At 41.2% G+C, this 144179-nt stretch overlaps 1 protein-coding gene across 2 annotated transcripts; it reads left to right on the top strand.

The window, feature by feature from the left end:
* Positions 1-47326: 47326 nt before the first annotated feature.
* On the top strand, positions 47327-122473 carry Snap25 (synaptosome associated protein 25). Of its 2 annotated transcripts, none has more exons than XM_041670788.1 (8): positions 47327-47480; positions 94355-94490; positions 96487-96528; positions 102239-102287; positions 108924-109041; positions 112927-113052; positions 116531-116675; positions 121148-122473. In XM_041670788.1, the coding sequence occupies exons 2-8, from the start codon at positions 94419-94421 to the stop codon at positions 121214-121216; spliced, it is 621 nt and encodes a 206-aa protein (XP_041526722.1). In that variant the 5' UTR covers positions 47327-47480; positions 94355-94418; the 3' UTR covers positions 121217-122473. The 2 variants fall into 2 exon arrangements, with proteins under 2 accessions (XP_041526722.1, XP_041526721.1); XM_041670787.1 differs by lacking the exon at positions 108924-109041 and adding an exon at positions 109223-109340 and having other exon boundaries at positions 47328-47480.
* Positions 122474-144179: the final 21706 nt, after the last annotated feature.

Raw genomic sequence — 144179 nt, 5'->3', positions numbered from 1 at the left:
GCTACATGAAAATCTTGTATAAAGAAGAAATAAATTTGAAGACAACATGAGGGTAGCATGGTAAACAGATGTCATGATAGGGGCCTGGGTTTTCAGCTCAAACTAGGTTCTTTATTGACTTTTCTCTTTTTCTGTTGTGTGGCCAAACTTATTTGGTTACTAGATTCTTGAGGTTCAAGTGAAAGACGGTCTATAGACCAAGTGCCCCAAGGTCATTCAGAAAACAGCCCAAGGAAACTATCTCAGATCTGATATCAGTTATTGCCTAAATTAAAGACTCAAGGACAAAATCAAAGTCTTGGTGAACAGCATAAATTAGGAAGCAAAATTATGTTTATTAAAAGATAACACAATATTTGCGAATAATGATAACAGCACCATTACAATAGCAAAAAAAATGTTTTTACAAATTCCCTCTATTAAAAAAAAAAGATTCCTGTATATTTAGAGTGTACTTCTCATGTGTTCATTTGTTTAGACCTTAATTCCTCAGTGCATTCATATGGGGGTGTGGGGGTCTAGTGGGGGGCATTTAGGTTGTAAGACAGAGCCCTCATTGCTGGGTTGTTGCCTTTCTTCCAAGAAGAGGAAGTGTGTCCTCCTTCCTCACTTGTGCCCTCTCTATATCATGCCAATCTATATCATGACCTGAGGCAACACGAGAGCCTCTTTACATTGGCCAGCTGATCTTGTACTCTTCAGCATACACAGCCTTGTCATAGCCAGAAGAAATAGACTGAAATAACTTCCACATCTATCAATAGTAGACTGGCTAAATTACATTATAATTCATGCTATAGGTTTTGATATAAAAACTGAGAATGTGTGATCTAGAAATGCCAGGAAACACTGATACATAGCAAACACTGTTGAAAGAAACAAGCTAGGCAACAAAATATAGAACACTAACTAAGTAATTCTCATGCAAATTTTTAAAACATGTAAAATCCCTGGTGTGAGGATTCAGAACATTCTTGATGGGCGAGAAGGGGAAACTAAAGAGGCATCTGGGGAGTTGATGATGAGCTATTTCTGCATTTATGTTCCAGATGAATATATATGTTAACTTTTCCAAAGTTAATTCAATTACTTATTTATAATATATTCACAATCCTATATATGTCTTATATCTCAAAAAGAAATTTACAAAAAGAATGCTTCTTGTGCTTAAAGAATTTTATGTCAGGAAAATTAAGAAACCCTTTTATAACTCATAGGCTTATCTGCCAACTTTCAAATCCATGAGAAGAATGTACTGAAAAGAAGTTGAATTTTCAGCTGAACTTTATAAAAAAAAATAACTCATTTGATTCTAAAGGTATCACTCATCTCATGTTTATCAAGAGAAAATGACCTGCTTTTCAAAATCTTAAGTTAATTTCTAAAATATTATATCTTCAATTTCTGATTATTCACCAAATTTGGATCCGTATCTCTATCTATCTATCTATCTATCTATCTATCTATCTATCTATCTATCTATCCTTATGTATACATAAGCATATGTAGATGTGTGTATATATAAAATATGTGTATATATACATATATATATACACAAACACATACACATAAATGTATGAGATGTGGAAGACACATGATGAATTGACATCATTTTATCTCTTGCAGCTCAATTGATACAGATAAGAAAGATCTGTATGTTGAGTTTAGCTCAGTAGCCTGAAAACACAAAAAAGTAATAAGACAATGAATAATTACCAAACCAATACCCAGGGAAAAATGGAAAACTAGAGCTGAATCATTGTTTGGTGCCTCCTGGTCTGTGTAAAGGATATATCAGAGAGGCTGAAAGGGAGCCGAGAGGACAGAGTTTGGAATCAGAGGCCCAGCTTAAATGCACAGCCTAGATTTGTCTGAGATTTATAGATGCATAAATCCATAAATTTGATTAAAGTGACTACAAATGGCAAGTATCTGAAATACGTGGCAGAAAGAAATAAATCTTTTTCTGAATAGTTCTTCCAAGGCTAAATCACATTCACAAATGTTTTTGAAACATAATACCTTTTATAAGAAGAAATCAGATTAAAATAGGAAAATGTAAAATACTATTAAAATAATTACAAATGATTTAGATAAAAAATGGAATCATTGGCTTTATATTTTCACCTAACACATAGGGTTTTAAATGCTTTTCTATATTAAAACAGAAATTAATAATGAAAATGTCAAATAATTGTAAAGATTTCTTAGAGGATAAAATGATATTTTAGAACTAAGAAATACATTGGCAAAATTAGTACATCATTGTAATAGAAGAATAGAAAGAGCTAAAGAGGGAATTTGTGAACTGGAAGACAGGTTAGAGAGGAAAAACCACATCCATCAAGAACGAAGTGATGAAATGGAAAGTCATGCTAGCTCCCCAAAGGACAGCACACTTTGTAGAGAATGTCTCTTCATGCACCTTTTCCACTCACCACTCATCCTTTCATCTTTACTACCAGAGAGCTGTAATTTGGCATTTTTTTCACCTCATTCTCATATACATTTTAGCGATTTTAATTTGATCTGACAAGACTGAAAAGCTTTAGAAATGACTAATTTGGAAGCAGGTAATAGGCTTAATTCCAACTACCAAATAAATTTATTTGGTTGTCACATCATTTTTTTTCAATTGGTGAATACAAATGCCTATAGCCTGGGCAAATAATCTCTGGCGGATCATAATCTGCAACTATTTTTGATGTCTAATTCTCAACTCATTATGCCTTTATTTTCTGTTGGAAAAACACTGCACTTCCTACTTTCGAATGAATTCTTACGAATCAAAAGAAACAAATCTGCCTTTCTCCATTTGTCTATGGAAGGTCAAAAAAGTCTCTAAAGAAAACAACTTTTATATGGAGGGACAGAGATGTTTCCATGGCCACATCCCCATCCTTTAGAGTTTCCTAAGTATGAGAGTTGATTGACACATTTGTTTGTATGTGTGTCCTAGAGAGAGTCAGGCAGAGGGAGGAGAGGTAGAGAGGATAATAACTCAATGATTCAGATCTGAATCTCCACTCTACTCAGAAAGGATCCGGTATGTGTACAGTGCCCCAATCCTCCAATTAAAAGTCTTTGGAATTAGAAACCACTAGGTAGAACTCCAAACTGTTTCTGAATTAACTACTCAGTTTTACTTCCCAAATATTATGATATTTAGGAAATATTGTCTCTAAATATGAGCCAAGTTGGTGATTTTTTTAAAAAGAACTGTATGTTATAATTCCAACAATATATGAGACTAGCACACGTTTTCAGGTGAGACTACCAGTGTTTCCTAGAAAGTCAAGCAATAGTCCCTTTATAAGAGAATTTAACTTCAGAAAAGGCTCAGATGTAGGCCAGACAACCTGGCCCGAGAAAGCAAGGCCCTGATCTCTGAAGAGTCTGCTAGTTTAGAGTTCATGCCTCCCTGCCAGCTTGGTTGGTTACTAACTTGTATAATACCACTTGTTAATTCTGAGCTTTGGTGGTTTTACCTATGAAGCGGTTCCACATGACAATTCTGTTTCTAAAGATGGTTTCAGCTGTAAAATGCCACCTCCTACCTGCACCATTCTGGTTTCTTAACTTATGCAGTAGCTATGTGTGTATTTGAAGTATTGTCTCTATAATTACTTTTAAAGTTGAACATACATGCTTTATACAAGCCTCTGAAGCAAGGTTTGACAGTAAGTTGGAAGAGAAAAGAGCTATGAAAGGAAGCCAGTCTAGTACCATTCTTGAATTCATAAAAGTAGGTGTGAAAAGTTGAATGTCAGAGGCAAAGAGCCAAGAGCAGATTGAAGCTTGTAAAACTCCAGAAGCTATAAACCATTGCAATGATAAGATAGAATCAACGACCATAGAGTGAATGGGAACTTGCAGAGTAAGTAGAGCTGCTAGAGTCCTATAAAAATCCCCACAATGGTCCTTGGAGGAAATTGAATCCAAGGGTGGTTATTTAATAGCTAAATTTCCTCTTAGCCAACTGTGTCCATGGGCATGCATTATGTAACCTGGGAAGAGCATTTTTGGGTTATAATATGGAGCAGCTTAACATTGTCCAAATAACTTGGATATATAACTTTTCTTTACAGGATTTATCTCTTTTGCAAAGCATTATCTTAGGTCACAGCAGTGTAAAGATAAGTCTGGTATGTCAAATTTCAATGAATTTGCGAACTTAGATATCTCTTTGCCATTTAGAGTCAGTCTAGGTCCTTGCTTCTACTGAAATCTCTGAGTTCTCTAAGAATATTCTCATCATCCTTGCTGACCCTCTGATGTTCTCAGAAAGCTCCCATCTCTGGCCCTTTCTATTGGCTAAACATTTTCTCTGCCCATCTTTAGCTGACCAGCTTTTGCTTGTGACTCAGGTCTCAAATAAAACATCAGAAATGCTTTTTTGGATCACCCTAGTAAAAAATAAAATCCTGTACTTTCTGTACAATATCTATCTCGTTTTTAAAAGAATATTTTCCAAAAATTCAAACTTCTTGTGTTTGAAAACATCTCTCGATTTTTATTTGCCTTTTTTTCCTTTCTTCCTTCCCTCAATATGAAGGAAGTTCCATGACAGGAGAGACTTATAGTGACTCAGTTGCTCTTATACACAGTACCCAAATCAGGGCCTGGCATACAACAATTCATTAAGTATGTTTAAATTGTGTTATTATTTATAAATGAATATAAACATGACTTATAATAATGGATTTCCAATAATTATTAAGGTTTTGTTTACATGCTTCGAGTATTATCAAAGACATAAAATCTTCGGGGACTTGGAAAGTAAAGAAAGAAGCCATGAATCCTAATTGTGCATATGCCTTTTATGTCTGGTGCTTAGACTAGAGAAGGATTCTCGTATGTTCTAATTAGTGGGAATGAGAACAATGCATGGGATTCTTCACGGTAGGCCATGAGAGAAGGCACTCCAAATCTGTCTAGTGAGCAGTGTAAGAAAAAGCACGAAAAGACAGGATGCATAAAAAGTTACTAGAACATTGGCGAGTAGGAGGGGAATTTATGCCTTGGGGGGAAGTAGACCTGATCATGGAGGTGGCAGTGATTAGAAAATAGAACTGCCAGTCTGATCGCAGGGTCTGCAATGAACCTTTGTAGGTGAGGGGCAATGAGCACTTGGAAGCTGTGGATGAAATTGATGTGTGTGCAATAACTGGACATTATCCTGGAGAGAAGAGAGAAAGAACACATATATTTTACCAAGGCTCTGCATAAAAGAATTTAAAATTGAAATATAAACACTTGCAAAGAGAAGATGAAGTGCCCACACTGAACATAAATAAGTAACTAGAGAGGATGAGGCAGGAGGATTGCTGCAGTTGAGGCAAGATTAACCTAGCAAAAGACATATGTCTTTTTTAAGGGTGGTATCTTAACAAGTCACAATTAGTTGCATCTTTATGCTTCAGGGGAAATTTGTTAGAAACAGGAAACAATATTCACTTAGAATCTGGGAAAAGTTTGGACTATACCATATAAAATAATAAGACAGAGATAGAAATGATAAAAAATAATAATAGAAAATAAAAATACTAAAGAGAAAATGCAGGTACTTGTGAACTAACATAAGGAAGAGAATGAAAACCAGGGAAGTTTGCCATTCTTAGGTGTGCCCTGTGTGTTTCATGCCTTTCCCTGAGGAACTGTCCTTTTGTAGGATGTTTTTCTCTGCTGAGCAGATCTTCCCAGACCCTATGGATGGAAATGCAGTTCTTTAGCATCATTGATATTCTGATCATATAATTACCAAAACACTTTGAAGCTTAAAATATCAGTCAATTCATTTTTGCCTTCAATTATAATAATGCTATTATCGTGAGGGTAGAAACAACTCCAAATTAGAGGAGAAAAAATTTTAGTGGAGAAACTGAAAATGGAGGGCATTAAGATGAAACACCAAAAAACAAGAAAACCAGATAGATGCAAGGAAGGCCCAGCCATGGTCATCTTCCATGAGGTTCAATTAAAGGGAAGCTTAGGTCAAGCAAGGACATTGGCGAGAGAAGACAGCAGGCAGTAGAGTCAGATGGCCTGGTCCTTGTAGAAGCTTACGCACATCCATTTGAAGAGGAAGCTGGGTTTCAAGAATTGGCTTCCATTCAGCAGAGAGAAGTTGCAAAAGCCAGGAGGCAGAAAGATGTCTGCCATCTGGAGAAAAATGCAAGAAGGAGAATTGGAAGTCACAGATAAGGGTGGGAAATGCGAAAAAGGAGAGGCTATCTGGCAAGGAGTCTCCGGGTGGGGTTAGTTCCCCCTCTGAATTCTAGGGTACAGTTTGCAGACTCTTCACAGTAAGGAATGCCAGCAAGGAAGAGAAAAATAACTCCAATTCCAAATCTTAGTAAATCTATCTATAGTTTAGAAATGACATTTAGGAAAGCTGTCTTTTAGTATATAAATGTGCCTCATATTTTTAAAAAAATATTATTTCTAAAATCTTAAACAGCAGTTCTACAAAGTGCGATGGATTTATTTAGAGGTAAAGAAAATTATGCCTGATTTATCAAGATTCAGAACTTCATATTGGAGAATCAAAATGTGTAGGAAGTCCCTGAAGCACTGAATGAGCCAAGAAAGAAAAGCCAAAGTGAGTCGGGGTTTTGGGATGAGATCAGTGAGATTAGATCCTCCTTCCACCATTTATTAAGGTTATGGTTTGTGGGTAAGTCCATATACTCTGCAAACATCAACATCCTGTTCTATTAACTGGGAATTACACCCATGTGAAAGCTATTATGGTGAACGAAATTTAAAATAATTATGTTTACAAATGATCTAACTCAGTGCTTGGCTATCTTTTGAAAGCTGAGTAATTATTATGTATTTATTGTATTACTATCATTCATGGTCTTAGTTTAGACAAATTCCATAATTATTTGTGGGCAGAGATGATTAGAATTGGCTTTTCTCTGACCATATGGTTGTAGGGCTATCACTTATCAATTCAGCTGCCGAGAGGGACAAAGTCTATATCCACGTGGGAGTTTGAGAATTTAGACCATAGATATTACTGTTATTGACACCGACCTAGCAGACAGGAGCACATGGGTTCTTCTGTGGAGTCTATAATAAATTCACTGTGATACTGTATACACTACCGTCTTTTCTCAACCCCTCTTTCTCCATCAGTAAAGATGGTTGGATTACAAAAAATCTCTATGGTTATATAAATTCTAACATGCCACCATTCTGCACCTACCGTTTCAAACGTGGCACTTGTAAGCTATAAACGATGTAAACCCCCTTTGCCTGTATTAGAATTCATTGTGAGAGCTGAACGCACTGGGGGTGTGAGGATGTGATCTTGCCCAGGCAGGAGATTGGTTGCCCTCCTCAAGGCTGCTTGCTCAGAACAGCCATTTTGCTCTTCTTTTGGCTGGCTGCCTCTCCAGTAATTTTCTGCAGCAGCTCTGTCTTTACCCAGCCAGCAAGAGGAAAATGAATTCGCCCAGCAGTCCCAGCCATCCCTTAGGATGTTTCAGGGAGAGAGCGCGCCAGGCATTTCACTGTTAATTATCAGCAGCCCGGCTGCTATGGCCCCCTGCTGTGCCAGTATGAGAGATGAAACTCTTTACACTGCTTATTGGGTTCAGCTAAATAAATATTCCTGAGCATTAGCATTGTCAAAGGTACAGTCTGAATTCTGTTCCCTGGAGGGGCTTGGGCACCTGCGGTTTTCAACATCAATTTTCCTGCCTGTCCCCACTCCACACCTTCCTTTAACACATTACAACTAAATTCTTTCTGTGTCCCCTGAACATCAGGGCGCTGAAGCAATAACAATAAATAGCATTTGACTCCATAGCTTAAGGTTGTTACTATCGGTGCTACTGATGTTAAAAGGTGCCGGATTAACTCACTTCCTGTACCTATACTATGAGAGTTCAGATTTCTCGGCATTAAATTTTGAATTAGCACCACCTCAACCCTCCTACCCAAAAGTGAGTTTTGAAGGACATAAGTCACCTAGCTGCTGTAATAGAGTCAAGGGTGGAAACATGACCCTCTATGAGCCAATTAGGGCCCACAAGAATTAATTCCGATACTTCTTAAAGCTATTTGAAAAGCAATTCTTTTTCTTTGTGACTGGATATTGAGCCATGAAAATACAGCTCTAAAGGCAATTATTAGCTATTTTCAGCTATGAAGATAAAAACTAAATACTAAGGATGGAATCAAAACACACTAAGTAGGGAAAGGGATTGAGAAAAGAAAATCAGGTCTGACAAAAACACATGAAAGCCCAACCTAAGCTGTTTTAAGAAGCCATGCCGATCTTTAGACATTTGGGTGTTGGATTAGTATATCTCCTTTATCATTCAAGTCTGAATTAGGGATTCTCTCTTATTTCTATTTAGGCAGCTATTGTATGTGGTCCTCTTTCTGTGCCAATTTTGCTAGTGCAGGCGAGCTGTACCAACTGTGCCCTTTCAGATCGTAACCACTGCACTATTTTCTCCAAACTCCAAGGCTCACTCCAGAAAATCTAGAGCAGCCAGGTGCTCTCTAGCCGTGTGAAGCAGCTCTCAATACCAGAATAACAGAGCCAGTAAATGAACACTCCAGAGTCCTGTTTCCTTGGGATAAGGCTAAGCCTATGCTTTTTGTGGGCTGTTGGAGGATCCCAGTAGGATTGAGACAAAGTGATTTGATCTTAACTGTCTGCCCTCTTTTCTGTCTCAATTCCCTCTTATATAATGATTTGCTGGTATCACCTTGTAACTAAGTTACTGCTACAAATATTGCTTGACTTATGATAAGGTTATATCTTCATAACAGCCTCACCGGTAGTGGATGCTAATGGAAGTCAAAGCTACCAAATTTCTAGCTTAGCCGCATAGCACTCTAAAGACTACTAGTTGTTCCTCTCGTGATCTGATGGTCAACAGGGAGATGTAGCTGTCTAGAATTACAAGACAATAGCAGACTACATGTCTGCTGGGGCCGGGGTAGGGTAATCACAGCATTATGATCTGGAAAACATGTTATTTGGGTCCATAATTTCTTGATAAGAAAGGGAACATCTACTCATAATTTCCTACATGCCCCACCCCATGTTTTGTTTACATGCCATTCACTGTCCATACACAATTAACTAATACACACACAGATCTACTGCATAGCAATATCTTGGAAATTTAAACATTTCCATCCTGGCAGAAGGCCCAGTAAGACTCAGGGAATTTCAACTTGAAACATTCCATTCTAGAGGGAAGCTCATTAAGTCGCAGAAAATAAACAACTCACAAGTTTTAGGAAGTCCTTGAAACTTACAAGATTCATAAAGTCCCTCCTTCCCCAAGGTTATTTAAGCAGTGAAGCCTGCTTTAGCAAAGAGACTCTCCAACCTGTTGACCTGCCTACAAGTTATGCAAAAGGCAGCGGAGTTGCATTTTTCAAAGTCATCATCCATACGGAGGTGCACTTTTCTGCAATGCAGCTGCCTTTGAGTCACCCATGTTCCACTAAGTAACCCTTCAACTATACTCCTGTAAGTAACCAAATACACTGAATACACTGACTGACTCGTCAATGTTAGTTAGACTTTGGTAGAATTGTGTCTTTACTCTGCCATCCATGTTCCAGCTGAGGTGAGCAGATGTTCTTCACATCTTTCCAGGAAAAGTCACACAACAAGGAAAAAAACTACAGATTAAAATCCCACTCAGATAATTCTCTCCTTTATGTACTCACAGTTCAGGGGTGGGAAGATTGTTTTCTTTTTCTCTTTTTTTCTTTTATATATCTTTTTTTTTTTTTTTTTTGGTTTTTCAAGACAGGGTTTCTCTGTAGCTTTGGTGCCTGTCCCGGAACTAGCTCTTGTAGACCAGGCTGGCCTCGAACTCCCAGAGATCCGCCTGCCTCTGCTTCCCGAGTGCTGGGATTAAAGGCATGCGCCACCACCACCCGGCCCCTATATATCTATTTTTTAAAACAATTTTTTCTCCTTTTTCTCATACCAATCCCAGTTCCCTCTCCCTCTCCTCCTCCTCTTCCCCACACCTTCCACACACCCTCATCCACTCCTCAGAGAGGGTAAGGCTTCCCACGAAGAGTCAACAAAGTCTGGCACATCACTTAAGGCAAGACCAAGGCCCTCCCCCAAATATCTAGGTTGAGTAAGGTATCCCTCGAAGAGAATGGGTTTCCAAAAGCCATTTTAAACACTAGGGACACATCCTGGTCAGGGGTGGAAGATTTTAGGAGAGAAAACAAAGTAAAACCACAATTAAGCCAATATGTAAAAGATGTTCATTAATCCATCTTCATACTTCCACAGGGACAATGTCCAAGTCCTTCCACTAAAAGAATTTTAGTGTCACCAAGATTATGAATTTGTTGACCCTGAAAGATGAGCAACATAGATAGGCTTAATCTTTGGATTTATTTTCTTCCTGTGATGGCTCCCTCCTAATCTTCACACCCCCCTCCCCCCCACACACACACTCAGTTGGTATGAGGCTCTGCTGGAAACATATACTCCAAATGCTACATGTCAAGTGGAAAGCTTCTAAATAATGAATTTCCCTATTTAACTCCCTACTGTGATGTTATCTAAGAGTTGTGTTAAAAGGTTTAAATTTTTCTTTCCTGCCTTCCTCCCCCCCCCCGTGTGTGTGTGTGTGTGTGTGTGTGTGTGTTGCTGGTGGTGGTGGTAGAGGTGAATGTGTGGGTTGAGTGCATACATGTAGAGGCCAGAGGTGAACTTCACCATTCTCCAGTTTGCTTCCTTCAGACCCTTTGAGTCCTCTCTCCTTTTCCTGCTCCTCCTCTTCCTTGGTTCTCCTTCTATTATACTCTCTGTCTGCTGGCCCCTCCTATCCGTGCTCCTGCCTCACTATTGGCCATTCAGCTCTTTATTAGACCATCAGGTGTTTTAGACAGGCAATGAAGCACAGCTTCACAGAGTTAAACACATGCAGCATAAACAAAAGTCACACACCTTAACATAGTATTCCCCAATAAGGTATGGGCAGCAAGGCAACTTCATTGTACTCCTGTTAGAGAGTGCAATTGTGAAATCACACGTCGAAATGACATCTATCTCCTCATCTTAGCAGTAAGAGCAGAGAAGGCACAAAGCCTTAGATGGTAAAATTGGACAGGCCTCTAATAGCATCTGAACAATTTATTCTGTCACAGATAAAGACACAGAGAGAGGCACATATCAACGAAAGGTTTTGCCTAACACTTCATACCTAATCCTAGACAAAGCTAAGGCTTGACACCAACATTCCTCATTGTATAGCCACTTCATACTACTTTTGATTTATTTTTTTTCTCACATTTTATCGTATTTTGAGCTTACGTTTCAACCCATACAGAATGTGATCTAAATGTTTCTTCTTAGAAAACCTAAGGTTATACCACTGGCCTTGCCTTGATAGTTGAACTGGGAATAAGTCCTTCTACGTAATGAATTTCATCACTTTCTTGTAAAAATATTCATGCCTTCTCTTCTCCTCTCAGGCTGCAAAGCCAAATTATACTGCAGTCCATTTGGTTTGATGCTTATCTATAATCCCAGGTCACTTCTGGGCTTCAGCCTGGGTTCTGGTGTAGCCAAAAAATTGCCAGAAGCCATATGGACTCCCCGGGCTATCTCCTGAATGAGGTTAGATGGTACAGACTTAGGAACTGAATCTTTCCAAGAGATAAAACAGATGGCACTTCAAATATGAATATGCATGATGTAGCTCCTAAGGTTGTTAAATAAGTATGTATTTTAGGTGGATTCATGAAAATCAAGATTTTCATAAGTAAAATTAAAAGCAAGCCAAGGAAAACACAAGGATCTCCTCGAAGCTGTGCATTATTCTTGATTTGTTGACATTGGCCTCCACAGCATGCTCCACCCTCCAGAGACACCGCTAGGCAGTAACGGGAAGAAATAAACGGCATCTTCAACAAAGGATGCGCTGTGGGGTCTTGGGAGAGGCCGTGAGGCAGTATTAGCATCAAGAAATACAAGACTGGAAATGGGGTTGCTTGAACTCGCTTTTTTGTGTACCCAGTACTTGTTCACGGTGAATAGTTCCTTGAATATTTCAGCTCTTTCCTGGTCCTTTACCAATAATTTACCCTTATGACCCTACCACCAACTCCAAGTACTTCATAATTCAGTCTTGGCTGCTGCAAGACAAGACCGACAAGTCCTAAGAGTAATGCAGGTCTTTGAATCAGTAGAATTAGTTAAGTAAATGGATTTCTCAAATCTCCCATGCAAGCAGTATCCATCAAAGGCCCTGAGCTCTCTGCCCAGAAATTCTATCTTACACGTTCGGTGATGTCCAGTGTACAGAAAACTTTCAGACTCAAAATCATATCTGATTTTAAACTTTATTGCAACCCTGTGAATTTTTAACCCATTTATAGATGAGAAAGAAATGAAGACACAAAGAGGTTAAATAACCACTCATGGGCACAAGAGGGGAACTGTATCATGGTGACTTCAAGCTAAGTTCATTTGATTTTGTCCAGTAATGAATCTGACCTGGCTTTGACCTGTGAACCACCAGTCAAAGAAGTCTTCACTGGGGGAAAAAAAAATCAGCTTGTCCTAAAACGGCCTAAGCCATATGGTCTGATTTCAGGAAGTTGTGCACTAGTGGGCAGAACAAAGGAATAGCTCATATTCTGGAGCCATTCAAAAGAAGGCCATGAATTTCTTACTTCTACCTCATCTGTGTCAGCTCTGAACCTCTCCCTGTATTCATGGTCTTTTGTAGATCTTACTTGAAGCAAAATATAGTCTGCTTTCATTCAAACAGCTGTGGGACTGAGAGCTGCTTCACCGAATGAATTCCTAGCAAGTGTTACATAAGCAAAGATGAAATGAGATTGCCTGACTTTGCTCTTTTGATGTTATTAGTTATTACTTTGAGGCGGTTTTGTTAAACAGCAATGGCTAACTGATACCTGTCACTACTTTTTTTTTCATCTTCTTACCTTTAATTCAATGCAAATAGAATGTGCCCCTTGTTGTGATTGTTCTTTCTTTACAGGCCCTGAACTGCCTCTTCTTCCTAAGTCACTGGCGTGTTCAATATCAGAGTCGCTACCGTCATAGAATTATGAAAGTCTCACTAGGAACTGAGATGGGAGTAAAACTCAGGAAAAGGAAGTAGCAACCAGAAAAGAGAACACTGTAAGATGCGAAACAGCTAGTAAAGGGTTGACTAAAAACATTTGGCCATTCGACAGCTATTTTATGTTACTCAGTTAGAGAAAACACACTGTGATTAGCCAACTCTCTCAAGCTTCTGTGCCTCGTGGTCTGATGCTGGGTGTGCTGCAAACGACAAGATGTCCACCTCCTAGAGGACTGTTAATGAAAACGGACAGTGCAGAACCTGGCACCTGGTAGAAGACTTGAGTTGGTTTGGGACATACTGGGGATAAAAGGATTAGGCTCAGTGTCTGGCATGATCGCCATTTCAGTTTTTCTGACTGTACCATGATTTCCAAAGCCCCAGAAAACCCAGTTCTGTTTCCTCCCAAGAAACATGCAACAAACTTTAACCTGTCAAGAAATATATGACTCTTCGGGGTGCTTCAGTGGTTCAAATTCCCGCATGCTTGAAGCAATTCCCAAGCTATGGTGGGAGAAGAATGTCCAGATACCTGCCCACTTATAGGAAAGGCTCGTTCTCTGGAACCCTTCCTGGAGGCGATGGAAAAATATTATGCCTAGCGCATCTGGTAAGCACTGGGTGAAGAAATAAGAGAGCAAGCGAGTGACCAGCCCCTGCTCTGCCCACCCCAACATCTTCCCACTCTGTTTCATCTCAGTTTGATCAAAGCTATCTGCCTGCCTCCTCCAATGTGCCTTGCTCTAGACCTATGGTTCACACATCACAAATCCCCCAAAGTCTTCTCTGATCTCATTTCCTCTTTAATCTCTGGCACAGCTCATTTCCGACTTAACTCTTGATGTCTATGGATTTTCTGTTTGGTTCTCGGTCCCTTTCTTAATATCCCTCAACTGGACTGTGTTTATACACAGCCCCTGGCCCCTGAGCAGAGCTCCAGAAAGGTGGACTTTGGTTCTCAGTGTTACTTAGGTGTGCGCATGTGCGCGCGCACACACACACACACATTCTAATAGCATCATGCTGGCTGCTGGAGTGGCCGGTGCTGACACTCACAAAGCACTTTATTCGGTGCTAATTCATCTGACCCTCACAGTGGTGGTCTTGGGAGGCGGAAGGGTAGCAGGACTCCAACTGTGCAAACAAGAACTCAGTAAAAAGAAATGGCCCCCGCTGGTGTCTCAAGCAGCCAAGACTTAAACCTAATTTTGCTGTTATTTCTTCACATCGTGCTATTTTTAAAAGCACTACTGTTGCTGTGATTCTTGGACAGTCATTATAAGATTCAACCAGAGAAAAGAAAATTTCTTAAAAAAAAAAAAAAAAAAAAAAAAAAAAGGAACAAGGCCGGTAGGCCTAAAAACTGACTGGAAGAGATGACCACCTGCGAGGTTCTTCTTGCCCAGATGAGTGGCGCTCATACAGGCCACATGCATGTCAGCACAGACCTTATGGTTCTGTGCTCAACTGGCAGCATCTACTCTTTCTACAGTAACTTAGGAGGTTGTATGAGCTACAACATGACATCCAGAAGCCTTTAAAACCCCCCAGCAAAGCCTTCAAAAGTGGACAAAGGAAAGATACAAAGAGAGAACACTGGTTGACAGTGTATTGTGAGCTTACCAATATCTATTTGAACTATTGTTCAAACTATCTATTTGAACTATTGTTCAAACTATCTATTTGAACAATATCTATTTGAAATATTTTTATGCCAAAGACATGGGGCATTTGAGCTTACAGAGAAATTGGGAAATCCTAAAATCTACATCTTGTTTAGATGTCCAGGTTGCTCGGTAGTCACAGTCTAATCTGACATGAGCTCAAGGTCATTTCTAGCCAACCAGCTTGCAATGTAAGACAAGAGAGATGTTTTGGGTAAAGGCCATTAACTGTATGGAGTTGAACAAGCTCCACAGCCTGTCCTTGTCTTGTTTTTTCCTTGCGTATTTATTGAGCACTTAAAATGTGCCAGTCATGGGCACTGGAACAGCTGACAAAATACAGTCCTTGCTCCCAAGGTAATCACTAGAGGAGACGCATTATTCACAGAACAATAATGCATACTGACGTGAATGAAAGTGGGTAGCACTCGGCACCTTGCGGGAAAAGGATCTGTCGGCCCCTAGGGGTTCACTTTACCTGTGTGTAGAAGGGCCAGCATGGCTGAAGACCCACAGACACAGGTGCTCAGTGTTAAGAAACAGGAAGGCCACATGGTTAGAGCAGAAGGAGGGCCAAGAGAAGAGCAGAGGATGAGAAAGAAATGACAGGTAGAGAGGTTATGGATGGTCATCTCAGCTTAGCTACGACTTTGGGTAGGAAGAGATCAGAGGCAAAAAAATATGGTCTGTCTTAGCTTCCAGTGTGACCTTGAATCATCTCGGTAGGAAAGAATGACAACCTTCTCCTTTCTCGGAAGCCTGCTAGGATGGCCTAGAGAAACAGGCAGCTAGCTTCCCACTGCCTCTCTGTGAGGCTGCATCGGGAATCTGGCGCTTTACTAAGCATGCCAGTGACCATCTTGCTTGAAGCAGAAGCACAGGGAGGCCCCAGAAGGCTTCTTCGATTGACTGCCATAGTCACTCGGGAGGTCCGGGAAGGGTCCCTCTAACTCAATCCTAGCAGGAACATCTATAGTTCCTGGAGATGGGAGATTTTGTTGTACAGGTTTGCCATTTGGTTGGTTAAGAATCAAAGGACCCTGAAAAAATATATTGACTCTGTGTGGGCTACTCAATTTTTTCTGAATGATAATTAAACTTTTTTGATTAAAAAAAAAAAGAATCAAAGGACCCTAGCTGCTGCTGACTCCCTCAGATGGACTGCTAAGGCTGGTGGTGTTGAAGAACTCAGCAGAATGGTTATTTTAAGGATACTCAAGGCTTCCAGACCCTATTTCCTTTTTCTGAGTGATATTGATATTTTTAGAGCTATAAATTATGAGTGCATTTCTATGTTCCTGCAGAATTCAAGCTGGGAGGCTGGGCAGGGGCTTGTGTTTAAGACCAGAAAGCTCTCAAGGAGGCTCCCTTGCTTTCCCCCATGCTAGAATGAGGCCTTCCTGATATGGCTTGGCTGCTTCAAAAACCCTGAGTCATTCCAATAATCCTGTGTCTCTCTTTCCTTCCTGTAGCTCCCCCAGAGCGGAGCTCTCCTGGAGCTGCCCCCTCACTCCCCCCTAGCCAGGCAGCCGTCGCGGCGGACACAACGTGGGGGTGGCACAGCCCGGGCAAGCCGGCGGGGAGGGCGCCAGGGACGCAGCTCTGATCGTAGGCGGAGGGACTGTGTCCCCAGTGCCGCAGTGAGCGGGTGGCGGCGGTACGCGGGCGGTCTCCTGAGTCACTGCTGCTGCGGGGCTGCTGGAGCCTCAACTCCCGCCCCTGCAAGCTGCGGAGGAAGCCAGGCTAGGCGAGGCATCCCCTGGGTCAGGGGTCCCGCAGGCTTTCCAAACAGCCTGTGCGCTTTTCCTCGGGAGCCCTGGGGGCGCTGCGCTGTCACTGCCTTGTCACTCTTTGTTTATTTCGACACCTGCCCCCGGAGATTCCCTTAGACCAGAAACTTCTAAGCCACCCCCGGCAAAGCGCCCGGAGCGTCATCATAACTTGGGAGACCAGTAAACAGCAGTAGGGGGAGGAGAAAAGGAAGGCGAAGGGGGAGCGGAGGGCGGGAGAAGATCCAAAAAACAAAACCCAACAAAACTAAAAACCGGAAGGGAACTGACACTCCTTATGTGCAGAAGTGCTGAAGCCCACCCTCAGGTAGTAGAGAAACTAAAACCTTGGGTAGGAGTGGACTGCACTCACCCCCAGGCCTTCTACTAAGGAAATCAGAGTCAACACTCTCAGGAGGGAAGAAAAGGACTAGATTTAAAGTCTTTTGCTCATAATAAGCAAGGGTGTTCAAAATGTTAACCCCCCCCCCCATGCCACTTGCTTGTAAAGCAAACAGACTAGTGGTTCTTGCCTGCTCCTCCACTGTAACCTCCTATATCTAGAAGCTGGAAGAGTATTAGAAGGCACCTAGTGCCCATTTTACAGGTTAGGAAACTGAGATTCTGGGAGGGATGCAGGCAAGAATCACAGGAAGGGGTGCGGTCTCCAACCCCATTCATTTTCTTTCCTTTTGCCTTTCCTTAGGTTTTTCCTTCATTCCCCCCAGGTTAAAATTCTAATAGACCCCCTGCCTCACTTAACGCCCAGAGTTCAACTTCAGAAAGAAAAAAAAAAAATCTGAATGCGGAGCCTCAGGCAGCTGCAGCCTCTAACGCGCCCCTCTCCCCCCGCCCCGCACCAGGGATTGTCACAGCTGCCAGCGCCAGCGCCAGCTTGACAAGTTTCTGGGGCATCTCTGCGCACCGAGAGGTGTGTCTCCTGCGGCACTGAGAACAGATTTTTGCCATCTCATCCTCACTTTCGCAGTCTCCAGTTGGCTTCTTGTGATTGGCCAGAACTTTCCCTCTTAGAGATGAGGAGAATCCAGTCCTCCAACCAGCTGAGGAAAAACAACACTTACCACCTCGCAGCGGCAGACCTGGGATGCTCCACCCCCTCCAGTGGCCAGGCTGGAGCTCCACAGGCAGAAAGGTCGTCTATTCCAGAAGCTCTCTATCCATTTAAATCCCTGGCAGGGACGGAGGGCAGGCGGGCAGGCCTCTCTGACCACCGAAGCTAATCTGCTCTTTTCATTGAGGGTGTCATTGTGTGTCCTTCAGCTTTCAGGAACAAAAGTTCTTCAAAATCGAACTTGAAAAGGTGCCTTGGAGCCTGGCAGTTCGTGTTCACAGGAGGTGGTTGCTGATATGCGTCAGATTAGGAACCATTAATTAACCATGCTACCTTCCTACCTGAGTCCACTCCTCACCCACTAGACCACGTGAACCCGTGGCTTCCTCCAGGGTAGGAAACCTATAGCTTTACCGGGCACACCGGAGTTAAGGCATAATTGGTTATCAATAGCCCTAATTTAGCAGTTAAGTCTCTGCCCAGGCTCGGTCTTAGAACTGTTTGGTTTAAAATAATACCGATTTTCAGGTCACCTCTGTCACCGTGAAAGTCACTTATGCAAGTGTTTCCTAACAGCTCGCGCAGGTGACTGTAACCCACAGTAAGCCCCGAAACATCATCCTATGGTAGGTGCTGCTGTTGCCTCTCCCCACCTACCGTTCCTCTGGAAATCCCACTCAGCAAAGCACAGTATGGGAGACCGACTCCCACCTGCCCTCTTGTCACCACCCGTAGAAAGTCCCCCTATTAGTCAAGGCCACATGGAAGAGATCACCACAGACTGAAAGATGCCCATCCCCCAAAGAAACAGGTGCCTTCTCCTTCCCTGAAGCCCTGTGAGCCTCTGAGGTTGTGGTGCAGAACATCCAATCAGAGCTCATAGGTCACATAAACTGTAAGCTACGTTGGAACGCAGAAAAATGAGTTCTGGCATAACTGAATATCCAACAAGTAATTTGGGTATTCAAGGCTGAAGACGAAGAAACAAAAAATGATGCTTTTGTACTTTCAAGTTCATGGTTATCAGAGAGGAAGGTGAGGGGGCTGAAACACATGCCTTGAGTTCTTTCTTCAATGCCCTTTAAGGACCATGATAGGTTAGTGTCCGTTAAATGTGGAAAACATTGCCATTAAATTAAATGGTACATACAAGCTCAAGACAAAAACAAACAGGCTCACTTTAAAGATATCCTTAGTTCTGTTTCTGAACTTGGTGACTAAAGTCTTGTCTGAGGGTGACTAGGCCAAGTGTCTCTTCCCCTTGCGCAGCCCATCCTGAGCTTGGTCACATGATAGAGTCCAAGTTCCAACTGTGAAAACAAAATTGCATGAAATCCCTTGAGGTCTAGATTCAGAACATTCTCAGCATCGCTTCACGTCGTTCTGTTAGTCAAAACAAGTCACAGCTCCACTTCCTGATGGAGAGCCTTGCAAAGTCACATGGCAGAGAGCCAACAAGAACTCACAGACAAATTAAATCACCGTCCCTGGTTAGCAGAAAAGGAACTAAAGCCATGAGCTTACCCATCCTCCTCTGATCGTGTAAGGACCAGACTCGGTCTGGTCTTACTACTGTCCTCATACTCTGCCCTTTTAAAAGGTTATTTCCCATAAGGCACAGGTCCTAGTGATTCTAATAAACCCTGTGGCATGGTTAGAGCATACATTATCCAAACTTACTACAGAGGAAGATCGGATAGTATTATTCTCATAATTACTCAACAAACTCAGAAAACAGGACAGTGGGTTCCGTTTACACAGAGCAAAGGATTTAGCATTTTGATGGTATGGCTTGGACTTGAACCAATCAGGAGCATCTGACTCCTCCTCTAGATTTGGTTTTCATCTCCATGTGCTATGGCCTGGGGATGCTGCTTAATATGTCAGAGATGGTTGTCTATTCGTGTGCTGAGTGTGACCCCTGTCATCTGATGGGGCTCTCAGCCTTTCCCGTCCCCACGCTCTTCTCCCTGCTTCTGACCGTGTTCTCTTTGATCCTTCAGTGTTGTGTCCTTTCTCCTGCCTTTGTTGGATGGGGACCTGTTATGCAATTGTCTCGGTGGAGTCTAAATAACCAGTGGAGAAAATGTAGAACTGGGAGGAGAGGAGTGAGAGAAATGACAGAACAGGCAGGAAAGCCACATGTGTGCGCGTCTACAGAAAAAGCTGGTGTGCAAAAAGAAAAAGCTTCAGAGGAGGGGAAAATCTGCAGGCTCTGCGAGCTGGGAGAGGCGAGATTTTCATAAAGACTGTGATGAATTCTGAGACTGATCCTTATTTTTCTTCCAGATGCACGAGTGAAATCTTATCTACCATGTTTATTGCTTTTCATTACGTGCTGTGCTGGGGTCTTTAGAGCTAACATTCTAGCAGACCATACTCAAAGGGAGAAGACTTCCATATGCTGCAGTAAATAATTTGATTTACTGGAATTGTCTGTGAAAGGCAAAAGTGGAAATGATTTTTTAAAGAACTACCATGCTGAATAGCCCAAGAGGTTAGGGACTTTTCAGGTCGTCTTAAGCCTGGAGAACAGACCTGTCCAAGGGCTGGAAATGAAAATGTGGAAGAGGCTGACTGATGCTACAAGCAGTGAGTGGAAAATTAAAAAAAAAAAAAAAAAAAACAATAGCCTCTGTTCTTAGAAGTAAACATTAGGCAGAGATGCCCACTGAGAATGTTGCAGATGTTTTCCGGACCACACACTGGGAAACCCTTGTACTGTGTCTTTGAAGGAAGTTACAGTCAAAGATGCACATTTGTCTTTAGAGCATCCACGGCTACCCTCTTAACTCTGGAGCCAATCACTGGTCCGCAGAAGAATTCCAGCATGTTGGAGTGGAGGCAGTGAACAGTGAGCTGGAGTGGAAAATCTGAAGACCAGGTGGAGCACAGTGTTTGATATTTCAACCTCGCGCAACATTTCCTATTGTCCTAGGATACTCCAGTTGTGCAAGGGCCTCCATTAGCTACACCAGTGCCTAATATTTATTTGCACAACCAGAGAACATCAGGGTTGATCGTGACAACTCTGCATCCTTTTAAAGACTAGACTCTTGCGAAATTTTTATTCCACGGTTGTTGCTTTATATTTGTATCCGATCCCCTTGTGAGTCTCATTTTATTTTATTGTTTTTTACACTTGTGTATAAGCCCCAAGTAAAAATTCATTATTATTATGAATGTATCTACCAAAGAAAGGAGGGCTGTTCTCCACTCAACTTAGCTGGTTGACAGTTTTGTCGTTGCTATTTCTAGCAGGTACATTTGTGCCAAATGCCAAAGTGTCACCAACTTATGTTCAGCCACTTAGCTTGCTGGGAGAGAGTAAATGTAAGGTCTGTTTGTCATAAAAGAAATACATGCTTCCATCCAAAGAGATTATTTCAATATTTAGGGAAGGCATAAGCACTTTCTGGCAAGAAAAGTGTGGCCAACAAAGCAAGGCACATAGTAAATAAGTACTCTTTTGGGAATTGCCAGGGTCCAGGGCATGGGTTGCTGTTCTGTCCAAGGAGACCATTTAAATTAATAGTCTGGCATGCTTCCATAGAGATCCTTGGCTAGGAGACAGAAGCCAGGCACAAAACAGGTGTCCCTTTCCACTATTCTTGGTCACAAAATCTAATTTCTAGCACAAGCTGTGACAGTAAGAGATGTTGGAAATTAATCGAGATTCATTTTGCTCCAGAAGTCCTCTGTGTACTGACAAGACAGGGAAGGAAGCCTCGTTCACAAACAGAAAAATATATTTGCTAAGGAGTCTTAATGGTAATTTTGGGGCATGCAAATATTCTCAGGGACTCAGACCATTACTATTAAATAATTTTCAAGTAACATTGTGGTGATAAATGCATATCTCTCTCTCTGACTTACTAAATTGATGGTATTTTCTGAGGTTTCTTATCTGTATATGTCATTATTAATGGAGGCAAAACCAAAAAACTATTTGGTATTTGACATCTTCTTGAGCATCAGGAGGTAGACCTCCTGTGTTCTTTGCTCTAACCAGTGTCTGGGGTTATTTCTTTCTTGAAAAGAAGATTTGTCAAGATTAACCCATCTTGTCTGAAAGCTTTTGGTGCTCTAGGTCCATGCCTCAAAGAAGCTCCAACTTCTAACTCCTGGGCCCTGAGCATTCCGGGGTTTGATTCGAAGGGATGTTGGATGTCTGGAGAGATGGCTGGGAGGTTGAGCGCATAAACTGCATATGCAGAGGACTTGAGTTCTATTCCATGCACCCTTATCAGGTGCCCAACAGCTGCCTGTAACTCTAGCTCTGGGGCATCTGATGCCTCTGATCTCCAAGGGCACCGGCACTCATGGGTTCACACACATACACATGTACATAATTAAAAATAATAAAAAAATATTTTGAAAGATGTTGGGGAAATGATGTTTCCCTTTGAAAACAGTCCCTGTAGTATTAGAAAAATAAAATAGAGTTGTCCACTGGAAAACAAAAGTCCTTTATTTCAATGTCAGAAGCATTGAATGGGGTTGGGTTGTGAGCCATGGGATGAAACCATCTCCAGCTGGGAAATAAAAGTCTATTGCAAAGCCAGAAATAGTAATATTCTAAGTCAGGGGGTGGGTCCTGGAGCCAAATGCAGCAGCCCCAAGTGATACGCTTAGTGTGACCAGTGACCTCCAGCCCTGGAAAGGACACAGATTGCCAGTGAATAAAACTGTATCTGGTCCGTATCCAGGGTGGTGCTTGGGTGCAGTGAGCTGTGCGTGTCACATTTGTTTTGTCAGGTCTCCTGAAATATTTCTGTGTCTCTGCTTTGTATTTATAGCTGCTGTGCTCTTACGTGAAAAGAACAAGCAGATGACATCTGAACAAAATTATAATCTTGGAGCTGGAAAGATAACTCACAAGTTCAAAAGCACTTGAAGCCACTGTAGAAGACAGAGTTAGTTCCCAGCACCGGGTCAGATGACTCACAACTATGGTAACTACAACTCCAGGGACTTCAATGCCCTCTTCTGGCCTCCAGAGGCACCTGCATACATGTGCATGCAGACACACACACACACACACAGATCCAATGATTAAATTTTATACTACGTTTCCTATATTTTGAAATTTCTCTCAAAATACAGAGAACATGCAATGACAAGACTAACACTTATTAATTATATCCCATTAATTAAACAACTAACATATTATAGAACAGGGCTGAATCTCCATTCTGTTTCTCTCTCTCTCTCTCTCTCTCTCTCTCTCTCTCTCTCTCTCTCTCTCTCTCAGCCAAACATCCCTTAGTCAAGATGTTTATATTTTCACCACCCACATAGAAACTATATAGAGTTATTTTTTTATGTAGATGAATATTAGCAGACTGAATATGATATTTTGTCATTTCTTTTTACCCTCTGCATTTCTTTTTATCTGTTTTGGTTTGCATGGCTTTACCCTTTCACACAGCATTCCCTCATATAAGTTTACTTATCTTTCCACATATATGGATATTTGGGTTAATTTTCTGAGCTGCTACAGCATAATCAGTACTTCAGTTTGTGTGTGACTTCATTTGTAATGACCATGCCTGATGCCAGCTTTCTCTCGTTTAATGTTTGTTTCATATAACAAATTCCTTTCTAATTGTCTCATTTCTCACCATCCTTGATCTTTTTACATTAAATGCATCTATGGATAGATTTGCTTGCTTCTTGGTTTGTTTTCTGTATGGGTTTGAGCGCAGGGCCATGCCATGATGGGTACATGCTCTATGGGTCATATCCCTAATTACAAGTTTTAATTAATATGATTGCTCTACAACTTGTATAATGTAACTGTATTTATTGTAATTACTTTCATATTTGTATTTATCCCTGCATCTTATTATTTATATTTCTTCTGGGAGACTTTTCTTTGTTTTGCCCTTCTGTTCCTGAACACGAGATTCATTTCCTTCTGACTTTCTCCACTGGTTCAAATGTCACATTTGTTTCCACTATGTTGTACTTTCTCCTTCCGCTTACTTTTATGTGGTTTTTTTTTATGTGTATGAGTATTTTTCTGTGATTCTCTGGATGTCTGTGAACCACATGGATGCAGTGCCCACAGAGACCGGAAGAGGGTGTCAGATCCCTAGGAACTGAAGTTACAGGTGGTTGTGAGATGCCATATGGGTACTGGGATCAAATGCAGGTCCTGTGCAGGAGCATCAAGTGCTCATCATCACTGAGCCATCTCTCTGGCCGCTAGTTTTGTGCTTTCCCTTAAAGATTGAAGCATGTCATTTAGAAGGCACGTGTGTATCTGCATCTTACTCTAATACACGACTTTGAAATATATTAACTCTGACCTTCTCTGTTCCTCATTAATGTAGTCAGACATTCTCTGTGATTTCTATGCAAGAGGCTGGGGAGATTGCATGAGTCAATTCGGTCTCTAGTTTTAAGTCCTATAACTGAACTTCCAGGGAACAACTGAACTTCCAGAGAAAAAGTGTTTGAAAATCTTTGGGTGGATATGTACCAAAATACAGGAAATACATATCTGAGATTAGTTTGATTAAAATTTATTTCTAAAGCATCTTTTTTTGCTCTATTTTTTGACATTTTTTCTCCATGATCAAACAAAGAACTATGGGAAGATAGACATTTTTTATAAGAAAAATTCAAAGTAACTCTAATTACTCTCTGGTTTTCACCTTGCTCTGTATTTTTCATTTATACTCATGACAGGGTTTCATTTTAAGTTCATCAGTTAAAAGTTACTCAGTTGTTAACCATATATCAGTTATCAATTAGCATAGCAATTCTACACAAGAAAGGGTCCCCAAACCCCATATAAAATATATTAGTTGTTGGGTGCTTGTATATATGTTTTGGTTGATTTGGATATGTATAGTCCAGGCATTGATAGTGAAGACAGAAAAATGGTCTCAAAGATATCCTGTCCTACTCCCTGGAATCTGTGACTGTATTTCCTTGCATGGTGAGCTTTGCTTGTGTGATACATCTAAGGGTCTCTAGAGATGAAGGTACTCTTTGATTACTGAGGTTGGCTTGTTAAAATCACAAGCTTCTTTAAAAGTTTAATGAGAGATTATATGGGAAATAAAGAGGTTATGATACTGACTTTGAAGACGGGAAAAAAAGAAGTTAAAGGCCAAATAATATAAAGGCTTATAAAAGCCAGAAAATATAAAGAACCAGATTCTTCTGTTTAGCATCTAGAAGGAATGTTTAACTCTTCAGGCCCAGTTTAGACTTCTGGTTTCTACATCCATAAATATGAATTTTGCATTTTTTTAGGCACTAAGATTTTGACGATATGCTGCAGAGAGAGTTCAAATTTAATGAACTAGACATGTGCAGCTGCCCGCCAATCTAGGATGATCAAGTGAGGATGACTAGGGATTCAGCTCTCCTCCATTCTGTTCTTAAGCCTGGATGTGCTCTTGTGGCGATGGCTCACAAGGCATTGTGGGAAATATACTTAAACGTCCTCCTTTCAGTTTCATAATATTCATGGAAGCAAGTCATGTGGCTAGCCCCAGATCCGAGAAGTGCGCAAGTTGATTCTGCCCTTGATTTTACCTCATTGGAAAGCAAAATTATAAGGCCACATGACAAATGGCACAGACACAGGAATGGGCAAAAATGTTAGAATTCTCCACTACAACCACCTTATGATGTGGTTTCTAGCAGAATGAGCTTCCTCAATCTCTTTTTGATTAACTCACTCTTACTTTTATGAATGATGAATTGTTTCTGTTTCAAATGTAGTCTCAAGATTGTATCTCTTACTTTTCAGTATCTCTTATGCGTGATCTTCCCTTCTAATGTGGGATAGAGCACAGAGAGGAGTTTGCGTTCTTTGCTTTGCATTTTTCTGTTAGCTTCCAATAACTTTAAGTTCAGATAGTCCTCTACTCACCTGGCAAAATTTCTAACGTTCTACATTTATTACTGAATTTCTTATGCAATGCAATATATAGTCTGCTCTTGATGTCGCTCTCTCTGGAACTTAGTGGTAAATTTCTCCCTTGGGACAGGGTACTGAGTCCCATTCAACCTGAATAACCCTCCTTGTACCCATCTACTACTGAATCACTACACATTTCCCATGGAGGAGTCCCTTGATAGAGTCACGAGTTGGCTTTCTCAACGTTTCTACTTGCCTTCTATTCTGGAGATCCTGGATTCTCTATAAAGCAAAGAGTAATGGCAAATATTCTTGCAGCTCAGCTACACTGTGCCATGTGTCCACTTACCTTCTACTTCAGTCTCTCTTTGCTGGCATAGGACCTTTCTGATATAACCATTCTGGTGAAAGCGATAAAGTTCTAAAGAGAGACATGGATGCTTTTCCATTTGGCTACCAGACTGCTGAAACAAAAGACCCCAAAATATTGAAGTTTCTCCTGGAATGCCCATGCTGGGAGAAGGAAAAGGCTGAAACCTGGTGCCATTCAGGGAGGAACTTGTCTCCCAGAAGCGATTTCACAGAGTTCTGAGGGTTTGTCAGACCATCTTTCAGGAAAGACTAGATCCTAGACAACGAGGGACAGATGGCAGGAGGGGTCACATCTTGACCTAGGTTGCTTAGTAATACATACTTCTTGCCCTCAATTTAACCAGGTCTGTCTTTGAACCCTGAAGACAGGCTTGGAGTTCATGGCACCTCTTTATTCTTCTAAAAAAAAAAATATGGCCACATTAAATAAATAAATTAAATCTCCTTCCTCTGCTTTTCATTACAGCTTGTCTCTTTTTAAATTGCTATTGTAAGGACAGGTGGCTGAGCGTCACTTTTTGGAAATAAGCAAAGCCCAAGTTTGAGTCTCAAAGCTCTGATAACACTAATAACACTGAAGTGTTTCTAGTATCTACTGGTGAGAATAGGGAAGCTTATTTTCTTGCTTTGCCATTTCTCCAGAACTGTGTGATTTTTCTCCCTTTCTATTGTATTATCTTGGATGCTTTGGACTGTAGGAACAGAAACCCTGGCACAAGCGGACTAAGCAAGAAAGAGCAATATTAAATCACAAAATACAGAGGCTGGCATTGGGCCTGGCTGACTCAAGGGCTCGGCAATGTCAGGCAGAGCCATTTTGTTTTTCTGTTGCTTCACTCTGAAAACCACACTGCTGGCTTCATTCCAGAGCTGGTTTCCCTCCTGGTCAGAAGCCCAATGTAAATAACACTGCTTCCCCTATCATCAAGAAAGCAGATAAAGCTCTCCCCATGACCTTGTATTCCAAGGCTTTTCCTTTCATCTTAGTTGTGTCAACTGAGAGCAAGTAAGAGTCAACAGAGGAATCGTACGTGCTGATTGCTACCAGCTGCCATATAGAGGGTTGAAATCATCTCACTAGTTTAGACTAAGTCCCGCCCTGTAACTAAAAGTAAGTTCCATTTCTCTACTTTCTTGGATCATGAAAGGAAGATGGATGTCTGGGAGGTAGCCATCTTACTAAGAGGTAGACAACTAAGGAAGCTTGCTCGATGGTGTTCTCTAAGCCATGTTTCTCAAAGTTTGCTGTATTTACCAGAGAGAACCATATCTGACCCATTCACCTTCAGTTTCCCCTCCTCCTTTCTCTTTAGGTGTAGGAAACTCAATGCTCCTTTGGCTCTTGGACTATTCCTTCTCTGGTTTGTGAATTCCTGGATTCAGAATGCATATGTTGCTTTGACTACATAAAGGAAGGCTTAACCTTTTCAAATTTGGTTTTCCTCATCAATAAAAACTTGCTTTCTAAACTTTTGTATTACTTGACTCAAACCCCTTCTTAATTGATCAACACTCTGTAGAGAAAGTTCCCAGCATCCTTTGGAAGGCACACACACTGGAATCCAATGAGTAGAGCTAGGAAGCAGTAAGGCAAACAGGTGTGTGGAGAATTCAGAGTATACTGGAAGATACTGAAAAAAAAAAAAAAAAACAAAGAAGCCAAATTCTGCCTGCCAGATTTTCCCTCCAGGCATAAAGAATTAGAATCAAACTTTGATAAGAACAACTCTATCCATAGGCCAAACCAGAGGTCTCCCCTCCTTAATCTCCACCTCATCTTATTTTCCTCCTTCTTAATAATTATGATAAATTAGCACTATATATTTGCAATTATATCCATGCATCTGTTTACTACTTTTATATTTTCTGCCTTATAATTTAAGATCTATGAGAGCAGAAACTTCAAATATGTGATTCATTATTTAACCCTAACATCTAGCAAAGAATTAGGCACAAATAGTTACTAGTTGGATGAAAAAAAATTAATGAATGAATTTCTCTTTTTAAACCCTTACATAGGTAGGTGAACAAGTTCGGATCCATTCTATGAGGTGATTCTCAGAACAATGCTACTTCCTCTCACCAGATGAGAATGATGATAATATTCCACTATAGATACACAGAGTGACTCTCACAAGGACACATAGCGAGTATGAAATATACATTTCAAACTCAGGCCATCTGTCTCAAGTTCCTTGCTTTGGACATTTTAACCAATGTTTTAAAGTTCTCAAAGTTGTGAATCACTTCAATAAGCAGAGATTTGATAAAAAAAAAAAGAAAAGAAAAAGAAAACTCTCTCCAGTAAACAAAAAGAGAGCAAGCAATATTAGAGGGTGAGAAGCAATGGGGATTATTTAGGAGACCATCCAGTGGGATGTTCTGGAAGCACTTCCAGGTACCTAGCCTTCTAAAGTGCTTAGAGATGTGAGACTTCCCATCATGCCAGACTTTCCTGGTTTTGTTCTCCTTGTACTAATATGGGCTCTAGCAATGCCCAGACATTCTCTTTGTAAGAGAGACTGGTTGGAGGTCACAGTACTGGAATCACAAGGTAAGGGCGATTGGATTTAGCTTCTGCATTCCTGGAATGTTCCCAGAGCCTGAGTTACGTGGGAGCAAGGCCAGCAGCAGAGCTTGGGGCTTCTCCTGCTGCAGTAAAAGGAAAAATCCAAGGCTCTGCTGGCCTGCTCTGCTCTGAGCTCAGGGATTGGAGAGCAGGCCCAGAAGCCTGGGGATCTGACCAAAAACTGGAGTGGGGCTGACAGAAAGACAAGTGAAGCTGGCAATTTTTTCCCTCTGAAAATCCAAACCCTCAATCTCCAGGGCCCTGAGGCAGCTGTGATAGATACTTCCACAGCTCTACGGTCCAAGCCTGCCTGAAAACATTGCCCCATATGAAATGGGGCCAGCATGATCTCAGAACAACCAGTTTTGGGGCTGAATGCCCCAGTCTCTGCTCTCACTCATTTCTGACAAAAGCTTTACCAGGAAAGCTGGGATCTGCATTTGTCTCTTAAGACTTCAGTAGCAAGGAACTACAGGAGAGGTGGCTTAAAGCCATGGAGGTCTCTTGTTTCAGTTCTGGAGGTTAGGAGGATAAGATGAGTTTGTTGGCAGGATATGAGTCCCTCTGTCTATGAGTGGTATTTTTCCTTGTCAGTCCCTAGTTCCTGGTGATGTCTGTCCATCCTTGACATTCATGGGATTGTGCTACCTCATACTAACTTCTGTCTAAGTCATCACCAAGCCTTTTCCTCTTGGCTGATATGAGCATAAGGGAATTTCTCTTTTTATAAGTACACAAAGCGTTTAGGTTCCTACACTAATGACCTCATCTTAACGTAATCATATCTGCAAAGATCCTATTTCCAAGTGAAGACATATTTATAAGTACTGGGGGTTAGGGCTTCCATGCATCTTTGGAGGTGTATAAAGGATAGCATGTCTATTGTTTGAAGGAAGAAAGTGATGTTTAGAGAAACCAAAAGGGTACTGTAACATCAGTATGGTGGAATAGTTGTCATGGTGGCTCCCATTGCTTCATGTCTGTCCATAGCTACCCTTTCGAAGGGCCTTCTACTCTCTTCTGGTCTTTTCTCTGCATGTGCATGTTTCATTTGTGTTCGTTGCACACTATTAGCCAGAATAATGATGTCAACAGTCTTAGCTATTATTTTCTGACAGTTCAGAAGGCCTCTTCATCCCTGTGCCATCCTTTCTTAATCAGAAGAACACCCCACTGAAAAGGAGTCCCATCTGCTTCTGGTTTTGAAAGATGAAATTGGAAAGTCTAATGGAGAAATGCTGAGCAAAAATGATAATAATGTAAAACCAAGAAAAAAACTCAAGAAACACCAGTGGTTAGGGAATCAATAGATAAAAAAGAACTGGAAAGTGCTGTGAAAACTTCTGGTCTAAAGTCTAATCCAAGGACATAATGGAAGTATTTTACATCCTGTATATGGGTGATGGGCCTAGACATTAAATCCATTCACATAAAATATGACTCTGTTTTATCCTGTAATAAAAACAGGGTGAAATAAAGCCATGGTAAAATGATCTTGTTCCTTTTAGCCTTTGTTGATAGTGTGACAGGAGGACGTAAAACTGCATGAATAGCTCGCCTTGCATTTCTATTGAACAGTATTAGAGAACAGCAAACCATTGATTAGTCTGAGTTTTCTTCCCAGACTGACTGATGAGTTTGGCCTTGTACAGACATTTCGTGAGCTAATAGCATATTCTAAGCTAGGGATAAAGGGACAGTTGAATCAAAGATGAGCACATGAGCAAATGTGTAAATGAGACAATTACAAATAGTCCTTCTGATAGAAGGAAAGAAGAAATAAATAAGAGAATAATGGTCCAGTGAAAAGTATGACATCTTCAGGCAGAAAAGCAGGCAGAGCAGGTCTCTAAAACAAGATGATGAACACTGACATTAAGACTAGGATAGTATCCTGCTATATTATTGAAAGTGTTTGTGAGTTGTAGAAGCTCCTTGGTCAGTAGCCTTCCTTTACACAGATGACAAATGGACTGAGAAAGAAATCAAAGAAACATCACCCATCACAATAGTCACAAATAACAGAAAATATTTCAGAGTAACTCTAACCAAGCAAGTGTAAGACCTGTATGACAAGAACTTTAAATCTTTGAAGAAAGAAATTGAGGAGGATGCCAGAAAATAAAAATATTTCCTGTTCTCTTGGGTAGGTAGAATTAATATCGCAAAAATGGCAATCTTATCAAAAACAATCTACAGATTCAATGCAATGCCCAGCAAAATTATTCACAGACCTCAAAAGATCAGTACTCAACTTCATATGGAAGGGCAAAAAAGCCAGGCTAGCCAAAACAATCCTGTACAATAAAGGAACTTCTGGAGGCATCACATTCTCTGACTTCAAACTCCTTCCTCGAGACCCAGCAATACCACTTTTGGGTATGTATCCAAAGGATGCTCAATTGTACCACAAGAACATATGTTCAACTATGTTCATAGCAGCATTGTTTGTCACAGCCAGAGCATGGAAACAACCTAAATGCCCCTAGACCAAAGAATGGATAAGGAAAATGTGGTACATTTACACAATGGAGTACTACCTTGGAGAAAAAATAATGACAACTTGAAATTTGCAGGCAAATGGATGGATCTAGAAAACATCATATTGAGTGAGGTAACTCAGACCTAGAAAGACAAACATCATATGTACTTACTCATAAGTGGCTTTTAGACAGAAAGCAAAGAAGACCAGCCTACAATTCACAACTCCAAGAGAACCTAGACAATAATGAGGACACTAAGAGAGACATACATGTATCTAATATACATGTGAAGTAGAAAAAGACAAGATCTCCTGAGTAAATTGTGAACATGGGGACCATGGTGGAAGGTAGAAGAAAAGGGGAGAGGAAAGTAGGGGAGCAGAGAAAAAATAGATAGTTCAATAAAATCAATTTTAAAAAGTTAAAATAAAAGACTAGGAAAGTAGAGGTAAATTATAATAGCAAACATACAGATGAGAGGAATATTGTTAAAGACACATGTCTATGTGCTGAATTGTGCTAGAATTATGATGTACTTAGTCTGTCCATGGAGCCTGTGATCCCGAACCTTTGTATGTGATGCTACTTTCTCTTCATAAAATATTACTACCTTCCTCCTGACTGATGTATCTCAGGACATTACTGATGAGTACATTTTCTAGTTAGACTGCTAAGGGTGGAATCCAGGAAAAGAGCCACAGATGTCACACACGGCATATTGGGCAGAAGACGGGAAGCATCTTTTTCTAAACTTACCATCTTAACTGTCTATAACAAAAAATAATTATGGAGGCTGGAGAGATGGCTCAATAGATGCTTCATTGTTCTAGAAGACCCAAGTTTGGTTCCCAGAATCCATGTCAGATGGTTCACAATCACTTTGAATTCCAGTTCCAGGGAAATCTGACACCTTGGGCTTCTGTGGGCACCTGCCTTTGCATGCACATAACCACAAACGGACACATACTTAAAAATAAATTAAAAATTTCTTTAAAAAATTAAAAATAATCAATTTATGAGATTATACAGAATGATAAGTGGAGTAAGAAAACAGTTGGATATTTCCTAAAAGAGAGTTGGATAAATGCATCTATCTAAAATGATGGCTTCGTAGGGCCAGGAGAACAAGTTTGAGGAATACAAATATCTTCTTTGGAAAAGAATGGCAGTTATGAGACAGGGAGAGTGAAGAGGGGCATTCTTGAGATAACTATAGCCTGGAAAAGAGGCTATAGATCTTACCATCACCCTAAAAGAAACACAGCCATAAGGAAATTAGCAGTACCTAGCTACTAAAGCCATACATTTTCATATACATTTGGTCTTCATACTAAATTAACTACCTTCAAAAGATGTTCAGTCTCTTTGCCTCTCTTCATCTTTAGTTTGTTCACCCAGCCCAAGGTGCCATCATCTTCTACTAGTGTGTCCTGACTTCTGTGATTGGACCCCATGTTCCAAAACCTTTCTCGGCCATCAGTTACCAATACCCTCAATTCCAGGGAAAGGCATTAATTAGCCCACACAGTCTCAATGAATAGAGCAATGGAGTGTCCGTGAGTTGACAGCCCTTTTTAACCTGTCACAAACTTACACAAATTAATGCTCATTGTAAATCCCTTCCTTTGGTTTCCCTTTGCTTCTCAGCACTGGCCTTGACCACTATGAAGACATAATTCTCCCTCAATTTTCCCTTTTGCAAAGTCAATGTTTGCATGTCTACTTCTGTGTCTCTTTCACCTACTTTTTAGGCTGGTGGTCTTCCACAAGTTGTTCAGTCTCACTGGGACTCAGTTTCCTCATCCAAATTAAATATTTTTTAACTCATCACTGAGTGGCTTATAATCCAGTATCTCTCTGAAATGTCAGCTGTGGAGCATGCTCACAGACCACAGATATGCAATCAATATGTGATCATTTTAATTGCATTTGTTATTTGAGGGCTGCTTCCATCTGAACATTTTATAGAACATAACACAAGTCTCCTGAGGATTTGAGCTATCTTGTCCTTCCTCCTCCCAAACTTCTCTAAATTATCAAAATCAACTTTAGATGCTGTGATTGTTTCATAGCCAATTTCTTTTCTGCTTTTTTTTTTTTGACCCAGCCAATTTGTCTCATTCCTGCTTCCCTGAAGTCCATTTCAGATTTGGCCCTTGTTTTATTGCTACAAGGTCTTATGTTTCCGTTCCAATTTGTTTCTTCAGTTGTACCATTCCAGTGGGGCCTCTGTAAATTTTATTTTCATAAATTTATAATAAAAACCAGTTTATCTTATTTGAACTTTTGTTTCTTTGTGTTGAAATTAAAAATCATGTTGCGGTAGATAACGAAATTACTTTTTCACACTGATGATTGATTTAAGTTGGAGCATGGGAAAGAAGTCAAAGGTGATGCATTCTTCCCAGCCATTAAAAGCTTTTGGTATTCATTATGATTAATTTGCTTTAAAAAGAAGAAACTTATTTCATTTATTCCCAATTCTATTTTTATAAATTTTGAGCATATATATGAACTTATATAGATGAACATAATAAAAGCTTATTAAAAGGCATAGTATCTTTTAATAAAAAAAACTATTTTTCAGTAGCCCAGCAACTTAAAGCATGTTTTATTTTTTTATTTCAACACATCATATACACAGAAGAGTCAAAAAATAATAAGATTTGATGAATTTCTACAAACTTAGACTGTGTGACCAGCTAAGGAGTTGAAATTTTCTCTTTCAGAAGACTTACTTTTATTGTTTTTTATTATTTATATGCATGTGTCTTGTCTGCATGAGTGCATGCCACATGTATGTAGGTGTATGTGGAGATTGGAAGATTCCCTAGAGTAGGAGTTATAGGCCCTTGTAAACCACCTTGGTGCTCGGAACCAAACTTCAATCATACGGAAGAGCAGGAAGTTCCCTTAACCATGAGCATCCTCTCCAGCCCCTGGAATTTTATCCTATTGTTGTTTTCAGATTGGACTCTTGAGAAATACCTACATAAATATAATTGTTAGATAGATAGATAGATAGATAGATAGATAGATAGATAGATGCAATAGATAGATATATCCTAAGGCAGAAGTCATGAGAGTATGCTAAACAAGGCTCTGCTGATCTACATTTGGCCCCGAGAAGGATAAACCATCATTGTGTTAAGCCATTATGAATGTGAATGTGAGGAATGGAGAAAGCCCTGAGTGGATGGGTAAGGAGTGGATGAAGTCCTGGGTGGATGTGTAATACTGACATGTATACAGCCATGTCAAAGACACCAGTCCCTCAGACTTACAGGAATTGACAGAGCCTTCTTCCAGGTAAGTAGAAGAATCAGTGGTCAAGCCTTCCAATGGTCTAAGTATCAATGTTTACTACTGATCAACTGGGACCTGTAAAAAATAGCAGCTGTACTTCCTTGTCCAGGATGGCTGAAACCCAAGACTACTACCCTACAGAGACATCTTACTAAGACTACTTACTTAGGGATCTCTGTTTACGGCAGCCTTTCCTAGGTGCTTTCATTATTGTATAGCAGCCTGTTTATTCTGTTGCCTCTACCAATTTACGTGGCCAATTTTACTACTCTGTAATTTAGATGAGGAAATTATGACTCAGACAAGGGACATAACCTTGTCACATCATCTATAACTGGGCTTAAAAATTATAAAAGACATAAGTGCATGTCTTCCATTCTAATCTCCTTTCCCTTTCCATTGCCAACTTCCAAGTTAAATTTTAATCGCATTATAGGTTGGTGAAAACTATTTTCTTTAAAAATCTTCACTACACAGTAAGAAAATAGTTATATCCATACAGATTTTCAGTAGAAATTTTTGTTTTTCCTTTTGGACTTAAATTTTTACTCCTCCTCCTTCTTCTCCTGCTGCACAAAACAAACACTGAGTCGCCCAGTTGCTGCATAGTGGGTAGTGCTATGTTGTTGAAATAAGGAGCAGCGGGCTGTGTCCCCGGCACCCAGCCGCCCCCATGGCTAGCTTTACCCGAAATAATTACACGGAAACTGTATTCTTTTAAACACCGCTTGGCCCATTTCTATCTAGCCTCTTCTAGGCTAGGTCTTGCACCTGGACTAGCCCATTTCTAATAATCTGCTGTAGCCCACGAGCTGGCTTACCAGGAATGATCTTAACCTGCCTCTGTCTGGAGTGTGAGAATCATGGCGACTCTCTGACTCAGCTTCTTTCTCCCAGCCTTCTGTTCTGTTTACTCCTCCCACCTATGTTTTAGCCTATGAGGGCCAAAGCAGTTTCTTTATTGCTTAACCAATGAAATCAACAGATTGATATATGACACTCCCCCCATCACTATGTTGCATAAGTACTGTTCCATTCAAGTGAGCACAGCCCACTCATCCCCAGCTTTTCTGTTACGTGTTTGATGAATCTGCCCTTTCTTCATTCCCTTGTCACCCCAGTTAGATTTCTAGAATCAAGCCATGCAGGATGTGAAGAGCTTTGTTAGTAATTCTGATCAATATACCATCTACTTCCAGATCTTCTGGATTTCCAAGTTAAAAAAAAATGTGGGCTCTGAGACTATCATTTCCACAAATATGAAATAAAATAAAATAAAAAATAATAAAAATAATAAAATAAAAAAGTCTGTGTACTCAGGTGAAGACATCAAAGTGGGGAATCAGGTTTGACAAAGGGAATTCTATACATGATTTCCTGCAGATTAAACAAAAAAACAAGACAAAACAGAAAGCTGCGACCTCACATTTTAGCACAAACAACATGGAGGCCATATCTAAGACCTTCTTTATGCTTCAGACATTCTCCTCCATAGTTGAACAATAAATAAATTAAAGTACAGATATACAGTCTATGTATACCTACGATGCTTTTCCAACAAGAGTCTTAAAATTGTCAAGAGAATTATTTTTCTTCAAGGACAAATAAACTACTGAGATTAACCTCAGTTTGCTGAGTTTGCTATACTTGAGTTTTAACCACAGGGGACTCAAGGCATCTGCTTCTGGGGAAAGACAGAGAAAAGAAACAAAAGAATAAAGGATGAAAAAATGGGAGAGAGGAGGAAAGACAGGCAAGAAAGCAAGAAAAAGACACACATGGGAAGATGGATTGGTTCTAGAAAGAAAAGAAATCCACAAATTTAAGTCAAAAAGGAAAAACAAAAATTTCTACTGAAAATCTGTATGGATAAAAGTGTTTTCTTATTGTGTAGTGAAGATTCTTAAAGAAAATATTTTTCACCAACCTATAATGTGATTAAGATTTAACTTGGAAGTTAGTAATGGAAAGGGCAAGGAAATTAGAATGGAAGACATGCATTTATGTCTTTTATAGTTTTTAACCCCAGTTTTAGATGATGTGACAAGGTTATGTCCCTTGTCTGAGTCATAATTTCCTCATCTAAATTAGAGAGTAGTAAAATTGGCCACATGCGTTGGTAGAGACGACAGAATAAACAGGCTGCTATACAATAACGAAACACCTAGGAAAGGGTTTGCCATAAACAGAGATCCCTACATGTTCCTTCCCTTTCTGCCTTTCTCACATCTCCTCTTCTCCATGGTGCCCATGGTTTTCTCTCTGAGGCATCTTAAAATGAGCTGTCTGCTGGCAAGCCCGAGCTCTAACTCTGCCAGATCTTGAAGCTTTCCTCTTCTTTATCTTAGCTAACACCTATAGGAACTCTCTATTATCTTACCCATTTTGCAAAGGAAAGGAGGCCTAGAGAGATTTTTAAATCACCTCCAGCCCACAAATCTTCTAGCTGTATAATGCCTTGGTAATGTAGGGCTGCCAGTCAACTTAGAACTCAATAGATCACAAGCTACTGTTGGCCTGACTCAGCAACCTATGTGTGGGACAAGTGGACTGTTAGTCAAGGTGACATGGCTTCAGCAGAGTCTACTCACGCAACTGAAGTTGCCCATAAGCTCTTTATTCTATGAGCAGAGAGCAATGAGTGAGCAGCAGGAAGTGGAATCATCTCTGCCTGCTTTAGTAAATAGAATGCAGCTTGTGAGCTGGATATCTGACCTTACAGAACCTGATGCCAGGACATTTCTTCAGTCCAATGCCTTAAACTCCTACAGTCCTGAAGTAGCAAGGTGATTTTAGCAGAAAAGTTGCTTCCTACTGGCATACCACCAGAGAAAGGCATATAGATGCTTCTAACTTTCTACCAGTTAGTTACAAGGGAGGGCAATGAAGATGAAGCACTCATCAGAGGAGAGGACAATTTCACTAGCTACTTCAGCCCATCCTCAAATGGAGGGAAGCAAGGCCCTTGGCATCACTACCAGCATCACCTGGAGCTCTTTCAGAGGTAGGGGTTCTTGGCTTCCACCCCAAACTCACTAAATCAGGATCTGCAAAACATTCCTTCAGCAGAAATTACAAGCAAACCAGACCACTGAGGAAGCAAACACAGTCAGATTCACTGCACTGAATGAGTCAACATGACACCAGCTAATTCATCTCAGTGAAGCAATCCAGCTTTGTTTGAAGTTGAGGCCAGAAGCCAGACTTTCTAATTATATTACCTGATGTCTCCATTTTATGCCTACGATATTATGGTCTTAATTTCTATACTTAACTAGCAAAATAGTCCCTCTCGCCACAACATGTCACAAGCTTGCTGACTTCTCATAGCCCCTTGCTCAGCTGCCAGCCCCTCTTCTCTTCCCTGTCACCTAACACATAGTAATTCTCCAACTTTTAACTTATAATTTTACTTCACAGCATGCTCACAAATTTCAGGCAGGAAATCTATGGATGATACCTTAACAGCCACAGTGCAGGGTTTGGAACTAACAGGGTTAGTTATGAACATACTGTGGATCTGCAGTGCTGAAATCTATCTAGAGGATCATTAGTCGCTTTAGACTGGAAGTATAAGCCTGCTCCAAATCCAGACTCTCCTGCCCCACCATAGCCCTTATGATGAGGCAGAAGGCGCATCTTATCAAGATCCCTAGATAACTCATGTACGCACATGAGAAATGACTCTAAAGTATGTACCGTGTGTGGGGAAAACTGTTGCCTAGACTTAGAAGGATAAGCAGTAGGGTTCCTTTGCCTCTGTTCCCCAGCTTGCAAAATGAGCAGACTAGTCTCTTTTGGAGTTTTACTTGAGCAAAGGCTTTCTAGGACACCCACAATTTCAGATGCCTAGTCCAAATAGACTATAACCCAAACATAAACAGATTAAGAGGGAACAAAAGTAAAAAGGGTGACTCTACCAGAAAGAAATTGGGTTGACCTTGTGGGTGGAAAGGAAGATGATCTAAAGACAATGCTTTGTCCCACAAATTAAAAATAAAATGCTGTGTATCTATTACAAAGAGCTAGGACTGCAGAGACAGGCAGTGAGCTCTAGGTACAGAGAGAAACCGTCTCTAAAATATAAGGTAGAGACATGACTGATGAAGATATCCCGTGTCAACCTCCAGCTTTCCCACATGTGAGAAATGTCCCCATGCACAAGGTTTAAGGACTTGGCAAGTATGAGAAGGCCAACCTTATTCCACAGTTTTGAAAAGTACCCTAATTACACAAGAGAAGTCACTAAGTCTTTACTATAACTAACTTGATATCCTATTCTTAGTAAAGGAAACACATCAGTCTAGATCTCCAGGGCTTTAAAGGGAAACAAAGATTGTGTAGATGGAAAGTCCAAGAAAGAAGGAAGCAAGGTGACTCCTGCCTACTCTCTGCCATTTACCAAGCATCTCAAAATCATAGATATACCAGGAAATTAGTGTTTAATGGTCAGCATTCAAGACCCACTTCGTCATAACAAAATTGTGATTTCTGAAAATAGTTCCCAAACCACATGTGCCATTTAATTGTGGCAAAGTAATTTCTGAAGCCATTCTTAGTATGCAAGATGGCATTAAAGCCATCCACATTCCCATGTGCCAATCAGCAGTGCTCTAATCCAGAAATCTTTTCGTCTTAGAAAGTAAAAGCTCCATGCCCATTAAAACATAAGTCTCTGTTTCCCTTTGTTATGCAGACACCGCCATTCAATTGCTGCCCTCCAGATCCCTCAAGAAGTTGGGTCACACAGCATTTGTACTCATGTCACTGGCTTGATACGCCTCACAGTATATCCTCAAGCTTCTTCCTTGTCCATGTGTTAGAATATTCTTTCTTTTAAGGGCTGAAAGCCATACATTATATTTTTGGACTACATTTTGTGTCTACACTTGTCTATCAATGAGCTCTGGGTTGTTTCTGTCTTTTGTGAATGTTGTTATGTACACAGACATCACTTCTTTATGAATTTTTGGTCTGTGTTTATACTCAAAAGTAGAATCACAGGATCTCTTGGCAATTTCTTTTCTTCTGCTTCTTTAGTTTTCTTTTCTTTTTTGAAATCCCTTTTTAAAAAATTAGTTTTGCTTTCCATGGTGATATTTTCCACTATCTCCAATAGTGCACGGGGGTTCTAGTGTAAGCAAATCCTTTCCAATATGTGCTGTTTTTCTTTTTTGCTTTGTTTCGTTACTATTAGCCATTCACACAGATGTCAGTTGGTAAACCCAGAGTTTAGTAGGAAGTACCCTTTATCTCTTCTAGATAGAAGTACTCAACAAGAAGCTAGAATGATGACTCTGAAACTCATGAGGGTAAATGAGTGTAAGCATATGAAAATAGATGTCTATATATAAAATGATGCTTAAACGCAAGGGCATGGGATGGAATTTTGAATACAACCTTCAGTACAAAAATGAGATACTGACTCTCTTTTTTAAAAAATATTTATTTATTATATTATGTGTACAGCATTCCTTCCACGTGTGCCTGCAAGCCAGAAGGGGGCGCCAGGTCTCATTATAGATGGCTGTGAGCCACCATGTGGTTGCTGGGAATTGAACTCAGGACCTCTGGAAAAGCAGTCAGTGCTCTTAATCTCTGAGCCATCTCTCCAGCCCGATACTGACTCTCTTTGTACCAATGGTCAGTCCAGAACTCTGGAAGATGCATCAGTATTCTGCATTATGATATAAGATTTATGATAGGAAGTTTTCTGTACCAGTCCGTGCTCCACTGCCAATGAGCTGTGTAGTGTAAGATCTCTATATAGAAAAGGTATTGATTACTTGGAAATATACCTCAAAGAACTTCCATTAGAATAAAATGGAGATTGTGTGCGCGATAGTGCTTTTGCTTGAATAGAACTGTAGAAATGGGCAAGTTAGGGTTTGGGTATTTTTGTTTGTTTGTTTTGGGTTGTTTCGTTTGCTTGTTTGTTTATATGTTTTACTTTTTGGCTTAGTCTACAAGGCTTCTACGGGAAGAACTTAAAACAGGTACAATGGACATATGGAGCTCCAGGGGGGCTTGCGTGGAACTCAGGGAGATGTCCAGATTAAACTGCAGGGAACCACTATTTTGCCATTTCAACCCATCTGCTGTGGAAATGGAGAGGCCAACAAAGAAGGAAGAAAAAATACACCCAATAAAGAGAACTCTGAAAAATGGAGGGAGGAGTACTCCGTTAGATGAACCCATAGTCAGTAAAATGGAAAATGTACTGGAAATGGCCCGAAGGTTGTAAATGCACGCTCTGTGACATGAGAATGGGGTGCTTAGCTAAAGCCGGCTGGCAGACAAAACATCACTGTTGTATCTGTGGAATGGAACTGATGTGCTGATTCCATTCTCAGCTGTATCCTGAATCATTCACTCCAACCTGTACAAGTCTGATCTCCACCCCAATTCCTAGCACTCAACATCGATGCTTATATAAGAACTATTCTGCCCCTCCCAAAACTGCTAGTAATGTTGTTTTGCTATGAGTTCTGGATAACTTTGTTAACTTACTTTGAGTATTGTTTGCTTTCATTCTTAGTAAACTCACTGGGAATCAATCTTGGAGTCTCCTCCTCCATTATGCTTTGTGTCAGTGGTAGCAGGGATGAAGGCATAGTTCCACTTGTTGCTCTCAGCAGCATGGAAATTTCCTTTAGTTTAGAGTTCTCTGCTCAGATACAGCTGGATCCTTGCCTTCCACACTGAGAATTGCATCATGAGCCAGTATGAAGCAGAGCTGGTCATTCTTAAAATAGAAAGATACTCAGGGAAAGAACAAGGTCCACTAGAAAAATATGGTTGTGAGGCTCTCTCTGAAGAGTCACAATTTATCAAAACACACTTTCAATGTAGACTTCAAGCATGTTGGTTAAGAGAAAGAGATTTTCAGGGAAAGAATAATACATACAAAGGTGTAGGTGTGGGCTTCTTGGGGGGATTTGAAACTGTTTTAGCAGTAGACATATACGCCACTTTTGGTACCTCTCCATCTAGAGCTCAAAGGACAGCTAAGAAAATATTTTGTTCCTTTTATTTCTCTTTTTAATGAGTGAGATTATAGGGGATATCCGGAAGTTCCTTTGATAGAATTATAATCTAGTTAAAAAAAAAAAAAGCAAACCAGAAGCCACTAGGATTACACAGGTGGTTTAGGACATGTTCTTTACTATATATTTGGCTTTGGTGGGAGTCCAAGAAAACTGTAGATCTGTGTCTAAGAAAGGAGACTGCCTTAAGCAAATGCTGTTAATTGTGCTGGAATTCTTGATTCTAGACTAACAGAAGGTTCTAATTCAACCAGACTTTGAACAGTGGGCTTCTCTCCAATGTTCCCATAATTTCTTCTTTTCCATCCTGCCTCACTTTGGACTTTTCTTCTTTAAATATGTTCCTTCTATTTACTTGACATGAACAACCCTTCCTTTGTAAGTGCCCCAATCAAATTTGTTATTTAGCCGGGCGGTGGTGGCGCACGCCTTTAATCCCAGCACTCGGGAGGCAGAGGCAGGCGGATCTGTGTGAGTTCGAGACCAGCCTGGTCTACAAGAGCTAGTTCCAGGACAGGCTCCAAAACCACAGAGAAACCCTGTCTCGAAAAACCAAAAAAAAAAAAAAAAATTTGCTATTTATCCAACCAAACCAATGGATCATAGATTCATGTCCTCTAATGTCATTCATGAAAAAAGGCATACACAAATATATTGATGCAGAGAGATCAGCTGTGGGAGAAACGAGTTTAAGGGACTTGAAAGGTAGCAGCAACAGACAGTGATTATGAACTCGGATCCTTGAGTTCAAATTCCAGCTGTGCACATATTAGCCATGCCTCTGGTCAGATTATTTACTCTGTCTAACTCTCATCTGTCTCCTTTAGTTTACCTCCGCTTCAGTGTACTCCAATACCAAGCACAATGATAAGTATTAGACTTTGACTAATTGAATGGACTAATAGAGATGAATAAGTCTAGGCCTAGGGCAAATAAGTGACAAATATCTAGCTGTTTTCTAATGAAGCATAAACCTCCATAATAAAGCAAGGTTTCATGTCATTTCTCAGAGACTTGAGGTTTCATTGCAATGATAGATATTTAATCAATAATTCACAAAATGAGACATGATTCTATATGCCTCATCATTCCTTTGAGACTAGTGCACCTATCAGATAACTGAGGTAGAGAGAGGGAACAGACATGATTCTTGAAAGACTTCATGAAGGGCAATGATGACAATTTTTCAATTAGTCTCTTTGAATTGGCTACCATTTCTTCCCTCCATCCTTCATTGTCACAAAGCTCTTCTCTATCTGGCCACCACCATGCTCAGCCCTGGAGATGCTTTAGAATGTGACCAGGTATGAAAATGAATACCACAAGTTATATTGCTATCACAAGTTTTTTCTTATTTATGGAACCCTAATTTAAAAGTGTAGGGGGAATCTCAAAATGGGATCAGGAGAGAAGAGATCTTAAGGGATACGGGGAACAGGTGATAAGGTAATGGAACACATGTAATAGGAAAGAGAAACTAACTAGGGAGAGGAAAGTAAACAGCTAGGATAAGGCGAGAGGATCATAGAGAACACAGTGGAAGGGAAGATGGACGAATGTAAAGTATAATTGCACGTATAGATGAATGTAATCTGGTGAAACCTATTACTCTGTATACCAACTTAAAAAAATTAAGTCTAAGCCGGGTGTTGGTGGCGCACTCCTTTAATCCCAGCACTCGGGAGGCAGAGGCAGGCGGATCTCTGTGAGTTCGAGTCCAGCCTGGTCTACAAAGGGAATTCCAGGACAGGCTCCAAAGAGAAACCCTGTCTCGAAAAACCAAAAAAAGAAAAAAGAAAAAAAATTAAGTCTATAATTTTGGTGTATAAAGAATAGGAGTGTGGAGGCTTCCAGCCCCCGGTTGTGGGCAATCTTCTTCCATTACACAATTCTTAGTAAAGAAGAAAGTATTACTAAAAATTGTAGGTGTATAATCTTATTTTTTCTTGGCATACTAAACCAGAAAGAACTAATATTCCTGGATCTCTGACAAGATAGGTCCCTGTTTCAGATGCTTTGTGGAACAAAGGTAGCTTCTGAATTTAGACTTGTAGCATTTTATTTTTTCCAAGAGCAACTGTGTATGGGAATTGAGTTTGGGGTGGGGGCAGCTACAAGAACAGGTTAGACAAGTCATGTGGAAAGAAAACCAAGGAAGCAGAAGAGCTCATCTATTAAATATGTGCTCTTTTGCCCAAGCCTTGTGTCCTTCCAAGATTTTGATGAATCATTAGGAAGTGCCAGGTATATCCCAAAGGAAGACATTGGCAAATAGCATTTCTAAGCTGGGTACTTCTAAAATACTTCGGAGTTGATTTTGGAAAACTCTTACAAAATTTTACAAAACTTACATAGTATCAAGCTCCGTTCTGCACATATTAAGGCAAATTCCATTGACAGCCTTGATCAGGGAAACGTCAGCTTCTAATTAATGATGGAGATGCAGAAACTCATTACTACTCAGAATAAGTGACAGATGAGTGATCAGATGAGCGCTAAATAAGACATTTGTACCAGCCCCTCTAAGGCTCAGGGAACATTGGGGAAGTAGAGGCGGTAGAATGAGAAAAGCCAGAAGATAAGGAGAAGGATCATAAAACAGCATCTGCCGCATAAGAAACCGACATGAGAGCCATGAACTCAGGTATCAGTTGACACCTGCGCTAGGTCTGCGAAAGAACAAGCCTGTCGATTGTCAGGTATGAATGGAGGAGGAACTCTGGGGCCCTATTGCTCACTTCTGAGTTGTTTGCTTCTGCCAGTTTCAGGGAATAGAGAGATCATCGCCTTCAGCTGTATATCCGCCGATGACCTTACCAAGCTCCACTGAACACTTCCAACTCAAGGGTTAAACAGATAACCCCTAGGGAAACTAAATGGACCACAATGCAAAACCTGTAGTTGTAAACCCAGGGAAGAGTAGAAGGCATACGGGAGAAGGAGGGATTATAAAAAATGATGGGGAAAACATAAGCGAGAATAATCAGAATACAATATGTGCATGTATGAAATTGTCAAACAAGAAACATAATTCATAGAAACCTTTAAAAATGAAATTGTAGTTGTTGAGCCAGCTATGGATCTTTGAAGTTTTTAGTTTGTTTTCTGTATTTATTCATTTACTTACATTTTGGAGTTTTGGAGCAAGGTCTCACTATAAAGCCCAAGCTAGCTTCAAACTTCCTGTATAGCCCAGGCTGGGCCTTGAGCTCACAGTGAAGCCCCTGCCTTAGCCTTCCACTTGGCTACAAATCTTGAACTTTCATAATATTCCAGGCTTAGTCATGGTGGATTAGAATGCTCTGGGGTATGTCTATCAGAGAGCTTTGAGAGGCTGCATTAGCATAGCATAAATGTCCCTTCTAACACAGCAGCGAGTTCCTCATGTGTAGTCACTTACTATACATACTAGTTCTTTGTAGAGAGGACTCAGAAACAGCTGAATCATTTCGGAGCAAAATATTCTTCACCTTACTTCTCTGTATGTGTCAGACCCTTGTAAACCCGAGTCTCTGGCAAGCCTCACCATGGGAGTTTTTGTTTGTGTTACTTTATTTTAATGAAACAATGGAAACAGTCCTGGGGGAAAATCTCACTATGATATTCAAATTATACTAAGGACTATCTTGTCATACATGGCAAACTTTTATTCATCCAGTGTCTCTCGGATTAGACCTTTGTGCTCCCCAAGCACGGGGGAAATGCTCAAACAGCATCATTTTCTAAAGAAGCATACAGATATGAGCAATGCTGTCACCTCATTCTGCAGGGCCGGAGATATTTTCTCTGATGCCCTGAGTCAGTCTTTTTCCTACTCTGTACTTTTTGAAGATGTCAGTGTGAGGAATCTTCAGTTGAAAATTCAGAACACCAACCAGTTCCCTTTGATGACTGCCACATCATTTTTGCCTGCAGAATGAGGCTCCGTCAATGACGTAGTTACTTTTTTTTTTTTAACTTGGAAAATCCCCCGCCTCCACTCTTACACAAACTTTCTGCCTGAATGATTTCTAGTCAGAGGGCAATACCCATATTTTTTTCCTCTTCATTGCAAGGTGGTTTGATTTTTTTCTGACATGCTGCCTTTTTTTCCAAGTCATATCCTAACTGAAAAAAAATTACATTCTTAAGCTAGCTTTATAATGAAAGTAAGAGCTAAATGGCAACTGAGTGAACACCACGCATGTTTTTTTTTCTTTATCATATAGAAATTATAAATGTTGAATGAATAATTAAGTAAGCAAACTGCAGCAGCAATATTTCAGGAATCTGGACTTAATAGAAATTTAAACGCCATTATCATCGCAAACATTATCATTTCAAAATATCCTTTGGAACGGGTTATCTTTAAGAAAAGGAAAATTATGCTTCTTTTTGGCGCAATCCCTTTACAAATCTTCCCCCTCCTCCCTCAGCTCTCCCTTTTCTCAACCCGCAATCGCCTACAATTAAAAGCTTTGTTACTTAAAGCTTTAAAGCCCTCAAGCTACGGTGTGCGCGAGCGTGCGCGCGTACTCGCGCATTTGTGTGTGTACGTGTTGTGCGAGCCTGTGTCGTGTTGTCGAGAGCGGGGCGTTTGTGCGTTGTTTTTCAGACTTAAACCCAGTTTTAAACGCCACCTACCTCCACTTCTTCCCCCCACCCCCACACACACACCTCCGCCTCCCTGCTATCCCTCCCCGTCCCCGCCCCCACCCCCGCCCGCCCCCGCCCGCCTCCGGCAAGAGACAAGGATTTTCCATCGCCCAAGAGGCCATCAAGTTTTAAGATTGCAAGGCACGACTTCTAATCTCATCCTCCGCGGAAAAGTACAAACAGTTCCTCAGCCGAGGTCCCCCCACCTCCCACGCGCTCCCCAGCTCTCCCTCCCCGCCTAGAACCCGACAGCCTCCCCAACACCTGTGAATCATCCAGAAGCTGAACCACCGAACTATTTGCATACCGCCGCCCTCCCTCCCCAGCTCCTGACGCACAGCAAGCGAAAACAGGATTATGTTGTATGGTTATTACTTCTAATCTCTCATCTGACCAGCAGAAGTAGGCATCCTTGCTCATACCCGTCCCTGAGCTTCGGAGGGTAGAGTCAGCCACTGCGAGTGCCGGGGTTTGTATAATGAGTGACCCTCCCGAATTCCGTCCAGTCCTAGTCACTTTCCCTCGGGATGTCTGGACATGCATGCACAGTCCTCTGGAGGTGTTCTAAGAAACCCGAACATCACACAGGCCCTGACTGGAAATTCAACCGGAAACAGCGTCATCTATTACCCCCTGGGCAAACAACCCTCAACTCCAAGCTCTGAGCCTTGCAAACCCAAGCTGGTAGGGGTTAACTAGCTTCCCTATCCTTTTCCCAGCTCAAGTGCGACCTCGGTGATAATTGCTCTGACGCACTTTAAAAGAAAGTGGGAGCTTTTCCCCAACTGACCATGATTAAATGAGAACTCCAAACCTGCAATGCTGCTTTGCTACAATAGTCACTCATTAAAATAGCAACCCCTGTAACCGTAACCTGATCTCATTAGAAGCTGGTGAGGGCCGAGGCGGTGGGGGCGGGGGGGATGAGATGCTTCTTCGGACCGACCTCTTTGGAGAAAATAAATCTTAACTGCAATCTTCCCCAACCACTCACGTCAACAGCCCTCTACTCCTGCCTTCCTCTCTTCTCTCTCTCTCAACCAAGATAAGTCAGCAGAGGAACGTTTTACATGTAAATATGTATGCATTTACATTATAATTGTGTATTCATCCATATATTCACATATGCATACACACATAAGCAAAGGTATATATAGGCCATCGGGAAAACAGTCAAAAGAGATATATGTTTTCCCAAGACCGTGCTAAAATGGAGTCAAAAGAATCGGGCCATTTAGATGTTTATAAAAAATTGAAATAAAAAGGTTTACTGCAAAACGTTCAGGGAGCTGAGTCAAGCACTCTGCACCTCCCGGCTCCTCCCCTACCGCCCCCAGCCACCTTCCTCCCTCCGCCTTCCCCCAACACACTTCCTCCCCGCCCCTCGAGGAGCCGGCTATTAAAAGCTGCTGACGTCAAAGGAACGGCCATCTTTGATGAGGGCAGAGCTCACGTTGCATTGAAGACGAAACCTCGGGGAGGTCAGGAGCTGTCTTTCCTTCCCTCCCTGCCCGGTGGCTCCTTCACTCTTGTGACCTGCAGGGATCGGCGGACAGCATCTTCTGGAGAAGCCAAGGTAAAGAGCCCCCTCTCTGGATCGTGGTCCCGGCCCTGGATGGCCGCATAAACAGAAGGGACCGCAGCTGGCAGTCCAAGTGAGCCTGGACAAATACAAGTGTTGGTGCGCTTAGGGTGCGGTATTCCCTGTGTGCAAGTCTGCCTAGACTCTTGCCTGGGGCTACATAAAAGTATTTTCGAGGTTAGCTATTTGGAGAGGGAATGGATGGGGACACTGCAGATGGAGCGGTGGAAGAAACAGCGAGGATGCGTGCAGAATAATAACTTACTCTTTTGAAACAGCCGTGGGACCCTCTTCCATCTTGCGATGCAGTTTGGGGATATGTTTACGTTATTAGGGTTGTGGGTTTCTCTCCTTTTTTTCTGTAAAACAAAAAGCAAAAGCAAAACACGATCTTGTCGTTCGTTCTAACTGTTGTCCTTAGGGCACTGCTACCCAAGGGAGATAGAAAGCAGGGTGTGGGAGCTGAGAAGGCGAGAGGAGAAAGGGGGAGTTCCCGCCCTGGGCAAGCTGAGCTGCGGCGGCGACAGCAGCCTCCGTGCCCCGCAGACTTGATTTATGCCGCCTGCCCCATGTCAGCTATAAGCGGGCGGGTGGTGATGAGTGGGAGAGCTCCGCGGAGGGTTGGCCCGGTGGGCTCGCCTGGAGGACTGCGGTGGCCTGAGCTCAGCACCCTGGACAGGAGTGCCCAAAGCCCGCGTCGGCGCCCTGACCTTTCAGCACCGCGGACAGCGATCAGGCTGCAGCGCTGCATTACCTGCTGCAGAGATGCTTGGCCAGGGCTGGAGGCCAAATTTTCTCTTGGAGATCCTGGTCTTATAGAAACTCTTAGCAGAGCTGGCATACTAGATTAAAAGGAAGATAGAAAAATAAATCCTGTCAACAGGGATTTATTTACAGAAAATTGCCTGCCTGCTCTCCTCCTCACCTCCCACGTAGCTTCAGGAAATAATAGACTACTTGTAGAAATCTTCTGTATCTCTCCCTGTGCCTTGTTCTAGACAGAAAATAAACACAGCTCTAAAAACGGTCACTTATCCTCAATATGACATGAAAATTGTTAAATTTTTGTTTTTAACACAGGGTAGATATGTCTGTTGATGTTAGGTAGGCTGAAGTGGTCACAAATGAAAATGCTAGTACGATCTGTTTATAGGACAGTTCCCTCCCTATATTTTTGATTTTAAAAATGTGGATCATCTGAACTAAGTAGAATCAATTTTAGGGATGAATCCCTCTTATTTCTCCATTTATTCTCGAAACTAGGTATAAACATGCATACTCAGCCAAAAGAAATTTTCATCTCTTTGGGCATGGTTTGGAGTTTGTATGCTTCCTATCAGTACTGGTTATGGCAGATTGATTGCTTTAGATTTTGACATTAAGTGTGGTCATCCTTGGGAAAACCCAACCATGTCCTTCAGGGTTATGCAGGCGAAAGAACCATGGTGCGAGGCTGAGTCTGACCTCAAGATTCCCTGCAATTTCTATTATGGCACTGCAGGATTTTGCTGAGGTCATGATAACTATTTTCTTCTCTGAAATAAAGAGACTCTGCATGAGCAAAAACTCATTATAAGGATAAATATCTATTTGATTTAGATTTTCATAATTATCATGAAAGTGTCAGGACTAAAATTATAAGCTTTCTGCAGTTAGTAAACAAGAGTGATAGCATCGTCTGTAAGGATATATATATATATGTATATGTATGTATGTATATGATCCAATGCATTAAAGAAATGCTGGTACGAACCCTTTTTAAGACCCGTCTCCCAAAGGTTTTGAATTATGTTTATTTAGTCATAACTCCCATCATCTGTGTTAGAGATACTAAAATCCCTTGTCTATGTAAAAGGTTCACTTTATCCCCAGCTGGTTATTTCTGGGTTACTTTTCCTTTTCATGAAAAGCCGCGTGCTTCCATGTATGTATATGCTGATTATATTACTGTGTGTAGGTGTAAATCGCTTCAGTGGAAATTTATTCAAGATTATGGAGCTGCATGGGAGTTTATAACTCGGAAATCTTCAGATATAATAAACAACTATGTTTTATTGGTGGACGGTGGAAGCAAAAATACCGACAAGAGTCTATTTAAATGCTCTAACATTATAGCGCACATCCAGACAGCCCTGCGTGCTGCGTCAAATGAAAAGCCTAATGTTTCCTGAATTGTGTGCTTGAACATTAGTAATCACTGCTTGGTTTATTTGCTAGGGGGAGATGAGGAAAGGGGTACAGGACTGTGGTAAAGCTGCCAAAGGGTGCAGAGCAGAGAAAGAGGTAATGTGGACGATTGCACAGCTAAATATAGACCAGCTAGCTGAGAAAATAAAGGAAAATGTAACTGGGACAAGGATTTAATGTTTATTTCATTGTCAATCTTCAGCAGGAAAATAATAAGTTTTTTTCCCCTCATTTTAAGTTTGAATTTTGAAAATCCAAGACAATGTGGTGAAAGAGGCAGGAGCAGAGGGGTGTGAGGACGAGCCAGGAGACAGTCATGTGACCCTGTGATGGTACCTGCTTGTTTGTTTATTGTTTTCTACATTTAGGCATTCCCAACACAAAATAATTTACAACGTCTGCAATCCCTTCATGGTAAAAGCTCCCAGGAACTGACAATTTTACTTTTTAAAATATGGACAGTTTCAAGGCAGACTGCCCTTTAATTTGTTAAACGATGTTCCTAAACTCTGAATGTTAACCCTAGAGTCAAGGTTATCACTTAACAATTGATTGATCCTCTGGTGACTCCTAGCAACCTTGAAGCAGATGGCCTTCGGGAGAGCATGTTGGCTTTGACCATTAGTAGAAATAAAAACAATTTAATCAAGAAATTGAAAGAGGAAGCAAAAGAATATTGTGATTTTTTTAAATGATGCACTATCAATACACAATACTTCTTATACTATGAGATTGCTTTACAGCTTTAGAAAGGTAGGAAAATTCATGGTTTTTGGCCTCAGTACTGGATACATTTCTGCAATGTCATCCCTTGCCAGCAGGCATCAACCAAATAGGAAGATATTGATCAATCAGGAAGCAGCAGATACATAAATGAACCCCATGTGGGGTATAAAATTTCATGGTTATATGGTTTTTGACCTCAGTAAGTTTAGCATCTAACCATCTTAATAGAAATAGAAAGTAATAAAACATCACATAATACCAGAATGGAAAAGCAGTAAAACATCAGGGAAAATTATGAGACTGTAAGTAATTCATTTCTCAGTAAATAAGACCAATAGTAAGGAATACAGTTTCAGAGGAAGGCAAAATGAAAGCGGACATAGGACTTGAGCTGGCTTTGAAAGGTTAAATAGAAATTAGAACGATCGGCTAAGTAAACAACTTCAAGTTATGTAAGCGAAGCTATCTTTGCTCAGGGAACCCTGAAAATGTCTGTCCAGTTGAACGTAGCAGAAAGCTTCTGCAGAAGAATTTTCTAGAATAGAATTAGAGTCTTCCATGGAAGGCTTAGAATGCCAAGTTTAGGATTAGATATTATACTCTAAAGTTGATTTCTGAGCAGAAACTGATATAAATAACAAAGCAACCAGGTCCTCGCTAACATCCAGGGACTGCTGTTGACAGAGTGGTTTGATCCATAGAAGTAAAGGGAAATGTTAGTTCATCAAGGGCAATTCATTTAAAAAAAAAAAAACTTCATTTCCCATCACTCTTTAGGATATGTGTACCTACGTGGACATGTAGCCCCTCGCCAGAAGGAAATCGTAGTTTCCATTTTTCTAGAGCAAATTATTTGAGATGAGCTCATGCCAAGGAAATTAAAAGGTCAGGAACCAGGTGATCCGAGGTCCTAGAATGCATATTTGAATAATAAACACGGTATAGAAACCTCTCTCCCTTCCTCTGAGTTTTCCAAATTGGCAGATGCACTGAATGAGGGGCAGGGAGGGGGGAATTCTTTACATGTTTCATGCTGCTTGACAAATAGGACCAGTGTCCAAACCTAGGGTCCAGGGGAGCTGGGATGAGCTGCGGTGGAGGACAGAACAGGTTTCTTTTCCTGCTAAGCTGCTGATTCTTGTTGGCTCCCGATATCCCAGAGCTAGGTTGAAGTCTGAACTACATGCATTCCCCTTTTTTAACCTTGTAGTTACCACTCTCAAGATGGAACCTCAAAATTCCAGATACTGACAGAAACACTAAACCAAAAAAGCCAACACGTCATCACTGCAGAGGAAGAAACGGCAGTTAAAGGTTTTGTTACTTTCCTTCTGACTATGAAGCGTGAGGAAATTTCCCTTTTTTTTGCTATTTACGAAAACATTAGTCGGAAAAAATGTGATGTTTTGACCTCCAGGCTCACTGCCCAGGGGAAATTGGGGCTGTGGTGGCATTTAAGCTTTAGGAGGAAGTTGTCAACCTGGGTCCAGAGAACCTTTCTCAGGTAAGAGGAAAGGAAGAATGAATCACAGTGTCAAGGAAGCAGGTGAGTGGAGAAACTGGCTCAAGGAAATTAATCTTATGAAGGAAAAGAGGTTTCCGAATTGCCGTTGTTGGTATTGCTGTGTTTTCTAATTATCTTTAGTGAGATTGCCGCATTTCTAACTGTGAACAAGTTCAAGTGGATTCTCATTTTAAATGAAGTATGCAAACTACGGTCAGATGTGTCAGATGTAACACTAAATAGCATTTATTAAGTCGTGAATTTGATTTGAAAGGACAGACGTACGAAGGCAGTGACTAATCCAAAGCACGTTGGGGGGTGGGGAGGCCTGAGTCACCTCTGCTGCTAATTTGTCAAGTGCTGGTAACAACTTTGTAACCAAGTTACTCATATCATTTTGATTTTGTAGGTGAGGGAGTTGAGGTAGAGCCAAGACAAACCAAATGATGCATCAGAGAGCAGAACCAGGAATAAATGTAGTAGCTTGACTGCGGAGACCAGGCTGTAAGCTAATGAACTGTGTTATTTCTTGTATCGTCTATTTTCCTACTGGTCAAGTGAATCACAGTGAATATGCATTAATAGATGGATAGATAGATAGATAGATAGATAGATAGATAGATAGATAGATAGATAGAGAAATTGATTGATTATTTGATTGATATATTGATTGACTGATTGATTGTGTGCTAGGGATTGAACCCAGAGAATTGAGCATGCTACGCAAGCACCTAATCCCTACATTACACTGCAGACCTCTGCACATAATTTTTTCCCCCATCTTTTCCTCCTCATTTGGGTAGCAAGGCATTCCTGTGGGTATGCTGGTTGGGAGCCAGGAGCCCCACTGCTATGCTGAAGCAAGTGTTTATAATTTCCTGTTTCAGAATCAGCCTTTTAAAAACTCTCCCGAGTACTATAAAATTTCATCTCCTCACCCACAGGCTGTGTTGGTCAGTATAGCTGCCATTCGGATGCAGCTGAAACCCCCCAGCAACGTGTGTGGGTTTCAGAAGAAAGACTTTCAGCTCGCAGCCATGCTTTGGTCACCAACCTGCCTGCTCAGATCATATGATTTTTGCATGCCTGGTATCATATCCCTTTCTTCGTCCCCTGTTATTCCCCCACCGAAACATTATTTGATATCATCTTTCTAGTCAGTCAAGGAATCCTGACTTTTGCCTCACAGCTCTGATCTACATCGTCGCTGCTTTGAGTGTCAGCCCTTTTTCTTAGATTTGTAAGCATCTGTCCCAGACATTTTTAATTCCTTTTTAAAATAAATTACTATAAATTTTTTCATTTCAAGCTTCCATTTTGTTCAACTCCTGTGTCTTACTTAAGGCAGCTAATTGGCTGTCAATTTCTAACTTTTGCTTATCATATGCCACTTAGATGAGAGAAGGGATACCTGTGTAGAGTCTCTGAGCTGCTAAGTATTTTTAAAGTAATATTTCTGTATTAACTGAATCATATAATACCTATGTCCAGTACAAAAACTATAATACCTATGTCCAGTATGGTCACACAGGACTGAGGGTATAGTTCAGAAGTTAAGCACTTGCTTGACATTTGTGAGGTCCCGGGTTCTAGCCCCATCACACAGAAATTCACATATCTCAGCAAAGAATGCTTGATCAGCTGCAGTGTTGCTCCCTCCAGGTAAAGTGTTACAAGGCAAGAAGAGATCAAACAGACTGCTTGCTTTTTTGTTTATTGCTGACTCACAAACGTTAACCTTATCGGCAATTAACCTGCTATTATAACAAATCTGCATCCCAGAAGAGATGGCGCAGGGGAATACTGCTTAACTATTAGTGTCTCTCCTTTTCATTCAGTCTAGAGAAAGGGAATTTTGATGCCTCCTTGGGGTTGATGCTAAATGACTGCTCAGCTAAATTTATGGCTTGCTGTTTGATCAACAAGAAAGGTATATTTGTCCCTTTTGCCGTTGTTCTTTCGTCCTAGTGATCCCAGGGTAGAGGGATCTGTATATCTGCTGACTCACTTCTTGCCTTCCAAGGTGGTCGGTCCATTTTTGTACTTGAAGGGTAAGGTGATTTTCTTCCAAAGCGACATGGTCCACACTGACCAGCTGGCCTCAGCTTCCCTTTCACTTCTTTTTTATTCATATGTCACTAGTTCTAGATTTTTGAACTTGGAAGACAAGGTTCCACCGTCTGCAGACTTGAGTTGGTGGTTTCTGCCTTGTATTGGGCAGCTCTGGAGGAAATGAAAGTCTCTCTGATGCCTCCCTGAGGCCAGAGTTCAGTACTGCACCCCTGCCTCCTTTCTGTTTTAGAGAATGCTCTCAGATGAGCCTGTCTGCCCTCCTACAAGCATGGCTGAATTCCCTTTCTATGGAGAGTGTGGGGCTAAGCTGTTCATCTTCTTTATTTATATTTCTCTGTTGCACAGCCTCAGAGAATATGACTGGGAGATACAAAAGAGTGAATTTCTTAAATTCCCGTGCAGTTATTAGAGGTTGCTCTGATGGCTAGCCATAGAAAAATCACACTGTGACTTTTTTATTGATAAATGGAAAGCAGAGGGAGATAAATACCAGAAAGCCTGCTGGGAAGAACACCACTAAACTGGGTTCATATGAGGTAGTCCATCGAACTTTTTTTTTTATTTTAATGAGAAATTCCATTATAATTTCTTTGTGAGAAGATTTTTACTAGAAATCAAAATCATATTCCTGGTTCATGTTTGAGAAATTCCTGAACATGACAGGCATTTCTAACTTGACTGTCCATGCGTTCCCCAAACATCATCAGTGGTTACTATGGCACTTTTGTTCATTTACTCGGCAATATTTTCTGAACAAGCTGCCGTTTATCCAGAAAACTCTGTTCTGGTGCTGTAGCTACAGCAGTAAATAAGTATGTTTCTGCTCTCAGTTTGACATGCTGAGGATACCCTATTCAGACAGTAGTATTTTAAGAGACATGTTTCAAATAGGAGCTTTTTAAAACACAACTTAGAAAAGAACTCGGGAGGCTATAAAGATGGCTCAGCTAATAGAGTGCTTGCATTGCAAGCACAAGGACCTAAATTCAATCTCTGGAACCCACATGAGAAACATGAAATGATGGTGACACATGCCTGCAATTCCAGTGCTTGGACGACAGAGACAGGAGGGCTAGGCCTCACTGGCCAGCTAGTCTATCCTAATTGATGAACTCCAGGCCAATGAGAGACCCTGTCCCGAAGGAAGCAGATGGCATTCCTGAATTCCTGGCATTCCTACGCTTGTCCTCTGGCCTCCAGATATATAAGCACCCAAATGCATGAGCACCCATGCATGCCCAGGCACATGCGCATACGCACACACGTGCACACACATTCACACACACACATAAAAAATCAGCATATGAAATTAACCTGATAGTAGGTTTCTTGTACCCACCTACAGCAAGATTACTATATCATGAATGAATATATTAATAAACATCCTTGGTCACCTAGACTAAACAAACAAGTATGATATGACTTAGTGCAAATTTGTCTTCATTTACTTGACAATCATTAGATGATATATATCCCTTAAATATAGTTTTGTATTTCAGCATCTGTCTTCATAGGCTTATCTCCCTGTCTAAACCACTTCTTGCCAATGGAGAAAGAACAAGGCATCAAAAAACATGACACCAGAGGGCCAGAAAACTTACCCTCCTATCTGAACTTCATGGGACAATGCAAAAACAAGGTGGACAGGAGAGAAAATGCAATATTTTTGTACTTTGGTCCCTTGTCAGCTCTCCACTATGGGCCATCACTCAGGGATTCAGAAAGGTTAGCTCCTGAGTCCCTACTTTTAGAATTTGACTTCTGTTTATTATTTAACATTGGTCTCACCACCCTTGAAGGTTTATGGCATGGCTTTATAATTACCTACCTACCCATTTCTTCCTTAGTAGAAATGGAAGCCCCAGCGATCAGAGACTAACGCTCTTGATTCCTTAGTGCCCTGCATGCACCAGGTATACAGGAATGAGTGAGTGGCTGGGGATATTCCGGTTTCTTTTCAGAGAAGTGAATTCCACCCATTTAAGTAGTTCTGCCTTTTATTGACCAAACATTTCAATCAGGAAAAGTGCAATAATTGTTCCATAGCCCTGTAGGTAGATTCACCCTAAATATTGGAATAAAATTGTATATGAAAGCAGTGCCTTGGCTCACCCCCACTGGCTACCAAACTACAGCAAACAATTAATATTCTGCTATACTATTTTATCATCTGTGAGCCAAGGGTTAAAACGATAATGGAGAACAGAGAGTTCTCAAGAAAAGTAATACTAAAAGCAGAATTATATTGAGATTTAAAGCCATTAGCTAAGAGTGATTTAAGTCACTTTCCTATAATGAAATCATTTAGCACACAAAATGCATACATTTAAAGCTCTCTATCATTTATTAGTATCAAATGGTATTTTTAATCATTGCCTATACATACACTGAGTCATTAATTTGTGCCTTTGGCCAGCCCTTGTCTTCAGAACCGCATACCGCTTTATTAGGATGGGCATGCAATGTACGTGCTGTCCATATTGACTTGGCTCTCCGTTAAATGTCCTCTAACTGCCAGCTGCCAGCATCTTCTTTCTTAAAAGAGGAAAATCTAGACTTTAGCATGCTGTAGCATATCAGCCTAATTTATCGTAGGAAACCCAATGTATGTACCCAACTGAACGGCTATTCCTCCATACTTTCTCATGAACTAAAAACTCATAGACAGTAACTCTGTACTCGATATTCTGCAGAATATATAAACAATGACACTCAATGATCACAAAGACAAAAGCAAATAATTGACTAAATGTCTGATAGATGCTATACTCAACCCTTGGCTTAGGTTAATTCACGTAATCTCTCTGGAAACATCTGGAGTTCTTGTCTTCTGAATGTAAAGTCCACATTTTACATTTTCCCCTCTCCCCATGAGTTTTTCACATTTACACATAATCCATTGAGACCCTTCTACACAGTGGTTCTCAACTTTCCTAATGCTGTGACTCTTTAAGAGAAACGTTTATGTTGTGGTGACCCCCAACAAGCTGGGCAGTGGTGGCACAAGCTTTTAATCCTAGCGCTCAGGAGGCAGAGGCAGGCAGATCTCTGTGAGTCTGAGGCCAATGTGGTCTACAAGAGCTAGTTCCAGAGGCTGCAGATCAGCTGGACCACTTGAGCTCTGTGACCTTGAACAACTCACCTGAACTGAACTGAACTGAGCCTTGGTGTTCACACATGTTAAAAGAAAGTGAGGGCTGCTACGGATGCCAAGTGGCCCTAAGGATCTCCTGCTGTGGGTACAATTACCTCTAGCATGCTGAAAGAGAAAAGCAGATTCCTGGGTTCCGTTAGCCAATGAAGCCACAGTATATTTCTGGAGTTCTTGATTGCAGGTTATTTGAAGAGGATATGCCTCTTTTCTTCTTTATTGTTTTGTCTGTTTAGAGAACCAACAGACCATGATATCACACTGCTTTTTACCTTTAGCAGCATGCATGATAAATTGGGAAGATATATCAGGAGTATTTGATGTTTTATTTAGGGGAAGGTTTTTAAATGCCTTTGATAGTGTTTCTACTTTGGGAAGGGCCTCATGATTCTTAGAATGATATTTAGATACCCAAAGAGGCTCAGTTTTCACTTAACTAAACACTATCCCACTCTTGACTTATGCATTTTAAGGTCCCTTGAGGAGGAAAAAATAAAATACAAAAAGGATTGGTTTTCTGTGTAAAAGAAATGTACTGAAAGCTGCTCAGTGAACAGTTACCCAGACCGCATCTGTTGGTAATGTTTTGCACTCAGCTTTCTGCTGAGAGGTATGGGATGGCATTAGGTTTCTGATCAGATATTTGTGCATGTGTGTGTGTGTGTTTGTATGTGCATAGAATATACAAGCAAAGACATGTAAATACAGGGTATTTCTTTAGCTTAACTTGGTACTTGATTCTTACATGTATTCAAAACATTTAGCTTCATCTATAAGCTAATAAACATAAAATGGACATAGGCAAGTTTTATGAACAGCATACTGTCCCAAGGTTGCCTGCACAGCAAGATCCCTGTCAAACATGGAGGCAGTTTCCCAAGATACTGTATACAGCAATGACCTCAGTCTGCTTTGGGGGAAAGTTCTGCAGATCTAAGCCTAGAAGGCAAATGATCATGCAGAGAAAAAGTTCTGAAGCCCCATATTCTGTCCACATTACTACTGGGTGAGAGTTGTCATAGTCCTATCTGTTGTAGTTAGTTTTATATTCAATCTCTATAGCAACATACTGAGTGGTAGATTCTATTTTCCACACTTACATAGGAGAGTGTTTGGTCAAGCTATTTTAAGGATCCTAAGGTGTTAATTGCCACTCTCCTCTGCATGAAGGGCCTTATACCAAGATAAGGGGTAGTGACTAAAATGCCTGGCATTTTGTTCGAGGGGGGAGGTAGAGAGTGGTTATAGCCAAAATCAGGTTACCAGACTTCATCCTCTTTTCCAGTATTAGAACTTGTGAGAACAGAGGGCTGCAGAAATATGTATAGTCAGACGGAGAAACTAGGACCCCTTAGGTCTGACCCTTCAGAAGAGCAGAACCTGCCTCAATGAGCTTACAATCTTGAGACAGAAAACTCAACTTGGCTGGGGACATGCATGCCAATCTTAGAGAAGAAATCTAGTAGAAGACTGTGTTATGATGCTCTCTGCCTGTTTCCTATCTCACAGAGCACTATAAGGGTGGTGGAAGGGGCAAATAAAGGGTGTAGGGACTGTTGAAGGCCATTTTCTCAAGATCAGTCGTGTGAAAAAGTGGAGATTCCTATTTTGTGAGACAAGATGAGAATTGATGAGCCCTTCTTAGGAAGAAAACCATTTCCTCCAGTTTCTGCTTCTGACTTAGTACTAAAGATGCTGTGGTCAGGCAGAATGGATTTAAAGGATAAGTCAGATAGGTATCTGGCTACAGGATGAGGACAAGGGTCAAAGGTGTGTGTTGGGGAGGGGAGGGGGGTCAATGGACAATTGTTTCTTGTAACAATGGCTCTATCTAGTATTCTAGAATCCTTTTCTTGAAGTTAGCCAAAATTTAGTATCTCAGGAATCCTGTTTCTCCACCTACAGTCTTACTTGCAGTCTTTGTAGGATACAAGAAATCAAAGATGCCCCATGTACAACAGTTAAAGCAATGCCTGCCCATCCCTGCCCCTGTTGCCTCCACAAGAAATGGCCTGATCCCACTTAGGATCTACAAGTTTTTGTTTTCTACCCTGGGCCAGAACTTCAATGGCCTTTATAGAAGGGATCCTCATATCTCATATTTCTCTTCTTTCTTTTTTCTTTCTTTTTTTTTTTTGCCTTCTCTTGTTTAGACTCATAGACTTGAAGATGTGGCATAGACCTATAAGACTGTATTTTTAGAAGGAAGAAATCCCATGGCCCAGACATAACTCCTCACCATGGTGGCTAGCAAGTGCTGAAGCCAGTGGCGCCACTGGCTAAACCTCAGTGCCTCTTTACTCCTGGCAACACTACCCCATCTCTTCCAGATTTTCAGTCTTGGCTTTGTTCTTTCTTCTGATGAGAATCTCCCTACCTGTTCTTACTTCAGAGGTCTTTGGTCTCAGATAATGAACAACCTCAAAACTGGATAGAAAAATCTGCGATGGTTTGAACTATAAAACAAAGATTCATGAATAGTTGTGTTTTTTTTTAATTAAATGGCCATTTGAGTGTTGCATATGGTTTCTTTTTAAAAACAGCTGTGAATTGTCTTTGATAAAAAAAAGATTTATTAGTTTAAATTTTTAAGTTAATATTGAACAGTCAAATCACAAAAAAAGAGAAGATAATTCAAAGAACCAAATGAGCATTTAAACTCTCCCAAATAAATAATCTCTTCTCCCACCTCCTTCTGTGTCCTCCCTGCTTTTTCTCTAACTCTCCCCAACTGTCTCTACTACTTTCTGTACATTTAATACAATTTCTGTACATTAATGCATAATGCAAGCATGGCATGATTAAGTACTCCCTGTGGACCTACTATGGACAGGGGATTGCCATTGTTGTTTGGACTCTATGTTCCAGATTCCTGTGATTGACCCGACTTGGACCAGGTGTCCAATCAAATGGGAAGGTATGTAGTGTCATGGAAATGTATTACAAGCTAGAGCTACACAGATTAATTGAGGGATGGAGCCAGTTTCAGGTCAAACTCTATGGAGTTGGTGGGTGAGGTTGCTCAAACCTGTATCCCCAGTGCCCAGAAGAATTCTATTTCAGTGATAAATAATAAAATCCCATACTTTGTAAAGCACAGACACATATTTGCCACCCCCCCCCCAAAATATTATATTGGGTATAACATCTTCTGCTTTAGAGGAAAACAATTGTGTTAGGAAACTTAATAAAATCAGAAACAAGCACCTTTTACATCCTCTTGAATTCATACTTTCATGGTTCTATAGTAAAATGCTTCCTTATAAAATTTATTGAATAATTGTTGCTCCTTCGATACGTTTCAGGCACAGTTCCAAGCAATGGGAATAAACAGAGAACACAGCACTATGATCAAAGCTACTTTCCAGTAGAGAACAATTGACAATGTTGTGAACAAAATAATACAGGACAGGGGATAGTCTTATAGCACCACAAGGTATCACGGTGGTTTAGGAAGAGTAAAGACAGGATTCTCTGAGAGGTGACACTTGGCACTTAAGCAAAGACAAAATCATCTCAAGGCTCAATGATGAAGCAGTCACATTGACATTTGATTCCATCACTGACCACCAGCAAAACCAAACTAGACTGTGATCTCAACAATATAGGTTCATCTTCCTATTGTCATCTCATCTTTCTCCGAGATTCCAAGACCAATGATACCTACTGTTACAGACACAGAAAGAAAATAATCAAATTCTCTATGTCCCATAGGAGCAGGGGACAGAGATAATCTGGGCCTTGGTCCCAGTCTTTCTTCTTCAGGCTCATTTTTTTTTTTTTTTTGGTTTTTCGAGACAGGGTTTCTCTGTGGTTTTGGAGCCTGTCCTGGAACTAGCTCTTGTAGACCAGGCTGGTCTCGAACTCACAGAGATCCGCCTGCCTCTGCCTCCCGAGTGCTGGGATTAAAGGCGTGCGCCACCACCGCCCGGCTTCTCAGGCTCATTTTGTTTCTTACCATGACTATACTGTGGACCCAGAAATACTGACAGATGAGTTGGGACAAGCATGGCCTCTGTAAGCTGAAGTACTCTGATTAATACAAAACCTAAAAGCTTTGCACTGAAGATGGAATTACGTGGCAAGTTTCCTGTTCAGGCTAAGCTTCACACTTAGAATTCTTTCTATATTCATTAATACACGGGCATCAGAAAGGCATACCTGGTACAATGGGAAAAGATGCTGCTCTGTGCCCCAATCAGCCATCATATTTAGCTATGTCAAAATTTCCTTAGGCACAAAACGGGAGGGAAAGAGGTAACTTCTGTCTCTGCAACCACTAATTATAACTTGTTTCTCAGTCACCAAAGGGGACCAAGGTAAAGTTGAGTCATCTTTGGCCCAATGGGAAGGTAAACATTAAGAATTAGCATTTAATTGGATGATGGAATACAGGAATGTACACCGATCAGAAAAGAGAAAAAAAAACTGAGTCTAAATGTGTACTTGGAGTACCACATGGTACCACTGCATCCACAAGCTGAGCTTTAAGTTCATGTCCTCATTTCACTTGTTCTAGTCTCCTTTTGCTCAGATACTCTAGGAATCTAGTCTGTCTTCCTTCCTTCCTTTCTTCTTTCCTTCCTTCCCTCCTCCCTCCCTCCCTCCTTTCCTCCCTCCCTTTGACATCTCTCCTTCCTTCCTTCTGTCCTTCCTTTTTTTAACTTAACACTAGTCTCATTCTTTTTTAAATTAACAATTGATTCAATTTTTATGTATTATTATTATTATTATTATTATTATTATTATTATTATTATTTGGTTTTTCGAAACAGGGTTTCTCTGTAGCTTTGGTGCCAGTCCCGGAACTAGCTCTTGTAAACCAGGCTGGCCTCGAACTCACAGAGATCTGCCTGCCTCTGCCTCCCGAGTGCTGGGATTAAAGGCATGTGCCACCACCACCTGGCTCAATTTTTTATGTATTATTAAAGTGGAAGTTAGCTCTTTACCTCAAGACTTGAGATTCACAAGAGGTAGACCTTTCATGCTCCCAATTGGTATCCTCCCAATTGACTAAAAACTCTGATCCCATAAATCAGAGCTGGCCTCTTGGTGAAATGGATAAGGCTCCTTTTGAATCATTGCTGACATACTTCTTTTTGGATTAGACTGGGTGGTGATGCAAATGAACTACATCCTCTATAAGCAGACTTGCATGGAGCATTCCTATCCATCCTGAGACCATACACCTGCTACTCAGTTACATAAGCCAGAGAATTTAGCCAAAGATCATTCCTGCTGCCACCACAGGCTTCCCAATGCCTTTCCAGTCAAAATTGGAGCCCTACATGAAAGAACTGGATGCCTTCGTCCGAAAAGGGCATCTGTAGCATGAACCTTGTCTTTCCAAGAAAGCTGAACCATCACAGACCCAAATACTATGTAAATTCTGGAGAAAAAAAAAGAGGAAGATGATTTTTTTTTCCCCTCAGAACATTGAACATTAAGGATAAGTATGACTCTCTGGTTTTGAACTAGAAAAATAAATGCAAACACTTTATTGTTTTGTGATATTTTTCTATTTGATGAAATTTTTCTTAGACCAATCTTAGTAAAGGCAAATGAAGTTGAAGCTTTTTCTCTGTCTCTCCAGACATGTTTCACGTTCAATCAAGAAAACCCTGGTTTCTCCTTTAATTATCAGAACCACTTACAATGCTAGAAACAATTCTTAGCCAGCCTTCTTCCCAGGCAGCACAAGCAAAGGGAACCCAAGGGAGGAGGCACCCGAAAATAACCCTGAAGGCTTTGCCACTATGCTGGCGCATCATGGAAAACAAGCCAGGCAACTGACTGGAAGCCTTTAGAGCCCTCTCCTTTGTCAGTATATAGAGGACCAAGGAGCAGCTGGTTCACAGGCCACGCGACCAGGCATATTCCAAGAGTGCTCTGATTTCAGGCTGCATGATTTTTAGACTCAGTTCTGACATCAGACGGTAGACCCCTGAAGACCAATCCCTGGGTAGATGGCCTGACTACTTTTTCAGGTCCTGTACCAGTCCAAAGTCAAAACCTAAAGTCTTCTCAATTATTTAGTTAGACTGCTGTCTTACCCTGGGTCCATCCAGAAGCAGAGCCTGCTCGAAGACTGTGAATAGCTGCAATTAATCAGGACAGTGGTCTTAGGAAGTGCTGGCAGGTGAGGAAGGGATTTAGACTAGACTTTGAAGGAAGTCATGGAGAGGTCACTAATGAGCAGGGTGACCCTTGCTGAGGCCCATTCTAGCAGAAGCCCCCTCTGGGGAAAGTATACAATATGTGCAAATCCCTTACCTGAAGAGCAGGAAAGCGAGAGTCTTGTGCAGCAACCATGGCTACTGGCTGCTCCCTGGGGCATTTGGGCCCCTAGTGCATGTCATGTATTCAGCATCTATGCACTGATTGCGGGGAGGTTAAATAAGTTGCCATATGTCCCTAACCTTTAAAATGACAAGTCCTTGTAAGAACTGCCTTAAAGACCCAGCTCCAACCACTGTAAGCGCCCCCCTTCCCCATTCCCACATCCCAGTTAGATGGGGATTCTAGTCCCCTGCTGATTTGAGTCACAGCTCAACCTTGCTTACCCCTGTCACCACCACCATATGTCCTGACTCTTTCCTCCTCTTATTCCTTTCTCTCTTGTTGTTGAGTTGGCACCAAGGAATTAACTCCTGTCTCTTGGGTATGCCAAGCTTTCTCCAGCGCTGGCTTATCCCTCTCCTTCTCCAGACTCTCTTACCTGAGGCACTGTATCCACTAGCTTCAAGCTGACAACATTGAATTTCTGAGTTCTTAGACACTCTCAAACACCCGCTTCTCCCACCCACCCCTATTCACATCTGTGTTTCCTCTGCTGGCGAAGCTATTTTTTTTAAAATATTAAGCCAATATGTAAGATTAGTGTCGCTGGTATTGAGGGATGGTATGGGGCACAGAGAGAGAATAATTATCTCTAGTCTGACAACAAAAAGTGATAAAGAAAGAGAGACATTGCCCTCGGGGTCTTGAAGAGGACACTGTAGCTACCAGCCAAGACTGTTTTTTCCCAGGGGCTAAAAACTACAAAGAGGATGGGCAGGCATGCAGGATGCTGGAGGGCTCTGTTGTACATCCCATGTAGCCAGCACTAGCATCAGGGAGTGACTGAGGGACTCTACCCTTTGCAGGTCCCAAACTGAAAATAAAGTCAGTACTCAAAGAACTAAGATGTGGCTCAGTGATAGAGCACTTCGGAAGCACACATAAAACCTAGCACAACAAAATTAAGAAAAGAAAAACTTAAGCAAGTGGGATAGAAGTCATTGATGGAAAATACCCTGGTATAGATCAAAGAGTGTCAAATATATCATTTAAAGGACAAAAAAAAATCTGCAGTGTTTTAACAGAAAGTGAATATTAGAGATCCCTTCAGACTTTCTTTAAATTCCCACCTTACATACCTCTCTGGGGAATTTTTGAACCTTCTCAGAATGTCATGACTCTTCTGTGGCCTCGGGGGAAAAGCTGAGCACACGTGGCTTAATGATGGGAACAGGTTCTGAAAAAATATCGGGTGTTCTCCATTGTGAATCTCATAGACTGTGCCTGCTCACTTAGATGGAGCTTAGTCACTCTATGCGGGTTCTTTATGTAACCGAGAGACTTGATATACGTGAAATAGATAGGACAACTTCCGGGGGCAACAGGGACTTTTATTATTACATAAGTGGTTGGTTCTGTATGGTGGTAAGGACTGATCCCCAAGGCCTCGTGAATGCTAGGTAGGTATTGTAACACTGGGCCATTCCCATGCTCCAGAATATTGTTTTAGTCAACATTTTTCATAAATGGCAGCATACTCTATAGTAGTGACATAAAGTATAACACAGTGAATAATATATATATAGTATAAAACAGCACAGTCTTTATTATTTATAGTATATACTATGTATAGTACAGACTATTTAATAGTATACAGAAATATATGCATTGGCCTTTTCTATTGCTGGAAGGCCAGTAGCTTTGTTTACATCATGGATGCCCCAAACATTACCAGGTGAGTACTCGCATTAGTATGGATACATCATTCAGTGTTAATTCCTCAGCTCATTATAATGAATGTGAACCCAGTGATATATGTGGTTTGTTGCTGGTGAAAACATCACCCCTCTGCATGATCACATGAGAAATTCACAAACACGTAAATGACATTTCAAGTATTGGAAGTATTCTGGAGAAAATCCAAGTAAGAACAGAATGTTTGAAAGGACACTGTTCCTAGGTAAGAGTGGGATTTCACATCGGTAGTTTGATTTTGGAACATAACTGAATCTTGCTAGGCCCAAATATGCACACTTTTTTTCCTTGCGGTTTATTTTTTTTATTTTTGGAGATCAAGTCTTTCTATATTGCCCAGGCAGTTCTCACACCAATGGGGCTCAGGCAATCCACCTGAGCCTCCTTGTCTTCTGGAAGTACAAACAGATGCTTCCATGCCTGGTATTATCCACTTTTTGAAAATACAAACTGTACTTAATTTGGTGGCTGCAGACACTGGTAAAAGCATTAGAGAATTCCTTTAAAAGCAAATGGTGATTTTTCAATTGTTGCCAGACGCTAAGCTAAGCGCACTAAGTATACAATTGTTCCCATACTCACCCAGGTCAGGTGCAGTGGAAACTCAAATTTCCATTTAGAGACAGAAAAGGTGATACTCTGAGGAGCCGTGAGGAATTTATCAGAGATCTGATTTCCTTTCCCTCAGAGGTCCTGTAGCGCGGGTTCCTAGACAGTGCATGCTGCTACCTTAGAGCAGCCTCTGTGCACGTGGCCCAGTGAGAGGCCCCCAAAGCCTTTCCAGCGGCCAGGCTCCTCAGCTGCGGGATTTTGATGTTTGCAGGCCAGCTCCACCTGACTGCCAGAGCTGGGGCCTGCGGCTGTTTTTCTGACTTTGATTGCTCAATCTGCAATCATGATCCCAGGGCTAGCTAGGCCTACGGAGCCCTAGAAGAGCAGGCAGGGGGGCTGTGGAGCAGTCCTCCTCCTGTGTTTGCTATTAGCAACCCGGGGAGTGATGCCAGCGGCCTCAGTGCTCGGTGGAGCCAGCAATCGCAGCGGGGTGGTCTGGGGGCCCTGGCAGTGAGCTAGAGAAACATCTCTGTGAAGCTGTTGCTGAAGAAACAGGAATGCCCAACCACCACGCTGCGCCTCAAGGAGGACCAAGCCTGGGGCCTCGGGATGTGGCCTCGCTCAGGGGAAACCCAGTGCTGACTACCAGGTTTCTCAGTGTGGGCATTCTGGACAACAATGCTGTTGTTCTTCTTTCCTCAAGGCAGCCTAGCTTTGGGCTAGGATCAGGACACGCCTCAATAGGGTAGGCTAGCAGGGCAGGTGCAATTGCGGGTGGGGGGCTCAACAGCTATTAATTCTATGATTTATGGGCATTCTAGCAGAGTCCCCTGAGCCTCGCTGTGTTCAACACTAGATCTCCTTCCTCACAGAGAGCTTTAAAACCCACAGCTCTGAAATCCCTACTGCCTCCTATTGGCCACACATTTATCCAGCAGTCATTGCGTGCCAACTGCTTCACCAGGCAGCGGGCAAACAGATGAACATAACAGGCGAGAGCTGTTCGTGCAGTAATATTGTAAAGACAAGAGATAGACATCAAACAGACAGAGGGACAAGAAAAATAACAGACAGAGACAGGGACTGTGTTGGAAGTTAAAGTAAGGTGAGGAGATAGCACTTGTGTTGGGGAAGATCTTTCTGCAGAGATGTTTAAGTTGATGCCAGATGCTGAGAAGGGATTGGGCACGAAAAGATTGGGAGAGCATTTCGGTTGATGTGAAGCCACAGGCTGGACCAAGTCTGGTGTGTTGGAAGAACGTCAGTTGATCAATGCTATTGGAAAGAACCTTTAGAAAAGAAGCAGATGAGCCAGGGTGTGTGAGCCTCGTGAGAAGTCTGACTTTGGATGAAGACAGAAGGTCAAAGAATTTGAAGACTTCTTAGATTCTGATGTATCTTTTTACAAGAACACTCGGGAATGGAGTGGAACGAAAGTGAAAACAAACCTACTGGGAGACAACTGCAGGACCAGTTGTGCCTGTGGGTGAGAAAACAGGCACAGAAAGGAGGGTAGCAAGACTTACTGAGAGTTTCCTGCGGGACAGAACTGAGTAGCAGGGAAAGCGCCATCAGTCCAGGCCACTAGAGAACCCTATCCATCCTTGCTCCGTCACACCCAGTGAAGAACAGAAGCTGAATCTACCTCCTAAAAATGGCAGCATTTTGTGTATTTGAGTTCAAGTGAAACTCACAGGAACGCGAGGACACAGGATGAAACTGGGAACAGTCAAGTGTGGATATGGTGTCAGCTGGACAATACTGTGCACCTGATCCCCACCCGGAATAAGAATTGCCTCTAGTCCTGCTTTGAAGCAGGGGCGGTGGCTTTGGTAGATTTATGTTAATCAGTCTTTGCAGACTGTGCAGACTCCCAGGCATCTTCAGGGGAGGGTGCTCCTGTCAGCCACAGGCAGGGCTCTGCAGAGTCACGAGGGTAAACTCCGAGCTACGGCAAGTGCAGCATCTGGGAAACAGATGCACCTGCCGGTAAAGATTAGCAAGAACACAGTTACGACACCTGCACCATAATGGTTGTAACCTTACAGGGAGGGTGCGGAGGGGCTTGTGGGCTAAGAAATACAAGGAAGCATAAGGCTGAAATTTCTAAATAAGTAGGATAGCACAGACAGACTGGGACAGGAGAAGCCTCTCACTGCCCACAAACTCTCTTCAAACTCCTTAAGCAGTCAACCTCCAATACGCACTCAAGTTATAGGTCTTCCATTTGCCTTACTCTTGTCTCCAGTGGTTTTATCTGAATATCCATTTATACAATATACAAAATGAGGATTCGGTATCTGTTCCTGCAAACAAAAAAAAATATATGAGAATAAATGTAGTTCACTAACAAGGAGTGGTAGACATTTTGCAAGGCCTAATGAGGTTGGTGATGTCCTGCAACTGTGTACCTTCTTCCAATGTAGATCCATGGCTTTTGAAATAATAATACAGGCAATAAGGCCTTTCTTAATCTGACCGTGTCTATCAGCTAACTCGTCCTACATGCTGTAACTTACATTGGGAGGAGAGATAACGTAGATATGTGAATATCTGTTTTCCAATGGATGGTCTTAGGTGACCTCTGATAAAGGGTCATTCAACTCTCAGAGGTGTTGTGACCCACAGGTTGAGAACTGCTACTCTAAACCAATCAAATTATAATTTCTGGAGTGGTTTTAAACTACTTTGTGTTAGCGTAATTTTAGATTTGCACAAAGGTTAAAAAGATGGTATGGTCTGGTCTGGTCAGAGGAACCTAATCAAAGAAAACACCCATAACTATATGCAATGCAAGGCAAAGAGCCGTTGTGGGAGGAGAGGACGGGAACCTCAGGGAACACTGTTAAGGAAACTCTGGCCGAATGATAGTGATCTTTCACAGAAGAGGCTCTTGCCATCTCCATTCCTAACAGCACCAAGAACTCAAGTAGGCTTCTGATTTTAGGGAGACCAGAAGGGTAAAACTTTCCACTCAAGAATAGAAGTGGGTGGCCTGATCTTCATAGTGAATTCCAGAACAGCCAGGGCTATGCGGAGAGACCCTGTCTCAACAAAGCAAAACAAAGACAGAAGCAGTCACCTGCATGAAAATGTCTAGGCCACTCAAAACATATTCTCAGGCTGGTGAAATGGTTCAGCAGATAAAGGGACTTGCAGAAAAGCCTTATGACCTGAGTTCAATTCCCAGGACTCACATGGTAGAAGAAGAAAACCAGCTCCCACATTCTTTGACTTGCATGTAAAGGGCCCTGAGTTCAAGCTCTAGCACCGCAAAAGAATTACTAGTAATAAATAATTAGATACCCACCCCATCTGCTTGTTTATGACTTGTCTTGCACCTTTAGCAAGACCAACCTAGCCTTGTTCATTTTTGATTCTTGGCAACACAGAAAAAGTTTCTGATCCTGAGAACTTAGATGAGCTGCAGACTGTGTCTTGGTAAATAAACGTTCACTTGAGTCTCAATGTTTACCAAGATACTGTTTGCAGGTTTCTCAGCGGTACATTTCCATCTTCACCCCAGCCACATCTCCAGATCCAGAGTATGGCATTGAATTCATCAGGTGTCCTGGTGCCAAAACTGCCAGTCAGCTTTCACACACCCTGGCCGTTCCCACCAAACTGTTGCTGCTCAATGCATGTTACACATGAATTAGTAACTTATAATACTTATGACCCAGTATTATAGCTTGGTTATTTATCACTGCATCCATATTTGGTACCCAAAGAGACCACATAAATCATGCTTTGTTTTTTTCCCTTCTCCCAACTTGTTCCCATCTAAGCTCATGTTTCTGCTAGGTGTGTTACACACGCCTGTAATCTCAGGCTCAAGAGCTAAGGCAAAAAGATCATCCATCTGAGACCAACTTTGGCTGCATAATAAGACTGGTTTCAAAGGAAGAAATCATCTTTCCATTTATAATATTAGAATGGAATAAAATATGCTAAGTTTCTTTTAAATTAAAATTGCAAGCTTGTCTTTACCAAACCTGACACGTCAGAGCTCTGTTCCCTTCAGTCCAGGTGGCTGAGTATCTGATAGCACAGGCAATATCCAGAGAAGCTCATTGGAATTCCTTCTATGCCCTAATGAGATGACTCCACTCAGGCTGGGGGCTGATGGGTAAACTTGGAATTCTAATGAATCCACTCTGGACAGATACCTCTAAGCTATTTCTGAGCTGCCACATTTTGAGCAGAATCTCACACTGGATTTCCTGGTTTCCAGCAATACAGAATAGTGAGTATGTATATTCTGTGCACATCCTTGGTGGTTTGAATGAGAATGGCTCCCACAGGCTCCTATGTGTGGATACTTGGTCCCCAGTTGGTGGAACTATTTGGGAAGGATTAGGAGGTGTGGCCTTGTTGAAGAAGGTGTGTCAGTTGAGGCAGTCCTTGAGGTTTCAAAAGACTCACGTCATGCCCAGCATTCCTCTCTGCCTCCTACTTATGGATCAAGATGTGAACTCTCAGCTATTCCTGTTGCCATGCCTTTGCTCCACCAGCATGAACTCTAACCCTTGGAGCCATAGTCCCAATTAAATGCTTTCTGTTAGAAGTTGCCTTGGTCTTGGTGCTTTGTCACAGCTGTAGAAAAGGAACTTAACCAATATCTGTCCATGTATGTGGGGGAGGAGAGTATAAGATAAGAACCAAGGGATAAAAGAAATGAAAGAGAAGGTTTTTCCCTTGCCCTTGAATATAGGCTGAGTACATGAGCCCAGCAGATTTTGACAGAGGAGAAGAGAGGTGAGTACTTTGACAGTAGCAGGTGAGGGAGGCCTTTGCTATATTCCATGCACGGTCTTCACCAGTGCCCCTGCCTTCATGTATGATGCTCTCACAACCTGAGGAACTCAGCATACTTGCTGAGGAATCTCACCCCCCCCCCAGATGAGTCTCCTACACTTCCTACCAAATTGCCAGTTTCTCACTTGAAGTTTTGGACTTGAAGTCCAAAAAGACTACATGAGCTTAGCATGGCCTTCTGAATGATGAAGAGGGGATAGAAGAGAGAATAAATAAATCAAGGCCTCATCACTAGTATTGATTCTACTATAATAATAGGGATAATTGCCAGTCCCTGGGGATTGCACTCTAGCTAGGGCTCATGATATTCAGTCAGTCCTAATATTTGTTGACCATCTACTATGTTCCCAACCCTATTGAGGGAATGTGTTCTGGGCATAACCGAGGGGGAAGTTACTCAACCTCCTGCTCCTCATCTCCTTTCTATGTGTAAATGGGGGTGATAATAGGGACCTTCTTAGTTGCATGGCATGCAGCAAAGCCTGCATAGTTCACTCCACTGCTTCTGGGCTCAGAAGTTGGTCTTGGACCACTTACTAAGACCCAAATAACTCCAACTTTAGAAACAAATAAGCAATTGCTCATGAAGAGGCAAGAATCCCACATCCCCCTCAGGTGTTGGGAGAGCTACAGGGATGCCCTTTCTGGCCAGCACTCTCACTAAATGATGGCCATTGGCAGAGTAGTAAAGAGATTTCCTATTGGCAGTGGCATCTGGTCTAGCTCAACAGCGTTTGTATGCTGGGATGGTGGGTGTAATCTGAAAAAATGTGATGGAAAAAATTCAATTTCACCAATTCCCTTCTTCCTGCCCTAGCCCCCAACTTCAGTTTTTCCTCACAGACCATGATGGGCATTTACTGGAAAGAAATCTCACCTCGAGGAGAATGACAGGCTAAGAATAGAATCGCTGGTTGTTTCTCAGATACCGTATGAAAAATTCAGATTAAGTGGAGCTTCCTTTGTTCCCTTGTCCTATTTTCTTTTATTGAGGATCCAAAGGCAGCGCCATCCATCTCCAATGCGCCTTCCGAGCGTGCTTTGTTTCTGCTCCACTTCCTGCCTGCCGCTCCCTCATAGTGATAGTCGCGGTCTGTAAAACTAATGTAAGAGAATGAAAAGGAATGAGACGGTCAAGTCTGGAGGGCAGAATCGGGAGAGAAGACAATGACACCGTAGCACACTGAGTTATTCTCAGTATGTCAGTTAGCTTTGGCTGGGTAACAAATGACCCCGAAACTTAGTGAGGTCAAAAGCAATCCATTTATATAGCTCACTGTTGTATAGATCTGCTATTTGGACTGAGTTCATCTCAACTCATTATAAAGTTAGTTAGCAAGATCATTTGGCAGCTAGATGGTCTAGAGTGTCCTTCACAATGATTTTTAGAGTCTACCTCATCATTCACGAGACTAGCTAAGTTCACACACGGTCAGACTACATGGATCCAGAAAGGGATGGAGAACCCCCTCATTCCAGTCAAGAGTCATTTCCACGGGTTGTTTTTCCTAATTGTCCTAGTCTACTTCCTATTGCTCTGATAAACATCATGACCCATTTCCAACTTGGGAAGGAAAGGGTTTATTTAATCTTGCAGTTTACAGCCCTTTCTGAAGGGAAGTCAGGGCAGAACTCAAGACAGGAACCTGGAGGTGGGAACTGAAGCAGAGGCCAGGGAGCAGTCTGCTTGCTGGCTTGTTCCTTATGGCTGATTCAACCTGGTTTCTTATATAGCCCAGAACCACCAGCCCTAGACTGGCATTGCCCCCAGTGGGCTGGGCCCTCCAACACATCAATCATTTGTCCAAAAAAAAAAAAAAATCCCTCACAGGCTTACTTACAGGTCAGTACAATGGAAGTGTTTTCCCAAATGAGTTTCATTCTTTCCAGGTATCTAGCTGCTATCAATCTGGGGAAGAAAACAAACACAGGTTTGGCAGAATCCCTTGTATGCTTTGTATGGCTCTTTAACGCCCAGTTTGCAGGAGCCCAGCCCAACAGGATAAGTGGCTGGTAGAGCTAAGTCCTCAGAATCTGCATTTTTAGCAAGCTCCCAGGAAATGCTGATACTGCAGGACCATGCACCTCACAGTGAGGCACTCTGGAGGAGAGCAGCGGCGGCAGCGTGGAGGAGAGCGTTCGTTGTTCTGCTCCAAGAGGAGGAAATGCACGTTCAAGTTCAGGAAAGATGTCATAGACGCACAACTGGTCAACTCTGTGCCCCCCCTCCACTTTCTAGTACAATTTCTAGTTATTGTACAATTTCTAGTACAGTAACGGGGAACCATTAGCACAGACCATTTTTACCTTGCACCCGAGTCCACGTCCGGCTTACAGTGAAGCCACAAGGCCCAGAGAAGTGGTTCAGTTCTTCAGTCCAGCCTCTTTAAGAGCTAAGCTTGTCTGCACTGCAAATGTGGCGGCTACAGCCATTCTTTTCCCCATTCATTCATTTCCTTCCCTGGCTGTGAAGCCCCTATGGAACAAGGTGCTATGAGCTCAGCCAGCAGCCTCCACAGACTCCACAATTCAAGTTGTGTTTCTCGCTGGAGGAAAAACAGTTCTCATCAAGTGAGGTTCGGGCAGAAAGAAAGGCACAGGTACATCACTGCAAATGTGGCGGCTACAGCACAGCACCCTCTCCAAGGGCCTCCGTGCTCATTTTAAATGACAAAGAGCCTCATATTGCTTTTTTTGGGTTTCTTAGGAGGAGTAAAAGAGCATCTGCAAATGTCAATGCATTTCTGGCTCTCCTGAAATGAAATGGAGCGTTCCCGGCCATGCAGCCTAGCCCGGGGCTTCCCAGGTGCCTGCGCTTGTTCGGAGTGTGGTCTGCAGACCAGAAGCATTGTGGGAAAACTTCATGAGAATGCTAATCACAACCCCCGCCACAGAGCAACTGGCCTGGGCCACTGTAGATAGAATGCAGGAATCTACATTATATATTAGCAGTGCTATCCGGCAGTTGTGTTGCACGCCTTCAATTCCAGGACCTGTGAGGCAGAGACAGGAGGATCTCTGAGCTCTAGGTCAGCCTGGTCTACAGAGTGAGTCCCAAGACAGTCGGGGCTACACAAAGAAACCCTGTCTTGTAAAACCAAAAATTAAAAGAAGAGGTGGGAGGAGGAGACAAAGAAGTATGAAGACAAAAGTGCAGCCAATTTATCCTAAGACCTTCGTGGGCTTTTATTTGATACAGCTGGGTAGAACCTTATTCTCTAAAGTATGGTGAGTGTGCTAAGGGGAAATTGGCTTCCAGACAGTGAAGGGCTCAGGAAACATGGAAAAGAGAGTGGGAAGCAGGTTTCAGCATTACTCTCCTTAAAACAGAGATAGCCTCCTCATCATGCCAGTAAAAACATTAGTATCTCTTGACTCCGTTCCCAACCCCCTTCTTTCTTAAAGTCAGATAAACAACTTCATTTTGGCTGGGGATATGGGATTTTAGCAAGAATGGCTTTGCTTCAATTTGACACATGGGCATAACACAAGGCTCAGTTTAAACCAACAGTCTCTCACACCTTTTGTGGCAAAAGTGGGAGGTCTCTCATCTCTTCCTCACAGCTGTGCACCACACTTTTCATGTCCCAGGCTCCTGGACTAACCTGCTTTCCTCTCAGGACCAGTCACAGTGTGCAGGGGGATGCAGAGAACCAAAAGGCAAATGTAGAAAAAAGCACACACACTGAATGCCTGAGAGCCACAGAAGATTCCAGAAGAGACCTGAGCCCAGGTCAGCAGCCTCCTCCAGGAGATGCTGTTTGAAGGGCAGGAGAAAGGGTAATATAATGGATGTTTGGAGGATTTCAGCAAAGACAAGCAGGCAGTCATTCATATTGGGTTTGTTCCTAAAGGAACAGGGATTAACAAGCATGAGTTCTGATCCCTTGGAAATGTCAAGCAAACCTGACGCTGCTTCCAAAAAGGAACACAAATCCACTTGAAGGAAGGTGTGCCATCCTGTGTTTAAAGCAGCTAACCTTTCTTGCCTGGGCTTTGTCTTTCTGTTGTGTTATTCATGAACTCTCTCATTTCCACCACATCTCCCGAGGTTCTAGCTCAATGCACCACAGAATCAGGAAAGCCTGTTTGCCACAAATAGATTCCTCTTCAAGGTGAACTCATGGAAATTTTAGATATTTGTGCAGCTACAGAAGAGGAAATCTTAAGTCGGGGGAGCTTAAATGACCAAGAACCTTGGGAGGCTTGAGGCCCATATTCTGTGCACACTGCTGCTTTCCAGGTGCATCTACTGGCACATGAAAAGGAAAGATTAATAGCGAGATTCTTAAGTCTTCTTTTTTATAGGTCCTGAATACCTTCTACAATCGGCTAGAACTCTACCATCTTTTAGTGGAGACTGAAATACCTGCTATTTGTTCTCCAGAAGATTTGGGGGGATATTTTCTGTTTATGCACACCAAGGACCCACACACAATTTGATGGTGGCAATTAATAATTTTCTTTTTTTAATTGTATAAAAATTTATATAATTCCCAAATCCACCTCACCTCCCTACCTGCCCAACTTTATGTTCTTTCTCTCACTTTCAAAAAACAAAACAAAAAAACAGACCCCCCAAAAACTCACAAAGATGAAAATAAAAAAGAACAAAACATGAATGCAATATAAAATACCAGGAAAATAAAGCAAATGAAACAAAGAGTTCACAAAAATACCACTGAATCCCTTTTACATTGGCAAACTGCTCCTGGCCTGCCCCGGAGCCTGTCCTGAAATGCGGCTGATATACCCAGTGAGAGAATGTACCCACTGGAGAAAACTCATTTCCCCATCACCAGCAGTATCACTTGCAAATAGTTTCTTCTTTATGGGTGGGGTCCCGTGTCACCATTACTGCATCAATCTATCTTGCTGCAGGTCATTGTTATAGGCGGCAGCATTTGCAGTTGGGTGATATCGATGACTGCATTTCCCCTCTGGAAGTATACAGAGTACTTTCCAGAACACTAGTAACTGAGTTGGGCATCAGCTTGACTTCTCCATGTTTAATGACATAAGTGTTATCTTCACCCATAGGATCTTTCCATCCAGTTGTGGAATGCAACCAAGAGCCTATGATTTGTGGAGGTTTCTATAGGGCCTCTTTGGCCCATGACATTTTGGCCAATAAGATGTGACCCATTCCTGTAACTGGAGGCTGTACTTGGTGGCATAAAATGTCTAACTGGGGCATTGTACCTTTATTTAGATTATCTTCATATCTGTATATATATATATATGTATGTATATATGTATATAGATATATATTATAAAACTTCTATAGTAATAGATTCTTCCCATGTGGTTTTTCAAATGGTTTTAGTGTTAGTTGTCCCTCTCCATATTTCCTCCTTTACCTGTTGCTCCGAATCCTTTCCTATTTAATCCTCCTAGTCTAGTTTGCCCTTTGTCTCTCTATAACTCTATTTCCCCTTCCTTGAGAGATGCTGTCCCCACCTCTAATCTTCAACTACGTACTTGTGGCACAGATATGGAAAGTTTAAAAACTAACATCCACATGTAAAAGAAAACATGCAATATTTTTCTTTTCGGGTGTGGGTTACCTCACTTCAGATGACTTTTGGGGGGTAGCTCCATACACTCATCTGCAAATGTCATAATTTTGTTTTTATTAGCAGCTGGATAATAATAAATGATATAATTGGTTCACATTTTCATCATCTGTTTATTTATGAATGGACATCTAGACTGCTTCCAATCTCTCTGCAGTAAGATGTAGAGCCCTTTGAATTATATAAAAAGTTATGCAGCTGGATTTTGAGGAAGACCAATTCTCAGCTTCCTGAGAAACCCACACACTGACATCCATAGTGGCTGTACCAGTTTGCACTCCCATCAGCAATGAATAAGTGCTCCCTTTCCCCACATGCTCACCAGCATGCACTATCATTTGTTTTATTGATCTTGGCCACTATTACAGGCTTAAGATGAAATCTCAAAGTAGTTTCGATTTGCATTTCCCTAGTGGCTAAGGATATTGAACATTTCTTTAAATGTTTCCCTGTCTGTTGTGTTTCATCTTTCAAGCTCTCTGCTTAGATCCATACCCCATTTTTAATTGGGTCATTGGTTTGCAATGAATGATTTTCAAAGAATTAGCACATGGCTCTTTTCTGACTAGGTAGTGAGTTTATGCCAAAGATTATTTTACATTCCCGGAATATCTGAGGAATAATGATTTATAGTCAGTAAGGAGAGGAAAATTGAAATAAGTTTGTTAAAAGGACTTTCAAGCAGATTAATGTGCTTTGAGAATATATTTCCTGCTGGAAAGAAATCATCTGAATCTTTAATGGATCAAAATTACTTGTTCAGTCTGTTGTAAACTAACATCTGCCTTTACAATCCAGTCTCTAATTCAGAGTCAGGAAGAGTTAAAACTTTTTGGGAATGATAGATACATTTATTTTCTTGTGTCAAAAGTTTCACGGCAATTTTTAAAATTTTTACATTAAATATATGTTTATTGTATACTACCTATACTACAATAAAGCTGTTAAAAGAAAGAAAATAGTAAGTCTAGGAATGAAGCCACATACCTGTAACCCTAGCACTTGGAAGGCTGAGACAGGAAGACCTGGAGTTCCAGAGCAGCCTCGGCTACATGGTAAGCCTTGACTCACAATTAGATAGAAAGTCAAAGAAAAGTTTATGCCCTTAGAAAATTAGGCAGTCTTTGATTAACCTTGAACAAGTCAAAGGTATAAATACTCCAGTAAGGTTAAAATAAATGCTCTTCTGTTTTGTATATCTAAATTTTACATAATGCTATTAACATTAATCTAAGTAAGCAAACAGACTCTTTCAAGTCAGATCCTAATTGTGCCGCTTACTACCTTTATGATCCAGAACTATATATTTAAACCCTCTTAGTCTTGATTCCCTACATATAAAATGAGGATAATAAAGACAATAGTATAATTCTCATTTAAACTAAAAAGATCAATGAGAAATAATGGCCTGACATTCTCCAGTATTTTCTACTCAGAGTCTTTAAGTCACATCAAAGGATCTCTCTTCCCCTAAGCGTAGGGACAACCCAGAGATTAGTTTAAGATAGGAAAAGAGAAAGACCTGGGAGTTTGCTTGCTGGCATTTGCTAAATCAGAAGTCTAAAGGGGGCTTTTGACCAGTGTGATGACCCTGACCCTCAACCCTCCAGCTTTTCACAAACCTGGCTGTCTTCACAGACACACAGGAGGAGGAAAGCTCTTCAGAGTCAGAGGGCGACTCTGCTCACCTTGCCACACTTCTAGTTCATATTACACCTCACACACTTATTCTTCACAAGAGCAAAGGCTATGATCAAAACAAAGACTGGATGGGCAAAGTGAGTGTGTCAGAGTAAGGTCTTCCTGGCTCTCGGAATCACAGTGTAGGGACATACCCACATCTTCTCCTGGGCCCTCCACCTGCTCAGAACTATAGTCTATGATTCTCTGAGGACAATGTGTTATCACATACAAGGATCCAAAGAGTGTTTTCTTTTTTATTATTATTAAAGTTTTTCACTTATTTCCAAATAGTGTTTTCTAAGCCCTGGGTGCTCATTCCTCTTCTTAACAGGACCTTTGAAAGTTAACAATGTGATTTCTATGTAATGGAGACACTTCTGGGTGCCAGGAACCATTCCAGAAGTGTCTGGGGACACTAATGCAAGCTATCTAACAGCTGTATATGCAGAATAATGACATTTAAAAATAGTCTGCTCTACATATTATGTGTACTCTGGGCCTAGGGAAAAGTTCTTGGTACCTGCAGAGAAGTTAATCTGGCAGTTTCAGGGTGAGCTGGCCAGGCTTTCCATCCTGCTGCCTGGCAGGGATCTTTGAACAGGATGTGCCATCATGTTCCCACAGAGCCCACAGATGGCTTGAACCTGTTTTGGAGATGTCTCCTCCCTACAGCCTGAACTGTAAGAGTCCCTGGAGAGTTCCTATTCCAAGTACTGTTGGTCCCTCGTGAGATACCCTTGGATCCCCTGCCAGATTCCTTCATAAATTCTGTGTGTTTTGCTGCTGGAGATAACTGAGACTTTCCCTATACAGGGGGCTGCTTGGTCCAGAGGACAGAAATGCCTGGGTGCTCATGCCTAAATGTCTTTAGCTAATGACTGACACGGAGATAGAGAAGGTTGTTGATGGAGGTTCCGCTGAAATAATTACTCAGAAACTATAATTTTTAAAACACTGCTTGGCCAATAGCTTAGGCGTATTGCTAGCTAGCTCTTATATATTAAATTAACCCATTTCCTGGGATTTTGATCCTACTGCACGTACTGGCTTTGTGGGAGCCTAGGCAGTTTGGATGCTCACCTTACTAGACCTGGATGGAGGTGGGTGGTCCTTGGACTTCCCACAGGGCAGGGAACCCTGATTGCTCTTCGGGCTGACAAGGGAAGGGTACTTGATCAGGGGAGGGGGAGGGAAATGGGAGGCAGAAATCTTTAATAAATAAATAATTAAATAAATAAATTAACCCATTTTCATTCATCTGTGCATCACCATGAGGTAGTGGCCTACCCACAAAGTTTTGAGGGGTTCTTTTGGAGGTATCTGGCTCCTGTAATGGCTACATGGCTTCTCTCTGAGTCCACCTTCTTTCTACCAGCATTCAGTTTAGTTTTCCTGCCTAGCTCTACTCTGCCCTATCACAGGCCAAAGTCGCTTCTTTATTCATAAACCAATAAAAGCAACAGAAGCTCAGTTTCCTGGTCTTCTGATCAACATCCTCTAAGTTGTGTGTAAGGCCTTACAACTCCCGCCAAGTTAAGACCAGTGCAGGAAATCTACTTTGCTCATCCTCTTCCTTTCTCTTAACTTCCTTCCTCACTTGATTTCCTGGTCTGCCCTGAGAGAACCCTTTCAGTAAGTCATTTGCCCACAGGCTCTTGGCTAAAGGTTGGCTGTTGGGAGAGGCCTACTATCTCCAAACTCCAAGAAGAGAAGTGTCTCTCTGCAGACAGCTTGCTGAGTCCTGAAGAAGGGGGGGGGAGTCATAATCTAAAATTCTAGACAAATGGGCCTTGTCTTAATCAATTTGCCCACTCCAAGTCATTTATTCATGAACACTTTGGAGACTAAAAGACAAAACAGCATTGGGTCATACAGTCCATTAAAAATTCAGAATTCTCCAAGAAAACATCCGTTACCATAACAAGGCAGAATGCTGGAGTAAGACCTGCCTCCCCTCAGGTCTGGGAGGTGCTCTGTAATGTGCTGGGAAGTGCCACAGCTTGGAGAACTTCTCCAACATGGATGTAGCTTTTTCTGTGTGCCTCAGAGACCTCAGGGGAAGGTGCCTAGCTTCCACCTCCTGTCAGCTAGCACAAGAGGGCTAAAGCTTCATATCAGACTTATGGCCTTCTAAACAAAGGCATCTGCCATCCAATGCCCCTAAAACTGAAGGGATCCTTCCCTGAAGGCATGAAGGCAGCTCAGGGACTAGCTTTAGGAAAACCTAAAAGGTTGCCTATTGGTGTTTGACAAATCTCAAGTCCAAGGGGGCTCTCAGTGAGTTAATGGCCATAATTCACAACCAGTCAATTTTCTAAAAGCCTCATTGGTTTCACATGGGTAGGAAAAAAAGCACTTGGAAGTTAGATTGACTTATCAAGTAATACTTGTTTACCTAGCCACATCCTCAACTCTCTCATTCTCCATTATGCCTATCCTTCAAAGGAACAGGGCTGTGGGGTAGGACTTCCCTGAAGTCCGTATGTGAGGCTTGGTCTCTGACCAAAGAAGAGGCACAGTGAAGGGGTCTCAGACTCAAGCAAAACTAAGAGTGATAATGTTAAGGAGAAATACCTTATTTTATTATATTATTATTATTAGTTTCTCATGACAGCATTTCGCTGTGAAGCGCCGGCTGTCCTGGAACTTGATCTGTAGACCACATTGGATCCATCTCCCCTGTCTCTGCCTCCCAGGTGCTGTGATTAAAGGCGTGTGCGCCACCACACCCAACTTACTTATTTTAAGCAATGATTTAAACCTTTCCTGGATTGGGTGATTCATATGGGTTAAAAGGGAAAGGCTTGAGTCCTGTACTCATTGAAATTCTTTTGTTTTCTTGAATGAAATTAAAAAAGGTTCACCTCCTTTTCCATATACTATGACCTTGACAATGTTGCATTTGTGTGTGGTGTGTGATGTGTGTGTGTTTGTGTGTGTATGTGTGTGTGTGTGTGTGTGTGTGTGTGTGTGTGTTCAAAGCTTGGAATAGGACGGATGAGGTGACTCAATTAGCAAAGATTCTGTTGACCTGAATTCAGCCCTGGAACCCACATGGTAAAAGAAAAACTGACTTCTACAAGTTGTTCCCACACATAGAAACAGACATACCAAAAACATTTTTTAAAAAAAAAATTTCAAGCACAGAATGAGATTATATGTTTTTTTAAAAGGTGATAAGAATTAAATATATACCTAACAACAATACATAAAAATAGATAGGTCCAACTAAATCGAGAATTAGTGATAATAGCTTTGGCATTTCCTTTCCACAGAAGCAAATGCTGGGATGTAAACAATGTTATGGAGGCAGTGCTTAAAGTGGAGCAGATGGATTGAGGCAGGCTGTAAAACCACAAGCTGCTTGTGGGCAGATTAAAGGCGTCTCAGGGAGGATGAGCTTTGGGTTGTTTTCAACACTCAAGTGCTCCATAAATGAGTCTGAGTTAAAACTAGAGAGAGGTGTTTCTAAGAAGCAGCAGTTGTTAACATCTATCTATCTAGATAGGAACATAACCTGATATTTTTAATTTAAGCTTCACCAAGCAGATCTTGGTCTATTCAAAGCGCAAAGTCCAGTTTTTTAACTAATGTGTTCTTTTTTAAACTCCTAGCTTTTGGTATTCATAAGAAGAAAAGGTCTTATTGACAAGGAACTATTGAGAAAAATAGCAAGTCAGACTCTAGGCTTTTTCCATTTATACAAAAGGATACGTTTACCAGGGTTAAAAAAAAAAAAAGTACCACTGGGACGGAGGAATGACAAAAAATAAGTTTTAAATTCTTCTTCTGATATGAAATATTTTAAAAATCAAATGTAAATAAATCACAAGTTTAAAACAGAGCATGCATAAGCCTCTGTGAAAAGCAATGTCAGCAAAGTTTCAGAGGTCCTTAAACACTCATCTTCCTTGGCCTGTGAGTCCGCTCCAATGGGCAAGGGAATTATAGAAGATGTGCTGAAGTTCCTGTGGACATATATTGTGGCAGTCTAGTTTATCATTACAAGGAAGAAAAGGAGCAGGGGTGCCAGACAGACAGGTGAACAAAACACTAAACACCCAGTAATAGAAACACCAAATAAATCATAAATTTATATGATGGGACACAGGTCAGGTTTAAAGTGGCATGTAATTAATATTTAATGCTAAATTTCATAATAGGATTAGTAATTAAAGAAAAACTTGGTAATATGCATTTGGTCCTAATTTTAAAAGAAGTTAATGCCCCACCACACACCACACACACACACACACAGAGAGAGAGAGAGAGAGAGAGAGAGAGATGTATTTCATCTTCCTGGTGATCTTTCATGTAAATTGCTCCCTGGGATCTTTTCCCAGGGGTTCTTGAATTGTCCCGGGGTGGGTGTGGCCTAGCAGTGGTCTTCATTAAAGCTCCTCAGGAGGCTTTTATGTGTCTTCTTGAGTTTGAGAACCTTAAATATAACATTAAAAGAAATACTGTTCTTACTCAGTTTCCTCAGAGACCCCAAGGATAGCCATTAAGTTTTCGAAACAAGCATGTTACTTGACAGCCACTGTCAGGTATAACCACATGGTACGCAAGGTAAAACTGTCTTGCTTGCATCTTTAAGAAAAATTGCATAAAACCTTAAAACTAAAACCAAATAACAGAAGCATGTATGTCTATCTTTCCACTTGTCAGACTGATGCAATATCGAATGGACTCACTGATTACCTAATTCCCTTTCTTTAACTCACGATACAGTAAAAGAATAAATTTTAATCACTGCCATGCTCCATGAGACCCTAGTTTGTTGATGTGAAATTAGTGTGTGATGCATGTGTTCGCAGCTTCTCTATAGTGATCCACAGAGTGACGAGCTGTCACCTCGCTGCCCTACCGAGTCTGTGACTGTACTCTTATCCCAGCATTATACACAGGTCACCTTTAGAGCGGTTATGCCATCTTGTTGGTTTTCCTCACTAGAGAGCTGGATTAATCTCTGACACAACCTTTCTTTACTCTCCTGAGAATCGTGTGTTCAACTTCTGAACCTAATGCTTTTGAAACTATCCAAGGTCAAATGTGGATTTGGAGATAGAAAAACAAAACAAAACAAAACAAAACAAAACAAAAAAAAACCTCATCCTGACAGGAGATTCTGGCAAAATCATCTCAAATTGAAAGCTTCCCTCTTTAAAGGAAATGCTCCGTGTGACTTACAGAAATGTTCCAGCCTTTGCCCACAAGGTCTAATCTAAAGTGCTTTTCAAACCCTCTCCACGTTAAGGACAACGAGTGACAAACTGTGTAACCGGAGAAGTCAAATTTGCACACTGAAGCAGTTGCAATCACACCAGTGACTTATCTCAAGCGAACGGAGATTGGGGTAAATCTAATTTGATAAATTGGCCTTCTGTCCCCCATCGACTCACAATCACTTCAGGGGCACTTTATCATCATGTGGAGCCCTTCTGCTGTTAGCAGAGTCTCCAGACTCTTTGGCTGGGACTCCTTTTATGTTCCCACTCTTTGTGTCAAACATTTAATGGTTTGAAGAAAGAAAAAAAAACCTAGAATATAAGCTAGTTTTTTTTTAATTTTTTTTTATTGCGAAAAGAAGGAAAAAAAACATAAACAAAAAACAAGTTTCCACCTCCTCCCAGCCTCCCATTTCCCTTCCCCTCCTCCCACCCTTCTCCCCCTCCTCCCACCCTTCTCCCCCTCCCCCCACTCCTCTCCCCCTCCCTCTCCAGTCCACAGAGCAGTCCGGGTTCCCTGCCCTGTGTTAAGTCCTAGGTCCTCCCCCCTCCGTCCATATCTAGGAAGGTGAACATCCAAACTGGCTAGGCTCCCACAAAGCCAGCACATTAAGTAGGATCAAAACCCCGTGCCATTGTCCTTGGTGTCTCATCAGCCCTCATTGTTCGCCATGTTCAGAGAATCCGGTTTTATCCCATGCTTTTTCGGTCACAGTCCAGCTGGCCTTGGTGAGCTCCCAGTAGATCAGCTCCACTGTCTCAGTGGGTGGATGCACGCCTCGTGGTCCCGAATTCTTTGCTCATGTTCTCCCTCCTTCTGCTCCTCCTTGGGACCTTGGGAGCTCAGTCCAGTGCTCCTGTGTGGGTCTCTGTCTCTATCTCTATCCATCACCAGATGAAGATTCTATGATGATATGCAAGATATTCGTCAGTATTGCTCTAGGATAGGGTCATTTCAGGTTCCCAATCCTCAGCTGCCCAAGGAACTAACTGGGAACCTCATCTTGGGCACTAGGGAGCCCCTCTAGGGTCAAGTCTCTTGCCCACCCTAAAGTGGCTCCATTAACTAAGAACCGCTAGTTGTTTTTTATAGCAACTCTGCGGTGGATTCCCCTGAGAGCCAATAACTTTGCAGTGAGCCAATTCCCTTTACCGTGACAAGAGGGTGGTGGGCAGGGGCTCTGTGTGGAGGGAGGCTGTGTGCAAAAATCTTCACTTTAGGGAGAGACTTAGAGGAGATATTATTGCAAAGCCAAAAATGTGGGGGACATTTTCAGCGAAAGTAAAAGATATAAATTTCCTTTATTGACTGAAACAATTTCTCTGAAAAATATCAATTGGGGGTGCCACTTTTGTTTCTGTTCCTGGCCCCAAATTTGTTCAGCTCTGAAAAGAATGAGTAAGCAGAAAGAATTCAATCCCTCAAGCTCTAATCTCCATGTAGTTTTGTGGAAGAACTTGCTGTCAAAGAACTGAATTTGTTCTAGCTAATGGGAGTGACATAAGAGCCCACACTTATGAAGGAATGTGGGATTATGGGATCACCATCAAGGGTGATGCTTTGACTTTCTTCATGGAGCCGAATATCCAGGTTAGAAGGGAATGTGATACAATATCATATACCATCCCATAAATAAATCATGTCCACTAAAATCAGCCAGTCTTTCTTTGAGTACTTCCAGCAATAAGGGTTTCACTTCTCCAACACACTGCTTCTTCTGAATGCTGGTGATTTTCTCCTTGGGCACTATTGCAAATTTTTATTCTATCATTTGGGTAATATTCCATTAATTATTACAGTACAAGTAGCTAAAGCAGGCAAAGGTTATGGTCTCCTCCTTCATGACTTTGAATCTATAAATGATTTTATAGAGAAGAATATTCTGTGTGGACTCTCGCTTTTATTCAAATATTTATTAAACAGCAGATCCAATCCTAGTCTAAAACCCAATGAAACCCCACCATGTTAATTAGATTTCTGTTACTGTAACAAACACCAGAAACAAACAACTTACAAAAAGAGAAGGTTGATTTTGACTAACTGTTTTTGAAAGTTCCATTGCAAGATGTCTCAATCCCTTCACTTCTGGGCCAGTAGTAGACAGGACATCATGGCAAGATGAGTATAGCAATAGGAAAGGCACTGAACACATCAGTCATTGTTTTCTGTCACATTCTGAAGACAACATCAGCGAGAGCAGACAGGTCCTTTCCTTCTGAGATTCCTCATATTTGCATTAAACAATGCCTTGAAGTTGGGCCCTAGACTGAGCATTAAAACAATCATGCTTTGGATGACCTGTAACTTCAACCAAATTCTTCCACCTCTCTGAACTTCCTTTCTTCCTCTGGGTAGTGACCAGCTTATACCCTTTCAATGCTGGCCATTCTGTGACATTCTGCACGTGAAATCTTCAAATCCAAGGAAGTCCAACCCAGATTTACCATATTTCTTAACATGGCTAGAATGGAAATTTTCTTCTTTCCCATTTTTTTCCTGATGGGATGATTTATTGATACCGTTAAGTGTCTGGAATATGTAATAAAATACAGTTCATAAATAAAAGGAAGTTGTCCCTAGATTGAGTTCAATGGAAGCACTCTCCTCAACAAAGATTGATATGGCAGTGATATATTAAGAAAGTATTCTAAGAGTACACTTGGAGAAAGGAACAGGTAGCCAAACAAAGGAGTCATTGATACAAGCTGCAGTTCCAGCCCTGGTGCAGGCTGCAGGATTCTCTGGAATTCATGTTTTAAGGCCGGGCTTTTGTGTTATATATCCTGCCCCAGTTACTGACCTGGAAGTCCTCAGTGAAGGAGATGATACAATGCTGGGTATTCTTTATAAAAAAGGGTCACAGGTGTAGCCACGGGAAGGTGATGGCAGAAGCAGCCACAGTGACCCAGTAGAGGAGCTGAACCCTGCACCAGACAACTTCCATAGCTGAAGCCAAAAGCTGTGAGGCCGAATACATGGAACTTCATGTGGCAACAGAAATGATCTAGTTTGAAAGACCATGGGGATCCTTTCTCTTTAATCTGGATGCAGTTCATTCATGACTCTTGAGTGGAATCCTTTTATTTAAGACTTAGCAAGACTTAAGGATTTATTTATTTATTTTGTAGCAATATTCTACAAAACATTGGTTTCCAAGAACCTACCTAATATTTCGAAAAGGAGCGTTTTCAATGGCTTTTCACAGGCATGGCGGAGGACAGATACTTGGACCAAAATGCATCTTGCTAGAGCATTCAGAGTCATCCCGAAGAGGCAGTGATGTGTCTCCAGCTGATTGCTGGATGTGGCTGTCCTCATGCTGGCCTCATGGCAGAAGTAGCTCAGTGAATGAACTGTGGTTTGTTTAAACTATGATCAGGATAAGTGAGACCGGTTCAGCTCCGTCTGCCCCTTTCTCCTAGTCAAATTAGTCTGCCATGCTTTGGCTCGCAAGTAAACAATTCGGAGCCACTGCAGAATACAAACTATTGCACTAAATACTCACTTAATCACATTTGCAAAACAGACAAAGAAACATTGGCATTTTTGAAAAAGAGACATTTAGTCCTACTCAGTACTAGTTGTGGCTGACTGCCCTGTTGCAATTAAGGAATTTCAATGCTGATTGCATTTAAATGTAAGGCCACCCATACCCAGCACGCTTACAGAACAAACCCAAACCAAAGTTACCTGTCAGCTATGCCCAAGACAGGGCTCATGAGAGATGCAGTCTTCCCTTCTCAGAAGAAAGGAGAACAGAACTGTGTTTAGATCGGGTATACAGATGGAATCCAAATCCATGTATGTGATGGCATGTAGTAGGATAGTCTGGCAAATAAAGAAGCCAGGCTTGAATAGGAAGTAGGTCTCTGGAATCCAAATCCATGTATGTGATGGCATGTAGTAGGATAGTCTGGCAAATAAAGAAGCCAGGCTTGAATAGGAAGTAGGTCTCTGCGAATGTTCAGTGCCTGGGAGATTCTGAGGAAGCGGGGGCGGGGGGGGCATTTTATGAGCTGATTAAAGTATCTGTCACTTGAGATGGTTCTTCAGCCAGGCTCTTCTGTACTTGTGTGTTTATGGTAACAAAGCATGAATATGCATCATCATATTGAAAAAAATGTTGAAAAATAAGGATGCCAGCACCTCAGATAACACGTAAAAACATGCTGGAGAACCACATGTTTCCTAGATCATTTTATCTCAGGGCTACCAGAATGTCCCATTGGATGCTTGCAGTTACCTTCAGCTACACGCAGATGCTACTACCATTAGCAGGTGATGGTGATGGGGGAGGGAAATAAGAAGAACTTATTGTTGTTGGAAGTGCAGATTCTAGCCCCACTTACACAGATTAATTTCTCTAATTGGTATAACTGGAAATATGCAATTTAACAAGTTACTAAAAAAGGTTTTGAGGCCAGGAACTCTCAGACCGTGCTACTAAAGGTCCTGCCATGAGCAGTTGTGACCTATCCTTTAGCCAGCTCCTGCAAGTAAAATAGATGCATAGGGGTTAATAATTTATTCATGAGTCATGTATCCATCATATCTGAGATACAGCCTTTTGATTTAACTAAGAAATGAATTGATACCAGGCAGGACCCACTAGAAAAAAGAAATTAGAATTTTATTCACAAGAATGTTCAAAATCTATTTACAGAGACACAAATCTGGACATACATTAAAAATTTAAAATCTTAGCTACAGCAGATTTAAGGAATGACTATTTTATTTTATATTTATGTATTTATTTTTTATTTTTGAGACAAGGTCTTACTATGTAGCCTCGGATGACCTAAAACTTATTATGTAGACCAGGCTGACCTGGAATTCACAAAGATTCACCTGCCTCTGATTCCTAAATTTTGGGATTAAAAGTGTGCACCCACATACCCAAGAGAAATGGCCATTAAACATGAAATTGGTTTGGCTTTGTTCTGTAAGGTTCGTGGGTGAGCACGACCTTACATTTAAAGGCAACCAGCATTGACATGTACACAGAGAGTTGCCATATACTATTTGTCAAAAGTACTCTTTGCTCTGATTTGTGTTTTAGAGTTAAAACATAAGCTTCATGTAATCATTTTCACATGACTAAAAAGATAATCACCAGACCACCCCTAGCCTCCAGCATCAGAATGCGCTGCCTTTGCCCTCTATCTTTTGTGGAGATGGACAGTGCCAGGCGTATTTCTTATTAACTATCTTGTTTTAGCTTTCCCAAGAAAAGCTTTTCTTGTGGAAACTAGGTAGTTTGGCCCCTCTCCGAACTCTAAGAATCCTTTCCCAAAGACTTTTAAGTCCACTTGAAGCAAATGATGCGAGAACTCTGGAGGCTATGAAAACTGGGCAACTCAAAAGAAGGATGGCCTGGTTTAGTCATTACATACTCACCAAAATGCCAGTGAAACTAAAAATAAGATGCTGTTCAGGCTTTAGTCTAAAGGAAAAATATCCATACAACTTGCTCTGAGAATAAACATGCTTTGAGAGTATTTATATTGAAACTGATCCATACTCCTGACCTACATCTGATGTGAGGGCCAGTCTTTCCTTCTAAGCCACAGTATGCTGTTCATATGTACATCACCATAAGGTTTGTGTAAGATTTAAATAGGCCACAAGTACAGAGAACCCTCTGAGAGTGCTAGTCAGCATGATTAAAGTTCCTTTGTTCTTCCTCCTGCTTTCTCGTCATAAATGCACTGATTTTAGAAACAAGCCATTCTTACAAACAAGAGATCCTCCATTCAAGTAGCTAGCAGAGGCAGACATCAAATACATGTAGCTCTCTGTGATATTCAAATACTAGGCATTGATTTTTATAAATGTGTCGGTTTGTTTTATTAATGAAGAGGATACATAGAGAGAAAGAAACCACTTGCTGGCTCTTTACCCTGTCCTCAAGATGTTCTTTTCCCATGGCCTGATGTTCATAGCATGATAGCCACACCTCTGTCCACCACACAGATCAAGCCACAGACCCCAATATTCACACTCAGCTCTTCCTCCCTGACCTAGCGTCTCTGAGAATAGACCCAGAGGTGGAGAGCAGTTTTATGTTATTGCACTTAACTAAGTCCTTCAACACATGAGGAAGCTCTCCCCAGTTCATCTGCCTCTTGTCTTAGTGTACAGCCACTATGAGAAAGTCTCTGATCTGACACTATCAATTTAGAGAGAAGATTTTTTTGATCTTTAGTTTTGGAGGGCCCACAATTAATTGGTCCTGTTGGTTGGGGATATGGTGAAGCCTTATGTTGAGAGCACACAGCAGAAGAAGCTTTTTACCTCATAGAAGCTAGGAATCAAAAGGGGGAGGAGGTAAAGGAGAGAGAGAGAGAGAGAGAGAGAGAGAGAGAGAGAGAGAGAGAGACTCAATATTATCTTTAAGTGCACATTCCCAATGACCTAACTTTCTTCCTATAGGTCCTACCTTTTAAATGGCCCACCAAATCCCACTTGTGCCAAGCTGAAGGCCAAACCCCTAACTCAAGAGTTTTAAGGAGCATTCAGGATGCCAACTGGCAGCCTCCCTCCCTTGTAATGAATTCCAGGCATGCTTGTATGTGGTAACAAATGCAAATTTCCCCTGACACTAAAGAATAACTACAGCAGCTTGCTAGCTTTGCCCAATGTACCAAAGCAGTGGTAGGCACTCAGATGTGTCTGTTTCTGATATGGACAGCCCAGTACTGCTGCTGAGGTTGGGAGCCTTTGTCTGCAGCTGACCATGGAAATTAGAATCTTTATGAGATTGTGAAGATACCCCATCACCTCACAATTAATTGCAAGGGCTAAATCTGATTTGCGATCCTGAAATTCTATAGGCATAGTCATTCGAAGGCAAATTCATTTTCATATTTTGTAGTTTTGCTCCATGAATCATTCTTCTTTTAGAATGTGTTCCAAGGAAACACCATGGGGAGCTTCATTGAATGGATTTTTCAGGCAAAATTGAACAGAAAAACAAATAACCCTACTCAGTGCTCATCTGTAGGAAATATGCAATGCACTGGAGACTTTAAAAGCTGAGAATGAACTTTTAAGGATTTCTGGGTTTGTTTGTATGTTTATTTGCTTGGATCTACAAATTAATTTTTTTGCAGACCCAGCTAGAAAGTATGTTCAGCTTTGTGGACCCTTATGGCATTGAAGAAGCCACTAATGGTGAATCCAGGAATAGACAAAAATATGCTCAAATAAAACTTTATTTACAGACCCTGAGATTTGATAATAATAATTTTCATTTAATAATTATTTCATCTCAAATCTTTCAACCATGTAAGAATAGGGGTGGGGATTAGCCTAAGTCCAGTGCAAAAACAAACAGTAAGCTGGTTTTGGTCCAGAGGACTGTGAATGAATGAGAATTCCTGGAAAGACGTGGTCTGCACAGGCTGATTAACTGATTAGACTATAAGGAATATGGAGATGTTGGAATGATGTATGTCCAGAGCCTAATTAGATTTCTCTCAACTCTCTATATCCCTCTAAAGACTTGTTTCTTATACACCTCGCTATCAGATATAACATCTTAATAAATAGTTTAAAAAAATAAACCTTTGGAATGTATTAGTTTAAGGAAACTCTATTCTCCACCAATCAGAACTAAGAATGGTATCAAATAACATCTGAGGCCTATACTTGAGATTCCTCCACCGGATGTAACCACATCTCTGATGTTTCCTCCAATAGAACTTAGCAATGCCTTGATATATAATTTTTTTTTGTTATTCCGTGACCAGTAAAAACTTTCTGAAACTACTTCCACATCTGAACTGTGGATCTCACAGTAACCTAAGCCTGTGTCCTTGAGCCATGGTCACTCAAATTTAGGTTCAGAATCAATTATCTCTTACTCTCTTTGGAGCAAGAGCTGTGTTGCTACAGAACCCTTGACTGATTTATTCGGGTTAGTGTCCCATTTGTGTTACTACAAAGCCATTCCCTGACTCTATCCAGTGACACTTACTGATGCTCTAGCAGGAAGTAGGCCAGATGAGGTCTGCAGAGCAGCAGTGTTCATACCTCCTGCGTGTTTGTAGAGACAAAAAATCAGGGACTGCATCTCAAACCCAGCAAACTGGAACCTCTGCAGTTTTAGTGACTCGACCATCATTAAAGAGCTTTCTGTGATGCTGACTTCTTCAGGAGATACAGAAGCATTATCTAAAACTTGAAGCTGAAAAGGGCCGAGACTGCCACGATAATACAATCAATCCTTCATTCCAAAATCAGCTAAATAGGAAGTGAACACCTAGTAAGGGCCAGATTTTGCATGGGTGATTAATGACTAGGGGGTATCTTACATCTGAGCTCCAGGGAAGAAGCCTTTTGAGAGGCAGATTCTCTGTACCATCTTTTGCAATGTGAGATTTGTTCCTTTGGGCCACACCACCAGCTTAGGCAATGAATGTGCAGAAGTAACACTTGTTCTACACTACCTGGGTGATTTCATTTCATTATTAACATCGTCTCAGCCGCTGAAATGGCTGCTAGTTACCATGATGCCTGTCTCCTAGAATGCAATCATGCATGGGCTTGGAGTTTGTAGGGACAATTTATCAAACGGTCGCGACAAACGTCCCAGCAAGCGGCCTGTTGTCTGGCTGTTCTCATGGTTCTCATCAGGAGGGCAGTCATTGCTTTCTCTGCTTTAAAATACTGTGTGTCTGAGATCTGTCACTCAACCATCCATCCATCCAAGACACAGATAATCATGCATTTGAGAGTGAGACAAAGGTATGGGAACTCCTGGTGGGCGTGAGGGTGGGGAGAGCATGAAAGCGAGGAATACAAGAGCATCTACCACATGGCTTCTCTGCCAGTCTGCCACCTGCCCATCAACCAGGCCCTGGCAGGTTGCTGGCAGCCTGGAGCCAGGCGCATATAGCTGTTCTTCTCCTGCTGAGAATAGCAACTTTGAGAGATCACCAAGGAAACACCTTAGACAGGAAGAGTGAGTGAGTGAGTGTGTGTGTATGTTTGTTTGTGTGTGTGTGTGTTGAGAGAGAGAGAGAGAGAGAGAGAACAAAAACTTACCCTTGATTAAGCCCAGAAGAGTGGGAAATGGCAGTTACTGTAGGGCTGAAAGCATTGGGACCCTGCTTTCTAATACACTGCCTAACTATGAGCAAAAGTCAGTAGCTCGTTGAAAGAGGAGATGACCCAAGAAAGAGCAAGCAGCACAACACAAAGACAACCCAGGTCAGGGGCCGCCCTTGCTTGTTCCCTGGGGGCAATCCTGAGGGAGTTGCTGCTTAGAAACCAGCACCTCCACACTCAGCTGGTTTCCTTGGTTTCTGCCTCCACCAGCACTTAGCTCCTCGGCAGCGTGCCTGATGCCAACGATCACTAAAGGAAGAAGAGGTAAAGGAGCCTAGATTATGACAAAGGGTTTGAGGATATTTTGCACAGACAGGCTGTCTGAATATTAAAACCCGGCATCCTTAGCAAACAAAGATGATCAGAATTTTCTATTATCAGCATGCCTGTGATATAGAAGCTCAGAAATGAGCTCTAAGGAATAAAGCTCAGGAAGGGTGATGATCTTGCCCACAGTCACCCAACTTCTAGTTCACATTAACATCCTTCCTGTTTAATCCCTCAATTAGAAGACTTTCTTCACTGGGCTGGTTAATGCAGGATGCTGATAATATGCACCGCTCTCGCACCCCAAAAGAATTCCATCTGAGCAGCTGGGAAAGTGGCTTAACAGTGGCATACAATCCAGTCATATAGCTCATGAGATATGTGTTGGTAACCATGGAATCACAGGTGTGTCTGGTCAGCAGCCAGCTTTCTTCTCTTTGGGGATTCGGAGGACCCAAGTTCCTGTTACCCTGTAGCTCAACATCCTCTGTTGTCCTGTTTTGCTGGCAGGAGAATAGGGGGAGTCAATATCAACTTCTGAATGCCCGCTGTCTGCCAGGGACACACGCCATCTCCCTTTAGGGACCATCTCTAGCTACATGGCCATCTCCTGGCGAATACTAGAAATGTAATTTCTAGCCTAGCACCCATTCTTCAGAGACCATATTCTGCTCTGCAAGAGAAAAGACAAATTCTATTGCATGCTGGATCATCTCAAATACAAGACACAAGCCCTGGCCTAACATCAAAGACTTGTCTCAAACTCTGCTTCAGGGGCCTTCTGGGGGCATTACTCCCTTAGAGGAACTAAGTATTCCTCACAGGCATGATGCCTGACTCCTATGCTCAGAATTCCTTCACTTTCTTCTTCCCAACTAGACTGTAGTTCTGTGGTGGTGAATTCATCATTCTTGTTCATCGATGTACCCCTGACACAATGATGCCAGGGATGTTTAATAAGTATTTGAGAATGGAGAACGATCGGAAGTAAAGAGAGAAGTGTGTTCTGGAAGAACCAGTTTCCTCCTTTCTATATTTGTTTCATATGAGTAGCCACGAAGTGGGCTGGTCACATTTGAAGGTTCTGGACACATTCCACTTAGGAAAAAGGGCTGTTCACCTGTGCACAACCTTGACAACCTCTAATGACAATGCTGGATGCCTCTAAATACAATGGGATGCTACACACAAGCAAATGGGGATGGTCTAGTAATTGTGCTATCATGTGGGTAAATTTCAAAAGAATTATACCCAGTGCAAAAGCCAGGCATTTCATTTATACATACTCCTAAGAAATACCAACTATAATGACAAAAAGGAGGTCAACAGCTTCCTGGACACAGAAGGGTATAAAGAATAGCAGATAGAATAACAATAAAAAAATTGGAGGATAAATGCTCTGGTTCATTTTCTTTATCAGGGCAATGGGTTACTGAGTATATTGCATGTGACAAACCTTCTCAAACTATCTAATTTAAATATGTGGAGTTGATAGTTTATGAAATGTATCTCAGTAAAACTGTCAAAATATAACTGAGTATACGTGGCCTTAAAAATTAGACCAACATTGGCCTGTATTATCCACTCCATCATTCCCATGTATTGTATAGTTTGCACCTTTAAGAATAATTTAGATGAAGTCATATATGTTCCTGTAAACCTGTAATATTGGAACACTTGGAGTCTGAAGCAGAGAAATAGTGATCCTAAAGCCAGCCTGGGCTACAATGCAAGACTATCACAAACATATGTAAACATGTGTCTGTTTCCATGATAGAGTTGATAAACGATTCATTCCTGGTACTTATGGGAGAAATAACACAATTCTGTTGATTCTTGCTGAGTTTGGCTTCCAGTTCAGAAGTTATCTGAACCATGAGAACACTGTGGCTCTTAGACTTCCCAGTGTGCAAGCATTCATATGAGCTCTCATAGTTTCCAATCTGCTTCTGCTCAGGTTCTGCAGCCAAACCCATTGCTGACTTGCTGGCCCAGGCGCCCAGCAACCCCCAACCACTACCATGGCCGAAGATGCAGATATGCGCAATGAGCTGGAAGAGATGCAGAGGAGGGCTGACCAGCTGGCTGATGAGGTAAGGGGGAGAGACCTAGGAAGTAAGCCAAAAACTGGAAGGTGGGTGGTTTGAATTCAGATTCTGAGAAAAGACTTCTTCTAATGTCTCATTTTAAAAATAAAAAATAAAAAAAACTTTCTTTTTCTCTAAGATGCCTGCAGGCTAGACAGCCCAAATACTCTGGACTCCTATGCACTTGAGAGGGCAGGATCCTCTAAAAACTTTATCTTTGGATGTCTTGCAGTACGCTGTAGGTAACTCAGCAATGAAGGTTAACAACACTTTAAGGGACTTTCCAGGAAGTTTGCTAAGCATGCCGGTTATTAAAATTGAAATACATAATTTGAAAATTAAGTGAAATACATAACAAATATATTAAAAATCAATGTGCTTAAAATTCATTGCTTCTAGTTAGTTTAGCACATTTTTCTGCTATCTGTGCCCTTGAGACATTTACATTTGCTGTTCGTAAGACACAGAAATCCCATAGAACACTGTTGATGCACATTTCAACCACAGGGTCAATGTACCACGCTACACTCGGAAATAACATAGAAAGCAATCATTTAGAGCCAGTCATTGACAAATACCACCAATCACGGCTTGCTCTATTGTTTTGGTAATTATGTATAGTTAAGACGGAAGGGAAAATATTAATAATCTACGTAAAACTTTTAAAGCATGCATGTCTGTAGCTATTACATTAAGAAGGTAATATACAAAGTTGGGGTGTAGGGATTTAAGGTTGGATCTGGGAGGATCTAGGGGATGGGTGGAGGAGGTGAAAATGACTAAAATACGTCGTATGAAATTCTCAAATAATGAAGACTTTTTAGAATATAAAAAATTTGAGGAAGTCCTCCATTAATTGGAAACTTTTCCAACAAAAACATCACCTTCTTTACTCATAAGTTTCATTCTAATGTGAAGTCTTAGCTGCTTCATTTTCTTCTTATTCGTGAACATACTTGAAGTTATACAGTTCCAGTAAGCGTATTGGGATGACACTAGCAATCTGATGAGCCATTGACAGACTGCACTAAACACAGACAGGAGCTTTTTGTGAGAATCAACCTGCTACACAGAATTTATAACCATGCATGCTGTGTTGTATTATGTGTCACGTCTGTGCTCTTCGTGTTTCATATCAGTGCAATAAATGCGAAAATACATAAATGTAGCCATAGTTTTTCCAGAGAGTCAGTTGTTAAACATGTGGCAGCTTGCTATTGCTAGTAGCCATTTTATTCAAAAAGGAGTCCACTTAAGTCCTTTGCAGCAAAAATCCACCTCCTTCAAGTTCCTGCAGTGACGTGTCCAACATACGTTTGTTACTTAAAAGCATGGGTTTGAGAAATCACCTTGGTTGTTGGATTGGAACTATGTTAAAGGAACTGAGAACAAAATGGTGATGCTGTGCCTGAGGGACCAGCCGTCAAGCTCAGAACTTTCTTCATTCTTTCTCTTATCTAAGAACGAAGGTAATTATAGCTGTCTCCAATGGGCTAGACATTTCAAACTTGCTTGATATTTTTTTCACCCTAAGGCGACAGCTTAATTTGTATTGATAACAACTTCCAGTTGTGTTTCTAGGAGCTTTAAAGAACTTGTTACACTCATCTCTCCTCATGAAATATTATGCCTGTGTTTAAAATTCACTCTTCCTAGTCCAGGGAGACCAAAGCAGTCCTTGGAGTATATGAGATGGTTTCCCATGCATTGGAGCATACAAAATTATTTTTTCAGATTACTTTGTCTTTGACATCAAGATCAGCCTCGTATGGTTTTGGTTTAGTGAAGATAAGTTTTCCTATGATTGCTTCAGGAAATCTGATCATGTAGAAAGCCCAATAGGAAAGAGATTGAAAATGGGAAGACATTTTGTGTTTCGGTTGCAAAGTTGAAGTCCCATGTGATAGGAACCTTTGCGTTTCTCACGTGAAGAAACTACTTCTGACTTTCCTGGTGCTCTATTACTTACTGCCTTAACAATGTTTATGTTTTTCTGTCTTAGTCCCTGGAAAGCACCCGTCGCATGCTGCAGCTGGTTGAAGAGGTAAGGCGTGGATTCTATTAATATAAACTAAGCCCCTGACGTGTTTATTCCTATCTCCTATTGCTTTTGCCTGAGACATGGCTCTCTTGCTTCCAATGCTAATGTAGCCTATCAGAAAGCCAGGAAACACTGGAAATGTTAACTAGTTATCAAGGTGACCTCACCATCCTCCAGCCCAGGTATCCTCTACAGTTCATAGTATAGAGAAGCCTACCATTTCTAAGTTCCTGTTCCCAAAAATCACCAAAGGGGGGGTCCCAGTAAGCAGACAGAGTAGTGCTTAACCTATGAAGTAATTACTTACCTAAAATCTTCATTTGTAATGATTTTGTTGTAACAAATTACAGCTAATCTAAAATTCGTTTCTAACTCCAACTATATTCATAACTTTGAAAAATATGTATTTATGCAGACATGTCATCTTTTGAAATTATTGTATTTAGTATCAGACACTAAAATTTATGAAAAAATAAGAAAAATCCTAAACAAAGAGAAAAATCTAGTCCAATTAAGTAAATATAAAAGTTCTTTTATATTACTGGCTCTGGATTGCACATCCATTTGCAAAGCATTTGTAATTCATGGTTTAATGAATCCCAAACTATTTTTAAATGGGCAAAATAGGGCAGATAGCAATAATGGAATCAAAAGAGCATTTGCAATAAAACCTACTCATTCCAATTTGATAGAACAGCAGTCAACCAGGATAAATGGATTAATTGAACTTGCCCGTTGGGAGAGATGGAGTAGCAAAAGAATGGCTTGAACTATATTTATCTTAACCTAATAAAACAAGCCTAATGGTCTTTATTCGGCAAGATGCTGCTTTAGCCACGGTTTGAATGTGACTGCTTATCAATGTATAAATTCATGTGTGATTATCTTTTCTAGAGATCTTGGGCTTTCTCTGGCAGAATGATTAAATGAGCCTATTCACCCACCCTGTGCTACTATTAATTGCTTATGCAATGACATGAAAGGGAAGGAGAAAAAAAAGATAAATTTTACAAAGGCTTAGAGAAAAGGCAGCTGCCTCTTACACCATGGAAGCAAATACTGTCTTCCTTTATTTCTGATGCCGAAGCTTCTCACCTAGGAGTAAAGTGTGGCTAAAGGTTAAAGACAACAGGAAGTGTTGGGAGAAGTAATGATGTGTTCTCTGAATAAAATAAAAAAGATCTGTTATTTCAAAAATGACAAACTGAGCTTGCAATGCAGCACACATTGGCCCCCAAAGAAAGGCCCCGCAGGGCCTCAGCAGCATAGGAGAGCAGTCTGCTACTCGAAATGAAGGGAAAGATCTGTTTTGCTTTGTTCTAGGGACACTGCTCATGTAAAAATACTTAAATGCCAAGAAGAAGGCAGATAACCTAAATCCGGGAGTGCTGGCCATTTGGCATTAATGTACCGTTCTCCAATTTGTTGCAAGCAAAACACAAAAGTCGCAAGAGCTTGAAACATTCTTACATGAATTGAGATTAACATGAAGGGAGCACACTAGTTAACAGTTATAAATTATTTTATTGTACTCTACAGTATTATCACAGTATACTTCATGACCTACAACGAGAGCCTCCAAACTCACTCATCACTTGCTTGTGTAAATACATGTACATATGGTGCACATTTCTCAAGCTGTCTCCAATTTGTTCAGTTGTGCAATGCTGTAACATTGCCCAGACTTGGAGATTAGTAGAATAAGTGCATTGGAATTGACCCCATTAAACTGGCCCTTTGTCCTTCAGAGTCTTGCAAACCTGAACCCTTCACTCATGTATGTCGTCTAAAAATGAAAGTAGTATCAGCCTGTCTTGCAAAAATCTGAGTGCTCTCATTTATTCTAAGAATAAAAGCTCCATTGATTGAAGTAGGATTCTCAAATTATATGTTTTTGTTTCTCCTAAATTGTTTCTCGATCAAGCATGAAGTTGAATCTTAGATCAAGGAATGAAAGAGATGGGTGCAGTCTCTTCTATTTAATAAGTAAGATGAGGCTGTTAGACATTCCATCCTTAGGAAATTGTGAGCAAGGCGTTATTAGAGCAGACTGGCTTGCTCTTACTTCCTCCTGGGCCATTGTCTATTTATAGTGAAACATTCCTCATGTCTAGGGTATTGGCTATTCAGATGATGTTCTGATTTTCAATCAAAAAGGGAGTTCTCTTTAAAGAGAACCAGTATTAAATATTCATCAAGTGCAGAAATTATTTGGAAGATATGGGCTTTGAAATGCCAGGATCTTATTCACGACCCCAATGTCTTTCAGTGCTACATAATTTGAATTGAACTGAATTTTTATTGAATTCAGTTTCAAAGACAGGAAAGGTTACTAGAATTGAGAAGTCTCCCAAAGGCAAATAGTCAACTTCCTATGAAAGCACAGCTTTATGCTATCTCTAATAAATGCCAGAGCATAAGAACAGAGGAGGCTGAGGACTAACTTTTAATAGAAGTCAACACCAACATCTCAGGGATGATCTAAAGTTACTCAGAGGTCAATGGAGAAGAAAAACTGAATATCATAGACAGGTACAAACGGTTAAATACTCGATGGCACTTGGTTCACAGCCTGGAGTTGGGGACTTAAGTTGAGTGGATACTTTTCAACAAATGTTTATACAATACCTAACGCTGGAGTTAAGACAGAAATGCAAATTGATTTACTGCAGGGAAACCAACATGTGAACAGCTGTCCAAATTCAAGATCATACGTGCCTTGGGAGCAAAAAAAAAAAAAAGAGAGAGAGAAGGATTAAATCTAGAAGAAGAATCATTAAGGTTTTCTCCAGGGGAAAATATTTGAGAAGAAAAAGTGAATTCTGCTGATACTAAATGCAGATGTGAAGTCTGCATATCAGTGTCATGGGCTATGAAGCCTGAGCTGGAATAGACCAGACTACTCTGGAAGGCATATTTGAAAGCACTACAGAGCCTTCCTGAAATAGTTACTAAAACACTAATATTTCATAAATGCCTCAGTGTCATATCTCTTTCTATACCAGCTTATCTTTCATAACGCTTTGGCAATAAAAAAGAGAGAGCCTTGTAAAAACCACAGTTGTCGATGTGAGACTTTCGGTTAAAAATCAAATCAAGTTGCCAGTTCTTTTTAATAAGCTGATGTGACGTCCTTCAGAGTTTAAGAAAATGCCTGGGTGTTCAGGCTTTAGGAAAGATGTCCTGGAGTTTGGGAAAACACCCCAAAAGAACAGCAACAAAATATTCTATAAACACTGGTTTGGTTCATTGACTAAATAAATTCATCAACATATTTTAAAAATAAAAATAGAAAAATAGATTTCACAAAAGAAAGAAATGAAAAGAGGCATTTCCACCTCCTTTTAGATGCTCTATTTCTCCAGCAAATTCAAACACAAATGAAGAATTGAGCTCAGGTAAAACTAGAGCCACTTCCTCTCACTCTCAATCTAGGCATTAAAGCTCACAACTCTTCCAGGAATTGGTATACTTTCCAATTCTGCCTCCTTCACACTATTTTCCCCATCCCTTCCCCCTCTATCTTTTAGATCTCATAAGAACAACCCAGCTATTTTAATAAATCCATTAGTAAAATGATGGAACCAAATTTAAGTTTAAACCTTTATTAAGAACCTACCATGTGCCAGCTACTGAGTTTAGAGCCAGCAGTATCACCATCATAATCAAATATATGTTAGCTAATTTAACTCTTATAGCCACATTTTACTAATACCTTGATTCCCCTCTTTAATTCAGAGGACTTTGAGACATTCTGTGGTTAAGTAAATTGCTTAAGACACATTGTAGGAAATGGTAGCTACGATATTCATGAGCATGAAACCCCATTGCAGAGTATGGGTTTCTAAATATAGCACTTCAGTTTCATTCTGACTTAAGTTTCTTTTTCGTTAAGATTTCCACATCAAGCGAAATGATCTTAGGGAAGTAGTTCATCCTAAGCATGCTGAAATTCCCTTCAGATCAAATACGACATTGGAATGTATTCCTCCTTGAATCCCACTCAGGCACCCATGAGCTGAACTGGTTTTGAGATAGATATACTGTGTAGTGTAGATGGAAGTTTCTGTCCTGCCAGGTCCCACAGCCCTTCAGTCCCAACAAAACACACAGAGGCCTATACTAATTATAGACTGGTTGGCCTATTAGCTCAAGCTTATTATTAACTAGCTCTTACAACTTAAATGAACCCAAAATTCTTATTTATGTTTAGCCATGTAGCTTGGTACCTTACTCAGTGAGGCATTCTCATCTTGCTTCCTCTCTATCTGGCTGGTGACTGCAGACTGAGCCTTTCCTCTTCCCAGAATTCTCCTTGTCTGGTTGCCCTCCCTATACTTCCTTCCTGGCTACTGGCCAATCGACATTTTATTGAATCAATACAAGTGACAAATCTCTACAGGGTACAAGAGCACAGCAGTGTAGAGCTCATTTCATCCTTATTATTACAGTGGGAAGTAAGAGAGCTCTTACTGTTCCCTTCTGACCACAGGGTGGGCGCCAATTGTAGTAATAAGGGCGGCAGGGCTGCGTTCCCAGCACCCCGGCCGCCTGCTCGGCTAGCTTATGCCCCAAAATAATTACACAGACACTGTATTCTTTTAATCACTGCTTGGCCCTTTAGCTCTAGCACTTACAGGCTAATTCTCACATCCCGATCAACCCATCTTTAATAATCTGTGAGAACCGGTCTTACCGGGAAGATTCTAGCCTAGTCCATCCTGGGTTGGAGCTTCATGCCGTGTGTCTGCCCGGGAGCAGGGCATGGAGTCTCTCTCAGGCGTCTGCTCCCGAGAGGAGAGATGTCGAGACTCTGACCTCACTTCCTCTTCCTCCCAGCATTTTGTTCTGTTTACTCCACCCACAGGGCCAAGCAGTTTCTTTATTGGCCAATGACCTTCCTCCATCATTCTCCCATCCACTCCCATTCCCTTTGTCCCAATAACCTAGGTAGTCTTGGTTTGTGTGGGGCAAAAGCAGTGAGATGAAATGTGTTTCTAGAGGTCGCTGTACAAATGTGTAGCAACCCAGGAGAGGAATGGTTTTTTTTCACACTGCATTATTGTACAGAACTGGGGATTTCAGAGAAAAGTATTTTCTGATCTCACTGCATCTTCCAGATCTTGAAGAACTTCTCTCCATAGAGAAAAGTCAGAGAGTCAGTTTTCTTTTGAGCTGTGCTTCTCAGCCTCCGGAAAGCCATACTGTTCCATGATAAACCTAAGCACCAGGATTCCAACATCCTTATGTATCTCCCATGGGGCATCCCTCCCCTGGCTATTAATGGACACTTTTTGGTCAAACTTGCCAGAGGGGAAAAAAAATCAACCTAGAAGACTGTGAAAATGTTGCTTTCTGTGTTGTGAGAACTATAGATATTTAACTTTTCAGGTATAGAATTATTAGATAGTATTAAGTACATGCATTCCAATGTGTCCTCACTGTATTGAAGGTCACAGGTCCACCCGATGGGGAAGGACTACTACCTGTCTCCACGTGGCCCTGAGAGTCACTGATGGATGAGGTTCACCCTTTACCCGATTCCTCTGGTCCCTACCTAGCCCCTTAATGCTCTCGTCATGCGTCTTCCCTTTGTTTCCCGTTGGTCCTTCTTCATTTTCCATATTGAGGAATAATTGTCTCCTTACTGATTTCTCTTTCTCTTTTCTCTCTCTAACTCCTTTTCAACTTTGCTACCATTATTGGAATGTAGAGTAAAGATGCTGGTATCAGGACTTTGGTTATGTTGGATGAACAAGGAGGTAAGTTCAGATTTCTTCAGTAAGAACAATTCTGCAACTGAATAAAGTCACAGCTTTTAATTTTTGTGCACCCTCAATGGCCATCTGCATGTGTTACGTGTATATATAAGTGTAAGGGTTCTAGAAAGCTCGCCTTGCTAATTTTCTTTTTCTGTTGAATATATTAAATGTGGAGATGTCAAGGCCTTCTTCATGACTGAATTAATGATACTGCTGTCTCTACTATATACATCGAGATAACAGATTTTAAAAGCAAAATCTATGTATGTCTCTTAAAAGACAATATTTTAGACAGTGTTGAGAATTTGCCTATTCTTCTTACCACCAAACTTTCCCAATAAATTTGGTTTTTTTCCCATTAATGTCCAAGTTATGGGATATAGTATATGAGGTTATGCATTTCCTCTGACCATCCAAATTTAGTATCTGAAAGTTTTGGTTTTCAAATCATTACAGAGGTTTCCCCAGAATAACTGAAAATTATTTTCTCATGGGGTATTTAGAAAGTAGAAATTTTAACCAATCATAATATTTTATCTATTTTAGAAACATTTTTGGAAAGGCTAGGAGTAACAAAACTCAGAGTGTCAGGATGTTAATAGATCATCTCTACACACTGAGGTAGAAACTATAAAGGTAATCCCATGTTTTAAATGGACTCCAAATGTCTAAATATATGGTAATATAATGTACATAATTCTAACCACAAAAATTCCATTTTGTGTTCTTATAACAATGAGATAATTGGACATTTTTATACTTTGCAAAGACATTAGAAAAACATTGCGACTGTGATTTTTTTTCCAGTGGCAAATATAAGAATGTAAAACTCATTCCAGCAGGTCCGTAATAAACTCCAAGCACAAATGTCAAGCTGAGAGAAAAATTGCCATGCTGAGAGCCTGGCATAAAATACTTTTCCTAAAATATAGAGAGCCTATGCATATCATCAAAGGGAAAATAACAAGAAGAAAAATAGAAATAAGATATAAAACTTCACTTTGCAAGTAGACATGTAAAATATTGTCTCAAGCATCAGAGATAATTGCATGCCAAGTTTTGGCAAATTGACCCAAAACATAAAAATTGAAAATAGAAACACTTAATTTCCACTGGATGCTGTGGTCTGAAACACATGTTATAAGGAACAATTTAATATTAATATCTTCAGTTTTAAAGTGCACCTATCCTTGACCAAAATATCCCATTCCTAGGACTTTTGCACTGTAGTTAAACACTAACAATTATGTAAAGAAAAATGAATATGCCTTACTTGTAGTTTTTTAAGACTAGGAATGATCTAAATATCTGTCCGTGGAAAGATCAACTAAGTCAGCTAGGGTATGCCTGTGAAGAGATGTTCTGCCCTCAACACAGTACATAAGTGTTTAATGATTTCTGGACGGTTAAGGTTGGAGTAAGAAGAGAAGACAAAAAGCCATGGCATTTGAGGTGTCCTGAGAAGTAATTAGAAGCATTAGAGATTTATTTAGGGAATGCCTATGATGGATGGATATAGAAAGTAAGAGCCTGTGATTTTTGGTTGTGATAGTAAGAGCCTTTGGAATGTGATAAGGGTCTAACACCTAGAAAGGGAGCTGGAAAGAAAAGGATAGAGTGGGAGGAACCCCAGACTAAAAAACTATTCCGAGAAGGTCTTAGCCAAGCTAATGGGGAACCCAGAAGCTAAGATTGACACCCCTAAGTAGAGAAGAGAAGACCTTGTTGGGCAGAAATGCCACAAACCTGGCAGTCCCACTATACTTGGGTATTAACCTGTAGCATCTCGAGAAAGCATGACCATAGTATGAATGCTATGCAACACATCAGTGCAAAGCTACACCCTACTTCTCTGACAGGTTCCCTCCATTGCTTTTGTTTTTGTAATATTTAGTTGCATTAAACTCTTTTCAAAATATACATCAAATAATTGTAAAACTAGGGAACAAAAACAGTTATACACCAACCTCATCACTTTTCTTCCACTGTTCAAATTAGAGTTGGTTGAAATCTCTAAAATTAAGAATCCAGTTGAGTTCTGTTCTAAAGGTATTAAGGATTGCTCTAATTACTTTCTGGTTTGATCTGTGTCACAATGTCTCAGCTCTGAAATGTGGGGTGCAGCAAGCCATTGCATGAAAAGTAGTGAATCAAAGGTGCCCACATAGATAACCAGCTCTTTCATTTAGTACTCAGCAGTGTGGGGAAAGGAGCTTTACAGCAGAATAAAGACTTGGGATAATGTCTTCTTCCTTCTCTATAAAGTACGGACAAAAAGACATGATATGAAAAACAATAGACAGAAACATGGAGCCCTAGAGAGAAAGGCTGAGGATGTAGCTTAGCTGTAGAGCTACAGTGAGGTCCTTGCTTAAGGCCCCAGCATCACAGATGAAGAGAGAGGAAGAAAGGTAGAATATGAACAGCCTTTTGCTTACCTGAATTGAAAATATCCTTGTACTTTGATAAAGAAAATCTAGAAGTACAGTGTGCAAAATCCCCATACATATGCAAAAATTTATAATTCTTAAATATGATAATTCCCATAAGCATCTAGCTATTATTACCTTAAAAAAAAGCAAAGAACAGATTCCCACCCCAGGATAGCGAACGTTTTCAGCTGAAACATTTTGCAGTCCTCCAGTAAGCATATTTCCCATGAGAGTTTGTGTTATAGAAGATGTGTGGCAAACAGCTCATTCTGACAAAAAATAGATAATTAAAAACTACAGTTGTAAATCTTCAAAAGTGGGTGATCTGGGGCTTGTCTGACGGGGTACACATTCCATTTTTATTAGGAACTTAGGGCCTTTGCAAGTGACAGATGGGTGTGCCAACCACATCTTCCTTGCATCTTAATAAGCCAATTTATTTATTTAATTTAATAAACATTAAATTAATAATATTTAATTCTGTTTGTGCAATATGTACTTGCTTAGGTCAGTAACTGCTTTTTGATTTCTCTCCAACTTATGCTGTACTAATTTTGTCTATGCCTGACATCCAGAGTATTAACCATTTCTACCTCGCAGCTGCTCAAGGAACGGCAAGCAACAACCATCCTCCTGGAAAATTATTGCACCTGCTGTGGAGGCAGTCCAGACCTCTGCAGGTTCTCCAACTGAACAGTTACCCTGGGAAGGTCCTTATAGGATTCTTGTTTTAGACCTAGCTATCAGGGGCACCAAGGAGCATCAGGCATGACAGACAACTCTGGAGGCATATAGAGCCCTGGGACTTTTGTTCCCCTAAAAATGATGTCTCTCAAGACATCATATAATATAAAGCCTGAATGGCTCTATATTAACTTGAGTACTCTTATCTTTCATTTCCATTTCTCTTCTTTCTTTTGTTAGTCTTCTGGGTTGTTTGTTTTGATGACTCAGTCCAGGATCTCTGAGAATGCACCTGTGATGAGCTCTAAATTAAATAGTAAAATCTCTGACCACTGCTGGCAGAAAAAAAAAGACAAAATGAAGGTCAATCTAGAAGGCCATCCAACTATCTTAAAGTTAATAGCACTACAAAACAGTGTTTGACAAAATACCCCACCCCTTCGCTAATTCACTCTCAACCTCAGTTCAGAAATACTCAGGTTGTTCAATGTGGTAGCCAATGTGGATATGTGGTTATTTCACTTTGTTTAAATGAATTTCATATCGTTCATCAGTATTAACGAAAATGGTAGTATCTTTTACTTGGATATTAGTATGAAGGTGTGCATACTAGGTAAAACAGTTACTGTCTTTTACTTTAGGACCAGACTGAGTATTCTAGGGTCTTATATTCCTCTATTTAGATGATAGTAGAAGAAAAGATGTCTAAACAAATCCTCAGGAATCTATCTTCTACTGGTGAATCTATCGTAGAGATATCATGGCAGAAACATAATTGTTTCAGTCTCTGCTAACAACATGCAGTATTGGCTATTAGAAGACTGGAAGATACTCAGGACAAAAAAAAAAACTGTTCTCTTCTCAACCTCCAAGAATAAACACAAAGCTTAGGGAGAGAAAACATAGTCAACCCTGCACAATATACTATAAGACCCTCACAGATGCCATTCTACACAGGAATGAAAAGAAGACATGGATGCTCTCACGAACTTCCTGAAGAGTGCATCATGGGAATCATTCTAAGGCTACCAAGTCTTAATGCGTCAAACATGCCCATAAGCATTGGCAACTCAGCACAGTAAAGTTCATACTGTAGCTAGAATACCTGGACAAAATAGTTCTAGGCTTTTTTTTTTCCAAATCAAATTCAACATCATATTTTTCTCTTTCAGTCAAACATTTGCTAACAAAACTGCAAACCATGGCAGAATGCAGTTTTCAGAAGTTTGAATATGGATGTGTTCATTTTTATCTTTCAATGACCTAACTCATAGGCCTAACCCTTCTGGTCAGTCCACATAAATACATTACCTCTTATTCTCTAGAGGCACCAGAAATAAGGCATCTGAAATCTTGGCAGAATGTCAGGATTTTTGCAGAAACAAAAAAAAAAGCATAAATTGTTTTCTAAGTTAAGAGAAATGCGTCAGGTGGTCCAGACATCTGAAGATGTACCCCTTCTGAATGTGTATTGCTGCCATCGTTTGTGCCCTACAGGGAATTTGCCCTTTGAGCCCAGGTACCCCCTTAAATCCACCCTAACACAGCACTCTTCAAGTTACCAGCAATTCTTTTATTTGAACCAGCATCCTTATTCTATCTGTATGCATCATGGTCCTTCATTTAATGACGCATTGATAAAGGCATGAACCGTGTCAACCAAGACACATAGGAAACGAAGAACAATTTAAGTTTTATGAAAACACTGTGTCCTTTTCCTTATGCTTTAGTCCTCTCACTTGAGTATTAAATTTGATTCACAAACCGATTTATTATGTTCTTAAAAAGGAAACTGGAGTTAAGTCATTAGTTTAAAAAAATAATCAAGTTTGGCATGATTGTGCTTCCGATCATGTGCTAAGGATGCTGGGCTACAGAGGGAGATCCTGTGTCAAAAAGGCAAATAAACAAACCAGGAAGGGAAGCAGGCAAGAGAAAGGGGCGTTCTCTCAAATATGAGGGAGGAGGAAGGGAGAAAATTCTTGCATGTAAAGATTTCTGGGCCATCCCTGTCTCTGTGCTCTTGACAAGAGAACGGTGCCACTGTCCCTCCACATTGACCAAACACTGCAGTGTTTCCATCAGCTTCTGCAAAACATAGAGGTGGCAAAGACTTAATCAGTGACAATTTCTTCTTTTGCTTTAGTGAAGAGAGCCAAAAATAATCTTTCCATACCCAGATTCATGCTGTCCCTACTTGAGTCCCCAATGAGCATCGTTTAGGTCTCACAGTGACAATGTCCACATCATACACTTATGTGAAATGGTTTTTAGGTGATTGTTTAGCCCCTTGCGCAAGAACTGTGCTCATGTGTTATACCCTAGGCATGCCGCTGCTTCTAGAGGCACAATCATCAACGCATGCATGAGAATATAGACAGAAAGAGGAGCAGGGTGTAACTGGGTGTTATAATTAGACAGCCAAAATATCATATTGCACTTCTCCTTTAATGGTCTTAAAAGCTACTTGACAAGTCCCCTTCATTAAACTTGCAGTTACCCTAATTTGGTGACACTTTTGAGAAATCAATCAATTTGGTTTATGTAACCCTGGCAACCTAGAACGGATTCATTTTTTATGAGTATCGAGCTGTGTTTCAGAGGCACTGAGGACAGCTTTCCTTGCTTGCAGCAATGACACAGTGCCATTCTGTGTGCCAATCTGTTGCCCCTCCTCCAAAGAGATGTACATTCTCCTTGTTCTCTGACCAGGTCAGTTGTTAGCAGGTCCACATCGTAGACACCAGGGAACCATGGTAGAAGGAAATGTCTTTCCCAGCTTTTGTAGCAAGTCACTCACAGGGTAAGAAATGAATTGAAATGTTTTGCTTACAGTATTGTTATGCTGATGTTGCCTTCTTTTCCAGCTCCTATGAATTAAATAAGGAAAACTAAGAACAGACCATTGGCCACCTTTGGCTAGACAGCTACTCCTGGGGGAAGAGCAGAAACTTATAACTATGTCTATTCCTGCTTACTGTTTTGTCGTTTGCCACAAAGAAGTAAACACATTCTATTTTCTCTTTTTATCTGATTGGGGATACTTAAAAACCAAAAGATATGGATATTTTGAAATTGGAGCAGATAATCTTTCTCCAAGCATTGAATGGGAGCCCCTTAAACATAAATTAACACCTTGTTTTTCTTTCTCTTGGTTTTCACTGGTGTCTGAATCAATACACTGCTGTTTCCCTGGATACGCAAAATCAAACAGACCTTTTGATCCCATCCCATCGTGTCTGAACTGCAATCTATTTTGAGCATCGTTCTTGTTCATTTCCTTCCACCCATGTCTACTTAGGGCAGCAGCAGCCGTCTACAGCAATGCATCCTCCTGGATAATGCATTGTAATCTCAATCTCTCTCTTTCTCTCTCTCTCTCTCTCTTTCTCTCTCTCTCTCTCTTTCTCCCTCTCCCTCTCTCTTTCTCTCTAATTCTGTTTCACATAGTCATTTCTCATGTTCTGTTGGAAACCCAAAAAAAATTCATTCCACACTATCATCCCTTTGTCCTAACCAGAACAACTCGATCGTGTCGAAGAAGGCATGAACCATATCAACCAAGACATGAAGGAGGCCGAGAAAAATTTAAAAGATTTAGGGAAATGCTGTGGCCTTTTCATATGTCCTTGTAACAAGTAGGTACTGGGTACCAGCTCTAATCTGTGGCGTCCAGTTTTCTTTCTTTCTTTCTTTTCTTTTCTTTTTTTGGTTTTTCTTTTTTAATGTCAAAGTGAATGTCTGAAGTTTTGTCTTTTTTTTCTTTGTCCTTTTCCATCTGCTTCATTCTGTGGGGATAAAATACTTGTGTTTAATCAGAACAACTGGAACGCATTGAGGAAGGGATGGACCAAATCAATAAGGACATGAAAGAAGCAGAAAAGAATTTGACGGACCTAGGAAAATTCTGCGGGCTTTGTGTGTGTCCCTGTAACAAGTAGGTGCTGCCTGCCTGCCTGAAGCTTTGGTTTTCCCAAGGCTCATCTCCAAGCCTTGACTAGCTCATTCCTGCAGGCTCATAGGCAGGATGAGCATGTGGCATGCAGAACAGATCAATACCGTCTCCAATGCATTCATCTCATAGCATAGATAATACTAGTGGGAGTTACTGTTGATGCATTAAAAATCAGGCATACTACAGTGGAAGCCTCACTATCAGCAATTTTTATTGATGAACATTTCAACATTTTTCAGAAAGTGTACTTTGAGACAGAGGCACTCAGGGCACATTGTTTTCCTCAGTCCCAAGAATGAAAACTATAGATTTAGAAAAGACTTGGGGTAAGTGTGGAGAGTTAGAAATGCATGTACCAAGGTTTGATTTTCTTTTCTTTCTCAGAAGTAAAAGAGACAGGCTAATTTGACCCAAGTAAGCCTCTGCAAATCAAAGTGTCTGGCAGATTCCCTCCTGACTGCCCACACAGCCCCTGCATTTGGTCATGAGGTGCTATAGCCTCACCCGGTGCAAAGGCATCCTCCTCAGTAAGATGCAGTAGTGCCCGTCCCAAATTGGACCCAGCTCCTCCAACTCTTCCTCTTGGAAGATCTGCCTGTACACTGGCTGAAATGTTGAAATGTGTAGATTTTGCATGCACGACATCACAAAACATTTAACTGTTCTCAAGGTTCTGCAACGCTTTTTTGGAATGTAGCAGAAATGTGACATGTGGTTATAAAGGTTTGCAACAGAAAGAACCCAAAACTCGAGGGTTCTAGAAGATAGTTTCATTTGGCTAGCAGTGGGGGGGAAATGCATGAGTGGATTGCCCAACATGCATTTGGAAAATTAAACTCGTTACCTGATCTCCCTCTCCCCTCCCCCTTTCCCTCTTAAAAGAAGCCTTTTACCCCAAAGCTCTCCTGACCCTGGCTTTTAGAAATAGAAATTGATGTCATTTTTGAGCAGATTATATGACCATTCACATCCTTTAAACTTTGAGGCTGATTTGAAATATCCCACTTCCTGCTTAGGAGGGGAGGGGCTCATTTTACCAATAAATAAAAAACATCTTTTTTTAAAAAAAATGAATAACTAAAAGAATTCTCTACAGTAAAGCCTGGCTAACTGGAATCCAGCTCACAGGAACCCTCAGCTGTCCAAAATTTTGTTTCTTTTCTGATTTTAGCCAAAGAAAAGTGGTACAGGAGTAGTGGGAGGGAGCAGTCAGCCCAGATTCAAAATGTTTTGTTTTCTGGGGCATCTGGCTCATTTGCAATGTCTCACATAGTCTCTATTCCACAATCCCTACCTATGAAGAAATTCATAAGTGACAAATTAGACCTGATTTTAAAAGGTCATCAGACACATCAATATAAGCCCTAACTGTGGGAAGATTAGATTGTGCCCATACCCTAAGACTCCTAAAGAGAGAATTAGCTCAAGAACTTGAGAAAGATATTTACCAATTACCCTTAATACAAAATTTTCCCCCCAGAGTCTACTGTTCACTAGTAAAACCATAGAATTCTCCAAAATGACTCATGGGCAAGCATTCCAGTTAGTCAAGATTTGACTGTAAACCCTTTTCAGAGCCAACTTACCCGATATTTGGAGTGAATTTCAAGAGACATACCCCCACTCCCTTCATTGTGTGTGAAGAAAGGGGGGGGGGGAGGTAGGGCTCCTTGAGGAAACTCCTCATGTTCTGAAGAAACATGACCCCATACTAAATCCATATATAAGTGGTCCCTAATACCTTAATTCTAAAGAGACCCTATTTGAGCTTCAAAGCTTGAGTGAAGTGTTCCCTAATGTGTGTAAATAATGCTTAAAAAACCATGTGTCACAACGCAGTGGCTGGTGGTGCCCTGGACTCTCTGGGGGCTTTGCCCTGTCTCGGCATGTTTCAAAGGACTATGGTAGATGTACGGCCGTAATGTGAGTCTGTGCAGCGTTGTTGGTGCAGTGGTTTGCCTTCTCTTTGGAAACGCATATTTCCCTTTCCTTTGACCTTGCCAAAGATGGTATAACAGACATTTTACATAGCAGAAAACATCACAAAGTCCAAACAGCTTCTTGCAATCCAAAAGGGAGCCAATGGGGAGGTGGGCTGGAGAGACAAACTCTTGTCACTATATTGAAACTTCATTTGGTGACCTTGTACCATTCACGGAGTGGGCCCATGGCCCTTTGGTGCAGTTAAGTTGTGACAGTAAATTGTGGGAGCTGCTGAAATCGCATTGGTGCATTTCCCAGTTTGTCACCATGGTTTCCTGGTCCTCCATCCACAAGGATTAAAGCCAATTTAAAAATGGCTTTGGCCCTCTAGTGAGAGAAAGAAGGGGGGAAAAGAATTAAATCTTGGTGCCTTAGAATGAAAACTGTGAAATGGGACCAAAGGATGTATGTTGTTCTTGGACTCAACAGCATGTGGTTTCTACTATGCAAAGAACCTAGAAACATCTTTGATTGCCTTAAATTACAACACACCCACCAAAATATGCTCTATATGTTTCTATTGGGCACAATAGGTATGCCTGGATTTTAAGTTTTGTTCCAAGGCAGGTAAGAGAAATGTAGCCCATGGAGACCACACTAGTTCCAAACCACTCTCCCCGGTCATAACCCAGGATAGTTTAAAGTAGGAATCTGTACATACACTACCCTGCCCTTTGGCCCAACCAAGAAGCTAACGAACTGCGTTTCAAATCATCATGAAGGCTATTACTGTCCTGCTAGTGCCTATTTCGAGAATGGTCAACTTCTGGAGTAGTTTGGCTTAAATGAGAATGCTTCACTTTCTACTCATGCCTGTAGCTGGTGCATGAAGAAGACACAGGGTGGGCTGGGGGTTCCTTTTTGGTGCTAGATGGCTTGTTCTCTCTTCTATTTTCCTGCATTCATTTCACTATGCTTCTTTTACTTTTTGTCTCTGTGGACAAAGGTTTGTACATCAACCCTGGATGTATGGTGACTGTTTGGAAGTACCGATATATTATCAAATTCAAAGCACTATAGAGGCAGCCCAAAAACCATCACCCTTGGCCAACCACCAATCCTTTGTGTCTTTCATGAAACGTTGGAAATGTAGTTCACACATTCGTTGGGGGAAAATATATCAAGCAGAGATCGTTGCATGATAATGTGTTAAAAACTTGGTCAAGTATGTTTTTCTTCATGATTCTGTGTTACTGTGGCGTAATGTACACCCTCTACTTGGCAGTCTTGTTTTGTGTCTGTCTGCCAGTATGTTTTTCTGTGTTTTGTGTCTCAAATTATAACCATGTCACTGAAATAGAACTGAATGTTCTCCAGCTATCTTAAGCTTTATCCAATTAAACTATAAAACAAACCAAAGATAAGTCTTGACCACTGAAATTGGCTCAACTGAAAATAAAATACTGAATAGCTGAGGCGTGGTGGTGGCCAACTGTTTGGGTCCAGATTATGATATATCGGTATTCTCTAATGCCTCAATTTAAAACTCATTTGCTTGGTTCGGTTCTTTGCTTAAAGAATTGGTAATTTCTGTGAGCTTGCTGCTCCACCCTGTGCTTTGTCACTCACCCAATTTTTTGCATAGGCTTAAATCCAGTGATGCTTATAAAAAAGCCTGGGGCAATAATCAGGATGGAGTAGTGGCCAGCCAGCCTGCCCGTGTGGTGGATGAACGGGAGCAGATGGCCATCAGTGGTGGCTTCATCCGCAGGTGAGTTTCCTTCATTTCTCTCTTGATGGATAACCAGCACTGTACTATTTTACCTTCTTCCACACAGAATTTTTGGGCTCCCTCACGGGGCAAGGACTAGATTTGTGATACCCTCACTGATTTTTCTAGTTTTGGGCTGGGTTATCACTCAATGAACATCCATCCACCTCCATGAGGTCTTCCAACAAAGAGCTTGGATTTCTTCATGGTGATTGTAGTGTGTCAAGAAGACAAGACCCAAGGCACAATGTCCTTCCAAATTACGGTTTGGGTGCTAGCCAAAGCAAATCCCATGACCACATCCATAATCAGAGTGGTTGTGGAAAGGCACTGGATGACATGGGTTTATTTTAGGCAAGCTGATTAAAGAGACTGTTACAGAGGCATGTTAACAGCATGTGTGATGCAGCATTGATAGCCTAGTAGTAACAGGAAACTGTTACCATTCAGTCCTCAAGAGATAAGAGCAAGAGCTATTACCAGAACCCAAAAATTATGACTACAAAAAGATACTATAGTAGTGAAAGGTAGTCATAGCCAGAGTTGGCTAGAATGAGAAAGGGAAGGAAATTCCCCAAGCTTTGCTTCTTTTATCCTCCAGCCTCCCTCAGTCCAAAACCCATTGGAAGTCAGAGCAAACAAAAATATCAGCTTCACAGGGCACAGAACACAGAAAGTCAAAGAACTGGTCTGAGTGAAAAAAGAGTGAGAGAGAGCGAGAAAATGAGATGTACATTAGCCACTTCTTCTGAGATCTAGAAGCAAACACCAATTTGAGTATCTTTTTAGTATCTGTTTAAACTTAAATACCTATTTTTAAAATTTCTAGTTACATATATCAGCCAATACCTCAGCTCTGAGGAAACAACCAAATATTTTCAATGAAAAGGAAAAGATCATAGAACTTATATTTTTGGGGGTTCCCAACCCCAGTTTATTCCATACTATCATCCCTTTGTCTTAACCCAAACAGCTTAATTTTGTCAAAGAAAGCATAAACTATAACAATTAAGACATATTTAGATGACTACATACATAGGCCAGCGATTCTCAATCTGTGGATAGCAACTCCTTAGGCAAACCTCTGTCTCCAAAAGTATTTACACTATGAATCATAACAGTAGCAAAATTACAGTTATGAAGTAGCAACAAAAAGAGTTCTATGGTTGCGGGTCGCTACAACATGAGGAACTGTATTAAAAGGTCACAGCATTAGGAAGGCTGAGAATCACTGGTGTAGACTGTCATACCAGGACTCAACATAGGTAAGAGTATGTATATGTCCTCATGACTGTCTACCCCCAAGTCATTGTAGCTGTTGACCAGCAAATACTTCTGTGATTGAAATGTGATTCATAAGGTGTAGGGCCTCGATTCGCACCTGTAGCCCTAGAGATTCCAAGTCCAGTTCTGCCTCTAAATGATTTTGAAGTCAGTCGCTATATTAGTATCAACTAGAGGAATGCAGAAGAAAGAAATGGAGAAAGGGAAGGAGGAGCGATGGAGGGACTAGTGCCTGTAGCGAGAACACAGCAACTGAATCCACATGGCTTAACACTGACACAAGCAAGCGCCTATGATCTGTAAAGCTCGGGAGATTTTGCTGTGCATTGGGACCAGAAATGATTACACACAGGAATTTGTTCATTGTTGATGACCATTCAAATGAAATGTAAATGGTAGGAGGTGCTTTCTTAATTTTTTAAAATGTTCTCTGGCTCGTGCTAATATATATTTTAGTGAAGCCAGGCGTAATCCCAGCATTCAAGAGGTCCAGGGGCTCAAATCCAGTTTGGGCTATATATTGAAACAAGGCTTCAAGCAATACAAATTGAACAAAAGAAGAAATAGGCCAGTGCACTCTGGGAGTTGCCATGGGGAAAGGCGTTTACCCCTCCAGTTTTTAGCTCATTCCTGTAACTAGTAGGAGGATCCTGTAATTAGTGCCTTCTATTTGCAGTGAGTTGCCTGCTGTTGGCAATAGAGTACCTTCTTAACCTTCAAGTTGGCCTGTGGAAAGGTGGTAAAATGCTTTGTGAACCAGCTCCTGCCCTTCCTTTCCTACCCCTTCAACGGAAGCCAGCAGATACACATTTCTCTGCTCTGAAAGCACCTGTTCCAATGCCCCTATCCAACCTATGACCTCATATACACGCATATTAAGAATCATCTGAAAAGCAGTTCTGTTTGAATCTTTCGGGAGTTCCCAGGATCAGGAGCAGACAGGTTAACCATGATGTTCACACTAATGTATGTCCCAAGGCAGCAAAATGATCAAATACTGTGGTTCTATACGTCACTTTCTTTTTTCCATTTACAAGTTGAATCTTGGAGATTTATGTTTCAAAAACAACAAAATATAATCTCTACATAATTCTGCCTCTATCCTCTGACCTGGAGTCCCTCAGAATAAATGATTTTATCTTCACAAAAACAAAATTAAGGTATGGGGTGGCTCAGAAATGGCTCAGTGGATAAAACCTTTGTCACTCAAGTGAGTTAAGATGCCCAGAAGCCATGTGAGAACCAGATGTTAGTGCACATCTACTCTTCTAGTGTACCTGTGCTGACATGGGAAGTGAGCTGGAGAAATCCCAAAAGCTCATACATGACATACATGGTGATGAGCAAGATGCTCTAGTAGACATGCTAGAAAGAGGCTGTCCTCTGAATTTTACATGGGTACCATGGCACATACCAGGTCTCACACCTGAACACACACATACACATCTCTCTCTCTCTTTCTCTCTCTAATTCTTTCTCTCCCTCTCATACACACACACACACACACACACACACACACACACACACACAACATAAACACACATTAAAAATAAGCAAAATAGGCTGGGTGATGGTAGGTCATGCTTTTAATCCCAGCACTCAGAAGGAAGAGCCAGGCAGGTCTCTGAGTTTGAGAGCAGCCTGGCCTACAGAGAAAGTTCTAGGAAAAACATCCCGGGATGCACAGAGAAACCCTGTCTGGAAAAATAAAAGTAAGTAAGTAAGTAAATAAATAAATAAATATGAAAGGCTAAATAAATATGAAACACTAAACATGGAAGAATGAGGAAATGATGTAGTTTCAGAAATCATAAAATTAAATAGATACATTTAATTTAATGCCTTCTTTAAAACTATGAAGTCAAAGTGTAGAGGTGCATACCTACAAGATTAATACTGGGAAGGATGAGGAGGATGAATCAAGATCTCCACCTGTCTTAGCTTCATAGCCAAATGTTATCAGAGAAAGATAGAGAGAGAGAATTCAAGGCTACCAAATATATTTTTGCATATTTATGCAAAATATGCTCAAAACACAGATTTTAAAATTACATTTGATGTTAAGGCATGTTGGTATATTGAATAAGAATAAGATACCTCCTTAGGTAACTGCAGACTTTCCACATGCTCTATTCCTTAATACCAACTTTCTTCTCACTCTCTGTCTTTTAAACTTGCTCTTTTTGGCTCCCAGGGTAACAAATGATGCCCGGGAAAATGAAATGGATGAGAACCTGGAGCAGGTGAGCGGCATCATTGGCAATCTCCGTCATATGGCCCTAGACATGGGCAATGAGATCGATACCCAGAATCGCCAGATCGACAGGATCATGGAGAAGGTGAGCCCACAGCTATCAGGTGGTAACTATCAGATACCACTAGGATGGGGACCTCCAGGTGCACTGGTTGCTGGATATTTTGCCCTGAATATTTCAAGGCAAAAACATGGGATTCAGCAACAGAACTAGAATGAAGATTAGAATATAGTTTGGATTTTGATTTATTGCAGTGCTGGGGATTGAGTACAGGATCTTGGGTATGCTAGAAAAGTCCTCCCGAACATACAATTACTTGCAGTCAAGGTTTATCTAAATCTCTCCCATGTCAAGCATATGCTAGGCACCTAGAACACATGAAAATGAGACAAATCATATTCCCACTGCCAAGTCTAAACCAGGAAACTGCTCACCATAGAAATCAGACATTAATTCTCTTTCCTTGCATTCTCCTCATCCCCAATAGTAGCACGGTGAATATTAATTATAATCTTTAAAACTGCCCAAATACCAAAAGGGGAAGATGGGTGCTTTAAGTGTTTAATAATGATTTTATGGGTGTCATTTCTATCTAGGTACTCTTAAGTTGTGTGTTTATTCTTTGTGAGACCCTGAAGTTCTTAATATGAGATCTTGAACCTCTTCATATTATTTTTTTCATTGCCAGGAGCAAAGTGGCTTAATTTTTAGATCTTTTAACTCACAGAGCTAAGTAGTGGTTTCTTGGTCCCCAAGCACCCTTCCATACCTTGGAGGGATGAATAGACAATATTGCTTCATATATGCCCCAGATAAGCAATATCTGAGCACCAAACACGACCGAATCAGTAATGAGCCTCACAAATGTCAGAGCTGGCTGGCAAAATATTTGTGCTTTGCTTTTGGCGGCAAGTTACCACGTGCTTGCCATGGCTAAGCAGCTTTAGCTACGATAAAGCTTTTAATGCAGTGAGAGACGATGGATTTTAGAATCGTATTGAAAAGTTCAAGAAATGCTGGAGCCCATGTAGCCTGATCAAAGCCATTAGAGCCCCAAAGGAAAAATGAACAAAGAAATAATTGCTGAACTGTTTTCCAGAAGGAAAACAATCTGAGAAAACAAGAAGTGCTTGTTGTTTATCTGTGGACCAGAGTGACTCAGAAGCAAGCAACAAAGAAAGCAGGCTTCCAGAGAAGAGAGAGTTTTACTCAGATAATGGGGTCAACCTTTGAGTTACTGGAAGTTGAAAGAGAGAAATATTTATTGCTCCGGGGAAAGCAGCAGAGTCTATCTTCTGCTCCCTCTGCAGGTGTAACTCTCTAGTATGGCGAGGACTTTCTGTATGAAGCCGTGCACAGCAAATGAAAAATAGCTTCTCTGGTTTGCATCAACCCTAGACCGCTGAGTCACTGAGTTAAAGAGAAGGGGCATAATTCCTTTTAGTAATTAGTTTGATCAATATTTGAAATAGAAATTCTTCCTTTTTTTCCCCCACAATTACAGTCTGGACACCATTAAAACAGAGCCCATCCCATTATGTTACTGTTCTGCACCGTCGTTAATGCATTTTCCCCTTCTTAAGGAAGCTCGGGTCTCTGCTATCTATATTCAAAAGGTTCTGCATGTATAGGATTGAGTTAAAAACCACACAGTATGCAAAGCAAAGAGAATTTTCCTTTCTCCTAACCCCATCAATGATCTACACCCCAGTTCCAGCATCACTATCTTTTCCTGTCAGCATTTGGGCCAAGAGTGATGTCTGGGGAGTTCCAAATAATAAGAGTTTTCAGATATTCTTGGGGATTTTTAAGAAATTGCTTCGTGTTCTTGCTGATGGGTGCTTATGCATACAGTCTTCAAAGTTACAAACACCCAGTTGTTCCAGAAAACTAGAAACTAGAAGTAAGTTTCTAGCCCAAGCTTTCTGCAACCTGGTGCTAAGGGAATAATGGAGACGTTCAAACTTCAAGGTAAAGCCCGTGGAAGTAGATGAGTGAGGGGCAGGCTGGGCAGCCCTTGACGTCTTCTGTCAGTGGGAAACACAGCACCAGAGAACTAAAGCGGTTACTTCTAAAAGAGATTTACTGTTCACCAGCTCTGTAACCTGAAAGACTAGAGAACAGTTTCACCCTGGAATGTGAATTATCTGGTGTAAATAGTAAGCACACAGTTCTAGACGGCTGATCTGGGTCAGCACACCACCCGCCATGAAGTTGAGGACTCAGTATGATGGACTCCTTCTAACAATGTCTGGGTTCCCTGGTAAATACTGTGGCCTTTTTTACAAAGGGGAAACCATGTAGCACATATTGAAAATGTTAGCAAGCTTAGGATCCTCTAAAATCAAACATGAAAACTGGGGTGGGGTATCCTCCATTAAAAAAAAAAATCCTCAAGCACATAAGTACAGTGAACGTAGAAGCATTTTCCAAGGGACATACCTGAACAGAGATTCCGTTGTTTTTGTTGTTATTGTTTTTGGGGTTTTTGTTGTTGTTTGTTTGTTTTGATTTTGTTTTCTAAAAGGTGCTATTTCTTTTATGAAACATAAGAAAGATTGCGGTACTTTTGTGTCATGTATTATAGATCTGAAATTTGAATGTACTTCAGGGAGAACTTATAAGCAAGTCACAGGCACACACTTACGGTGTTCCAGGTCCACTCTGTCCTTGGAGACCATCCCTAGAATAGCCTCTGCTCTACCTAAATATCCCCAAAGCTGCCTTGGGAAGGCCAGGCAGTGCATTCATAAACAAAATGGTCTCCATTTACCTTCAGAAAGGACATATCTTTTAAAATGGATTATTTTCTCACTTTAGCTTTTCTGTCTTCGGTCTAGAAACAGCACAACTCAATCTAATGGAACATTTCAAATTGGTCTAAGCTAGTAATTTTCCTTTGCACCAACGTATGATTATTCCTGACACCGTTTGTAGGTACAGAAGAAGGATTTGGAAACTAAATAAAATTGAAGAGATTATCCATTTTCCAAATGAGGCTCCTGGGAATCTGATATAGGTGCCTATAGTTGGGAATAATCAGGACAAATCAGTGTTCTCTCTTAGGATGTAAATACTCATCTTGAAGCCAACTCCTGATTAACCAAACAGATGGCAGAGAACCCTAGCCAGATAATTCAGTTGTGAATAATCTGGAAATATGTTCAACTTTCCAACTCTCTGTTTGAATATGGATGACTCCAGTATCCTAGGAATTTACAATTTTAAATTGAATGTAAAAGACCCTACCTAGTAGAGATTGGAAAGTGGAGAAGTAGGTGCAGAGCCTGTGGTCAGTGAGTGATAAGGCTCATCAGAAAACTAACTCTGGTGTCCCTGGACCACCTGGTGGCTTTCTCCTCTGCGAGACTATGGAGTTACAAACAACATGACCACCTGTGACAGGAAAGAACACAGCCTCTACTCGCTGACTTACCTTTCTCCATGGCTATGGGAACAGTTAATGTCCTAGGGTTTAATGGTCTAACCTTGTAGCATTCCTGTGAATAGGTTAATCCCCAGGCTGAAGGAAGCATGGTACAAAATTATGGCAATTGTGCTTTTGTTAAACATAAACTGGTTACCAAACTCATGGAAGTGAGCCTTCAAAAGGGGCCCTTGATCATTGCTGTCTTTAATGACAACACTCTCTTATGTAGGGCTGCCCCAACAAGAATGCCAAAGGAATACTGAATCGATTTGCTTAAATTATATTTTTTTAAAAAGGAAAATGGGATTAAAGGCCAGTAAATAACCAGAACATGCCAAATTTCAACTCAATAACAATAACTGTAAGATATGACACAATAAGTATTTAATCTTAGGACTAACATTTTTAAGGTCCATTATACATTATATATGTATGCTTAATTAATACATCACAGGAAACCTCTGTAGTGGAGTAAGTAAGAGTGTGGTTTCTGAATCCAGGTTGCTTACATTTTGGCTTTCCCTAAATTACTAAGACTCTAGACAGTATTTCTATCTGCTTTGCTTCTTTACTTGGAAAAAGCAGCAAATAATCATATGCACCCAATGGCTAATGTCATCCAGGTTTAACGAGTAAAACGCTGTTGAGGCCATGCTCATTAGCACTATTCTTTACCATGCCCTTCTTGTAAACAAGAACGTTGAGACCTAAGATGCAATTGGCACAGACAGACTCTGCCGGATAAGTAGGCTAAGAAGGATCTAATGAAGGGTGGCAGTTCAGTTCAGTCGAACAGACAGGACTGCTTCCACAGAAGTCATTGAGTGTTGAGTACCTTTCCCGCGTAGAAAGATAAATAATATAACCCTGTCCTCAAAAAGCAGATGCTATTCAGTGAGGGAAGTGGTCAGAAATGCAAGTCAAGTTTCCACCTGATCTTGTCCACTTAAGGCCATAGCAATGATCTCAGCAGGGTGGGGGAAGTGGGGAAGGGGAGGTAAGAAAAAGGTGATGGTTCTGAATGGGGAAGTTTGAAGGTTGTTTCACAAAACAAGAATTTGAGTGAACTCAGGCAGTGAACAGGACTTCCTAAGGAGTAATCTAAAACTTCTCTCCTCTTTTCTAGGCTGATTCCAACAAAACCAGAATCGATGAAGCCAACCAACGCGCAACAAAGATGCTCGGAAGTGGTTAAATTTGCTCTCCTCCTGTGCTCTCTTCCAAATGCTGTTGGACAAGAGAGCCCCTTCATGCTTTTCTCATGGTATTACCTAGTAGGTCTTGCACACACATACACACATACACACACATACACACACACATACACTCACACACATACACACACGCACACACAATCACCCCATTGTAAGTGTCCTGTGTGGTCTGTCAGCTTCCCAATGATGCTACCTGTCTTTTGTTCTCTCTGGCTCTCTTTCGTTCCAAAGGTTGTACATAGTAGTCATCTGATGGCTCTGATTCCCAACCTAAGATGTCTTGGGTCTCATTTTTTTTCTTTTCTCAGTGGCGTTTGCTGAATGACAACAATTTAGGAATGCTCGATGTGCTGTTGATTCTCTCAATACACAGTATTGTTCTCGTAAAACTGTGACATTCCACAGAGCTCCTGCCACAGTCCTTTCTTTGGGTGTCAGGCTCTGAATCTCTCCAAATGTGCTGTCTTTGGTTCCTCATGGCTACTATCTGTCCTTATGATTTCATGATTAGACAATGTGAAATTACATAACAGGCATTGCACTAAAAGTGATGTGATTTATGCATTTATGCATGAGAACTAAATAGATTTTTAGATTCCTACTTAAACAAAAACTTTCCATGACAGTAGCATACTGACAAGAAAACACACACAACAGCAACAATAACAAAGCAACAACGCATGCTCAGTATCAGGACACTGTCAAGATTAAGTCATACCAGCAAAACCTGCAGCTGTGTCACGTTTTTCCTGTCAACATACAGACTTACTGGTCATAATCATCCCCTTTTTCTTTTTTTAAAACAACAAACATGGATTTGAGACACCATTTAATCATTTCTAGCAAAATATGTTTGGCTTAAACTATGTGAAATGGATGTAATATAGGGTTTGTTTGCTGCTTTTGAAAGCTATGTTTTGGAGACAACACTCTCGCTGTGGAAGGTGTGAAGATGTAGATCTTCGAAGTCTGCCTCTTGTTGATTACTATTTCCCTGTGGTTTGTCATCAGTACAACTCTTTGTTGCTTAATCTAGAGCTATGCACACCAAATTGCTGAGATGTTTAGTAGCTGATAAAGAAACCTTTAAAAATTATATAAATGAATGAAATATAGATAAACTGTGAGATAAATATCATTACAGCATGTATATTAAATCCCTCCTGTCTCCTCTGTTGGTTTGTGAAGTGATTGACATTTTGTAGCTAGTTTAAAATTATTAAAAATTATAGACCCCAGCTATCGGCTCCTGTCTGATATTACACTCATCCTGGAAGACAAAGTCTACATATTCTGTCCAGTTGGACCTAAGAAGCCAGCTGTATTATCAAGGACAATGAGTATAGGACCAAAGACGTTCCATTTCAACACAATCCCAATGACGACGCCCAACTTGCCTTTGTTCTTAAAACCTGTTCTAGATATATGTGAGATACTACATCTATTTACATGTTCTTCAGATAGTCAGCACCTCAGTTATATCTCCTCTGGCCTGTTATGGCTAATTGTGGCTTTGGACACTTGTAGACACGTTCTTATGGGAGATGCTGTCCTTAATTCTCTTATAACTACTCATTTGCCACTATTGTGGTTTCTGACACCACCACCTCCGCTACACCCCCTTCTCACCGAACACTCCTTTTCCATTTCCTACTGCCTGTATCACTTCATTATCTTAACTGGTATGTCTATCCTCACCAAATTCATCATCACCTTTATAATATATAATAAATTATACACACACACACACACACACACACACACACACACACACACACTATAATCCCCTCCATTGGCTCTGACCCTGTCGCCACAATAGCCACCACCACCTGCATCACTAGACCGTCTTTCCACCGTCTCCTATCATTTCCTCCACCATCACTTCTCTCTGTAACCCATAGTAGTCATGCAAGTGTATTTATCTGGGTTGTTGTTGGTGGGTGGGTAATCTACGTTATTCAGGAGTCTCCCCAGGGGTTTGATGAGGGCAGGAGAGAAGCATTTGCAGCATTTTAGCATCCTCCAAAGGAGCAACAGCAAGAACACATCTTTTTCTTAAACTCATGGTAGTGGAGAGGGTGCTAAAAGACAGAAGAGGTGATTATGTACTGCATATGTCAGAACTGACAGGGGAGGTCAATATTCAGGCTGTGCAGAATGTGCCAAGCACCATCTGTCCTCAGCCAAAATGAGTGGGTTTTCACAGGAAAGATGAGTGCAGGCAGTTTGCTTTCAGATGGTCTGGGTAGCATATTTGCTTTGACAATCGCATTCGTCCAGGCTTGGTCTTCTTGTAGTCATCTACTTCTGGCTAATGGAGGACGGATGTCCCAGGGATGACTCTAATATAGCAACCCAATAAATGTATTAGTAATATCACAGCAGAACTCTGAAAAGGCCAGCTCTCTTTCCTCCATTCAGGCACTGGCAAAAGACCCTCTTACACAAACTCAGAGGTTGTCCCTGTATCCTCTTGGCAGGAGGTGTTCTTCTTGACTAAATGGTTGTGAGTTACAATGAGGGAGTGAAGGACTGAACCCAAATCCTCTGGAAGAGCAGCCCATGCTCTTAACCACCGGGACATCTCTCCATCCACCTGTTCTCCCTCTTTCATATCCTATAAAATACATATTCTCTGAGCATCAGCCAGCAGGAGCCAGTGGTTAATCACGTGGTAACTCACCTGATGCCAATCACTTGCTTAATGACTGCCCTCCCTCCTCTTCTCCTGCCTGTTTTCATGGCTGTTATCTCTATTTTAGCCCTAAAATGGGTTTTAACTAGCTTTCGCCAATTTTGTGTCACCGCCTCATTAACAAGTTGACACTTGTGCCGACAGCAGAGGAAGAGAAGATAATGCATATATTCTCTGTCCATTAGACAGGGACAGGCTCTGTGCTTAGGGCTTTGTCTCTTCTATGTTGACTCATTAAACTGTCTTAAAACTGCAAACTTGGTATTGCAAGTCCCCTTTTGCTAATGAAAACATGAACTTTACTTGAACAAAACATCTCAGCTAGTCCATGATAAGGTGCGATTTAAACACATGACTCTAGGAGTGTTTGGAAATACATTCCAGGGTTGTGCCTTTGTCATTTCAGCAAGCCAGGAAATTCCAAGAGACACTGGACTCCTCGAGCAGCAAGAAAGACAGAATGATGGATTATCAGGAGATCCCTGAAAACCTCCCTTTCATTCACATGCTGTAAAAATCACTAAGCTTTAGTATGGTCTGGGTCCTGTTGCAAATATTGTGAATATAACAGTAAGGGAGACACGCATTTAGGAAAAATTATTTATTCATCCAAAGTAGTTCTATACCTTCAGATAGACACTGTAAGAAAGGATGGGGTGGGTTGGATAAATAGATGCTCCACTCCCCTATGATGGGTTCTATGCTGCCTCCCAGAATTCCTCAGCTGGATCATTCTCTAATTGTTCATGTAGTAGATTACATGATATTGATCTCTTCCTTTATTGGCTGCTGTTTCTTCATCTCCTTTCTACAACCCCACTCAAATAAACTGCCTGCCTTATACCTATCTGGGGCATCCCAGTCTAGGGAAATTACAACTAAGATAACCCCTTTCTGCAATGTGTACCTCTCCCAATGCATTTCCCTAGACCCTACTTTGGGGAAATGTGCTATCTTCCACCTACTTCATTTTCTGAGTGCATCCTTCTTCTGTGAAATGTACCCATGGCACTGAAACCCTGGCTTTCCTCAGTGGAGAGCAAGACACCACGTGTCAACTTGTAAGATTGCTGAAATGCATTGCATTCTTGAGGGAACTCCAGCCTTACGTATCTCCACCCGCGTGCGTCACTATTTTCCCACAAACAAACAAATGAAAATTGTTTTGCAGAAGACATTGTGTTCCCTACTACCCAGTAGTAGGTTGTGAATGAAATACATAAAACTTCTCTAAGCCCCATTCTCATGTGTTTAAGTGATATAACTACAATAAATAATACCCTTCCCCCCTATTTCATGGGGTAGGTAGGAAGATCTAATGGTATAAGAACCATGAAAATGACTTGTAAAGCTATGTGCCACCAGGTAGACACAGCGACACTCCTGCATATTCTGTTGCTATACAATCAAGGACATCGGAGGTAAAACCAGGTCTTTCTGGTCACTTCTAATCAGAGAATCTACTCGTCATTGATATGGGCATATGATGTTTGCCCAAGATTTCATTTAGCTGTAGATGAGTTATTTTTTTTTTTTTCGAGATAGGGTTTCTCTGTGGCTTTGGAGCCTGTCCTGGAACTAGCTCTGTAGACCACTCTGGTCTCGAACTCACAGAGATCCGCCTACCTCTGCCTCCCGAGTGCTGGGATTAAAGGCGTGCGCCACCATCGCCCGGTGAGTTAGTTTTATATCTAAGATGTTCCATGGCCTTATCAGGTCCACCAGAACAGCCCATGGATTTCCACTATCCTAATGGCTAGTCAGTACGCTACATTTTCACCAAAAAAGCTTAGTCAGTTTCTGACTTTCACCCAAATACCATTAAAGTAAAATACTGCTTTTTCCATCATTCATGGCCAAAAACCAGGAGCAATTTATTATGCTGCTGTGAGACACAAATGGTGCCACACCATATAGTTGTTTCCAAATACAGCCTAGAATCCTTTCTTTTGCCAATGCTATAAGTGATACAGGAAACCTGTTCTGAAGCAACATGATCTGAGAAATATAGCAGAGGCTAAGAATTCTTAGCAATTGCTATATAACAAATGGTACCTTAAAAATGTGAAATAATTTACTTAGCTCTCAGTTCTTTGGTGTGGTACTTGGGTTATGCCTGGCAGAGAGTTCAAATCTTAACTGGTCTGTGATTGTGCCAACTGTGGACCCACTGGGCAGCAGTTGACTATCTATTGCTCAGGCTTCCTCTGGTTCTATATGGCCTTTCCTTCTACAAGCCATGTAGAGTTTGTTGAGATCCTCTTGAGACCTAGACTTCTCACTTCCAGCACATCATACCGGCCAACGTCACTCTCATACCAGTCCATACTCAAGAGATGAGAAAATAGATTCAGCCTCTTGGGAAAGCCTCCCAAAAGTTGTGTGTGCTGTGTGTTGAATTGAAAGGCTACCTTCACAATCACTCTGACATCCTCAGAGTTACGTAGTGTTTTTTCTCTCCCCGTGTCCTTAGAGTCTAGTAAAAAGAAAGGTTACGGGTGAGTCGTCTTCATCTTAGAGCACAACCCTGAGGATATTCTCCAAGGCAACCCAAGCAGGATTTGAAGATCAGAAGTAGGGTGCTAGTAGAGCTGGAGGTGGTGCTAACAGATTGTGCCAGCCTGTTGATGAAACTGACCTTAATCCTGAAATGTCAAAATTAATCCCACTTCTCCAAAGCAGGAGGACTGCAGTCACTACCCTTAACCCCGAAATACCCACAGCTTGGAAGAAAGTATTTTAAAACCCACAATGGGATCGGATCCTCAGCCAGCATCTGATAAATACCCCTTGTCTGAAACTTCTGTGCCTTCCTTCCCCATCTTTTATTTGTTGCTATTCGTGCAGATTTACACTAGATTTTAATTTTTTTTGTGGGAGTCTTTATTTTGCCTTTCTTACCAACCTTTTATGTTCAAAAATATACTGTTCTCTTTGCTAACGGGGCAAACAAGACTGATTAGTCAAGAATGAAAAAGAAATTATGTGTGTCAGAGACAGCTTAAGTATACACAAGATGTTTCCTGGGTGTCTGGAGGCGTGGGGTGTAGGAGGTGACTGCTGTCTTGCATGGCATCAGCTTGCTTCTTAAAGGACTGGCTTGCCTCTTAAAGGAACCATGACAATTGCCAGTTTAGAAAGGATGAAGCAAGTGTCCATGTCATATAAAGGCAAAACTTCAAACTAGGTCAATACATTTTCCAAGAAGTTTCAGATTTTATACCTGCTCCAAATCTCTCTCTCTCTCTCTCTCTCTCTCTCTCTCTCTCTCTCTCTTCTTTTCTTTTCTTTTAATGACCATAGCCTACTTGAAATTGTTCTCTCTAAACTTTTGTTTAAGCACCTTAAGTGTAAGTAGTCTGCTTTGCCCTTAGACTAATCAGCAGTTCTTAGGTGGTTAGACCTTATCCAACTCTGTCTTAGCCTCATTTTATTTGAGAGCAATGATTAAAAACCAAGACAAAACTTTGGAGTGCCTTAAAGATGCTTTTTCTAAGTTAGAGAATGGCATTCCTCCACAAATGAAGACTCAATGAAGAAGTGCATCTGGGAGTGTGGATCCAGAGGGCGAGAAAGAGGGATGGGGGAGAAAAAAGATGTCTTTGAAAGTGGTGCTGAAAGTGCATTATGCAGCTGAACCAGTGTCGTCAGGGACCTGGGTATTTGAGCCTAAGGGAAAGCAGAGCAGCAGGTGGAATGCAGATCAAGGCTATTTCCCTAGGGAAAGATAGGGAGGTGCACTTGCTTTGGTCATGGGTGGCACTGATACCTTCTGCCTGTGGTACACATTTGAAATCCCAAAGGGGTTCTGTATGAATAGGACCAACAAGATGGCGAGGTTCAGGTACAGCAGGTCATTTTACTCTTCTGCAAGACTGATGAGGGCTCCTTGAAACTGACTGTCAGCCCTATGGCTGATATAGAAATTAGATCAAGAGGGTTGATATGAAGATACATATAAGGAGCATTGGCTGTGAGAGAAATATGAAGGAACAATTAAGGCAGCAAGGTCCCCCAGATGTTGTTAGTGGATTAAGATATGGATGATCACAGAAAAGCAGAAGGAGAGGCATTTGTGTTTTGCTTGAATTATGAAAGTTCAAGAAGCTAGGGAACATATATAAAGTAGAAGACAAGGAAGGGATAGACAAAGGCCCAGGTCAAATAATTGTGATAGGAGATAGCACATGGGGACTGGGCACGTGGAAGAAAATGCAAAGTCAAAGCGAGAGCATAGCCAAGAAATAAAAGAGGGCTGATAGATTCATTACCTGGCACAGGTAGGCAGGACAGGCAATTGTTTATAAAACAGACATGTGGGGCTTTTTTTTTTAACTTAGCAGGCAAACACATTCTGAACATGCATTATTAAGAAATACTTTCCTGAGCATGCTCAGTCTATATTCCTAATTCATAATAAAAATGGTAGGCACGTTTGGGAGCCTGTACAGGTCAAAGGCATGGAGCATATGGTTGAAAGGTCAGAATGGTTGGATTGAGTCATAAAGCTTTGACTGAAAAAGAAGAAGAGAAAGGAAAGGATACTTAGAAGGTGTGTTGTAGCACACAGCATAGACAAAACTGACCTAACCAGTTGAGAAAGCCCAAGAAAGAAGGCTGGGGGTGGAGCTCGGTGGCAGCATGCATAGGGTCCTGTGTTCATCCTTAACACTATCAGAATGTTTTTAAAGCATTGGTAGAGTTATACAAGAGAGACATATGAAAAGGGACTTTTACATAACAATAGAGAAGGATTGGAAGACAGGAACTGCTTTGCAACTCAGCTTATCATTATGACTACTAGCCTGTTTCTAGTTTGTCTTCCCAAAATAAACTGTTCCTTTGTCCATTCTCTTCCTTCCTTTTGCTCTGAGTCATCACCAAGGTGACCTTGACTATAGTCTTGTACCACACTGCTCTTATCTTGAGTCTCTCTGTTATGACATTTCTTCAAAATAAATAGCTCTCAAATTACATATGCATCATCCTCTAACCAAAATATCTCACTTGTTCACATTCTTACAACTCCACACTTGCCCTTCAAATGTACGCAGTAGTCTAGTTCTCAATAAGTCCAATTGCCCGACCCACCAAGATCACTAGGGCAAGACACTAGCCCCTCTTATAAAAGATCATCTTCAATTTCTGAACTCAGACATGGAGTGAAAAACCTGAACTCTAAATCAAGAGTTCTCTATCTGGTCCCTTTTGTGCCAGGGTTCTGGAGAACACCAGGAACATCACGGACGATTGATGTTAAAAGTATATGGACTGCTAGAGTGTGGTAGTACATGGTTGCTATCTTAGTAGTCCAGAGACTGAGAAGGAAAATGGGAAATTCAAGGACTGTGTAGGTTATACCTTTCTCAAAAGAATGAAGCGTATTGAAGCTCTGATGTCCAGCAGAAGCAGTATATATTGGCACAGTCACTTCAGTAAACTAGCAAGATCCAGTAAAGCTAAACGTGTCCATACACTGTGATTCGGCAGTGTCATTTACAGGTATCTAACTACTAGAAATACATACTTTTATTTACCAAGAGACATATATTAGAATAGCCATCAAAAAAAATGTTCATAGCAGAGTCTGTGGAGATGGCACAGTGAGTAAGAGTATTTGCTGAGCAAACACAAAAACCTGAGTCCAAATCCCCAGCACCCATATAAAAGCCAGGCAAGGCCTCTCATGCCTTTAACCTCAGTGCTGAGGGTTGGATGCAAGTGGATCCTGGGATCTTGCTGGTTAGTCACCTAGCTGAAATGTAGCTTCAGGTTCAGTGAGAGATCTTGTCTCAAAGGAATAAGCAGGACACCTGACATCCTTCTCTGGCCTCACCCAGACACACATATGTATCATACACATAAATAATGTGTTCATCACAATAGCCAAAGTAAAACTCCAGTGCTCATGAGCAAGAGAATGAGAAACAAATTGCAGCTGATTAAACATGGAACACAAACAGCAATGAGAGTGAGTAAACTCCCAGCATGCTGAAGCAGCATGCATAACTATTACCAGCATGGTATAGAATAGAAGAAGACAAATACAGGAGAACATAGTGCTCGACTTTCAAAAACAGAATAAACAAACCCATGGTATTGGAAGTCAAAACAGTGGTTTGTCTTTGGGGATGGTTAGTGATCAAAGAATGTTAGAGGGAAGGTTCTGGGATGCTGATTCTATCCTGTGCTTGCCATGAGTCCCAGGTGCACAAGAGTATTCAGTGAGGGACATCTTGATTATTCTCACCTTTCTGTCTGGATGTGCTACTTCAATCATAAGCTTATTAAATAGTTATAAGAGTGATAACAAAGTACAATCCAAAATATCGTCAGGCTTTGTCATTCCAAATACAAGGGACCCGTTCTCTGCCACCTTTTCCTTTCCGTTCATCCACACACACACAAATATTCCACAAGGGATGTTCCATTTCAAAGTGGAAACTGTCCATTGGGGTGAAACAGCGTCACAGTCTGCAATTGTTCAGTTCAAAGTATTTCCGTTTCCCATTTCTCTAGTTTTAAAACCTCTCTCTCAACTATCTTCTTGACATGGCTGAGCAACATGAAGAGCATTTAACAGCAGGAGCTATTTGTGAAGGTGTGTGTCAGGTTAAGGAATTAGCAAGGGGGTAAGTTCCCTGAGGTATCCACCATGGTAGAAGCTCCTTCTCATCCCTAGTCCCAGAGCAGCAAGGTAGAGAGAAAGTCCTATGAACTGGAAGCTGGGAAATGTGGTTATACTCACAGAGAGGACCATCTGCACCAGCCTGGAGCACAACCTTGAGTCGGAAAAAATGCAGCAAAAACAGGGTAGAGAAGGAGCTCTAGCATCTCTGCTTCCCACTGATGATCTCGGACCTTTCTGATGGCTCTCACCTATGGAATGCACCAGACGTTGGAGAAAGGAAGTTCATGATAATGTTTACCAAAGCTGGCACTGCCAACCCAGAACAAGGTGAAAAAGGGTTGAATGTATGTCTGAAGCAGTGAAACGTAGCACCTCACATGCTCCCTCCACATTAGGCATATTTCTCTGTCCACACTGACTACTGAGGCTCCCATAACTGTAAGAAAGAAAAACACAAGAGAGTCCTCAGCCAAAGAGGAATTGGAATTAGAGGCTTAAGGCAATGAAAGGTTCTCCTCTTTCCTGTGTTCATTATGGAGTATATGACAGCCCCACTCCTGATTTATAATCACGTTGTGTTCACTCCTCCACAGTGCTTCTTGCAGGGCACCAACTGTCTTTGCTACCCTACCTTTCACATCAGCTATTTGGGTTCTGCTCTCAGTCTCCAGACATTTTCTAGTTAAATTTTCTATGGAAATAAAAAACTCACAGTTTCATCAAATACCCACAGCAAGCTGAGCAGTCTATGTTTGCCCTAGCCGCCCTCTGTCATGTATTCGCCTTTGGACTGATGAACTACTGCCAAACAGCAAGGTCACATGACACATGATATGGTCACCCGAGCAACAGAATATGTGTTCAAGAAGGTAGGTACACCTGGATATTTTTATTTTAATTTGGAATTTCTCCAAGCAGAGCCTGAAATTTGGATGTAGATTTGGTATGTTTCTTGGAAGGTTACTCCAAAAGTTAAAAGGGAAAAAGCAGTAGAAGGCAAGATAAGTATTGTCCTCATTCTAGGTAATGGAGCTTAGACCTCCCCCCAACTGCTGACACATTAGCAGATTGTCCTAAAAATTGTTCACCTGCGAAATGGTAGGCAAGAACATTTATTCATCAGCTCTCATATCCCTGGCTATGTAAAAGGTTGGCCAAGACTATTAATTCCCCTACACTGCCAAGCATGTATGCCCAAAGCTAAACAAGCACCTTTCCCTGACCATGGCATTGAAGAAGCCCCAAGACAGAGAAGAAGCCCAAGGCACCCAATACCAGCAAGTTTCTGCTAGCTTGAAGTGAGTTAGCAACTGCTAAGAACTGCCTACCTACCCACAGCTCAAGTCACACCTAAGGCCAAGAGACCTTGGATAGTTCTACACAGAGCTTTTCCTGGCAACCAAGTTCAGGCACTCCCTTTTAAAGGTGGAACCTGGACTTGGCGTGTAGGTCAATAGGCTAATGCTTGCCCATCATGCATAGGGCTTTGGATTTGATTCCTAGCACCACAAAAAAATAAATAAATAAACACAATGTAAATCCCAATTCTTGTTCCTCTAAGTGTGGTGTGGCCTTGGTGTCAAACTTCCAATTATTGCCTCTTCTTGTTGAATTGTCATTTTTTAAAATCCACTCTGTCTTTCATTCCTCCTGACCTGGGTGAAAATCCTTGGAACTGATGTAGCCATTGAGTAGAAAGTGAACAAACAAAAAATGTTAAACCTCTTTGGGATATTTGATATGATTAACCCCTAACTTCAAAGTATTTCCTATCTTGTGAGAGTTGTCTTCTCTCTGACTGCTCCATCTCAGTCATTGGGTTCTCTTTGTTTACTCCTCATTTAGCTGTTGGTATGCCCCTAAATAACTAAATTCCGGCAGCTTCTCTAATGCAGTGCATATAAACCCAAGCTTCGGGTATTTCAGCTACTGCTTTTACGCAGAAGAATCCTAAAACTAGGCATGCAGGGTAGGTTTCTCTTCTGAGGGCAAACCACACCTCTGCCTGCCCACTACAATTCCTCCAGATCACCCGCTGGCACTTGAAAGTCATCGAGCCCCACAGTGAAGTGCTCATCACCGCCCCCTTGCAAACTTCTCAGCCTTGGGACAGAAGCCAGATACCACCTCCTCATTCCATCAGCCTCTGAGTCTTGTCAGCACCATCCCTGACTATCTCTCCTCTGCTTCCTCCTCTCTCCTTGGCCATATCTGGAAGGCTACAGACTCAGGACAAGCTTCCTCGGTTCCTCCCTGATCCAGTCCAAGTCTCCTCACAGTCCCAGATTAAGCATAAAGCCTTAACCTGCTCATGAAATGTTTCCGCAGTCCTTCAAAGGTTTTCTTCAAGATAAAGTACAAACTTCGATGAAGCAGACTCAGTCCTTGATAAAATGGTTGGTGACTAGGCCTGAATTAGCTTGTTTTTTGGTTTTGATTTTTTTCATAGTACCGTGGAAAAATATCTAACAAAGGCAACAGGAGGAAGGAAGGAAGGAAGGAAGGAAGGAAGGAAGGAAGGAAGGAAGGAAAAAAGGAAAAAAGGAAGAAAGAAAGGTTGGTTAGGTGTATTTGGTCTGCCATTTGAGGGTCCAGTCTATCACAGGAGAAAAGATGTGGTGCTGAGATTGTCTCTAGCTATGACAGCAGGTGCTGAGACAATAGGTCACATTGTGTATAAAGTCAGGAACAAGGGAAGTGAATGCTGCTGGTTTGTTGGTTCACTGCTTTCTCCTTTACATTTTCTAATTCTTAGAAAAATTTTATACAATGCATTTTGATCATACCCAAGCCCTTCCCCCAAATCCTCCACCTCCCTAGCTACAACATGAAATGATGCCACTCAAATTCAGAGTGAGTCTGGGTCTTCAAATAAACCTCTCTGCAGACACCTGCACAAATACATTGAGAGGTGTGTCTCCTAAGTAATTAAACCCTACCAAGTTCATCATCAAAAGTAGGCAACATAGATCCACCTCCATCAACTCGACACCCAAACATACTACTTCTAAATCATAACATTCCACCTCTGCTCCCCAATGTCTCATGTTTACTTCATGACACAAAATGTACTTATCCCATCTCTAAAGATGCTAAAGTCATAACAGCTCAATGCTACTTAAAAGTCCAAAGTCTTGTGTGAAACTCAAGATAACCTATGGTAAACTCCTATAAAATCAAATTTCAGGTTCCATATTTCCAAGACAAACTAGTAGAAAGTAAACATCTCCATTCCAAAATGGAGGAACAGAGGCATGACAAGGAACACTCAAACTAAAGAAAGACAAATTCAGGAGGACAAACATCAAATCTTACAACTCCATGTCCAGTATCTAGAGCTGGTGGTAGGATTGAACAAACCTAATAGCCTGAAGCAGCTCCACCCCTCTAACGTTGCCACTGATAGCACATGAGACCTCTCTTGGCCTAGCTCCAGCCCTTGACAGCAGTTTTTCTTGGGGGATATCCAACAGTGCTGGCATCTCCAGTACCTTCAAGTCCCATTGCAAGGCTTTGCCTCTCGGATTCATGCAATGGGCTCTCTGGGCCCTCTTGCAAGGAATCAGACTCCACATATTTCCTGATCTCAGTGATTTTTCTGGACTCTTGATGCAAGCCTACATGACCCCAGAACCCTTGCATTTCACACACCTACAAACCCAAACTCTGGACAGAGCTGCCATTTTCTGCTTCTGGTTTGAGATGTTACCTGGTGTCCTTGGGCCACACTTGCAGCAATAACTGAGTATCTTCAAGGCTGACCCTAGGGAAACATTTCTCTAGGCAGACATTTTGTAGGGGGAAACCACTGAATTTAGACTTTTTCCTTTGAAACGAATATGTATTTTTATAATTTAGTGCAAAACCACTCACTTCAAGACTGAGAAGTAAAAGACAGAAAGGAAAAAACTAGGGTCCCATATTCCTGTTTGTGAAACTGTGGAAGTGGGACCAGGATCTATCCCTCGTACATGAGTTGACTTTTTGGAGCCCATCCCATATGGTGAGATGCCTTGCTCAGCCTCCATGCAGGGGGGAGGGGCTTGGTTCTGCCTCAACTGCCTGTGCCAGGCTCCAGTGACTCCCCATAGAAGGCCTTACCCTTTCAGAAGAGTATATAAGGGATGGGTTGGGAGCAGGTGGGGGAGAAAGGAAGGCAGATGAGGGAGGAGAAGCTGTGGTTGGTATGTAAAATGAATAATTTTTTTTAAAAAGATCCAAACTATATCAATAATTAATTCCATCATTTTGTGAATAAATGACTTAACTCTCTCCTAAAACTCAGATTTTATAATTAAAATATTACTGTTGCTTCAAAAAGAGTACAAAATGTACCATTTTGCCACATCTTGGAATCCCTCTACTTGGGATTTAAAAGAGAGAAAACAACAACAATTATCTATCTTCCTTAAGTCTAAAAAGAAACAATCAGAATTTAGAGAAGAATCTAAAATTTGACTGTATATTTGGTGCAGGAATTATGTGCTGAGATGCTTATTTGTAGGGGAAGAACTGACTGAGGATGCTTTAAAACCATCTCTTTGACTGGAACCCAATCCCTCATAGTCAAATTCGATGCTCAGCTGCCTCCTCCTCAGGGGGAATAGATGACTGAAATACTAGCATGACCCCAATATATGAAAATGTCACCTGGTTTGTACTCTAAAGTTTGGCCTTGAGGTGTTAACAGCCTATAGCCCAACTGCGGTCTAGGCCAGCGGCAATAATGAGAAACATCATGTGCTACCTAAAAATAACGAGAAAGGAGAGCAGAGCTTGAGGGTGTGAGTCACTGTTGTTTGCAAGGCAGGAAAAGGAGAGCTGAGGAAGAAGGGGGATGGATATAAAAAGAGCCAGGGTGGAAATAAACACTACTTCTGTGGATAAGAAGCTACAGGCATCACCCCAGGCCTCAGGCCTCTGGAATCTCCAGAGCTGAGGGAAAGGGGTGATAGACAGTGGGAAACCCTGCACTCACCTGACTCATCCAAGGAATTGTATTGCCCACGGGGACCTAGGTCAATGATATGAAGCCTTGTGATCGACACTGGCCACCAATCCACAGCATCGACCTCCCTTTTAGGTCGGGAGACAGTCAATCAGTCACCATTTTTACCAGGTACTATGGCACACAACCGGACTCTCTGAACATGGCGAACAATGAGGGCTGACGAGAAGCCAAGGACAATGGCACGGAGTTTTGATCCTACTTCATGTTCTGGCTTTGTGGGAGCCTAGCCAGTTTGGATGCTCACCTTCCTAGACATGGACGGAGGGGGGCAGACCTAGGACTTTCCACAGGGCAGGGAACCCTGACTGCTCTTTGGACTGGAGAAGGAGGGAGAGAGGAGTGGGGGAGGGGGAGAAGGGTGGGAGGAGGGGGAGGGAAATGGGAGGCTTGGAGGAGGGGGAAACTTTTTTTCTCAATAAAAAATTAAAAAAAAAATAAAGAAGGCCCCCAGGAACCTAAAATTTTGAAAGGAGATTGATCTAGAAGTGGTCATATATAAAAGAATGCATGATAAACACATCTATGGCAATAACAGAGCACTTAGTTCAAGGCGTGAAGGGAGACAAAGGTCAGCTCTCTTCAAACTGGGACCTAGAGGGTGTAGGAAGAGAAATCTCAGCAGCTCCCGGTAAGAGGTGACATGTGAGCCACAAACATAGTAGCCGTCTTGACAGTGTCCTGGGGATTTGGTAAGTGAGCTAGACAGCGCAACCATGTGAGTTTCCTACTACTGTGTGATACATTACTAACTAGGTGCCTTACAGCCACAAACAGGTAGTCTTTCAATGTTCTAGAACCTAGAACTGTGAAGCATGGATACTGGTAAACCACACTCATGAAGGAAGCTTCCTGAGCTGCTTCCAACTTTTGACAGCTGTTAGAATCCTAAGGTTTGTGGACACATCTCTTTAAGCCTACCTAACTCTTCACATCGTCTTCTCTGCATGTCAGATTCCCTGTCGATGATTTACAAAGACCTTTCAGACCACATGATAGGATCTTATTTAGGGCCCACATAAATTATCCCAGACAATGCCTCCATCTCAAGATAGTAATGACATCTTCAAAGGCCCTCTTTTCCTATAATGTAACAGGTGCCAGTGGTTAGCTCTGGTGCCTTCAAGCAGTCCTTCCCCACCAGCAATAAGTACCTGAGACTTGAGTGGACATTTCAGTGCTCCCCAAAATTAAGAAGAGGAGAGAAGTAAAGTAAGCAAATATCAGAGGATGAAATAGATTACAGACCAGGGACAAGAGAATTTGGGCTTGCACGGGAAAGCATTCTTGAAGGTTTCAAGTATGAGTGAGGCAGCCAGATTTTCTTTCCTGGTAGTCATCCTAAGTTTAAATAAAGGTGGGTAAGAGATGGCCAGACTGAGGCAAAGCACTAAATCTTACAGCAATTGCCCTTATATGGTCAAAGAGGGAAAGCATAGGTCAGCAAGAGGAGGTTTGAACACAGGATCCCTAAGTTCTAAGAGAAAGTGATTTATACACACACCAATGGAGGAGAATTTTAACAACAAAACTGATCTTCAATGAAGAAACCAAAAGCCTCATGTCTCCGCTAAGCACAGCATTTATTTCCCCATACCCCCACATGGTGTGACTTGTTCTTTCCAAAGTGCTTTTCTCTACAGCTAGCATTCAGTTGCATCTCAACACAGGCTGACAGCTCACATGCTTCTGAGTTTATGTGGGCTCCAGAGTTTACAAAGCACTGTACATACTTCAAGCATGGTTGACAGACTGGTAGCATCTTGCCATCTGAGAAATGAACTAGAAATGCTGAATCCCAGGTGTGCTTAAGATCCGCTAAGTGAGAATGTCTGGCATGACATCAGCAATCTGTGCTTTAACAAAATCTCAGGGTTATTCCATGAATATGAGTATTTGAGAAACACTGGTACATATCACCTCCTTATTGAGATGTGGATTGATTGAAGAGATGAGAGCCAACATAAAATTACAGGCAAAAGATGCAAAAGCAACTGGAACCAAACACTCATATACTTATGGACACATGTACAAGTGTGTGTGTGTGTGTGTGTGTGTGTGTGTGTGTGTATGTGTATGTGTATGCGCGCGCGCACACGTGCACATGCAAGCTTACCCACAAACATGTCTCTGGCCTGTTTGCATGCTATAAAAGTACAAAGTTAGGCCTCTGCTGAGACTCTGACACCTACTTCAACACTAGCTAACTTGAACAAACTATCTCCTTCAGCCTCTGTTTCTTCAATAAAATGGAATCAACACCAGTACTAGTTAACACTAACTTTATAAATGATAAATCCACTCACTGGAAGTCTATGCAGTCTCATAGATAGGTAGATTTAAATCTGAAGTCCTTCTGCTAAGCATCCTTTAATTTAAACAGTCTGTTCCTTGCTGCAATTTGTCTAGAAGTTGGGGAGATGTTGGTCTCTTCTTATCTCAAATAAAGATAAAAATTATTGTGTCAAGGGCCCACCTAGGAATGTAGGGAGAAGCAGAAAAACTAATGTTTATCCTAGAGAGTACATCAGGATTTGATTACGGATTAAAATATTAAGTGTTAGCCTGGGAGACAGTTAACTGTTGTGTTAAGCTGTCCTCTCCTAAGATGCATGAGCTAACCCAGCTGTGTTCCAGGTGTCTCCTGTTCTCAGGTAGGAAAACCTGGAACTTGTTCTTATCAACAGCAGACATATACACCCCACAGACAATGAACACCCCTTCCTACTCTCTGGTTCAATTGTGTCTACTGACCTCACATGGCAAACCACACGAAAAGGTTTCTGTCCTGCCAAGTCCTGCAGCCGTGCAGTCCCAAAGGAACACACAGAGGCTTACATTAATTATAAACTGGCTAGCCTTTTAGCACAGGCTTCTTATTAACTAATTCTTACATCTTAAATTAGCCCATAATTCTTGTCTGTGTTAGCCATATAGCTTGGTACCTTTATCAGTGAGTTCTCATCTTGCTTCCTCTGTGTCTGGGTGACAACTGCAGACTGAGCCTTTCCTCTTCCCAGAATTCTCCTGTTCTGGTCCCCCACCTATACTTCCTGCCTGGCTACTGGTCAATCAGCATTTTATTACAAGTGACAAATATCTACAGGGTACAATACCATTATCCCACAGCAAAGAAGGACCAAAGTACAAAAAGACAGGCTTTCCCAAAGGTTGAAAGCGCCTCAGTAAAATCCAAGGACCTGATGAGAGTACAACAGAGGCCCATTAATCTACTAATGTTAAAAATAAGAGCCCATTACTGTCAACTAAGGAAGTCAAGTCTTGAAATGATGAAGCAATACTAGATGGTGCAATATTTTAGGGTCTAGGGTATGGAAAATGAAAGCTCTTCTGCTTTCTCGCCAGTTTTAAGATGAAATCAGTTTTAGGACAACATGAGATAGACAACAATAATTTCATTGTCTGTTAGTTCCTCTCCAGTGCAGGTAACGTCCAGGTAACTAGTTACATGGTTTCTGAGCATACTGCCTTCAGAAGAACAGAGGGTTCTTTAAAGAAGAAAACTGTCAATAGTCATATAAACCATCCAGCCACTACCATCTCCACTCTGGGGCTTCAGATTTCTTTTTTGTATCATAATATAAATTTTAATTCCTTGATGGTACCAATATAACTTTAATCTTATTTAGGGCAAAGCACAAGCATCTTCATAATTTCTAAAAAGGTAAATAGCAAAGGAACAGGTTGTTTGAAGAAGGGGGGCTTGCCTTCAGCTGTTGCCTGGTTCTTTCCACCACGGGACTCTGGGGTCTGTCTCTGGGATGATGCAGGAAGACTGCTTACTCAGTCACGGCAGATAAAAGTCATGGTCAGGCAATAGCATTTGCTTCCTTCAAGGAAGAAACCCTATGTCCAAGTAACGTCCAAGCACTGAGAAATGTAATTTCCTAAGGGTCTCTAACTTAACTCAAGCAGTGTGTCCTCCTCCATGTAATCTTAGAGCTGTGATGGGGGTGGCGCAGACAGCTGGACACCCTGCCTGTGCTTGGCGAAGCGTGCAAATGGAAAGGTACCATCTGTGCCACTACCGCTGCTGATAGAAAGTAGCAGAGCAGAGCTGTGAGCTTCCAAATGTTCCATCTGGGTAGAACTGAATTCCTCCTTAAAATAAAAGAGGAAAAACATGTTTGACATATACCCTTCAGTGTGATCATCTCCACAGCCCCTTCTTGCGTGCTATAGTACTCTCCCCACGGGAAGTATGGGAGTATGGCATGAATACCACAAGCTAGGAGCAAAGGTCAGGGAGAGTTAACGTTTTCATTGGTCTAGCTGACTTATTCCTAATTTTCTAGTGAATTGAAGAGAAATTCTGTTAAAAAAAACAGTTTTTATATACAAAATTCTGTCTCACTCATCTGAGAAAAAAAATCTTCTGATTAGATCACTAAATACTAGACAGGCAGAAAGGGAATGACTTTCATTCCCACACTCAGAAAAGATGAATTCGCAAGAATAGTCTGGTGCCCATATTTCTAAGCTATAAAAACATGAAATTAATCTTATTTACTATGAACTATTTTGATCCTAAAGAAAATTCTAAGTATAATAACAAGGGCGATTAGAATCACGACTTGAAGTCTGAGTGGCTTGATTCTAAAGCATTAAAAGAATAAGAGGAAACAAGAATACTCATGGAGGATGCTAACATGCCTCTCTCGGAGTACAATTAGGGACTTGAGATCTCTTGCTAACTTACCATGGCAACCTTATTACTTAATTTCTCAAGTGTTTGAAACTTTGCCATTCCATTCCTTTATGGGAGCCTTTCAACTCTTCCCCTGGATCCAGCTCACACTGTTTCCTTCATTTCATTCCTCAAAGCACATGCCATGAGCTCACGTACCCAGACTAAGAATTACAGCAAAAACTTGGGAGAATTGACTACACCCTTAGCAACTCACTTAGATCTATTATTTCTAGATAATGAAAACCAAGAACCCAAAGGGTCAGTGTGAAATTCAAAAGAAACACTACATCCCCTGCACTATTCAATTTTAATAATAGTTGCTATATATACATACTTATACTCTGCTGGGAATTTCAAGGCATATAAAGACCAAAGAAAAATGCTCTTTTTCAATACTGAAAAGTTCACAATGGAGGGAGAATAAAATCCAAGTAACTGTCAAGTAGTTCTAACAGTGTTCACCAAATCAACAGCACCAGCCCCTCCTGGGACCTTATCAATCAGAATCAGCAACAGCTCTGAGCAGGGCCAGAACTCTGTGCTTATTTGCTTGTTGGTTGATACAATTCTTCCAGGTGATTTTGATACTCCATGTCTTAGGGTTTCTAGTGCTGTGAAGAGACACCATAACCCAGCACTCTTATATAGGAAAACATTTCATTGTGGTGGCTTACAGTTAAGAGGTTCAGCCCTTTATCATCATGGTGGGAATCAAAGCAACATGCAGGCAGACACGATGCTGGAGAAGGAACTGAGGGTTCTTTGATATTGACATGCAAGCAACAGGAAGTGGTCTGAGACACTGGGTGTATATTGAGCATAGGAGACCTCCAAGCCCACCCCCACAGTGACACATTTCCTCCAAGAAGGCCACACCTACGCCAACAAAGTCACATCTCCTAATAATGCTACTCTCTATAGGCTTATGGGAGTCAATTACATTCAAACTACCACATTCCCCCAACGTTTGGAATCAACATTACAAAGTGATATAACAAAAAGAGGAAAAAACTAAAAGGAAAATAACTATTTTTAGGTAGGGGCTCATGATCTATTCCCCATTCCATGTGCTGACTGAAAAAAGGGCTTCCTGGTTTGCCAGTATGTACATGAAACTTTGGAATGGTAACGAAGATGCTGAAATGCAGGGAGTAGATGGAGTATGAAGGTATTCCAAGTGAGTTAAATGTGAGTTAAGTCACATATTTAAATATATATGTATATATATATAATGAATTCTTAAGACTTTCATACATACATAATGTATCTGATCATCTCAATTCCTCCCCCAACTCTTCCAAATATACCATACACCTCCTAACTTTGTGTCCTCTCTCCTTGTTTTGGGGTTTTGCTGTTGTTGCTGTTTTGATTGTTTGCTCCATATAACCCATTGAACACAATCTGTGCTTTCCCTATACTCCGGAGCGTGAGACCATCCAGTGGGATGTAGCTGATATTCAGTGTTGCCACTGATGATCCAGCCATCAAATAGCTGGACATAAGGCAAATGATGCATGCTGAGAGAAGAAATATTCTTTTTTTTTTTTTGATTTTTTGAGACAGGGTTTCTCCGTAGCTTTTGGTTCCTGTCCTGGAACTAGCTCTTGTAGACCAGGCTGGTGTTGAACTCACAGAGATCCACCTGCATGTGCCTCCCGAGTGCTAGGATTATAGGAGTGCGCCACCACCATCCGGCTAAGAAGTATTCTTAAAATAATTGGAAGTCTGTGAAAAACAGTCTTAGCAATGTCAGAAAGAGCTTACAAGGTGCACCCAAAAGGAGACAGAAAAAAAAAAAAAACTTCCAGAATCATACCTGAGAAAGGCAAGACAATACAAAGCTTTAAAGTGGAAGGCGTGCTAAACAAGGTATGTCTAATTGCACAATTTGTTGTCACTCAAAAGTATTTATTGTATTAGTCAAGACCTTGGTGACCTTCCAAAGAAGACATCGTTTATGTGTTCTGTGACCAGATCTTATGGTTAAAAGAATGTGAGATGAATATTATGGAACAATCACTTCTCTTCTGTGAACTTTGGCCATGCAGGGGAAGCAGGAAATGGTGGTAGTGACTGAGTTCAGTACATTCACATAATGTTTTCATAAATGAGAAAAGCTGAATACAATTCCCACTTATGACATTAGGTCTCCCCAGAGACTGGATTTCAGTGCTTGAGTGCATGCGATGGATAACAAAGCAAGCACTTCGTGGTTGGCAGCCCCAGTCCTATTCCCCCAGAAAAGGCAAAGCAAGCATTGGCTGACAGTCCATAGGGACTGATACTCCATCTTTAAAGGCACTCTGATAAGCTAAATTAATTTGTTTCTGGCTTTTCTTCCAAAAACTGGATGGCTGCTCCTCTTATTCTGGCTTGGGATCTTGAAGAAAAAAGTCATATTGCAGAATTAAAGATGTTACATTCACCTACAGCAGCCCCCTAAGGACGAAAGGCTCCCTGGGTGCTTTGCAAGGTTGCAGAATCTGAAAGCAGAGGGTTGCAGCCCCGTTTCAGCAAAAACAAGTGTCAGATGAGAGCACTTTAATTTTGCAGCTGACACAGGTTTTGCTGTAGTTCTGGCAGGGACAAGATCTGTGTCTGCATCGTTCCTTTATGACACCATTTTCTCCCCTCAAGATATGAAGCCCCAGAGGAATTATTACTCCCAATGAGTGCCTAGTACTTTTTTTTTTTTTTTGCTGTGTTCAGCATGAGTGACTTGATTTTTAAGGCTATTAAAAATAAAGAAAATTTGTTGGACCAGTTCTCTCAGTACCATTTATTCTTTCCTCCCTAATTTTCTACTCCCAATGGCCTTTATATTTCAAAATTAAGAGAAAAAATAATTGAACCACAGCACGCCTTTTCATTTTTAATTTTTAACCTGATTCTAGTGAGCCATGGCAACATAGAAGCTTAAATCTGCCAGAGACATTCCAAATCCTCTGGCTTTGAAATAGCAGCCCATCTTTTAGGAGTTTAGCTACTCTGATGCATTTTTTTATGCAATGTATGCTTGTTGAAATAAAGTGCATTTTATTTTTACCTTTTCCCCCCTTCTGGAAAATAGAAAGCTTGAGGGCTATGAACTTTCTACATCCTAGGAAATAAATTTGAATATTTGAATGGTGTAGGGTAAGTACTAAGTTACTTATTTTCTATCTGCATTGATTATTGATTAGAACTGACCCTGCTTTAGCAAGTAGGGATATTTAGATTATAGAGCTGCCTCTCTTGAGCCTGCCTTTTAGTATATAGAATTGAGTATATCTTTCTTTTTTTTTTAAATTTGTGTGTATTGTTAATAACAACACTGGGTGAGAATAAGACCACTACCACAGTTGAAAGCCAAATTTGGAGCAACCTTTAATTAAATACTGACCAGGCTAGTGGACTCTGGCCAGGTCCATTCCAGGGTTCTTAGGAAATAGCCTTGAGTCACACTTTGCAGAGGCTTAAAAGGGCAGTTCCAAAAGGCCATCATATTATCGCATTTCCCATGGGGTCCAATCAGCGGCAAACATATATCCTGACCCATTTCCTGCCTATGTAACTCCCCTCCCACTTACATCCAATCAGAGTTAAGTGTCATCCTGACATATTTCCTGCCTACGCACTTCCCACCCACATGATCAAGCACATCCAATACAGGCGGAGATGGGTCAAACCAACTTGTTGAGGAAAGTGAAAACACAAATAGCCCCCAGCATTTAACTTTGGTCTCTCTCTCTCTCTCTCTCTCTCTCTCTCTCTCTCTCTCTCTGTGTGTGTGTGTATGTGTGTGTGTGTATGTATCATAGGCATTATCTCTCTCCCACCACCATGTAGGTCCTAGAGATCTAGAGTCCAGGTCATCAGGTTTGGTGGCAAATGCCACCTGCTAAACCCAGATTGGT

Source organism: Microtus oregoni, unplaced genomic scaffold (assembly GCF_018167655.1).
Source record: "Microtus oregoni isolate MIOR12 unplaced genomic scaffold, Mior012 000020F_ref0000438, whole genome shotgun sequence".
Classification (NCBI taxonomy): Eukaryota; Metazoa; Chordata; class Mammalia; order Rodentia; family Cricetidae; genus Microtus; species Microtus oregoni.
Note: the sequence above shows the minus strand (reverse complement) of the source record. Positions and strands in the feature narration are given on the sequence as shown.

What these genes read in the sequence shown, in the direction of transcription:
- Snap25 (XM_041670788.1), top strand. Translation starts at nt 94,419, where the DNA reads ATGGCCGAAGATGCAGATATGCGCAATGAGCTGGAAGAGATGCAGAGG. An exon ending in TATGTTGGATGAACAAGGAG is followed by an intron (nt 102,288 to 108,923) that starts GTAAGTTCAGAT and finishes TGTCCTAACCAG; the next exon opens with AACAACTCGATCGTGTCGAA. An exon ending in TCGACAGGATCATGGAGAAG is followed by an intron (nt 116,676 to 121,147) that starts GTGAGCCCACAG and finishes CCTCTTTTCTAG; the next exon opens with GCTGATTCCAACAAAACCAG.